Below are 144,179 nucleotides of genomic sequence, written 5' to 3'. Positions count from 1 at the left end.
GAGGCTTTTCTGCTGAGATTGTGCACCCTCCATTTTGTACTACTTAATGGTTCTATCTTCTGTTGGGGTGTGACCATTTAGGAGGCTGGCCTGGCTTATAGTGGGTACCTGATGGTACTTACACCTTGTGCCAGGTCCAATTATCCCTTATTAGTAGATTAGTAGTGTTCCAGCAGCTTAGGCTGATCGAGGTAGCTATAGCAGAGCAGCTTAGGCTGAACTAGGAGACATGCAAAGCTCCTACCGTAGCACTTATATCATATATCACTATATCATGAGAATCACAATACTCAGAGTTATTAAAAAACAAAGGTACTTTATTTTAGTGACAATGTGTCAGAAATATCTCAGAGGATATACTCCCTTAGGAGGTAAGTAAGATACACAAAATATACACACAAACCAAAATCAGGTAAGTAAACAGTTAGAAAAGTAGTGCAAACACTGTAGAATATAATAGGATGCAATAGGCGTAGGGGCAACACAAACCATATACTAAGGAAGTGGAATGCGAACCACTTAGGGGCCCTAGGCCTAGTGTAGTGTGTAGCGGGTCACTGGGAGTGTAAGAAAACACTAAGGGTGTCCAAGATACCCCACCCCAAGACCCTGAAAAGTAGGAGTAAAGTTACCCTACTTCCCCAGAAACACACTAAAGTCGTGTTAGGAGATTCTGCAAAGACCACATCAGACTGCAAAGCACTGAAGACGGATTCCTGGACCTGAGGATCTGTAAAGGAAGGGGACCAAGTCCAAGAGTCACAAAAGTGTCCAGGGGGGGCAGGAGCCCACTAAACCCCAGAGGAAGGTGCCTCCGGGTGGAAGAAGCTGAAGATTCTGCAACAACAGAAGATGCCAGGAACCTTCTCCTTTGGACAGAAGATGTACCACGGTGAGCTGGAGGAGGCACAGTTGTTTCCACACAGAAAGACCACAAACAAGCCTTGCTAGCTGCAAAAGTTGTGGTTGAAGAAAATGGGTGCTGTCTGGGCCCAGGAAGGACCAGGAGGTAGCCCCTTGAAGGTGGAGACAGAGGGTGCATTTCAGCAATAAAGAGAGCCCACACAGAAGCAGGCAGCATCTGCAGAAGTACTTGAACACAGGTTCAAGAAAACTGAGCATGGCGGTCATCTCAACACTACAAAGGAGGGTCCCACGAAGCCGGTGGTCAACTCAGCGAGTTGAGTAATGCAGGACGGAGTGCTGGGGACCTGGGCTGTGCTGTGCATGAAGGATTCCTTGCAAAAGTGCACAGAAGCCCTAGCAGCTGCAGTTCACGCAATACACAGGATTACCGTCTGGCATGGGGAGGCAAGGACTTACCTCCACCAAATTTGGACAGATGAACCACTGGACTGTCGGGGTCACTTGGATCCAGCTCCTGTGTTCCAGGGACCACGCTCGTCACGATGAGAGGGGACCCGGAGGACCGGTGAAGCAGAAGTTTGGTGCCTGCGTTAGCAGGGGGAAGATTCCGTCAACCCACTGGAGATTTCTTCTTGGCTTCCAGTGCAGGGTGAAGGCAGACAGCCGCCAGAGCATGCACCACCAGGAAACAGTTGAGAAAGCCAGCAGGATTAGGCGCTACAATGTCGCTGGTAGTCTTCTTGCTACTTTGTTGCAGTTTTGCAGGCGTCCTGGAGCAGTCAGTGGTCGTTCCTTGGCAGAAGTCGAAGAGGGAGATGCAGAGGAACTCTGGTGAGCTCTTGCATTCGTTATCTGAAGAGAAGCCCACAGGAGAGACCCGAAATAGCCCTCAGAGGAGGATTGGCCTCATAGTCATGTAAGCACATATCAGGAGGGGGTCTCTGATGTCACCTGCTGGCACTGGCCACTCAGAGGCCTCCATTGTGCCCTCACACCTCTGCATTCAATATGGCAGAGGTCCTTCCCCTTTCCTTTGCCCAGTTTCACACCAGAGCAGGGGCTGGGGGATCCCTGAACCGGTGTATACTGGCTTATGCGAGGAGGACACCATCTGTGCCCTTCAAAGCATTGTCCAGAGGCTGGGGGAGGCTACTACTCCCCAGCCCTTAACACGTATTTCCAAAGGGAGAGGGTGTAACACCCTCTCTCAGAGGAAATTCTTTGTTCTGCCTTCCTGGGACTGGGCTGCCCAGACCCCAGGAGGGTAGAAGCCTGTCTGTGGGTTGGCAGCAGCGGTGGCTGCAGTGAAAACCCCAGAGAGCTGGTTTGGCAGTACCTGTGGTCCATGCTGGAGCCCTGTGGATGCATGGTATTGGCACCCCAATACCAGATTTGGCATGGGGGACAATTCCATGATCTTAGACATGTTACATGGCCATATTCGGAGTTACCATTGTGAAGCTACACATAGGTATTGACCTATATGTAGTGCACGTGTGTAATGGTGTCCCCGCCCTCACAAAGTCCGGGGAAATTATCCTGAACTATGTGGGGGCACATTGGCTAGTGCCAGGGTGCCCTCTCACGTAGTAACTTTGCACCTAACCTTCACTAAGTGAGGATTAGACATATAGGTGACTTATAAATTACTTAAGTGCAGTGTAAAATTGCTGTGAAATAACGTGGACGTTATTTCACTCAGGCTGCAGTGGCAGTCCTGTGTAAGAATTGTTTGAGCTCCCTATGTGTGGCAAAAGAAATGCTGCAGCCCATAGGGATCTCCTCGAAACCCAATACCCTGGGTACTTAGGTACCATATACTAGGGAATTATAAGGGTGTTCCAGTGTGCCAATAAGAATTGGTAAAAATGGTCACTAGCCTGCAGTGACAATTTTAAAGGCAGAGAGAGCATAAACACTGAGGTTCAGATTAGCAGAGCCTCAGTGACACAGTTAGGCACCACACAGGGAACACATTGAGGCCACAACTATGAGCACTGGGGTCCTGGCTAGCAGGATCCCAGTGAGACAGGCAAAAGCAAACTGACACACAAGTAAAAATGGGGGTAACATGCCAGACAAGATGGTACTTTCCTACAGACCACAACTGCGCTATGAACAGTGAGCATAGTACAAGGCCCTGACTGTTGACGTAGCTGCAAAGAGTATGACGCGGAGTGTAATCTGGAACTGTGTCCACTGACTGCTTGTGGGTATTACAGGCATCTCAAAAGCTATTTCCTGTTTGCCCATTGAAAATCTATACTGTCACGTGGTTGTTGTGCTTAAGTACTTTTTAGTACCCAGATTTCAACATTTGCAAAATTGCCTAAGTGCCAGGACTTTCTGTCTTATCTTGAGTAACGCACTGACTATGCGCAATATCCCATTATTGCTCCCTCGATTTCTAATCTTGCTTTGTTATTCATGTGCATAGTCATGGACGTCAACTAGGGGTCGCCAGGGGTCGGACCTCGAGCTTGCCTCTTCCGACCCCTATCACTGGCTTTGCGACCCCTAGTCCTTGAAGTGACAGGAGCAGTGGGAAACAGTACTTGGGGCAGTTCGCGTGTGCTGCCGGCTACACCGGCTGCAGAGCAGAGACACACACTTGCATACATTCGCACATTGTGCAAGTGGAGAGGTGTTGGTGGTGCCATTGAGTTTTAATAGGGAAAGTGGTCTCTCAACCAACTTGCTTTTAAAGTCTGCTTGACCATGGTCGAGGTTTCTGACATCCCCAAACGCGGCCTTGCAGTCTCCTTGCCAGGCACTGTCTAAAGGGTAGGAGAGAACTGGGAGATGGCATGCTGCAGACATTGTACAGACAAGCCGCCTGGGCCGCAATCTGGAGGGCATTCTGGAGTTAGTAAGCCGTATCCCCACCTTGGCACATTATACTCAATTATATTTCACACTGTTAGGCTCTGTTCTTGTGCAGTCTAGAAAGAGCTATGTCAGCTCCTTGAAACTAATATCGAACTCAGACTGGATAAACGGTATATTTTAAAGTTTTTTCCCCTACCTTTATTGTTATCATTTCAGTATTTGTATAGTGTCACAGGCTCAAGGCATTAGGACACTCGGAAATTATTCTCTTCCGAATTTCTGCATTGCCGTGATACCTTTTGGGTTTGGGGCTATTCAAACATTGGACATGATTATATGATATGATGCAGAGGGAGGGGCAGGATGAAAATGGGCCCCCACTTCAGTCTGAGTCCGATGACAGTCTCATTTCTTTCTAGACCGCACAAGAACAGAGTGAATGAAGGGCAGTTTTGGCTAACATTTCTCATTAAAGCATCATCAAGATACATATGTACCTTCTCCACATCCCAGTTTAGCTCACTTTCTGAGGCTGTCTGGGTTTTTCTGCAGCAGTACCTTGAGCAGAAATAAAGAGAAAGGCCAAGAGGTAGAATCTATGGGACTCATCAACAAAGTAATGACGCAGTGTGGCCCTGCAAGCCAGCTTGACGCACTGCGCTGCATCATTTTGAAAGTGCAGAGATCCGTTGTATTTACCGAAATACGACGCATCCCTGTACTTTCCTCTGCACTGGCACACAAATTGCTGCCTAGCGCCAACGCAGGCAACCTTGCGCTGTGGTGCACGGGAGTCTGCGTTGCAGGAATGATTATTTATGTGCAGGAAGGGACAGCTTCCTGCACATAAACAGTCATTCATGGCATTTTCCTCCATCTGTGTGTGCTGCAGGATGCAGCACACATAGAAAGTGGAAAGGAAAAACGTCACTTCACTTTCAACCCTAAGGTGGTGTAGGAATCTGATGCATTCCCAGCCTTGTAGTTCTGGGAATGCATCACATTCCATGGGTGTTGCTTGAAAGGGAGCCATTTTTACAAGGCCATGAAAAGCCACATAAGGTGGCTTTGTGTGGCCTTGTAAATATGGGCCGGCACACTCAGCCATTGGAGCACCAAAGAAAATTACACTCTGCTAGGGCAGTGTGCCACTAGGGGCTTGTAAATGAGGCCCTACATATCTTAAAAGAAGGTAAAACTGCAAAAGAACAGGCTTAATGTATGCAGGAACTGTTTGAAATATTTGTAGGCAGACAAAAAAGCAGTGGATTAACAAAAGCTAAATTGTAGATAAGAACAGAATTGGCAGACAGGAATAATTTGGAAGGAGGACAAGTGGTAGATAAATAGGGCAGTGCATAGTCGTGTGCATGAGCCAGCAGGAATATGGGGAAACAGATAGATGAAAAAGAGCACAACTACACTCTTAACTCCTCATTGTACACTGAACATTACTCTTTAGGCATGTCATTGCTCTGTACACACTGCTCATCACTGCTGAACGACCATCATCCACTACTCACTTTATTACACTTTGCCTAGTGCTTATTGCATACTGCAAGTTACTCAGTGTGCACTAGTCACTGCTCAATGTATTCTGCACACTTTCCACTGATCAGTGTTCAACGTGCAAGATTCACTGTTTATATACTCACTACTTATTGAGTGCTATATATGGCTCAGTGAGTGCTATGTATGGCTCACTGCCCAGTACACACCGCTTACTAGATATTGTGTACCTGCTTGACTCTTGCATCATGCACTACTTATTGTTCAGTGCATACTTTTCTACGCACAACAATACATAAGGAGTACATCAAGCACAAAATATTGTTCATATTGAATGTTCCACATGTATTAATACCAATGAACCTGACCACTATTGTTTTATAAATGTGTTTTTTGTGAATTTCCCTGTGAGTTTTCAATACATTTTCTCTTTGAGTTAAACACTAGGCTTCAATGACCTTATTGCAATGTCTGCAGAACCAAGATCATGCGACATCACTTCCTGGAATTCAGAGGCAATGGTCATACTATGTCACTTCCTGTGACATCTTTAGGTCAAAAGTGTGTGATGTCACTTTTGCTACCCCTGACATTTTGGTGAATCGACACCCATGGACATAATGGGAAGAACTAATCAATATCACACAGAACTCTCTGACCGGAGGAGTTCCACTGGAAAAATTGACACCTTGCATGGATCGGATGTTCGAATGACTCAACAAGCAGGCTCCAAGAATATATTTTGCTGAACATAGGGTATCTGATATTGAAGATGACATGACTGGGTATAATAAAAAATGCCTTCAGATGTTCTAGAAGTTGTTGAAGTCAGAAACAGGGCTCTTGAGGCACATTCCAGATCAACAACAACTGGATCACTGATATGTCGGAATCTGCCAGCTCTGGAAAATTGTAGTCCTTTGTGGAGGCTCTCCGCTCTGATGTGCTTGGTAGAGACACTGCTTCATCTGTCTTCATTATCAAGCATGCAATAGATCTATAGTGCCAAAGACAATTCTAGAGATTCTGCCACAGCTCATAATTGCCTGCCTTTTGAACTACAGGTACCATTTTACAGCTTAAAAGAAGCTTGAGAAGAACATGATATTAACTATCAAGGACACCTATCTCTTTGTTACCAGACTTTACAATTACTGTACATTAAGCTCAGAGATCATTTACAATATCAATAAGAAATTACAATATTTTATCTAGCTCATGGGTACTCACAAACATGTTGCCAGGTGCCAAAAATGTTGGTCTTTGATGTGACCGAGGGCCACGTTAATGCAAGCAGTCAGGGGCTTTGGGCCGCATTGGGGGGGTGGTGAGGTGGGTTGTCAGTAAGGTGACTGAAGAGTAAGCAAAGCATACAAATTTAGGTGCTGATTATGAGTTTGGCAGTCCATGGACCGCCATGGAGATGGCGGCCGTCCGACTGCCATTGAGTTGGCGGTCAGACCACCGTATTTACATGCATGCAGTTCCATTGAGAAAATACTGCTGCAGTCCCGCTGGCACTGTCAGGCAGAGAAGACCACTGCAGTGGCAAGATAAGTCAATGAGGTCTTTGGAGCCAATGTTTCTGCCAGAGAGATTATGATGTGCACTTCCACCAACATGACCATGGCAGTCCAACCACCACATCTCAGCTGGCAGAAACGGAGGCATATAAGGCTATAATTCACCTGCGGGCAGCGTCACATGCCCTGTGCTACCATGGATCTGATCATGCACGTCTTGCCACTGCTGATGTTGATTGAAGGAGCCCAAAATTCACACCGCTGTGGACGCAACCAACGGTAAGACAAAACACCTACCCACGTTCTGAGACTTAACAACATCTCAAGGTGCCGCCATTCACCTGATATATGAATTATGCTCTGGGGACCAAGTACACATTTTTGTGTTCCGGGTCAGAGTCGTTCACAGCTATTGACTCATACACATCCACATTATGCTGCCTTTGGGCAGGTCACTAACACTACACCAACATACTCCACAAAACCACACATCTGCTCATCCCAGTTTCAGGGGCAGTGAAGTGTACAGAACATCGTGTCACACAACAGCAACACTACATCAACATCACACATAATTAAACGGACATCCTCACATTGCTCACATGTCATGGACTGTCGTGATATTGAACATACATATGTCATTTAACCCAAACACCCCTTCCATGCAACAACCCTGTGATGGACCCACACATATTACCCACATTGCTACTCAATGGAAGGTCAATGGGATGCACAATATTTTGTGAGACAAATATCCAAAGCTCACAATGTAAACAATACCTTCACAATAGGGATGGGGGCATCAGGGGCACTCCAGGAAGGATACTGGCCTGGGACACCTTTCACTGCATGCCCCCTAAACAGCATTTTCACAGGAACTGGCCCTTTATGTAGCTCATGGAGCTCAATAGAAGAGCCAAGTGTCATGCCAATCTGCTAAATGTGTAAGTGGAAGTCAAGAAAGCAAATACAACAGCAACATCATGGGTCACACATTTAGATTAAGTAGCTGTAAGGTACAGACATCAAGATGGACACATGGTCAGTCAAATGTATAGAAAGGCAGCACAATTGAACACCCTCCATGTATGGAGAAAACGAAACACTAGCTTGCATACATGAGACGAATGTCTAATCAACATCAGGGGGACAAATTCCAACACAATACATGCTGACATTGGCCAACCCAAGATGAAATATTTACCATATCAAACAAAACAGAATGCAAAAACACCCAACTTGGATTAGGACCCACTTATCCATACAGAGAACATTTACCCTTGTCCTGGATGACATCAGCACTGCCCACAAAGTCAGATTTTGTCAAACACAGCAAATGGATCAGCAATCAGGGTGAAACACACACAAATGTACGCATACAACACAAATTACCCACCAACAACAAAATATTTAGACAAGTAATGGCAGGACAAATGTGTACCAAAATAAAAACAACTTGGGTTTATTGTATAAAACATATGAAGATCAACAGCCATTGGCCAGTCTATATGGCAGTCCTTGCACAGTATTGTGATCCAGCTTGGTTCCAATCAGTCCTAGAAAACCTCCACAGGAAGGAGCATCAAGTGGGCCTGCAGGCACCTCAGGGATAATTATTGGGTGGGGTGATTTGGGATGGGTGGGTTTGGGAGGGGTGGCTTTTTCTTATAAGGGATAGGCTTCTCCTTAGGACAAGTGGTCTTCTTCTTTGAGATGGTAGGGGTATAGGAGCACATGTGACAGAGGAGGACTTGCATGTGGAAGGAATGCATTGGGATGTGTGTGGGGTCCTCTCAGGTTTGAGAGGGGGTGGAGGTCACAGGTGAAAGGGCAAAGTTAAAAAAAGAAACTTCCCTTTGGAAAACGGGTAGGGTCTTCAGAAAGGATTGGGGTTTGGGAGGTTGAGGGAGTGGTTGTTTTGCCTGTGGGTGTTGATACTGCTGGTGGGTGCATGTCTGAGGTACACTTGGGTTTGGGTGGTGTCTGTTGCATACGTGAGTGTGGACATTTGTGTTTATTGGGAGGCAATGATGTGGGTGTGCAGGGTGATGTGGGGGTGGTGGCTACGTGTGTTGGTGTCGGTGTGGTGTCTTGGGGTATGATGGAAAGGTGTCTGTGTATGTGGGTGTTGGGTTGGTGTCTTGGAGTATGGTGGATATTGTGTTTGCGGGTGTTGGGGTGGTGTCTGGGGGTATGGTGGCAATGGTGTCTGTGGGTGTTGGGGTGGTGTCTGAGGGTATAGTGTCCGGGGTGTGTGGGTCGGTGGGGGTGGTGTCTGTGGGTATGGTGGTTGCGGTGGTCTGTGTGAGTGACTGTTGAGTGCTTGTGTGCCAGTGTGTCTTGTAGCACTTGTGTTTATGTGTGCTTCTTGTGTGTGTTGAAGTAGGTGCATGCAGTTGTGTCTGTGTGCTTGGGACAGGTAGAGGAATAGGGAAGTTGGATTGGGAAGCGGTAGGTTGTGGGGGACCCTGGGTGGGTGGATGGATGGCTGCCATTAGTGAGGAGGCCAGAGCGTGAAAATATCTGTGTAGGCCAGACATTGCACTATGAATGCTTTCTACGTATGCAACCATCTGCTAGAGCTGTCTGCCCTGCGCCAGGTTGGCATTAAGAACGGCACTATCACCCACAGAGATACTCCTCAGGAGGAAAATACCCTCCTCACTCAGGGCAACAAGGGTAACGGGGTCAGGGGCTGAGATGCCTGGAACAAAGGAGGCACCCACCATCTTGGGTGAGTAGGCACCACCAACTGGGTGGGGAGTGACAAGGAGGATGGAGAAGGAACTGGGGGGTAGTGGACAAGGATGGAATAGGACCAGGTCCTGATGGGTCGGCCACCACTAAGGAGTGGCCACTGGAGGAAGAATCAGAAGATAATTAGGTCAATCATGTGTCCTCTGTGGCACTCCCCTCACCCTCCGGGCCACTGGGTCCCTCTGTGTCTGTCGGAAAATGACTGGAGATACTATGGCCAGCTGCTCTCCTACTTGATTCAGCCCTGTCTGCTCTGCTTGCCTGGGATGATGTTGAAATTACAAAGACAAATAGGGTCACTACATGTGCCTGGTCACAATAGACCAACAGCTATGATTAGCAAACATTACTATGATGTACAGTAGCCCCCAGCCACAAGCTCCAGCAAAGTGGCTCCAACTTTTGCCACACCATATGCATGCATGCTACTTAAACTGTCAACAGTTGCCCACAGGATATTCTGAGTCACGGATAACTCCAATTGCATGGCTTAAGATGTGGTATCACAGTACCCATTGAACAAGTAGGAGACCTTATCACCTTCAATGGCTTGCCTCATGTAACATTCCTCATTTACCTGTAGTCGTACAATAATAGGGCAATGCCAAGTTTGTTTACACAGATCTCACACAAGGTGGTGCATCCAGCTAATCTACATATACCCAATGCCACATCATGAAGAAATCCAGCCATGTTGCTGACAGAAGTACAGTAACCTGAAAAAGTTGTCATGGAAACATCCTTATCACATTGGAAACAAATCATCAATGGTCAGTTCACTGTGTACAATGTCAAAATGGACTAATGGAGGTTGTACCAATGTTGTGCAGATAGATAACACATCCTGCATGAAAATGTACACAAGAGACGTGTTGAACAAAATGTCAAGGAGAAATGTCTACAAAATCCACACCACAATGAATCAGTTAGCCCCAGAGATAACACCTCTCCTGATTGGTACTCCGAACAATACCATACTCTGCTTGCATCAGTAGAAGCCAATAGTCCTTTGAATGTTGCAAATTGCCAGGGATTTTCAAGTTCTTTTCGTAGGCACTTGGCATATTGCCCAATGGGAAGCCATGTTACTGTCTCTTTTTGCCATGCAAACAAAGATTCACTTGGATGAATGGTTGTACCCAACCACATATGATTCCCACATAACTGCAAGTCAGTCCATGATGCATGTCAACACTTAGGAAACAAACTTTCCCCATTTCACATGTGCAAAGCATTTTTCCTCATGATTCTACATCAATGGCATCAAAATGCACAGTGTGGGTAAAAACAGGAGTCCTACCTGTCATGTCCTTCATCGCTACTGCTGTTATACCTGCCAACATACCTGCAACTATGAGTGAGGGTATGTGTGAGCCGCCAATCAATCGTGGCACTCCCTGTCTATGGCACCACATGATCTGTAGCCCCACGACATATGTCCAATTCAAAACAATGTTGGCATGCACAGATATGTGAGGGAATTCAGACATCATCCCATGAAGACAGGTAAACCATGCATGAAACAGCAGTGAAGATGGCTTTGCTAAAGTGAAAGGTAGATATGCTAACATGTAGCCACAAGGAATGATGGCAACAGTGATGTTACTAAAAATCATGTCAATGGACATTCACCACTTACCATGTGAAAATATTGCTCTGTGACTGCACCCAAAGAGCAATGTATGCTCTGTCAAATGTATGATGGCCACCTTCACATTACAGACAGTAGTGAGGCACTAGCACCCCTGACACACTGAAGACAAGTGGCCTGTGGCGGACAGATGCCAATATATCCTCACATGAGCGGACACATGGCTCAGGAAGTGATCTATTATTTCATCTTGTTTGGGCTGTCACACTGAAGAGTAGAGGATTGTTGATTACAAATTACACCCACAACAACAAACACCGTGACCTAATTGATCACTGTTCTGGTGAATAAATTGGTTGTGGACTGTACACTGATGTGTCCTAGGTCACTGGGGTAATAGGCAAGGCACTTCATCATGCACCAACTTCCATACCTTCACAATTAGTCATCTTGTGTGTCGCACATGGCCCAGCCCCAATTTTCAAGGGGAGATGGCAGAACCTAAAACATCAACTTGGCAATGTTACAGGCAGGAATATGCCCTTGGTCACCCACTTGTAGCTTCTGTGATTCCCTCAAACACCCATCAAGCTCTTGGTAGGTCACTGCCATAGGCGGGCCATTAGCGGGATGAGGCTCCAAAGTAGCCCCCCCACATTGGAAGGACAGACTACCCAGCTGGACCTCAGTGATCTTCCAGGTGTCTCAGGTCATCACACCTCTTCTAACAGTGGGCGCTCCGTCGGCTATGGACCCCTGCGGTCCACACCTTCCAGGCAATGGCTCTCCAAGTTTACAAACACAAGTTTTTACCAAAATGGTTGATTCACACACATCAGAAATACCAAGCATAACATTCTTAACTAGTCAACACCCCACAATTGTAAAGCAAACATGCTAATAAGTACAGGAATACAACTACACACTTTGGGGTTCATCTGCAGACTAACCCACTACCCTGCTCATGGCCCACAGTGACTAAGCAAGCATACTGACATCAGGTAGCCCAGCCTCAAGCAACTTGCACTATGATGTGAGCCATAATAAAACACAACACACCACTGTGGACTTCTGAAGGGTAAACTCCTTGGGCCTGACTGAACAGACACATTTACACTCTGCAACATCGACTCACTGCATACAGTTCCTACAGGCAACTACCATAGAACAGACTTCAATCTAAGACTTGAGTGACAATGAAAGGCCTGCCATGGTGGGCACCGAAAATCCCTTCCTTGTGCATGTGTGGACATGTGACCTACCCAAAGTAGACTCATGCCACCTCAGGGTGGGTTTGTCTGACATCTACTTGTACCACAGAACGTACTTTGACCATATGTGGCAAACCTACAGAGAGAGCATCCAACATACAAAGGTATGTTTGGTCTAATTTTTAGCATGTAACCGAGCTGCTGAGTACATTGTCATGGCCTCCCTGTAATCTAAAAACGATATGCACTGTGGGTTTGTCACTTGTGCAATTCGCCTGTACTGGACAAATTTAACTTACGTAAAGGAGACAACAGAGCTGTGGGAGTAAGGGCCCTATCATAAGTCAATGACACACATTGACAATGATGCAAAATGCACATATGTACTAGTTCATGGATGTACCTCAGTATCCATTCATAATCTAGTAAATGGACAAAGGCATTCAGTCTTGCCTTGAGAGACTCATGTTGTCGACATGCCTGGGTCTGCAGCTTTACAGGGAGTGAGAACAGTGCCACAGTTGCATAGCCACAATAACTCTACACCAGCCTGGACTATGTCCTATACTGAGAGATACATTTGACAGGACCTGGTCTCCGCAGGCTGAGCATACAAAACCTACATGACACTCACATTCCCATCACTTCCATGCATGACAGTGCATCATGTGGCCATTATCAATGTGGCTTGTGGCTTCGGTGGCACTCTGAAGGGCATAGTGTGTCATTATATGCCTCTCATACAACTGTTTGGCAAGCCCAGATGTGGGCTGAATGATCTGTGTCACTATGCACATTGCTTACAAGATCCTCAAATGAATCAAACTGTATGCATTTGCAGCTCATGCCATCATTCACATAAATGTTGTTTTACATTTAAAACCATGATATCCATTGATGTGTCATTGTTTGGCTGTACAGTCTCCTTGCCTAGATATATGAATGTAACACAAGGAAGATCTAAGCCTCAAACACATCACACAACACAATGTAAATGTAAAATACATAGAGTACTTTTCTCCAATACCTGCTCCATGTATATCCCTTTTATGACACACAAAATGTGACTATAGGCAAACAAGAAGTCTACCTGGCACACAGGGGCACAGTAGCCTGTGAGGAGGGAAAGGATGGGGTTCAACAGAGTCAAATGTGCCCATGAGGCTGTGCCCATCTGGTGAGCCACAGAGCTGACAATATAGGGGAAGGAGCTCGTCCACGAGTTTCTCCAACTCCTTGGTGGAGAAGGCAGGGGCCCTTTCACCTGCTGGCTGTGGTATGATTGCTCTCAGAGGCGGCACACAGCAGCTGAAGTGGTGGAGGTGCTGATGGCAGCAGTGTCAGGAGTCAAGTGTGTGAATTTGTAAAACGTTGCATACACGTACAACACATACGCGGTCATCACCACCAATGGGCACAGCCATTGGGTTGTGACCATCACAGGCAACAAGGTTAGCAATGGATGTGTCCCCTGTGGTTGAAATCGCTTCCCATGTGGACGACTTCCACCAGCGGCCATCGGCGTTTTCTAATGACCAGTGAAGTAGGTCAGGCTTTCGCCATTTTGGCATCTAGATATACGGTATTGGGTCCTGTTAAATAAGTCACAACACAAATATGTGTCAGGTCATCACAAACATTCTAAAGTAATCAATTTTGTGTAGGTTTTACTACATAGTCATCAGTGTAGTGTGTTGCTGGGCACAGATGGCATATGATGGAGGTGCACTGTCCATCACCGTGATGGTATTTATGGCAGTCTGGACAGACTGTTTAATTTTGAGGAGCAATTGAGGAGAAGATAGTTGGGTGTGGCCCAAATCCATGTTATGGACACATGTGTTGATAACCATGGGGGTCACATTTGACCCTTGTGTAGTTGATAGTTTTGATGTGTACTAAGTGTAATGTATTTCTAGTCAGGAATGTTTTTTCACCTGATTTTGGTGCTCTACATCATCTATTTTGTTATGGATATAGTGACGAACGCTCCAACTCATGTATTTTTACACATAGGTACCCTGGGAGAGGGGGGAGGTTTTCCTCCAGTGTACTGTCCATTGCCAGACCTTCAAATCATGAACGAATGTCACATCATACAACAGTACAGTCTGAATAGGGAAACATTAGTGGATTTATGCCGTCAGTTGGAGCCAGATCTGATGCCTGAAAACAGTAATACAACCTGCATACGACCCATTGTTCCACTCATGGCAGTATTGCACTTCCTGGCCACAGGGTCCTTCCAATATACAGTGGCCATACCTGGTGGTATGTCCCAACCTATGTTCAGTCTTGTGTTGAGATGTCCTATCAGCAATGATAAAACACATTGACAACTATATCAGGTGATGGATGTACGGATTTAGCCTATGTGAAGGCTGACTTCAATGGTTTTGCTTGCCTCCCACATGGGGTGGAAGCCATTGATGGGCCACATGTTGCCTTAGTGCCACCGCAGGCAACTGAACAAATCTATCGCAACAGGAAAAACCTCCATCCTATCAACTTGCAAGTTGTCTGTGGGATCTCTACATGTCCAAACATCTCTGCCTGGGTCCCTGGTTCAGCCCATGGTTCCTTTGTAATGCAGTACAGCATCATAGCTCAGCTGATGTCACACCTTCAACCAGAGAGGGCCTGGCTGGTTTGTAAGTCACATCTGTCCTGATTTTGTGTGAGCAATGTCAGGTGCTACAATCATGAAGTGAGTGACTCATTGTTGTACTCATGTCTCATTTCTAAACAGGAGCCTCACTTATCCAAACCGTCCTTGGTTATTGATGCTGCTAAGGAATCCAACTATATCAGGGGAGATCTGCTTCATTGAGACCCATGGAAGAACACAGCATTCAGTGGAGTGGACTTTTGGGCTCCTGAACTCCGGATTTCACTGTCTGGACAGGACTGGTGGAGCCCTCCTCTACTCACCCAGGAAAGTGTGTCAGATCACTGTGGCATGCTGCATGCTCCATAACATCGCCCTGCGGAGGAATATCACTTACATCCCAGAGGAGGGGGAGCCTACAGTGCCACTGGGTGACAATCTTGAAATGCCTAATGAAGATGATATTGGTGAAGAAGCTGAATTGCGACAAGATCTCATCAACAGCTTCGTATCATGAGTGTAAGTATGTCATGTGATGTCATGACTTGGAATGTGCAATGAACTGCAATTTTGATGATGTGGGTAGTAAATCCTTGGAAATAGTTTGGAAGCTGCTGCTCAGGCAAAATCGGCCAAAGGCTGTTTGATGAGATAGCTTTTGACACATCCACATCTTGATTATGTTGCTTTGTTTGTGTTAGATTTATTGTGATGTACTTTGTTTTCCAAATGCTTGCTATGTGACTTGTGTCATATGTGTGGCCTCATACCTATACTTCATGTTTTGTTCTTTGTTCAGGTACCTACACCATGACATCTTCATGTGGGAATTTCAGAGTTGTGACATTGGCAGATATGTGATGCTGTTCTGACAAACAAAATAGACATGGATTGGTCCAGGGATTGTAGGTCACAGACTTTGGGTACAGGAGACCTGTGCCAAGACAGCTTTCACAGTGATAGGATAGATGTCTAGAAAACTCCATTTGACTTGTCCCTTGACATGTGGTGGCCTTTATGCATCATGTGTGTCATCATGTGGTCCGAAAATATGTAGTTGTAAGTCAAAATCAAGTTAGTTTCCATTCGCATTGGCTAAACACTCTTTTTGTATGAAATATATGTAGCTGTTAATGTGTTTCATCATTGTACGCTAAACCGCTTGTGCCACATCACTGACATTTGTTTGTGTCATACCCCAGATGCTGAAGCACTGGACTGTAATGTCCCTGTGATCAGAAACTGTTGTACTGCCAACTGTCTGAGTCTTGCATGATGTGATGTTGGATTTTGTTTGTGTGATAGGTGATATGGCTCCAGTTGGTGACATCAATCAATTTAATGTTTGCCTATTCTACAGGACAACGTCTGATTTATCTGTTCCGTTTATAGTCTGGAGGCCTGTCCCTGAACATGTGATCATTTATCCAGTATGATTCACGTAGGTATGTTTTGCTATGTTTCAGACATATTGACAGCCTATGCAGCTGAAAATGTAGTAAACTCTTCTTTGACAAGACACTTGTATGCATGTGTTTGTGTGTAATGGTTGTAATCCTGAGCGGGACACTGTGTACATGCAACATATCTCTGCTTGCACAAGTACAGTGGATTATCATTGTATGGTTCACATGGTCTGACATATCTACATGGCTAAATGTGAACTGAAAGACAGAAGACAATGAGTTTGTGGCAGGGGAATTTAGTGAAATGCTACTACTAATAGAAAATATTTAACAGAAATGAAAAAATGTGAAGTGAAGGGACCAATCATGGTGAATTAAATCATTTGAGTAGATGCCACACCATTGTAAGTCCAAAGTCCAGATTACTCCTCCCACTATAAATGGAATGTACTTCAGGATCAGTCCACAAAGTGTATGTGTGACACACAAATGGGAACATTATGGAAGAGGTTTATTGCTGGCTGTGGTGGGTGCCTTGCCACCTGCACCTCCTGTATGCTTGCATGTATGTCCCCGCTTGTGGGGGGGGGGGGATCAGCTACTGCAGAGGCAGGGGTGTCTGAGGATGGTTGTGCCTCTGGCAGAGTCTCCATTCCTGTGGCTGCCTCAGATGTAGTTGCACCTGATGAACTTGCCCCACAGCAAGGGGGAGATTGTGAGGGAAGAGCCCTGTTCAAGGTTATATGGATGTCCCTCAGCACCCATGTTAGAGAGGCCATGTTGGCATTGTGGGCCTCCAGCTGTACATTCATGTCCCTATGCATGTCCCTGTGCAGCTACTTCATTTCCCGGAGTTCAGTTAAATCCTGGCCCATCACGCCTTGGGACTCCAGATAGACCCCCCAACACATGGCAGATTCTGTCCTGGCTGACAGCGGCCCCAGTGGCCTCACTCCGCTGGCTAACAGCATCCATCCCACACACCCTACCCCCACAAGGCTAGGCCCTTGGTACAGGCTGCCCTCTCCAAATGGGCCCTGAACCCTCAGTGTCAGGCGTGTTTAATTGCACCTCAGGATCTAGGACTGGAGAGCATGAGATCTTGGAAACTGTGCTAGATGTACAGGTTTTGGGCGCATTATTGCCTGGAAGGTTGATGCAACATGGCTGGGAGGTGTTATTGTGGGAACAGTGAGACTTACTGTTGCTGTCTGTGCAGGTCAGGTCCAGGACCGCCCCCCAAGTACACAAGTCCAGGTGTGTCGCCATCACTGATGGCTTTATCCAGTGGGTAGTGGTTGTCTGTTCTGTGTCCATGGTGTTTCCAGTGGCATCTCGACCTGTTGCTGAAGGAATGAAATTGTTACTGGTTGAAGTGTGACAACTACCTCCAAAGGTTTGGTGTTACAGTAAGCAGAGACATTGGATATTCTTAAGTTGTAGATTAGCCTATTGTGACATGTTACCATGTTAATGAAGTATTTGACATAACATGTGTGAAGCTTGCCTAAATTATGTGTCTCTAGCAGCTGATGAGAAGTGCAAAGCGGTTGCATTTTGGATGATGGAATGTAAATGACATCTTACCAGCATTGAAACCAACACAGTTGAGAAGCAACATATGCCTTTGACCATTTGGAGGTCTAGTTGAGGGAGATATAGGCATACAAAAATAATTGCTGTATGTGTAACTGCAGTCATCATGTGTACAGTGCTGTCAATGTGTTTGTTGCAGACACCAATCTGGTGTTGCAGCTTGAGGCCTTAGGAATAACTGGTGTACTAACTTTGAAAGGTGTCATTCCTGTCCTCAATAGTTTAAGTGTGGGATAGCAGTTCAAGATGGAGCTAGGTGGACAAACACATCTCTGAGTTGAGTATGATCTGTGTATTGCTCACTCACAGGTGATTAAACTTCAATTGAAAGTTCACAAACAGGTTTATTTGGGCAAGTGACGATTGGGCTGGTGTTTGTAATACAGACACAGTGCCTATTGGGCTTTGCAGTTAGGTCACTCCCTCTATGTTCCAACAGTAGACAAATTATATACTCCCAGGTAAGTGAAGAGCATTTGAGGGATTACAAACAGGTGTATGTGGGCAAGTGGCCACTGTGCTGGTGGTTGGAATTAGAGACACAGGGCCTCCTGGGAGCTGCAGTCAGGTCACTCCCTCTACTTCCCAAAACTAGACAAATGATATACTCCCAGGTGAGTGTAGAGCATTTGAGGGATTACAAATAGGTGTTTTGGGGCAAGTAACCACTGGGCTGGTGGCAGGGATTACAGACATAGGGCCTCCTGGGAGTTGCAGTAAGGTTACTCCCTCTACTTCACACACTAGACAAATGGTATCCTCCCAGGTCAGTACACTTCATTTGACAGGTAAAGATGGGCAGGTGACCACTGGGCTGAGGGTTTGAATTACAGACACAGGGCCTCCTGGGAGATGCAGTCAGGTTACTCCGTCTACTTCACACACTATACTAATGGTATCCTCCCAGGTGAGTACATTTCATTTGAGAATTAATTCACAGGTCTACATAAGCAGGTGACCAATGGTCTGGTTGTTGGAAAACAGACACAGGGCCCCCTAGGAGTTGCAGTCAGGTCACCCTCTCTACTTCCCAACACTAGACAAATAGTATACTCCCAGGGGAGTGAAGAACCTTTGAAGGATTAAAAAACTGTGTATTTGGGCAAGTGACCACTGGTCTGGTGGTTGGAATTACAGACACAGGGCCTCCTGAGAGTTGAAGTCAGGTCATTCCCTGTACTTCACACACTATACAGATGTTGAGTATTACATATACTTAGGCAGACTGCATTTAGGTTTTAGCATGCATTTACATCTTGAGACATACCATGATTGCTGGCCTGAATTTTTGATATAGGAAGATTTACAGGTACCATTTTGACTTATGTGAGGGGCCTTGGGTCCTGTGATGTTGGGTCCACCAGTAAACATTGGCAGTGTTACTTCTCAGAAACTCCGGGTATTTAATGTTAGTGAAGTACATAAACAACACAGTGGCAAAAGCTGAGTTGTGTGCATGCAGGACATTGCATTTTTGCTAAGGTTTTTGTGAGGTAACTTATCAGACTCCACTCCACCAGGTATTTCTGTCAAGCTCTCTGTATGCAGGATGTCCAAGACCTCCTCCTCCCAGGGAAAGAGTCTTAATGGGGCACTGGGAGGGTCACCACCAGTCTTGTTGACCTCCGTTTGCTGCCTGGAGGCCAGGGAATGCACCTTGCCCCTCAGGTCATTCCACCGCTACCTAATATCCTCTTTTGTGTGCAGGGTGCATCCTACAGCATTCACTCTTTCGACAATCCTTTGCCACATTTTCCTTTTCATACTAAGAAGAGTATTCTGGACTTGTGCTCCAAACAATTGTGGCTTTTATCTTATGATTTCATCCACCATGAGTCTGAACTCTTCTTCAGAGAAACAGGCATTTTGTAGATGTGACATAGTGGACAACTAAAGTGGGTAACAGGGACTTACTTGACAGGGGACATGCAATAGGGAGTGAATGAACAAAGTGTGTGAAAGGTGTTATATTGGATGATGAACAAAGGGGGTGCCTTATCTATCAGTATGAACAAAACAATGGTCTCCGGTGTCTTTCTTGCAGGGGAGATGCACAGGATTGTGGTCTGTGAAAGGGTGTGTTTTATAGTGCGATTTGTTGGTGTGTCCACTGAACCAGTGTAGGTTAGCTGGGGTGTTGTAGAATTCATCCAATGTGCACTTGTCTGTTGCTTTGCTGAAGGCGGACCGTGGCAGTTGACCGCCATTGGCTGACCGCTGCTAGGGAACTGCCATGGTGACTGTGTGTTTGTAATAGGCTCGGTGGTTGGCCACGGGCCAGACGGTGGTGGAGATAGAACCGTCTAGATAACAGACTGCTGCGCCACTGCCTTTTTACTTGGTGGGTGGTGGTCTGCCTGTTTCCATTGTAATACGGTGGGCTAGGGACTGCCGGCCCGGCACTTGTTTTGGGGCAACATGGCAGCATCGCTGTTCGACTGACAAACTCGTAATCAGGCTCTTAGTGGCTGAACGGCACAATGTGAAACCAGAAAAACTAGGATTAATCCCAGCTTCTCCACTTAATCAAATTTGTGTGATTCTACTCAGTTGTTTTATTTCTAATTCCCTCCTTTTTTCATTATCACATATAAGAGAGTCTTAAAATACACAACTTCAGGATGTGCGCTATACAAATCCTTGTCCTTTGTTTGGTTCAATATCTATAATGGTGTTCATGTATAATAGGAACCCAGACAACCCAAAGAGAGCACATAACAACTGACTTTCGTCTTAGTTCACTAGTCACATTTTTAGGGGAAGGGGAGTAGGGGGTGAATGCTCCTATATTCCTTTTTAAACTATCACTTTATATTAAATAATTCTCAATGAACATATATAATCTGATGTACTAAGGTGAAAAGGTTCTGCTCGGTAATAAAAGAAACTTTGTGAATTTTGAAGTGACTTTTGCTGCAAGATGTCTTAAAAAAAATGAAGGTGTTCCTTTCTTTAACTTCATTAACATTTAAATAAATGATTGCCTGTTTATTTAACATCTTTTTTATGCCAGTACTGAGTTGAGTAAATAAGAGCCTATTGCTGCTATTGAACAGGGGACAGAGTGTAAAGGTCAGGAGGGGTCACATGCGCCCAATGGGCCATACTTTGAGTATCACTGATCTATCTCGACTTACATTGACCACTGATGACCTGTCACTCATACTTACGGATCCTTAGTCGGTCAATTTATTTCTCCAGAAACATGCTGAATGCAAGCCACAGTTGCCCTCTCATACAGCTACACGTGAAATGGGTTTGGACAGGAATAACTACGGCTATTGCTATTTAATTGTTATTGTGGTTGTTACACTGACCTGTACTGTTGTATTGTTTGCTTGTTGTGCTTCCTGCTCTCCCATTTGCTTCAACTTGGTGATGTGGAGTGCCCCTACTTTGAGTCAAAAGTTCATTTGTTTTGCTGCTGCTTCTGTGAGCTCCCAGGCACTGGACCCCTCGTATACATTTTTGGCAGTGAGTATGGTGTAGTCATATAGTAGTATGATCTTCAATTGGGAGGTTTTATTTATGTTGGCCTTACTATGTGTACAATGAGTGGACCCCACTGCTTATTATTGCTGGATGCTGAGTTTAGTGCTCTCTTCTTCTCCCTTTTCTGTTCTGCCTTTATTACTTTTTATGGTTGAATCTATGTGCTATTACAACAACAACCACAACAACAAGCTTTATTCGGTCCATTGACCATCAAAGCAGCAGAGTATAATAAATAATCACAATTAAATACAATCATTAGTAATCTAATATAAAACGTTAATACATATGAATAAAATTAAATTACACATAAAAGTTTCATCTGGATCAACTTCGTAAGTCCTTGTTTTTTAAAAGACAGAGACGTATGTGCCACTGTGGCACTAAAAACTTGCTGACTGCAAGAATAAGGTCATTTGAACTGTGACTTTTTAGGATTCTTAGTGCAGAAGTACAATTATTTAATCCCATATCTTGTCAAATTTTACGGATCCATTTTGACCGTGGGGTAAAATAGGCAGGACAAAAAAACATTAAATGTTCAACAGTTTCTGAGGTGCCTCCACAGACAGGACATATATCAGAAGAAGTGGACGGCCCCCAACTGCTACTTAAGGACAACAATGACAAGGTTTCAAACCGAAATCTTGCATACAAGCCCTTACCCTGCAAATCGGGTATGATATCTAAATAAGGCTCATATTACGGAAGCCATTTAAAATCAATATAGAGATTCGTCAAGCGGCCATGTGATTTGCAGATTATATAATTGTCCCTTACATAGGACCAGTAAACTGATTTTAAAACATTTTTATGGCATCTCTCTAGATTGTGAGGGTTTTCCCAATAATCGCCCAGTCCCAACAAACGGAAACAATGGACACATGTCTAATCCATGGAATTGTAGCAACATTTTGGCTTTTTAGTAGATCCAGTAATGAAACCTTATTTATGTCCAATTCGGGAGTAGTCCATATCATTATCCAATATAAAAGAGGTCTTAAGACAACTAGGTCAGCTACTCGATTTAACCCCAAGTCGAAAAAAAGGGGGATCAAAGGTGTACTGTGGGGGCATGCAATTAGAGCCCTCGAAAAATTATTTTCGCCCACGGATATCTTACTGCAGTTGCAAAATCCCTATACTTCCGCCCGTACAGGGCTGCACCCTGTGCTTTAGCTATATACATTTTAATCGCAGGAGATACTGCCTTTGTTGTAGAACTTTGATAAAAACGCAAAATGGACGCAGCTCTATGTTGTAGCAACCCCGCACTCTTCAAAATTTGATTTTCCCAGGAGAGTTTACTGGTTAGCTTCACACCCAAATAATCTATAGAGCTAACCTTATTCAAAGGGAGTCCATCAATGTTGATAGTACATCTTTTACTGGGACCAGTGCAGAGTACCATCAATTTGGTTTTGCTGATGTTTACATCCAATCCGTGTTCTCTACAAAATGAATTAAATCTATCAACAAGAGCTTGCAACCCCCTTGGTGTCTTTGAAATGAGAAGTGAGTTGTCTGCAAAAAGGAGAATGGGGATTTTTTTGTGCATTCAAAGAAGGGTCATCAATCTGGCATGTAATTAAATCCTTCACCACCTCAATAATGAAGAGGGTAAATAATAGAGGGGCCAACACGCAATCTTGGTGAACTCCCGTTTTAACGGGGATTTTTTCGGTCAACTCGCCTTGCTTGCCCCATCTCACTTGTGCGTAAGTGTTTTCATGGAGTCACTTTAGCAAAAGTAGTATGTCGGCTGGAACCCTTAGTCTACCTAACACTTCCCACAGTTTAGCTCTAGGGACCAGGTCAAAGGCAGATCCTAAGTCTATGAATGCCACATATAAGGGCTGTTTAAAAAGAGCAACATGTTTCCAATACAAAACAGCCAGCCTAAAGACCTGATCCACTGTGCTTGTTTTCAGACGAAAACCAGCCTGGAGTGGGGAAAGAATCTGGTGATCTTCAACCCAGCTAGTTAGCCTCTGTAGGAGTTGTTTAGCAAAAATCTTTTGTAAATTGTCGATGAGGCTAATCGGTCTATCGTTGGTGGGAAGATTTGCATTGTTTTTTTTGTAAATTGGTATAATTTCCGCCCCCTTCCATGTGTCAGGAATTTGTCCTCCTGCAGCTATGCTATTTGAGATTGCATTTATATACTAGGACCATATATTTGGTTCTGATTTTGAAAGATCTCCTGGGAGCTTAACCCCAGGTGCTTTGCCAGGTTTTAAGGAATTAATAGCGTCAAGAGTTTCTTCGATGGAGAAGAAAATGCAATCATCAGCGGCGTAGGCACCTCCCCCAGATAGAGGCAGACTAGAACGTAAATATGGCCTTGCTGTTTGGGAATAATCTTCATCATGTGCCATCAGATCTGCTGGCAGAGCATAGAGACTGGAAAAATGCTCCATCCAGCTTTCCGGTTGTATATAGTTATCTGGAGAGTTCCTGCCACCATTTTGTCTTTTGGTCAAAAGTTCCCAAAAGTACTTATTATTATTTGATCTTGAGGCAAATAATAATTCCTGCCACAAATGGTCCTCCCACAGCCTCTTTGCTTGTGTTATGGTGTCTTTGTATATACGTCTAGCTTGTTGAACCTCCCCCTGAGGGCCTGAGATAACCGCCGCTTTTAGCCCGGACTTTGCCCTTGAGCCGCTCTCATCGAACCATCCCTTACGGACGACTTTCCTTCCACTAGACCTAAGCCCACCCTTTTTGCAGAGAAAAAAACTCTGCAATTGTTTGGCCAGACTATCATGTATGTTGAGAATTGGAATGTTATCAACAGCCTGATCCTCATACGCCGCCAAGTTATCTAAAAAGACTTGATAGATCCCTTTTAGCAAATGGGGGTTTGACATCACTTTAGGGCAGGCAACCTTTGTAGAATTGTTATTCCAGCATGGTAATGGAACCACTGTATGTAGATTATTTAGTGTCTTCCTAAACATCTCCCCGAACAAAGTGAGAAGCAATGGAAAGTGATCACTCTCGGATCTCACTTCCACTCTCATGTCCCTCAAATGAGGCCACAACCTAACATCCACAAGGAAATAATCAATGGCACTTGTAGACATACCCCGTTGAAAGGTCAATGCGGTATTTAAATCAGAAGATGTTCTGCCATTACAAGCCCTAAGTCCATGTTTTAAACATAATGTGGCCAGTTGTGTAGCCACTCGGGAATGTGTGGAGAACCCAGTGCTGGTTAACTGTGGTATCCCCCATAGCTCATCATCTTTGTCAGTTAAACCACTAAGCAAGGAGGAGGGTTCAAAGGTGCAGTTCATATCGCCAGCGATAATTAAAAGAGTGGAAGGTTGGAGACTATCCAAAAAGTCGGACAATAAAACCAGTGTCTGGGGCTCAGAGCCTCGTGAGACAGATCGAATATACACATTAACAATAACAATTGTAAAATCCTGTTTCAACTTAATTTGTTCACCCATTAGATCAGTGTCCAATAACAAAAAGTCACATTGCAATTTCACAGTTAAAAGTAACAACAACCCGCCTTTGGCACCACCCCGTCCCTTCTCTGGAGGTAGGACAGGAACACAAAATGAAATGAATCCATCTATATGATTGGCACTCTCTGCCCAAGTTTCCTGGAACAGGCAGATGTCCGTGTGTTTAATATGAGCAACCCATTCTGGATCGCCAATTTCTTATCAAGACTGGCTATATTCCATGACAATAAGGACAATGTACTTTTAACTGAATCATTTTCAAGAATCGAACTGCCTAAATCCCTCATGTCCATATCATTGCCACAAGTGCCCAACAACGACACCCTACCACTCTCCTTAATATGTAGGTCCTCAGGGCTAGACTCCATACAAACTGCCAGATTGGTGGCCAGTCACACAGTATCAGGCAGCAGACAAGAATTAATAGTTACCTTAGATGTAGCATCTCCCCGGGGCCAATTTGAACCACCAAGGCCTATATCTTGACAGGGGCCAAATGGGTTCAATGTAAACCTTATCCCCCCTGCTCGATACTTTGTTCGAACAGGTACGGATATCAAAATCCATAAATTGGGTCACCAGGCTCTTGTCTACAAGATGAATAGAAATTGTGTTAAAATTAGTATCTGGAATGCCGCTTCTAGCTACTGCTAATATGTCTGAGTGATTGACAGAAAGACAATGCCGTCGGGAGCGTAACCAGTGTATTACCTTATTGGTTAAGGAATCATGACTCTCGAATAATCCTGGTGGCAGTTTTGGAACATCAGCCAGGTAGATTATATTATCTCCACCTCCCATGCCCAGGTCCTGCACCTTGTTAGCTATACCACCAATATCATTACAAAAGGGGGTTTTACTTTTAGGGGGAGGTTCGGATGTCCTGATTAACAGTGGTGAAAGTCTGCCCTCCTGGCCAGCTATTTTCGGGGGATTATCTCCCCTGGCCCTTTTGCTATCAGCATCAGGGTGGACAGAATTACTTGTCCTAATCCCTTGATGATCTCTGCCTCTGAATGTTCTATCGGGCTATTGTTTTGTACGGAGGGGGTGGCGTCTATTCAGTGCTAGTTGATAGAAGTAGTGCGGATGGAGATTTATTTGGAATGTATGCATGGGAAGCGTGTTCTGGTTTAGCAACTGTCATCAACACATCTGAGACTTAGCATTGATGCAAACTCATCCACCAGTATTACTGTACCAAAGGTAAAATGCCCTGGTCCTCGAGAGAGATTCATTTTTTGATTGTTAACAATGAATGTGTAGGAGTTAATGATGCATGGGAAAACAGAAGGATTTCAGACTATTTAAATATACATTCTATTGATCTTGTTCTTATTCCACAGTATGTTCGATTCCTTTGTTATTCATGCTTACTACTTCATTTTGTGCACAAAAATGAATTTCCCTTGCCACCTGCTCAGGATAACGAGAGATCCTGGAAGAAGGTACTTAATTGTTAAAGGTACTCTTCAAAGCTTGACGTTTTGATTGCCAACGTTTGTTTCAGAATTGCCGACATTATACAAAATTCTCTATCCTTGGATTGTCTTCTGGGCAGAGAATTTAATATTTTCCTTCACAATGACTTAAATAGCTCTAATGTGGCATCCAGAGTGCCCAATTCTAGGAATTTGAATCACACAACTAAGAATGACAATCTAATATCAGGAAATTTGGGTCCCCCATGACGCAGGAAATCCAATGAATTTCTCAATTCATAGTATGTATTCCCACATTGTTTCTAGGCTTGTTGCACAGGATGTCTGTCCTTGGGTATGTTAATGTTCTTTGTTGTCGCTCCTGCTCTCAGCTCATACTCAGTAATTTTTAAATTAGAGCTCCAACTGCGCACTCAGCATGTCCTCAGTTGGTATTTTCCCTTGGAAGCATTGCTGGGTCCCATTTTTAAACCAGGGGTTTGTTATACTAAAGCAAACTATTTCCATATTAATTGGGTTCAGCCTCTTGTGTTTTATGAAATGTACTTAAGGCATATATTCATGAGATCAACGTTGCCAAACTGTTGATTGTCCTCAAATCAATTTGTGGTATTCTTAATTTTAAAATTACTGAGATTTGGGGGTCTGTGTTATTCAGTGTCTCAATTGGTGATGTTCCAGTTTTTTGTAAAATTCACTCTAAATTGAAGGAATTCAATGAAATTGCTGATCATGAGGTTGAGTTCTCAGAGTGAAAAATCTCCAAACGCTATCTTCACTGTAAAGAGGTTGGCTGCTCCACAGAAAAACACTGGGTTAAATCATTGCATTTAATAATGCTAATTTATGTAAAGAAACAAACATAAAACAATGAAACAACTATTTTTTAATAGTTCTTAAAACTCCAAATCAATGGTTGTCAGATTTTTTTAAATAAATATTAAGAAAATTATACTCTTAGGAGTTTACCTTTTCCTTGCCTAATGCCTCTAGAAGCCCGCACTTCTACCAGTCAGTAATTAACATTTAAATACGTGTGATTGGGGGTGAAATGCCTCCCAGGATCAAACAATTTGCTGGCGGGAATGGGCAGAGATGACCCATCAGAACCTGGTGGGGCATGAGCATCTACTTTGATATTACAATGTCAAAACCTGCTTGCATGTCAAATGCTTCTTGACAGGTCTGCTGGGTTTTACATATCATACGTGGGCCACAATAAAGGAAAGAAAGCACAATGCCAAACCAATTATTGTATATCCACCGTCTGGACGCTGGGAACCACTGCTTTGTTCTATCAGACTTCTGGCTCTAGGTTTTTTGGGGTACAGAGACTGTCCCAAGATGTAGGAGGACATTAGGATTACCATAGTACTCTCCCCAGGCACACACAGCTCTCAGTTCAAATTTAATGCCCAAATTGTGTATGGTTGGTTCTGGAAATCTTTACCCCATTGATTAGGGCATGAATGGGAGTCATTCCCACCCACATGCCAGACATAAATGTGACATCTCAGGCACCTACTTCAGAACACTCCTGGTACTGAGGAAAATCAGAAGAGGGTGGAACCTGCTGTATACAACCTAAAAGGGCTGGATGTGATCTCTCTTAGACCCAAGACAAAGACGTTGACTCCAAGGGATCATGAACCTGTCCTCCTAGTATAGCTACAGGGAAATTGCAAGCTACAAGGGGACTTTGCCTCCAACTTCTCAGCTGACCAGAAACAACTGGATCTGGACAGGGCCCTGCTAGTTGGCCTCTGGCCAATGAGGCCTCCAAGTGCCTCCCCAGAGGTACGGGGGGCTTTAGAAGTCTATTAATGTGGTGGATTAGGACTTAAAGGAATAAAGTCAGAAAGTAAACCTCTGACCAGGATGAACCTGGTTAGTGTATCCATTGCCATCAGCAACATATTGCACCTAGCTGCTGGTCTAAAGTGACCATTGACTGTCAATGACACTTTATGGTTCTAGGCGCTAATCCTACTGAAAACATTATAAATTCACATCTAAGTTTCCCCCATTGGACTTTTTCTCATTTCAGTGTCATTTTGTTTAATAAGTATTACTCGGTTGTTCTAATCCACTTTGAGACTTTACTTATTTTGCATTTGACTCTGATAAGTTTTTAGTACTGCAAAAATACTTTACACATTGCCCTTAGTTAAGCCTATCTGCTCTATCCTAGCTAGCAGGTGGTTGAGCTCAGATTAATTTAGTGTCTGCAATTATTCCATGAGATGTGTAGTCACCCACCCAAAATTAATAATCTAATTTCTTACAGCACTGAAAATGTGTTGTAACGTGGACTTTGGTTACTCACCTCATCAAAATCCTCATATCCGCATATTTTCCAGACCTTTCAAACGTATGAAATTCGGTTAGGTTTTACCTTCTGACATGTAGCTGGGATGTAAATTTTAATGCACAAGATAATTGGTGAGTGCAATAAACATTGCCCCATTTATGATAGGAATCCTTGAGCAAACAGATTTGCAAGCAGGTGTGCAACTGATAGTTGTGCAGGGCTTGTAATTTACTGGGCAACTCATAATTATGCCCTGAGTGGCGTTTGTGTAAGAAGAAGCTACCAAAGGTGAAATCTTTCCATTGTTTCACAGTGAGGGCCAGATTTACAAGGTCCTTGCACCTCCTTATACCACATTAGTGTCATTTTTTCTGATGCTAATGTGACGTTAAGGAGTCCATTCTCATTCACCATATTTACAAAGCGGCTCAATGCGTGCATTGCACCACTTTGTGACTACTTTCGCCACATTATGCCTGCGATAGGCATAATGTATGCAAGGTGGCCGTTCAGGCACTTGGAGGCTGAAAAAATGGAACACTGATATCTACAAGATTTCCCTACATCATTTTTCCATCATTTTTAATACCTGCACAGAGTTGGTGTTAAAGTGACAGGCCCATAATAACCAATAACCATATTGTATGGTGCTTATCCAGCAAAGAATCACAATATCACCATAAATTATGATGCTATTGTGAAAACAAGCGACATGGTGTGCCATATTGTAAATACAGCACTACCATGGTGTTGTTACGTGGCTATAGAGGGAGTGCAAGAAGAGTCGTGCATCGGGACCGATGTGCCACTTTCTTGTAGATCTGACCCTTAACATTTTAATGAATTAAATGGGGGTGGGTGGAGTTGGCGAAAAATCATTCTGTGAAATTCCATAGAATTTCATTAAAATTCTGCTGAATTCTACAAAGTGGCAGAATAGGTACCACAATGAGCAGTACATACCCCTCAGTGCCCTTCATAAGTACATAAGGGCTCCAAGGGATATCCACCTCAGTGCATATCCCTCTGTGTCCTTACATAGTTATGTGAAGACACTGAGGAGTATGCACGGCACTGAATTGCAGTGTATACCCCTTGGTGCCCTTTCATAAGTATGTAAGGGCACCGAAGGGTACGCACTGCACTCCATTGCAGTGCATGCCCCTCAGAGCCCTTACATACATATAAAATGGCACTGAGGGGTATGCTCTGCATTGAGGTGCAGTGCATACCCCTCGGTGCCCTTACACAAGTATTCAAGGGTATCGAGGGGTATGCACTGAAGTGGATATCCCTTTGTACCCTTACATACTTAAGTGAGGGCACCAAGGGGAATGTACTCCAGTGTAGTGCATCTCCCTCATTGCCCTTACATACTACCATAGGGGCAATGAGGGTGAATCCTTGCACTGCAGTGCAGTGCATACCCCTAGGTGCCCTTACATAAGTATGCAAGGACACCAAGGGGTATCCACTCCAATGCATACACCTGGGTGCCCTTACATACTTGTGTACGGGCACCGAGGGGTATGCACTGCGCTGCATTGGTTTTAAACAGGGCTAGAGGAGGAAGCAGTTCCTTTATGCTTGAATCACTGCTGATTAAACTTTACTCTGCAGTGGATTTAAACCTAGAGGTCTGCTCCCTCATCCAGTCCTGTTTAAAAACATTATAGTGCTGATTTTGGCCCTCATTAGGATTTTGGTGGTATGTACCGCCTACAACGTGGTGACGGCTGCCAAAAGACCGTCGCCGTGGCTAGCAGCCGTCCGCTGTATCATGACCTCAGCTGGATTTCTGCCAGAAGCCATGCCAGTGGATGGCAGTAAGGTGGTGCTGCTGCCAGCAGCAGCACCATGCCAGTAGACCGCCGCTGGCCATATTATGAGAATAATACGGCCTGGAGGTGTTCTGCTGGCGGGCGCTGCTGCTAGCAGCAGCGCCTCGTCCCGTCTCCTGCTGGAGGACCCACTTGATCCAGGTAAGTGGGTGCTCTGACAGGGGAGGGGGGTGTTGTGTCTGTGTGGGGTGTGTGTGTATGTCTGTGCGTGCCTAAATGGGGGGGGGGGGTGTTGCGTGTTCTATGTGTGTGCATGTTTGGGGGTATGCGTGCGTGTATGTTGAGTTGTGTGAGTGCGTGTCTGCATGTATGTATGTAAGTGTGTGGATGTGTGTGAATGGATGTATGCATGTGTGGATGAATGCTGGAATGGTGTGTGTATGCATGTCTGCGTGTGTGAAGGGAGGGGCGTGTATGAAGGGTTTCTAGAGAGGAAGTGGGGGGATACCTGGGGACGGGGAACTGGGCAGACAAGACCCCTATTAGTAACAGGGAAAGGATTCCCTGTCACTGATAGTGCCTACCGCCATGGTTTTCGTGGCGGTAAGGATTCCACAAAAACCATGGCGGTAGGCTGGGTCATAATCCTGCAGGCAGTCATTACCGCTGTGGCGGTCGCTGTGGTACATTGGCGGTTTAGGTTCAGCCAAACCGCCAATGTCATAATATGGAGGAAAGTACCGCCAGCCTGTTGGCAGTACTTTCCTCCATATTAACGCCGACCATCTGGGTCATAATGACCCCCTTAATGTTGCTAACAAACAAAATTGAAGGACAGAATGCAGAACCAATAAAACATTCACCCCCAGTTACAGATCTGGGTTTAATCCTTCCACTCTTTTGCTCACCACACCACCCCCGTTTGGACCCAGCCATGTGAGAATCAGTCTTGACCCTTTTCCCCATAGGAACAGTCCAGGCTGAACTGCCAGGCCAGGTCGTCCCTGGACCAGAAACAAGTATCCTTGGACTGGTTACAAGGTATCACCCTTCATCAGCCAGGCTAACTTGAATCCAGTGGCATAGTAAGCCCGGGAGCCACATCTGAGCATACCCGATGCACTGAAGGCGACAAAAGCAAACAACACAAATGATGGATGGAATGCAGAATCAATCAAAGATTCACCCCCAGTCACAGATCTGGGTTTAATCCAGCAATTCTTTTGCTCACCACACCACCCCAGTTTGGACCCAGCCAAAGGCAAAGCAGTCTTGACCCCATTCCCCATGGGAACAGTCCAGCCCACACTGCCAGGCCAGGTCTTCCCTGGACCGGAAACATGCATCCTGGGACCAGTTTCAGGGTATCACCCTTCATTAGCCAGGCTAGCTTGCAACCAGTGGCATAGTAAGCCCAGGACCCACATCTGGGCATACCTAGAGCTCTTAGGGCAATAAAAGCAAACAAACACAAATGACGGATAGAATGCAGAATCAATCAAACATTCACCCCCAGTCACAGATTTGTGTTTAATCCATCAATTCTTTTGCTCACCACACCACCCCAGTTGGGACCCACCTACATGCAAATCAGTCTTGATCCTGCTTCCCATGGGGACAGTCCAGCCTGACCTGCCAGGCCAGGTCCTCCTTGGTCCAGAAACAAGCATCCTGGGACCAGTTTCAGGCTATCTCCCTTCATCAGCCAGGCTTGCTTTAATCCAGTGGCATAGTAAGTCCGGGACCCACATCTGGGTATAGCTGGTGCAGTTAGGACCACAAAAGCAAACAAACACAAATGACAGATGGAATGTATATCCAATCAAACATCCACCTCAAGTCACAGATCTAGGTTTAATCCATCCATTCTTTTGCTCACCTCGCCACCCCTGTTTGGAATCAGCCATATGCAAGTCAGTCTTGACCCTGTTTCCCATGGGAACAGTCCAGCCCAAACTCCCATGCCAGGTCCTCCCTGGACCAAAAACAAGCATCCTGGAACCGGTTTCAGGGTATCACCCTTCATCAACCAGACTAGCTTGAATCCAGTGGCATAGTGAGCCTGGGTCCCTTGTCTGGGCATACCCAGTGCACTTAGGGCCATAAAAGCAAACAAACACAAATGATGCACAAAATTCAGAACCAATCAATCATTCTCCCTCAGTCACAGATCTGGGTTTAATCCATCAATTATTTTGCTCACCATGCCACCCCAGTTTGGACCCAGCCATATGCAAATCAGTCTTGACCCTGTTCCCCATCGGAACAGTCCAGCCCAAATTGTCAGGCCAGGTCCTCCCTCGACCGGAAACTGGCATCTTGGGACCGGTTTCAGGATATTACCTTTCATCAGCCAGGCTAGCTTGAATCCAGTGGGATAGTGAGCCCGGGACCCATGTCTGGGCATAACCGTTGAACTCAGAGCCACAACAGCAAACAATCACAAACAACTGACAGAAAGCGGAACTAATCAAAAATTCAACAACAGTCACAGATCTGGGTTTAATCCATCAATTATTCTGCTCACCACCCCACCCCAGTTTGGACCCAGCCATGTGCAAATCAGACTCGACCCTGTAACCCATGGGAGCAGTCTGGCACAAACTGCAAGGCCAGGTTCTCCTTGGATTGGAAACAAGCATCTGGGGACCATTTTCAGAGTATCACCTTTCAGCAGCCAGGCTAGTTTGAATCCAGTAGCATACTGAGCCCGAGACCCAAGTCTGGTCAGACCTGGTGCACTTAAGGCAACAAAAGCAAACAAACATAAATGATGGACGGAATGCAGAACCAATAAAACATTCACCCCTAATCACAGACCTGGGTTTAGCCCATCCATTCTTTTGCTCACCGCACCACCCCTGTTAGACCCAGCCAGAAGCAAATCAGTCTTGACCCAGCTCCCATGGAAACAGTCCAGCCCGAACTGCCAGGCCAGGTTCTCCCTGGGCTGGAACAAGCATCCTGGGACCAGTTTCAGGGCTTCTTCCTTCATCAGCCAGGCTAGCTTGAATACATTGGCATAGTGAGCCTGGAACCACATCTGGGCATACCGGCACACTTAGGGTGACAAAAGCAAAGAAACACAAATGATAGACGGAATGTGCAACCAACCAAACATTCACTCTCAGTCACAGATCTGGGTTTAATCCATCAATTATTTTGCTTACCACGCCAGTTTGTCCTCAGCCATATGCAAATCATTCTTGACCCAGTTCCCCATCAGAACAGTCTGGCCCGTACTGCCAGGCAAGGTCCTCCCTGTACTGGAAATCAAGCATCCTGAGACTAGCTTCAGAGTATCATCCTTCATCAGCCAGGCTAGCTTGCATCCAGCGGCTTAGTGAGCCAGGGGCCCACGTCTGGGAATATCTGGTGCACTTAGTGCCACAAAAGCAAACAAACACAAATGATGGACAGACTGCAGAGCCAATCAAACATTCACCCCAGTCTCAGATCTGGGTTTAACCTATCAATTCTTTTGCTCACCACGCCTCCCCAGTTTGGACCAAGCCAAATGCAAACCATTCTTGACCCTGTTTCCCATGGAAAAAGCCAATCCGGAACTGCCAGGCTAGGTTCTCCCTGGGCTGGAACAAGCATCCTGAGACCAGTTTCAGGTTACCACCCTACATCAGCCAGGCTAGCTTTAATCCAGTGGCATGGCGAGTCCGCACCCATGTCTGGGCATACCCGGCGCACCTGGACGACACAAGCAAAAAAACACAAATGATGGACGGAGTGTGCAACCAATTAAACATTCACCCTTAGTCACAGATCTGGGTTTAACCCATCAATTATTTTGCTCACCACGCCACACCAGTTTGGACCCAGCCATGTGCAAATAAGTCTTTCCCCTGTCCCCCATGGGAACAGTCCAGCTCGAACTGCCAGGCCAGGTCCTCCCTGGACCGAAGACAAGCATCATGGGAATGATTTCAGGGCATCACCCTCCATCAGCCAGGCTAGCTTGAATCCAGTGGCACAATGAGCCTGGGACCCACGTCTGAATATTGATTGATTCTGCATTCCGTCCATCATCTGTGTTTGTTTGCTATAATTTCACTGGAATATCGGCGGAATTAATCTGTAATTGCATGTTACATGAGTAACACCAAATTAACTTCCCTGCTAAGGAACAACTAACATTTTGAGCAGTGCATTTTGTAGTCAATGTTGTGACAGTTGGCTTTGCCGTATTTTGCCCTTGACCTTCTTTTCTGTAAACACCCACACACATACACACACACACACAGAGCAAAACTTACTCAGCCTAACATTAAAACTTCCTTTTTTATTGATTGATTACTTTTGGGTGGAAACAATAGTTTATTTTTTGGAATTACATAGCTAAAGCGCGATGTCATTATGTTAACTTTAAGTCACTTCATTGTGGCAAAATGAATTGATGTGCATTTTAGGACGAGGGAGATTGAGTTGATACTTGGGCCCTGATTTATACTTTTTGATGCAAACCTGTGTTAGAGCAGGTTTGCGTCAAAAGGTTTACTGCCGGCTAGCGGCATTCCTGGACGGCTGCCAGGGGTCATATTTAAGGAATGACGCTAGCCGGCGGTAAGGCACAGTTAGCGTCAAAATTATTGACGCTAACCGGGTGGGGGAGTCGTAGATGAAACAGGAGGTTGTGCGTCAAACAATGGCGCTAGTCAGGTTAGAGTCAGAAAAATGACTCTAACCTGACTAGCGTAATTTATTTATGCTAACCCCCCCATGGACATGACTCCTGACTTAGTAAAGACAGGAGTCATGCCCCCCAGCCCACTTGCCATGGGGCACAGTACCATGTAAGGGGGGGGCAATAGAGGTCCCCTTATGGCACTTTAGAAAAAAAAAACTTACCTGGACTTAGCTGGGGTAGGTCCTCCAGCTGTGGGTGGGGGTGGGTGAGAGTGTCCCAGGGTGCAGGGAAGGGCACCTGTGGGCCGTCTCCATGGTCTCTGGCCATGGTAAATGGCCGACAGGTCCCCTAACGCCTTCCCTGACCCAGGAGTTAAGCAATGGCGCTAAGCAGTCTTGGCGCCATTATTTAAGGCCCTCCTCCTCCCGTGCGTGATTTTCGCATGGAAGGATAAAAAAGGCGCAAAGGCCTTAGAGTCATTTTTTGCCCGGGAATGCCTACCATGATTCTCAGTGACACAAGGTAGTTTTCCGCAAGCAAAAAATTTACTCAACTCTAATATTTTGACGCTAGGCGGGTCTAGCGTCAAAATATAAATATGAAGTTAAGTCTGTGCTGGATTTGCATTAAAAAAAGATGCAAATCCGGCGCAAACAGAGGATAAATATGCCTCTTGGTTTCTCAACCCGAGAGCTGATGAGGCGTGATTACTAAGAAGCACTTCAGCACAGTCCCCGGTAAATTATCAGATAACTTCCAGAGCATTGTAGCTCATTTCTGAGAGTTTTAAGCCAGACATTGCAAAGTTCCTGTTTTTACCCCTCCCTCACTTTGATCGGATGACACTAGGCAAAAACTATCAGACTCATATATGACTGGTTTACTGGACACATTCTACACAGAATTTCCAAAAACGTGTGTCTCGACCCACTGATTGGTCACCAGCAGACTTTTGGTGGATCAGGCAAGTCAGAGAAATAAATATAGATGCCGTTAAATTCTGTGTTTACCTTTTCACATTTGCCACTCCTCAAAGACAGAAGTCACTGGACAGGCATGGTGATTGCTGTTTACTTTTCTTTTTAAAGTGAATTATGTACCACTCTTCCTGGAGTACAAGGAATGTGAAGTAAAGGCTGAAGGATGTTGGGTGTTTGCAACACACAACGAATTTTAAAAACATATAAATAAAAAACATGCATTCATCAGTAAGGAACGCAAAATAAAACATATTTTTTGTAATGTTGAAGTGTGCTGCAGATTGTAGTAGGATCAAAATGATCAAGACACATTTCTTGGTCATGCACAAACGAGAACCATTCACAGAAACCCTATTTCCACACATTACTATTTGCCTACTGTAAAGTCTTATCCGTAAAACTGTTTGTGAGTGCAAATTTAGTGGACATTTTAATAGAAATATTCTGTTTATAAATTACAATGTGCTACCACATGATGCTTTAGGTACATTAAAAATCGTTCTAAAAGTGGGTCGTGGTTCCAAAAATGTTTTGGAATCCCTGGCCTTCTACACCCTGAGCTGTGCATTCAATTAGATGTAAAAAACAATGTGTCCGGCTTATTTCTAGCCACCAGGAAGAATTTCTAAACAAAGTGGAATCTAAAACAGCAAGTTGCAGTATTTCATTGATAGTTTTATACATAAGTAATAACCTAGCTTTAAAAATAAATCTAAAACGCTCTGTATTGAAGGCTATCGTGCTGGAGGTATTATGTTATACATTCATTGAGTTCCACATAAATTCTACCACCCTCTAACGAAGTACTCCTGCCATCAGAGATTGTATAAACCACTGGCCTTGTCCTTAGAGGTATGCAGGTGGCTTTATAAAAAGGGAAAACAAGCCAGTTCATTCACCAACATCCAAAACATTCCACTGCATTGGAATGATGATCCGTACCCCTACCACAAACAAAGTCTTGCTACGAGCCAAGGTCTGAGTTCACTGCACAAAAAGAGTATCGAATATTTTCTGATACCTTTTTGTGTAACTTGATTTCCCAGTTTTGTTACCTGTGAAATATGGTAAACAACGTACAGGCTGCCATCTTGTTTAGATAATGATTTTTAGAAGAATAATTAGCACACCCTGTCTCTGGGTGAGTCACGGTAAAGACATGCTAATTTTATTCCTTCATATTTTATTGTAACAAATACTTGCAAGGTAGGCTAATCGTACTCTGGAAGCGCCTTTCGAAACAACATGATTTAATTTGCTTTCAATAAAAACGTGGTGTTGTGAAATTCTCATTTTTAAAAAACCGCTCGATTTACATCTGACATATGAATATTTTCTTCAAATAGTGTCATCATCTTTTCATTTGAAAGGGAAGAGACGTCCCCAGGGCAGCTTCCATTTATCTTAATCAAGCTACCGGTGAGTCAGGACAGACACCTCCCAGTTATAAAAGGGAATATGCAATTACCTTCTTGTCTCTCAAAGTCTTTCATTTAAGCAATTAAATTAACAATGACTTACTAACCGAGTTTTAAAAGTCAGGCCAAATGAAGAGTCTCGGGTGCGCCTATTTATTAAGTCAGAGGCTTAAACGTGATCAGGAGCAGCTTTCCATTCCACAACTTTAGTGGCACAAAAACAAAAATACAACTTAGCTTAGGACTCTGCAAAAATAAAAACAATAAAAAAAACATCTGACAATACATTGCAATTAGCAATCAGCAGCATTGCCTCACACTGGGCACCGAGTCCTGGCAGAGGTAATGCCAGTGAAATGGGTCTCTCGACAGTTTTGATGGCGATCGCTTTTCAGTCAGTTCTGAGGACATAGAGGTTTACACATATTTAGCAATCACCATCCTCAATTGAAGCTTGCAAACTGGATAACTATCCTAAAATCGCAAAAGAATGCTTTCACTTCTAATCATTTCGGTGGTTGGAATTCATTGCTATAAAGGGTGAAAAACAATTGAGTAGAACATCCCGGGCAAATGTTCTTTTGCTATTGACTCTTTTTTTTATTTTTATTTTATATATACTATTTTGAGTGTTTTTCAAATTATATTTACCTGTAGTCATTTAATTTGACCCCTCTTGCTGAATTGCGCAGGTTGTCGGAACCATTAGAAAGAGAGACCATTAGAATGAGAGGGAAAGACACAAAGGGAGAGAGTGGAGGAAAGCAAATACAGGAAAAAAGTGACAGTGAGAAAGCAAAGATGAATAAGAACGAACCCCCAAGAGTGTGAAAGGCAGGAGATGGCTTCCTGACAAGTTAGCCTGGACATTCCACAATCGCGGCACTCAGCTGCACCGGAATCATGTTTATATACATATGTATGTTGTGGTACTTCAATTGCAAAAAATTACGTGGTATAAACTCATATTTCACATGGAACTGTGAAATATGATAAATATTTCACAGTTGTCTGCTAAATACAGATTTAATGTGCATGATGACAGCCACAAACCGCTCTGTCAGAGTTATTAGGATTTTATGGCATGGAGGACCAAAATATATGGAAATGTTATTTATATTATGTGGCAAAACATGAAAATTCTGCTGCAAACTCTCTGTGAGTGTTTATTTTCCATTTGAGATAAAAACAACATTTTGGGGAAGTCTGTAAATGTTGCAACAATGGGGGAAATTGTGTGGCAAATGCATCAAATCTATAACTATGTAGTAAATGCTGCAGCCACAAGATCACCTAAATCCACTGACCCTCATCATTGCCCAATGTTTTAATCACAATTTGTTCATGAAAGATAAACAAGTCAGTAGCATTCTAATTACAATCAGTGTTCATTGTTAGCTCCATTTGAAGAAAACATCTTTTGCAATCTAACTAAACCAATACAAACGTAATATAACAATATACAGTATGTTATAGCCTTATGTTGTATGATATTGGCCTATATCAGGGTTCTGGTGACATTTACAAACAATTCAGACTTCAGCCTCATGGTGAGAACCCCTCACTGGCAATACTGGACAATATTACACAGTTTTCCCTTATGTATTCTCTCTCTATCTCTACACATATATGTATACACATTGTCACTAAAAAACAAAGGTTAAAGTAGTGTTATAGTTAGGTGAATTTCTCAATGGCAATGTTAACGTTTGAACTAAAAAGCACAGAAATGCAGCAGTCATAGTTGTTAGCAGCGCTAACTACAACTTGAGCCCCCGCCATGCACTGCCTTTGACCTCACGTATGACATCACGTATGACATCACTCATGCCATGTTTTATCACTGATGACTGAAAACAAAAAAAGGGGTTCGCCACCAACAGTCTGAAATTAGAGCGGGACAAGAAAAACACAATAAAACAATCACAGAACCACCTGCCACCAAATGGGCGCTCTTCTAGGTAGAGCTTTGAGAAACAGTTATCAGCAGCCAAATGAATTACAACGATGCAGTACACTTAGAATACTTTTGTTTATTTAATGTTTATTTTTACATTTTCATAAATTAAAGAAAAAACAAATCGTAAGTACCCAACCTGCTCAACAAATTAAAAAAAAACACTCACAACCTCAATTTGTACCATTCACACCCAACATATCATTCTACACATGAACCCATAATAACAGAGATAAGGTCAGTCTTCTACAGTACCTACTATGTAATTAAATCTTATCTTGTTTTTTAACTCCCCATTCCATCTATCTGCCCAGCGGTTGGCTTGGAACTGTTTAAAACAGTATGGAAAGTCACTCAAAAAAAGACAACATTTTCCCATTTAGTTTTCCATTTTTAAAAATAAATACAGACAGGAAAGACTGTTTTCTGTCTGTATCTATCTGTAAAGATCAGTAAAAATGGAAAACAGGGAGCCTTATTTATAATACATGTTATGTTCAGACAATATTTTGTCAAAATAATGTTCTTATTGACACGTAACAGGATATGGTTCACAGTTGTGCAAAATCTTTCTAAAATGTGTGTGAGAATTAAGCAGGTGAATATTCAACATTTCAATAGATATTGTTTATTTGCTCAGTCATTGTAATTCTGATATCGAAACATGTCACCAGCAATCTTTATTGAGGTGTCATTGCTCTTGCAAGAGCCTCACAAGATGCTTGCGATACACTTGCGAGATTGTAAAGTTCTAAATTTCATTTTCACCTATAGTATATGGTTCTTTATAATGTTTCCAGTATTATTTGACATTATTATACTATAGAGAAGTGTGTAAAAAACGTCAGGATACTTTTTTTTTTTTTTAATGTGATGGCTCTAACGAGACATTTGCAGGAGTCAGATGCACAATGCCCTGCGTGGAATCTGAGGGGGTTGTACTTCTTGTTAGGCTCTTGCAAACCATTCACAAGATAGTACATTTAGAATTAAGTTAATTATAGTGTTTTACAGTAATTCTGAACAAAATAGAACATTAGACATGTTGATTAAGTAGAAAAATGAAGTATGTATTGTTCTTTCTCTTAGATGATGGTTGTGAGTAGTAGGGTGTGGGAAGGGCGTGCATCTCTTTTCAGAACTCTCTCTCAGATGACGGGTGCATGGTAGGGTGTGTGGAGGGAGACTGGCCTCTCTGCTGAGACCTCTCTCTCAAATGATGGGTGTGCCTAGTAGTTTGTGTGTAGTGACAAGACTCTCCTTTCAGACATCTCTCTTAGTGACATGTGTGCTTAGTACAGTGTGGGGATGGATTGGCCTTTCCTTTGAGGTCTCTCTCTAAGATGGTGGGTGTGTGCAGTAGTTCGTATGCAGTGACAGGCCTCTCCTTTCAGACTTTTCTCTCGGATGATGGGTGTTCATGGTAGGGTGTGTGGAGAGAGAGACAGACCTCTCCGCTGAAGTCTCTCCCTCAGATGACAGGTGTGCGTAGTAGGGTGTGGGGATAAACTAGCCTTTCCTTTCAGACTTCTGTCTCAAGTTACAGGTGTGTGTAGTAGTGTGTGGAGAATGACAGGACTATCCGTTCAGTCCTTTCTCTCAGATGGCGAGTGCATAGTAGGGTGTGTTGATAGAGCATGGCCATTCTGCTGACAACTCTCTCTCAGATGAGGAGTAATTGTAGTGGTGAGTGGAGAGGGACTGTCCTCCCCATTAAAACCACTCTCGCAGATAATGGGTGTGCATAGTAGGGTGTGGGAAGAGACTGTGCTCTACTCACATCTGTTATGAAGCCAATGGGCATAAATATAGACTCTAATAAACACCATCTCCAGTAAAAGTCCTTCCTACAATAGCACATGTGCATACTACAGTGTATTCAAAGATCACTGACTCTTTTCTACTTTTCACTATTATGTGAGAGTCTTGGGGGATCGTAACATTTTTTTAAATAAAAATGAACCATCTACGCATCACAGTACATATCTCCTATGCACCTCCTCTATAATACAAGGACCACCATTTGTATTCCTACTAATAGAGTGTATTGAGAACTCATCTACTACTTATTACTATTCACAATCCCGTAATATACCTTTTTTTACTTCATTTCTACAACGCCTCCAGTTGTTCACAGTAAACAGTATTGGCTGCCATTTCATTTCTTACATCCAAACAGCCAGCCAATCAAAGCACTCGCTTTTGCGAGAGCCTCTCACTCCCACTAGAGCCTGAAGGCTCACAGGTAAAATCAGCCTCTTGACCAGTTACTGGGCACCATTTTTAGGTTGAGCATAGCAGCGCGCAAGTACTGCTTTTCTGACGTGTTGGTATGTTTCTGGGCTTTTAACCACGCCCAGGACAAGCTCATCATGATCACTCGTTCATTGGCTTGCCTTTCAAAAATCCTCTGTTTTCATTGGTAACTGCTTTACATTTGTCGCTCCTTAGGGCGTTTTTCTTACCGCCTTGGCCATCGACACTGTTACATGGATAATTGCACTTTTGCTGACAACTCTGACTGCGAGCGATCGTCTTTTTCCTTTTGTCTCTCTCTTCGCGCTCACGGCAGCACTTTGAATCAGCTTGCTTATGCCAACTGTTTTACATTTCATTTTGTGTGGCAAGAAAGTTCCATTTAGAAATTTACAACGCTAGTAGTGCTAACTCGAGCAAACGCAAGACCCATTGCATTGCAAATGCTTGTTAATTTTGAGAGAATCACAGGACTCTTGTGAGCCCAACTGCCAAAATATTGAATTATTTTTTTATCTTAATTTGTCAAAAGCTACTGAATGAATATACACCAAATCATAAAAGGACTAGTCTGCAAACCAAAATCTAGCCCCCTGCCACATTCGGTGTTGTTCCATTCAACAGTTTTTGCTGTAGCCCAGCCTAAAAAAAGTCTATGTATAATGCATGGGGATTTTATCTTTGGACCCATTTTTTCTGAGCCCCGGTTTGAGAGATCACCTCAAAAGATTCCAAGAAGGAGCTGAAGTTCATGCGTACTTTTGGCAAAAACTTCATGAAGATTCGTCAAACGGGGCGAACGTTATTAGCAAACCCAAAAATGCCATGCACAGTTTTCTCATTACTAATTTTACTGCATGTGTTACAGTGATATTATCAATGATGTCATACAAGATGTCATGAGTGATGTAATATCTGGAGTAATAAGTAGTGCATGATGAGGGCCCTAGTTATAGTTACCTTAGGGCACAAGTAATAGTTACTTGAAATAACTCTAACTATAACAGCTGAATTTTTATGGTTTTGTGCGTGTAAAATCTGAACCTAACTATAACGTCCCTGAAAATGTTGGCTTTTTAGTGATTTTCTAAGATTTTTTTATTCTATTACCTTACTATAACATCTCTGTAACCTTTGTTTTTTAAGTGAATTTCTAGGGTTTTATTAAGGTTAAATAAAATGCCCATAACAATGCATGTTGGGGAGGGGTTGGATGCAGGACCTGGCCTGGCATTGTGCTGTCCTACCCAAGCTTGCTGCTCCTACCCCCCCTCCTCCTTATCATCTGTTGTCCAAATCCAAGCCCCTGCTCCCTCATTATAGCACTGTGTGGCTGTTGTTCTGTCGCTGCCCTTTCTGCCTGAACAGTTAGCTTGCTGCCCCATCCACGTCCTCCCTACCCTCTGTTGTCTAAGTCCATGTACCAGCCGACTCCCTCCTGCACTGCATAGTTCAATGTGCTGCCACTGCTCTCCATTTAGTCTGATGTCCCTGCCCACTCCTCTTGCTCCCCGTTGCCCAATTCTATGCCCCAATGATTGCCCTCCTGCTTAGCCTTTGTGCTTAGCTTGCCGGCCCTACCCTAGTTCCCCCTGCCCAATGATGTCTGTGTCCATGCCCCTGCTCACTCCTTTTTGCCCACCATGTTCCCTGGACTTGCCACTGCCCCTCCTATCCACTCTGAGTGTTCTATTGAGCTGCCACTGTCCCTCCCACCTTTCTAGTGTGGTCAGATGGCTGCTGCTTTTCCCTGCCACCTTCATCCTGCCTGTCCAACTTCTATGCCCCTATCCCCTCCATCCTGTCCTCCATGGTCTATTTCACAGCCACTCCCTTCTGTCTCCCATGGTGTGCAGTAATGCAACTGCTCCTCCTACCTGCCCGCATGGTCTGTTGTCAAACCCCTTCCTTTGCCCTCTCTTGTCTGTGTCCAGCCACTACCCCTCCCTCTTGTCCTCCATGGTCCTTTGTGCATGCCCCTGCCCTCTTACCCACCATGGCCATTCTGCTGCCACTAACCCCCTGCTTGCCAAGCATGGTCTTCTATGCTGCCACAGCCCTCTGACCTACCTGCCCTATGTGGTCAGCTTGCTGCCCCTGTCCCCCCCACCTTCCCTCCATTGTCTGTGTGTATGGCATTATATTCTCACTGTTGCCCGTCATGTTGGGCTGCCTGTGCCCATCCTGCCTACCCCCATGGTCAGCTTGCTGCTCCTGCCCTGTCCCCTTGCCCTCCATTTTCCATGTGCAGGCCTTTATTCCCCCAACTGCCTTTCCTGGTCCGTTGTCGTGCCCCTGCCAGCTCACTTCCTTCATGGTCTGTTATGCTGCAAATTTCGCTCCTACCTGTCCTGTATGGTCAGCTTGCTGCCTATGCCTCTGGCCCCTCTGCTTTTTATTGTCCATGTGCATGTCCCTACCTGCTTCCTATTGCTTTTCATGGTCTGTTGTGCTGCACCACCATCCCGCTTGCTCTGTGTGGTGTAGTGTGCAGGTGCAACCCCTGATGCCTGCCTTGTAAGGTCAGTTTGGTGCCCTCCCTCCTGTCCTGTGTTATCCAAGTCCATGTCCCTTCCCTAATCCTCTTGCCCTCCGTGATCCAATGTACCATACTTGCCAATATTTTGAACTTAGTAAGAGGGACATTTTAAAAGACAACCTGGGGAATACATTTTTGCCATTGACTTACAATGAAAAAGAGGATATTTTAGGCAGGAGACAGCTAAAACAAAGCCCTTTTGGGCTTAAAAACATCAGGTGTCTCCTGTCTAAATTGGGTCGGTTGGCAAATATGGTTGTAATGCCACTGCCTGCTTTTTCCTTCTCCCCTCAATGGTCAATCAATCAATCAATCAATCAGAAATTTGTAACGTGCACAACTCACCCGCGAGGGTATCAAGGCGCTGAAGAGAGGGGGGGAGGTGCTGCTACTGCTTGAACAGCAATGTCTTGTGAAGTTTCCTGAAGGTAAGGAGGTCTTTGGTCTGGCGCAGGTGGATGGGAAGAGTGTTCCACATTTTGGTGACGAGGTGCGAGAATGATCTACTGCTGGTTGTAGTTCTGCAGACATGTGGGACGGTTGCGAGTGCGAGGTCGTCGGAGCCGAGATGTCGGGTCGGGGTGTAGAAGGAGAGCCGTCTGTTGAGGTATTCTGGTCCGGTGTTGTGTCAGAGACGGCTCCTGCTATGTGCCATGGTGCCCACCGCCAGGACATAGCTGTTTGCTCTGACTCTGAGAAAGCTTTCACAACTTCTGTCAAGTCAGAGGAAACACTCCTCTGACCCGCCAGAAGTGGAGGTTTCATCTCTGTCCCTGCCTGCAGACAGGCAGGCAGAGAAAGAGCTGAAACTATTGGTCTTACATAAAGGGAGCTGTATGTTTAGCAGCTTCCTGTGTGCACTAGCAATGCTGGGTCCTGCATAAGGTGGGGATCTGGCTGGGACCATGGGGCCCTTGAGGCAGAAGGAGGAAGAATAAAGATCAACAACAAGCAGAAAGAAGCATGATAAAGGTGAGAAATTAGCAGAAAGAGGCAAAATAATGGTCCGCAATGAGCAGAAAGAGGCATAATAAAGGTCAGAAAGAAGCAGAAAGGCAGAATAAAGGTCAGAAACAAGCAGAAAGAGGCAGAAGAACTGTGGGAAGTAAGCAGAAAAAGGCAAAATATAAGTGAGAAACGAGCTGAAGGAGGCATAATAGAGAATAAAGGTTGAAATGAATGGAAAGAGGCAAGATAACAGGAAGAGTGAGCAGATAGAGGCAAAATAAAGGTGAGACATGAGCAGAAAGAGGCAGAATAAAGGTCAGAAAGAAGCAGAAAGAGACAGAATAAAGGTCACAAATGAGCAATATAAAGGTCTGGAGGTCAGCAAGAGGCAAAATAAAGGTCAGAAATTAGCAGAAAGAGGCAGAAAAAAGATCAAAAATTAGCATAAGGAGGCAAAATAAAGGTGAAAACGTAGCAGAAAGAGACAGAATAAAGATCAGGAGTGAGCAGAAAAGGCAAAATAACAGGCAGAACAAGCAGAAAGAGGCTACAAAGAGGCAGGAGCGAGCAGAGAAGAGGGAAAATATTGAGCAGAAAATGAGCATAGGAGGCACAAAACAGAAGGTAGCAGAGGGTAGGGGACTGCAGGCAAACTGGACAGGAGGACCGTCACAGGGGGAGCTGGCCTGAAAACCTGCTCCCATGTGCCCCCTACTTTTTTTTACCATGCACCCACTGACAGCCCCATTCATACATTTGTGCACCGACTCACAGACCCAATCACACACTAATGCTCCACTCACAGACCCATTCAGACACTCTTGCACCCACTGGCAGACACTCTCTGACGCTCATGCATCCACTCACAGATCCATTCAACCACTCATTCACCCACTCACAGACCCATTGAGAGACTCACAGACACACTCATAAACCCACTGAGGGACACCAGCACCCACTCACAGACCCACTAAGACACTCACATACCCACTTACGGACCTACTCAGAGACTCACACACCCACACATAAATTCACTCAAACATTCACGCTCCTACTCACAGACACATTCAGAGACTCTTGCATGCTCTCACAGATCCACTCCAACACTCATGCATCCACTAACACTCACTCAGACACTCATGCACCCACTCAGAGATTTATGCAAGCTGGGTTGGGTGGTTATAGGGGGTCAGTTGCAGGCCCTGTGGCTAACCCCCACAACGCATGGGTGGAGGCCATCAATGGTGCAGGTATGGGGTTGGGTGGTCAATGGGGGTCGGCCCTTTGGCCTACCCCCACCTCACACATCCAAAGGCCGTATGTGGCATGGGTTGGGTAGTTATAGTAGGTTGGCCGTGACTAGACTCTGCGGCCAACCCCTGCTGCTCCCACTCTGTGAGACCAATTGTTTCCTCTGTTTCCCTGAGAGCTCTTGTTTGCTGGAACCACAGTGTTTGGTGTGACTTGTGCAAGCTGTCAAAGTTCCTGCCAGGTCCCAGCAAACAGCTATTTCCGAGGGGTGGGCACCCTGGGACATAGCAGCAGGAGCCAGCCCTGGAGGGTGCCGGTCCGCAGGGCCAATAATGCCTCCATGGCGTGGCCGTGTGGCCCCCTCAAATGGTTGATTTAGCCCCTAGTTAGTGGTGGTCCCAGGGCTGCGGGGGCACATTTGGGCCCCCAGCATTAATTCATTGTTAGCCTCAAGGAGGTGGGGGTCTCTGGGGCGGCAGGAGGGGCACGTGGCCCCCCTTCATTGTGTTAAATTGCCCCGGGGAAGTGGCAGTCACCAGGGATGCAAAATAGTTGTGTGGGCCCCCCGTATTAATTAATTGCTAGCCCCGGGGAGGTGGCGGTCTCCGGGCCTTTGCGGGAGGCCATATGGGCCTCCTCCATTTTAAATAAACACTTTGCCCCGTTGAGGTGATGGTCCCTGGGGTGCAAGGTGGCAAACGAGCCCCTCACAATTTATTCATCTTTGGCCCTGGGGAGGTACACAATCCCCAGGCCTTTGGGGGAGGCCATTTGGCCCTCCCCACATTAGATAAGCACTTTGCCCCGGGGAGGTGGTGGATGCCGGGACACGTGGAGCTGCGCAGACCCTCCCAAACATTACTAAATTATAGCCATGGGGAGGTGGTGGTCCCCAGTGCTAATGTAAGCCTTAGGAGGGGACCCCGTGTACCTCCCTCCTTTTTTAATGTCCCCAGGACCTGGCCCACCTGGGGGCTGTTTACAGAACAAGGTCAGGAGTAGTGTTTTTTTTTTTTTTTTTTAATTTCGCCGGGTTCGCAGATCCACCATAACTCACTGCAAACATTAAAAAAATATTTTTTTGCTCTGCCCCTTTTCTAATTTTTACCTTTGTTCTGGGACTTGTGTGAAGCCATGTCCCAAGATGCCTGCTAACACTTCCTTGTTGAAGTGTTGGCAGCCAATCAGATCTCAGCATGAGTCTTCATGTCTCTATATATGCAAATTTGTTTTTTCCAATAATTTCTCAAAAACTACTGAACAGATCTAAACCAAATACCAAAAGGGCGCTTTCTGGACCACAAGCTACCTTTCTGCCACATTAGGTGTAAATCCATCTAGTGATTGGGACACTATTCCTGTTCAAAATCCCCATCGAAAATACATGTGGAAAAAGCATTTTGGGACCCCCTTTTTTCTTGGTCCCCACTTGACAGATCTCCCCGAAGCTTTCCAGATAGCAGCTGAAGTGAGCATCACATTTCTTGGGAAATTTTGTGAAGATTTATCAAATGGAGCCAAAGTTATTAGCAAAACCAAAAACGTTTTTCAATAGAAACTAGGTCCTAGCTATAACTCCCTAGTGGCGACAAAACGCTTTTAAAATAGGAAAGATATACCCATGATACTTTAAAAATAATTTAACTGCCACTTTTGAAATCATTGCTCACAGTGTCATATGTAACTTATTTAGGGGGAACTATCATTGGTTAATTGGGAAACAATCAGTGACCTGCCTCAGGTGGGAGGAGCTACAGTAAAGTTCACATGCACAGGCTGCCGTGGATGCGCAGCGGAAACCCATGAGACACTGCTGGCTAGCGTGTACTGCTAAATATTGAGGCCCGTATTTATACTTTTTTTGCGCCGCATTTGCGTCGTTTTTTGACGCAAAAACGGCGCAAACTTGCAAAATGCCATTGTATTTTGTAGGTTTGCGCCGTTTTGCGTCAAAAAGCGGCGCAAATGCGGCGCTAAAAAAAGTATAAATACGGGCCTGAATTGCTTCTGTTTAACTGCAAAACGATGTTAAAATAGGAATGATGTACCTCTGATACTTAATAAGAATCTGTAACCTGCATGTTTGAAATCATTGTTCACCACACCCTATGCAACTTGTTTAGGGGGTAACATTGGTTAGTTGGGAACCAGTCAGCAACCTGCCTCAAAGTAGTGGGAGGAGCTACAGTAAAGTTCAACTGCACACTCTGCCGCAGACGTGCAGTGGTTGCATTTCCAGCGTGCCAAAGACAAGCCCATCCCTTCCCATCCGCGCCCAGCTGGGACCAAGGCCCAGGCATTATGTCCAAATTCACAATTATTCTTCAGCAGATATTGAAAACCTGAATTAGTATGACTACGAATTGGATCCTAGGGTTTTAAAAAAATTACTTAAACTTGGCATTTGCAACCTATCTCCCTCTATGCAATTGGTAGAAGGTATTGCAGAATCTCCTTTTATTAAGTCCCCTGGAGTCGCGCATAATGTCAAGAACACTTATGATTGTATAAGAATCTATTACTTGAACTCCTGTTCAATTGTGAAATACAACCACCTTCTTGAGTCAGATTCACCAGACATTTTGTTATTAACAAAAACATGGCTTCCCGAGGAGTCTTCACCACACACCCTTGGAGCATTACAAGACAATTTTTACATCCTTCACATTAATCGTCCCCACAAGGAAAGCTGGGGATGGCGATGCTGCAAAAATCAAGAAACATCTAATATTCTTAAAAATTGCTTCTTTCACTATTTCATGGTGGTAACTAAATTGGAATCTTCTCTGACCTCTCCTATTTGTTTTCTCACTTATCGGACCCCTACCACTGGACTATGTGCAGCATTTCCCTCATTCGTTTTTTCAACTCGTCTCCCCTTCCTTTTAGATCATGCCAAAATTCTACTCATAGGTGATTAAAATTGTTTGCCAAGCAGCGAACAGGAAGATCAGTTATAGGCCTACTTCTCTGATAATCTTCGGTACTTAAACTTTGAGCAAAACAAATGCACCCCTACACACATTAAAGGTCATACTTTAGACCAAGTCTGGTCCATGTATCTCTAGCTACCAGTCAGTGATCCCTTGTGCTTGGTCTGAGTATTGTCTATTTAAATTTTCTCTGGCCGGTCTTTTCCATCAAAGACTCCCTCCGCTGCCTAGTCGTTTCTCCAGAAGCTGGTCATGTATAAACTTAAATTCTTTCTGTCAGTCTCTGGACTCTATTTCTTCTGTTCAAGCCACTGACACCAACAGTCATAAAAAAGGCGGTATCTGATTGGCTTACAAATACCAGTGCCATTTTTGCATCTCAATCCAGAATAAAACAATCTAGATTCCATGAATCCTCTAAGTGGTTAACCAATGATTTGAAACAAGCTAAACTAGAGTTGAGGTGCCAGGAACACAAATGGTGAAAGAACTATGCTCCAGAGGCTGTCATGCTATTATACCATCTTAAAAAATACAAATTAGATATCCAAAGAGCTAAATCCATCTATTTTAGAGATGGAATTATCTCATCTACTAACAAATTGAAAGAGATCTTTGGAACAATATCTGAACTTTCCAACCCAGACTGAGTGACATTACCTATCACTCCTTCTCAAACGCTCTGTGATTTGTTGATAAACTCAAAACCATCAAAGCCAATATTCCCTTTAATCTCTCCCCTACTCAGAGGAATGTGGATGATATGAATCCCAACACCTTATCTTCATTTCTAGAAATTAGTAAAAATGTCCTCTTCAGCTTATTGACAAAAGTAAAATTTGGTTTCCCAAATGACCCTTTTTCTCATACAATTCTGGAAAGAGATTTCTCTGCAATTCCAGACCCGGTGCTGTCACTCTTCAATCAATCCATAATCCTAGCGAGAGTACCTAGCTCATTTAAAACAGCAATAGTTATACCACTCCAGAAACAACAAGGCAAAGACCCCCTTAACTTAAGAAACTATTGCCCTATCTCTCTCCTGCCCTACTTAGCTAAAATACTTCAAATGTCTGTGGCACACAACCTCTGCTTCATTTTAGAGGAAACCCACTTTCTAGACTCTTGTTAGGCTGGCTTTAAAGCTCATTCGGCCGAGGCAGTCATGCTCTCAGTACTAAATGATGTGTGAGGAGAAATCGACCATGGCAACGCTCATGCCCTGGTGCTACCAATCAGCGGCCTTTGACATGGTGGACCACAGCCTTTTGGTGGACCGTGTCAGGGTCCCTCAATTAAGGGGCCTAGGCAATCGAACCCAGGAAGTTCATTTAATCACATTCATGTCTTCCCAGGTTCAACTAGACTCTGGAGCAACACAGGGATCTAATTTATCCCCCCATTTTTTAACAGCTGAAATTTAATTTGGACAAAACTGAGATAATTATAAATAATAGGCTGGAATACTGGACAAATCAATCTGACCTACCCCGCTAGGAGATTCCCCTTCTCCAAACAAAACAGTAAAAAGTATTGGGATCCCCCTTGATTCAGACCTGTCTCTGAAACCTCAAATTGGATCAGTCACATCCTCTTCCTTTTTAATGCTCTGGAAAATGAAGAAAATTACCAAGTTTCTCACCTTTGAGACCTTTGTTAAGGCTGCCATCGCCCTAGTGTTGTCAAGGTTGGACTATGCCAACTCCTGATATGCTGTCTTCCCAAAAGGCCTCATTAAACAACTACAAATAGTTCAGAATCAGGCTGCTTGTCTGATCAAGAAACAACCTAAATATTGTCATATTACCCCTTTGATGAAGAGTTTTCATTTTATACCCATAAAACAAAGAATAACCTTTTAGGTCGGCTGCACTATTTTTAAATCTCTTCACTGCAATGGTCCTTCTTTATTTGCTCCCAAATTCAGAAGTGCATCCTGCATTGTTCTCCATGCTCTGCCCTACTGAGCTTTCTGTCAGTCCCCAACTTCAAGCAAAAATGTCTGAGTGGGGTCAGATTCTCAGTAGTTGCTCCCAAACTATGGAACGCTTTACTTTATGAGATCAGATCTACCAATAGTTACCTATCTTTTAAAAAAGCACTGAAAACCTGGCTTTTCAGGCAAGGTTATATTGATTAATTCTTGCCTACTCTGTGTCTCCTTTCTAGCTTCCCCTCAGCGCCATGAAATCGTTTGGTGTAGTGCTATACAAAATGTAATTAAGATAAATTAACATAACAGAACCCTTTCCATAGGTAGTTTTTTTGTTGCGCTAAGAACTGTGGTCTTCACAAAACTTTTTTTTTAAAGTTCATCCACCACAAAGCCTTCCTGGAAAATTTAGGGTTGATTGATCCTTCAAGCAGGGTTACAATAAAAGAAGGGGGGGGCAGTCCTGTGGGGGGGGAGGGTCCCAAAACAGGTTTTCCCTATGCAATTTCCTGTAGGAATTTTAAACAGCATATTTTAGAAGAAAAAAACACAACAGAATTACACCAAATTTGGCAGAAAGCTCGATATTTACTTGGAAATCGTCCTTTTTTGTAATTTGGGACAAGTCAGTTCAGACATTTTTCAGAATTTAAGGTTTAAAAGTGAGTGACATTTGGATGGTTGGTCTCGGAGAAGTAATGAGTTACTCAAGCAATATCAGTAATTAAAAAAATAAAACATTCTGATTGTCTGGGAGGGCTGTTATCTACTTGGCCATCACAGTTCTGCAGGAACACACTCCATAGTGTGGGAATGAGCAATCTGATTGGCTGGCCTAAGCACAAACAGAGATGCTGCACACTCCATTACAGGGCATGAGGACTCGGTCCCTGTATCCTGAAGGTAAAAAAACAAGGATTTTAGGGGACAGGGTAGGGGAACCCTGACCCTCTTACAGTCATGATGGTGACCTAGAGTCATCCCCCACTGTTTAAAAAAAGCAGTTCAGCACAGAGGTCCTTTAGCACTCCAGCGAAAGTGAGAGCAGACCCCACAAGTCATCCCGTAGAAATTCTGTGGGAGCACATGGGGTATGCGCTGGGTCCCATGGGATTACCACATGACCGTCAAAGATAAGTAAAAAAGAACCTCCTGTTAGCATAAGTGATGGAGCCTCACTCCCTCCAGACACTCAAGCCCTTACTATGCACAGTGTTCGCTTTGTACCAGACCCTTTGCAGATATGCAACATTTTGTACGCCATAAATGAGACACAGGTGGTCAAGCCCCTACAAATCACAGCCTGAGTTTTGTACACAAGTCTTCATGGACAGTCCAATCCCTTCGGACTCTGAAGCCTCTTTAGGTGGTCTAACGCTTACTACACACAGCAGTCATCCCGTACTGGACTCTTTGCAGTTAGGTGAGATCTTCAATGCAAGCAATACAATGCGGAAGGCCAAGCACTTACAGGACACTGCTTTCACTTTAGATGACAAGCTAATACTATGTACAAATCTTCAGACTGTGAACAGCTCTTCACTAAGAAACCAATTCTTTCAAGCACTCAAACCCCATTATGTGACCAAGCCCCTACTACTCACAGCCTTCTCCCTGTGTACAACTCTTTACTGGGAGATCACTTCCTCAAGAATTTCATGCCTCACGAGACGGTTAAGGCCATCCTACTCACAGTCTATGCTCTGTGCACAACTGTTCATGGATAGCACACTCCCTTCACACACCCAAGACCCATAAGGGGCCAAGCCCCTATAATGCACAGCCTTCACCTTATGCACGGATCTTCACAGAGAGCCCACTTCCTGCACACACATAAGCCTCATTACATGGCCAAGCCTCTTCAACACACAACCTTCACCTAGAGCACAGCTCTTTATGTAGAACTCACTTCCTCAACACACCCAAACTCTGTTCGGTAGCCAAGCCCCTACTATGAACAGCCTCTGCCTTGTCCACAGCTCTTCACAGAGAGCTCACTCATTTCACACATCCAAGCTCCATTAGGTGGCCAAGCCCCTCCTAAACACTGCCTTCGCTTTGTGTACATATCTTCACTGATAGTTCACACCTTCCACACAACCAAGCCACATTAGGTGACCATACCCCTTCTAAACACAGCCTTTGTCTCTTGCATAACTGTTCAGAGTGGGGTTACTTCCTACAAATACTCAAGTCCCATTAGGTGGCCAAAGCTTACTTCCACCAGCAACTCAAGCATTCTTGATGCAAAGTAATCCAAGGCAGCACACTGCAGTATGTTGAATTCCTTTTGGTTAGAAACCAACACAAACAGTGATTTCTGTTGGATTATAAACACCAACCTGAATGTTGTGTTTGGCCATTTTAAATGTAGCACAAATCCTGAAGTAAAATATTTGTAAATCTAAGAGAAATCTATTGTTATAAGTGTTTTGGTCTTAATTACACTTGTAACAATAGACTTACCTATTATTATTATATTGGTTCCTGCATGGCCCCTCACCTCTTATGCTAAGTGCTAGGAAACCCTCTCAGGTATCTGTGTGCTCTATAAAGCCAAATAATAATAATAATAACAATAATAATAATAATAATAATAATAATAATAATAATAATAATAATAATAATAATAATAATAATAATAAAAATGTTATTATTATTAATAATACTAATACTAATAATAATAATAATATTATCAACAACGAGAACAACAACAACAATAATAATAATAATAATAATAATAGTAGTAGTAGTAATAGGGATAATAAGGACAATGATAATAATAATAATAATATGTATAGGCTGCTACTGCACACTATTATGGTACACTAACCTAAAGAAACATACACGGCCAACAACATTACATTTTTCCTTCTATTTAAATCAGAAAGTGGTCCTAAAAATAACTATTTTCTAGATTTTGAATTGTTTTTGCATTTTTAAATGTTTTGTGGGGTTCAACTTGAAAAATAAAAGCAAGACATTTGAACTTGGAGAGAGAACAAAATGGTAAAAGATACTTGTTGTCTTCTACTCTGTCTTTCAGCTTAACCTACTTTGCTGCACCTCCTGCAATACAAATCATCTCCTGGTAATTAGACGTTTGGTCAGACTGCCCTGAAACACCTCAGAGGGCATTGTATCCGCTGTCTAATGAAAGGTCCTGATGTTGAAGAGAATGCTGTCTATGTTATTGCTGCTCAGCTGTGGCAAGCCCTGTAGGATATACTATGTGCATGTCCTTCCACATGCTGTAGTACAATGTGAATATTTTTTAGCAGTAACCCTTAAAAGCATCCTTCTGCAGATGCTACAGATGCTACAGATTACATATCTTAAGGAGACTTTCTCTCATGGAAAAAATGCCATACAGGGATTCTTGATGTTTTTTTAAACATCTGACTCCTGCCTCTGCTTCTCAGTTTCTTCCTCTCTCTTATCACCAGAATCCATCCAGAGCCCAGCACAGATATAAGTACTCAACAGTACTATTCCCAAATGAGGTTGACAGAGTGAGAATTTCCTGTAAATGGAGCAAGAGTGGCTTCAACCAGTCAGATGTCTTTTAAGTGTGTATCATACATCTGCAGTACTCTAGAGGGACAGAAAACCCCCAAAATGAGACAATTTCACAGATCAATAATTGACCCAATTAGAAAAGCTATAGTGCCAAAGATGAATGAAAATCACTCTTTCATACTCAATACAACTTTTTTATTTTTGCAGGTCACTCTGTACTCCTGCGGCACCAGGAATAGGAAGGAAAACCCACACGGAATTGCTGTGGGGTCCCTTCATTGGTTGAAAGCATCCTACATGATTACTACAGGAGCATGGAAAGTTTTAAAAAATACAATTCACAGCACACATTGTTCTATACCATTAAAGAATCCCGGTCACTTCAAAACCTGAAGGCAATATTAACTTATTGTGAACTTTGAAAATTAGATTTTACTGTACATTACAAAAACCTATAAATTCACTGAGAAAACAAAGGTTAAAGTGAGGTTATAGTAGTGAATGAATTATTAGCTGCCAATGTCAGTCATTATGAAATGTTTTAAACTGGAAAAGAGAATTTGGGGAGGCCCACGGTACAAAACAATATCCCCCTGGGGGAGTCAGGGCCAGGAGGGTGGTGCTATTGAATATTTATAGAAGGTGGTTATGTGTCACCTCTTCCCAAGCATGAAACAGTGCCAGAGGTGTCAGGAATAATGATGACAGAACATTTGCCATAGTTTGCTGAGTTCATGTACATATCATCATTTTCAATGACAGTGTAATATTTAAGTTCAGAGAGCATTGAAACAACCATATTTACAGCCCTGTCATTAGACACAAAACCAGATGCAATGATATCACTAATAGAAATTTTGAAAGCATACAGAATTTGAATAGTTTCAGTAGGACAAAATATATAATTTAGAACTTTATCCTAAACAATCCCATCAGAAACTGGTACAGCAGAAATATTCACTAGGGCCAAGTCTCTTCGTTCTCTGTGGGAAGGCATGAGAGGCATCAATAAGTCATCTACGAGCTCAACGGCAGAGCGTTTAGGAAGATAATGCCCATTTATAAGCAGAAAGAAGAAAATCACAAATCCAATCCACAGGAAGAAGGCGAGCAATGCTAATGTAATCGACAGGTAGGAACATAAACGGATCAGATAGGAGTGTTTAAACCAGTTAAAGGGCTTACATATACCATAAAGAGAAGTTGTAGTTGAATCAAAAGAGATTTTGTCAATGTGGACGAAGTATCCGGAAACATTCTCTGTGAAGACAGGAGCCACTGCAGGTGAAAAAGAAATGGCAGATACCTCTAATGTTGGTTCATCATAAACAATTAGGTTGCTTTGTAATATAGTAGAGGGCTGTAGATTTACATCAGGTACATTTCTGTTTTATGTTGCAGTAATTGTAATCAATAACAGTTAATTTCTCACCCTCCCCAAACTTGGGGAAACAATTTCAGTGTTGTTTAATGCTTGAAGAGGTATCTCCTGTATGGCAGTGAGAGGGGATAGGAATCCTCTTGGTCTACTGGGCAGGATCGGCCACATGATGCAATCAGACTTATTCAATGAGGACAAAGCGTTTGTCTTTACAACCATCAAGCAGTGGAAGAATCACAATTTTGGTACCTTGTAACCTGAGTATTGGCACTGCTGTTCGTATGAGGGCCCAACTCCTATTTCACTCAAATCTTTTCTCAAACTAGATCGCCAATTTATGGGATTAAGCCTGTAGATGTTGATGAATCCCTCATTCCCAAAGTGGTAGTATGCGTAGTAGAACATTCATTTCAGAAATGTTGTGATTCCTGCAAGACACTGAGATGTTCATTTATGTCAAAAAGAGTTTCTGCTACCAGTACCCCAGAACCACAAAGATCTAGGACAAACAGTGGAATGTAGAAAACAGCTTTGTATGGGGTACAGCCACCCGAAGATCTCCTAGACAGATTATTTAATGCTCTTTGGACCCCATATAGGTGATGGATTCAACTACGACCTGAACCTAATACTCTAGCAGTTAAAGATTGCTTTAAGTCTTGGTTTTCCCTTTCCACTATTACATTTCTCTTGAGATGATGGGGGGAAGAATAACGCACTGCTATACCCAATGATCTTACCCTATCTCTGTTAGCCTTTAGGCAAAAACAGGGCCCTGGCCCGAGTGGAAAACAGCAACTGCAAATGTCCCAATAAAGACTTTTAAATCTTTAGTAACATTGCGAGCATCAGCCGATTCTTATGGCCAATCCCAAAGGAATCTGGAGAAAGAGTCTACTTCAACTAGAATGTATTTGTATGCACCATCAGAATTTAAAGGACCACAATGGACCTGTTTTAGGTCTAGAGCTCGCCCCCCACGTCCGCAGCACCAAACTGCTGTCTCCAGCCTCTGACCCCCGCCCACGCTGCTGCCAGCGTGTTCGAGACCCTCCTCCACCCGCAGGCATCCTCCTGCGCCTCATCCCTGGTGTCTAGTGGGCTCTAGTAAGCTTCACTTGACCCGTGTGCCGCTTTCCGCCGTCATGTAAATGTTTTTCTCATTTTTCAGCGCCTTGCCTCCTTGCGCTTCTGCCCCCGTCGTGCCCCTTCTGTTTGTGCCACTTTTCGCCGTCCTGTAAGTGCGTTTTTACTGTTTTCAAGCACCTCGCCTCCTGCGCATCTGCCCCCGTTGTGCCCCTCTGATTGCTGTTTCCCCGATTGTATACTGTGCCATTAGTGTATTTCTGTGTCTTTTTTCAAATTGTGACTGTTTTTAAAATTGTGCCCGACTTTTTTTGCCTTGTTTTTCGTGTTTTCGCCCCTTGTGCGCCCCCCCTTGCTCTCCGCTCCCTGCCGCTGCCTCCCTGCGGCCCCACCCCCCTCGTGCCCCCATTCGCCGCTCCCTCCTGCCTCCCGCCTCCCAGCTGCTCCTCCCTCCCCCCTCCCTTCTTAATGGCTGGCGCTGCGCGTCGCGAGTGAGCGACCTCTGACCTGTTTTAGGTCTAGAGCTCGCCCCCCACGTCCGCAGCACCAACCTGCTGTCTCCTGCCTCTGACCCCCGCCCACGCTGCTGCTAGCGTGTTCGAGACCCTCCTCCACCCGCAGGCATCCTCCTGCGCCTCATCCCTGGTGTCTAGTGGGCTCTAGTAAGCTTCACGTGACTCGTGTGCTGCTTTCCGCCGTCCTGTAAGTGTTTTTCTCATTTTTCAGCGCCTTGCCTCCTTGTGCTTCTGCCCCCGTCGTGCCCCTTCTGTTTGTGCCACTTTTCGCCGTCCTGTAAGTGCGTTTTTACTGTTTTCAAGCGCCTCGCCTCCTGCGCATCTGCCCCCGTTGTGCCCCTCTGATTGCTGTTTCCCCGATTGTATACTGTGCCATTAGTGTATTTCTGTGTCTGTTTTCAAATTGTGACTGTTTTTAAAATTGTGCCCGACTTTTTTTGCCTTGTTTTTCGTGTTTTCGCCCCTTGTGCGCTCCCCCTTGCTCTCCGCTCCCTGCCGCTGCCTCCCTGCGGCCCCGCCCCCCTCGCGCCCCCATTCGCCGCTCCCTCCCGCCTCCCGCCTCCCAGCTGCTCCTCCCTCCCCCCTCCCTTCTTAATGGCTGGCGCTGCGCGTCGCGAGTGAGCGACCTCTGACCTGTTTTAGGTCTAGAGCTCGCCCCCCACGTCCGCAGCACCAACCTGCTATCTCCTGCCTCTGACCCCGGCCACACTGCTGCTAGCGTGTTCGAGACCCTCCTCCACCCGCAGGCATCCTCCTGCGCCTCATCCCTGGTGTCTAGTGGGCTCTAGTAAGCTTCACTTGACCCGTGTGCTGCTTTCCGCCGTCCTGTAAGTGTTTTTCTCATTTTTCAGCGCCTTGCCTCCTTGCGCTTCTTCCCCCGTCGTGCCCCTTCTGTTTGTGCCACTTTTCGCCGTCCTGTAAGTGCGTTTTTACTGTTTTCAAGCACCTCACCTCCTGCGCATCTGCCCCCGTTGTGCCCCTCTGATTGCTGTTTCCCCGATTGTATACTGTGCCATTAGTGTATTTCTGTGTCTGTTTTCAAATTGTGACTGTTTTTAAAATTGTACCCGACTTTTTTTGCCTTGTTTTTCGTGTTTTCACCCCTTGTGCGCTCCCCCTTGCTCTCCGCTCCCTGACGCTGCCTCCCTGCGGCCCCGCCCCCCTCGCGCCCCCATTCGCCGCTCCCTCCCGCCTCCCGCCTCCCAGCTGCTCCTCCCTCCCCCCTCCCTTCTTAATGGCTGGCGCTGCGCGTCGCGAGTGAGCGACCTCTGACCTGTTTTAGGTCTAGAGCTCGCCCCCCACGTCCGCAGCACCAACCTGCTGTCTCCTGCCTCTGACCCCCGCCCACGCTGCTGCTAGCGTGTTCGAGACCCTCCTCCACCCGCAGGCATCCTCCTGCGCCTCATCCCTGGTGTCTAGGGGGCTCTAGTAAGCTTCACTTGACCCGTGTGCCGCTTTCCGCCGTCCTGTAAGTGTATTTCTCATTTTTCAGCACCTTGCCTCCTTGCGCTTCTGCCCCCGTCGTGCCCCTTCTGTTTGTGCCACTTTTCGCCGTCCTGTTAGTGCGTTTTTACTGTTTTCAAGCGCCTCGCCTCCTGCGCATCTGCCCCCGTTGTGCCCCTCTGATTGCTGTTTCCCCGATTGTATACTGTGCCATTAGTGTATTTCTGTGTCTGTTTTCAAATTGTGACTGTTTTTAAAATTGTGCCCGATTTTTTTTGCCTTGTTTTTAGTGTTTTCGCCCCTTGTGCGCTCCCCCTTGCTCTCCGCTCCCTGCCGCTGCCTCCCTGCGGCCGCGCCCCCATTCGCCGCTCCCTCCCGCCTCCCAGCTGCTCCTCCCTCCCCCCCCCTTCTTAATGGCTGGCGCTGCGAGTCCGCGCCGCTGGCGCGCCAGAGTCAAGCCCGTCTGCGCCCGTCCGTGCCTGGACCGCGCCCAGCGCCACCCTCCCTGGTCCTCACGCCCCCCGCACCTCCTGCTTCCGATACTCGGCCCGCGAACTCCTCGCCCTCATCCCTGGCCCCTCCACAGAGTGCTTCCTGGCCACCCCGAAGCACACCAAAGGACCTTTTTCCTGCCGCACCTGCAACTTCTCCTGCAACAGAACAACGAAGCCAGCAACAACCAACACAAACCACCTGCACTGCATCCTCCTCAACACACGCTCCGCACGAAAACACGCCATCGAGCTCTGGGACTTGCTCGACACCACCGCCCCAGACGTGGCCTTCCTGACCGAAACCTGGTGGAACGACTCTTCGGCCCCTGACATCGCCATCGCCATACCTGACGGATACAAGATCACCAGAAGAGATCGCACCAACGGAATCGGCAGAGGGATAGCCATCGCCCACAAATCTACCCTCAAGATCCACACCCACACGGACGACACCCTCAAGACAGCCAAACACCTCCACTTCCAGATTCACACGGACCCCAACACTACCCTCAGAGGAACCCTCATATACCGCCCTCCAGGACCAAGAGCCCCCTTCAGCGACACCGTCTCCGACCTCGCAAGCACCCACGCCCTCGCCTCTCCAGACTACATCCTCCTGGGAGATCTAAACTTCCACCTGGAAAACAACAACGACGCCAACACCGCATCACTGACCACCAACCTCCTCAACCTCGGACTCCGTCAACTGGTCAACACTCCCACCCACATCGCCGGACACACGCTTGACCCACTCTTCACCTCAAGCAACCACATCTCTTTCAGCCACACCTCCGAACTCCACTGGACCGACCATCACTGCGTCCACTTCACCTTCAAGAAAAACACCGAACACCACCGCATCCCTCTACCGCCTCACCGCCGTTGAAAAGTCACCGAAGACCAACTAACCAGCACACTCGCCAAATACCCACCACCCGAACCCACCGACCCGAGCACCGCCGCCATCAACCTCCATCAATGGATCCTCAACTGCGCCAACACCTTAGCCCCACTCAAGAAACCCACCACCAACCAAGAAAAGAAAAAAACAGCCTGGTTCACAGACGAACTGACCACCTCCAAACGCACCTGCCAGAAACTCAAGAAGAAATGGATCCTCGAGCGCACACCCGACAACCTTGCTACCCTCAAGAACCCAACCGTGAACACCACCAACGGATTCGACTCGCCAAGCATGCCCACTTCACAGAACGCCTCAACAACAACGCCCACGACTGCAAAGAACTCTTCTGCATCGTGAAGGAACTCTCCAACCCTAACGCCAACGTCAACGACGTCCCTCCCTCCCAGAAACTCTGCGACGATCTCTCCACCTTCTTCCACCAGAAAATCGCAGCCATTCACGACAGCTTCAAGACCGCACCTCCGCCAGACCCCACCCCCGACGACTCCTCCCACGCCTGCCGCCTCACCACCTGGACCCAAGTAGACGACGCCGAAACCCTAACAACCATGAATTCCATCCACTCAGGCTCTCCCACGGACCCGTGCCCACATCACGTATTCAACAAAGCTGACGCCACCATCGCCCCCAAACTCCGCAAGATCATCAACCTCTCCTTCAACTCCGCCACCTTCCCGGACAGCTGGAAGCACGCAGAAATCCAACCCCTCCTCAAGAAACCCAAGGCTGACCCCAACGATCTCAAAAACTTCCGACCGATCTCTCTCCTCCCTTTTCCAGCGAAAGTCATCGAGAAGATCGTCAACGCACAGCTCGCCCACTTCCTAGAAGACAACTCCATCCTAGACCCCTCACAATCTGGATTCAGACGAAACCACAGCACTGAGACCGCACTCCTCACCGCCACAGATGACATCAGACAACAAATGGACAACGGCGAAACCTCAGCCCTCATCCTCCTCGACCTATCAGCCGCTTTCGACACAGTCTGCCACCGCACCCTGCTAACCCGTCTCCACGAAGCCGGCATCCAAGACAAAGCCCTCAACTGGATCTCATCCTTCCTCTCCGACAGAACCCAGAGAGTCCGACTCTCACCCTTCCGCTCCAAAGCCACCAACCTCATCTGCGGCGTCCCCCAAAGCTCCCCCTTAGCCCAACGTTGTTCAACGTCTACATGGCCCCCCTCGCACAACTGGCCCGTCAACACAACCTTAGCATCATCTCCTACGCCGACGACACCCAGCTCGTCCTCTCCCTGACCAAAGATCCGCTCACCGCCAAAACCAACCTCCACGAGGGACTAAAATCCATCGCCGAGTGGATGAGCAACAGCCGCCTGAAGCTCAACTCCGACAAGACGGAAGTCCTCATCCTCGGACGCACCCCCTCGGCCTGGAACAACTCCTGGTGGCCCACCGCCCTCGGACCCCCACCCACCCCAGCCAGCCACGCAGGAAACCTCGGCTTCGTCCTCGACTCTGCTCTCACCATGTCCAAACAGATCAACGCCGTCTCCTCTTCTTGTTTCAACACCCTCTGCATGCTCCGCAGGATCTTCAAGTGGATTCCAACAGGAACCAGGAAGACGGTGACTCAAGCCCTCGTCAGTAGCAGACTTGACTACGGCAACGCACTCTACAGAGGCATCCCAACGAAAGACATGAAACGACTCCAACGCATCCAGAACGCATCCGCCCGCCTGATCCTCGACATACCCCGCCGATGTCACATCTCCCCCCACCTGAAGGACCTCCACTGGCTCCCTGTGGAAAAAAGGATCACCTTCAAACTCCTCACCCACGCACACAATGCACTACACAACACCGGACCCACCTATCTGAACACCAGACTCAACTTCTACGTCCCCACACGTCAACTCCGCTCTGCCAACCTCGCCCTCGCCATCGTCCCCCGAATCCAGCGCAAGACCTCTGGCGGCAGATCCTTCTCCTTCCTCGCCGCCAAGACCTGGAACTCTCTCCCCACCTCACCTTCAGGAGACTCCTCAAGACATGGCTCTTCGAACGCTAGCAGCACCCCCCCCCTCTCCAGCGCCTCGAAACCCTGTCGGGTACATAGCGCGCTTTATAAATTCACTGATTGATTGATTGATTGATTGAGGTACATACACTGCATAGGCATAGGCTTAATGGACACTAAGAAAGAATGTCTGCAGTGGGCACTTGATGGTGGAACCTTTGATTTGTTGGAAAATGTCACAACTAAGGAAATGCTGCTTTGTCTGTTTGTACAGACCATGCCACCAGCAGTGTTTTTATAACAGTGCAATAGTACCTGCCACACCAGTATGGGCAGAAGCAACAACCTCATGTGCTGCTTTAATTAATTCTGGCCTATGGTCTTGATTGGTGATAACACAATCACCAACCACTGGAATTGTTACTTAAGCAGTATTTTGGGCACTTACATGGTAGAAATATTTTGCTGGGTATACTTTCCATAAGGGGATGTTGTGAGCCATAGCATCCCCGGCAGCCAATATTTCTTCATCCACTCTCATTTGAGAATGAGTAATCAATGCTACAGTTGCAGTAATGACAGATTTGGTTGCTTCATCAGCCAGTGAATTCCCTCCAATGTGTATTCCAACATGTTGATGGCCCAATGTATTCAATGAGCCCATGGCAGTCTATCTTTGAGCTCTGCCACGTTCCCCCAGAGCATTTTATGCTTGATGGTGTTTCCTTTGGAGTCTCTGATTCCAGTAAGGTGCCAGTAATGCAGATTTTCATTGAACAACTGGGCCTATAGTAAGAATCTCACACAATAAGTGTCAGGAATTCAGGATTTGTATGTTTCAGTGCTAGAATCAATGCTTTTACTTCAGCCAGCTGTGCAAACCCCAAGGGACTGTGTAAAGGGACTGTGTAAAGGACCATCCCTCATAACTCCATAAACAGCTGCACAAGCCGTGCATTATTGATGTTTGGTACCAACAGCAGGTTGTGCTGAACCATCAGTGTAAATAATATATGTGTACTGATCTAGAGGTAGGATGTTAGTGGGTGTGTGGTGCTCAAGATCATATTGGGGAAATTCTTGAGTTTGTAACTTTGGGTCAAAAACGTAATCTACATAGGTGGCTGGCAAGGACGTGGCCCATTGTATCCATAATGAATGCAGGGTTTTTGTGTCTGGAGCGCTAGCCTTTGTAACTGCCTCTAAGGCAGGTACCGGTTTTACAGCAATGATGTGTTGTCGCTGAGCCAGTGGTATTTCCTTAGTAACAGCCATCTTAACTACAGTCAGTATTGTTTCAGTGGATGAATATGAAAATGTCAGCACTGGAATATAAATGGGATTTATATGCAATTAGCAATGTGTCACATTATTAAATGTGACATAAGTAAAGCCAATGGTACCCGTAATTATCCCAATGACCATGTTTGTTTTGTTTCGAAGTGTGTATAAGTGTTTTGCTTCAAGCATGTCAGTCTGTAGTGATCTAAGTATTTGTATGTGTTCAGTAGCACAGTGTTTACTGGACAAATCTTGGCATAAGAAATCATAAAGTAGTTTTATGCATTGCGCACAATCAGGTATGTATGTTCTGCCAAAATTAAAGAATCCAAACAAGGACTACAGTGTTTTGATAGTATTTAGTGGTTGTAGTTGTTCACACTTCTCAAGGAAGTGTGGTGTCAGACTCTTTCCCTCATTTGAAAACTCATCTCAAAAATAGAACACTGAGAAAAGTAATTTTTGTTTTCTTAAAGTTGAATTTGTAGCCATGTTCAATAAATTCCAATACACTGCGATACACCCTGGCCAAATGTGTGTTTATGTCATTGTCTGTCAGATATATGTCAGATACATAAGAAAATGCTTCAGATCAATATCATGCAATATTGATGACACACTGAAAGCCCTGAACTGTTTTTATACCCTTGGCAAAGTTGACAAAACTAGCCCTGTGAGGCGAACATGGAAAAAATGATAAGTTACCTGCTTTCAAGCACTAGGTTTTGGCAGGAGAACCCATTGGAAATATCCAAGGTTGTTTTGTATTTTTTACAAACAATGCTGCTGATTAGTGCTGTGCTGTGTGAATTCTATATTGCAAATGTGCATGCATGACTGTTTAAATGTCTGTGTTCTATGACTATCCTATGGGAACGATCCAGTTTAGCTACTGAAACAAAGGGTTGATCATTGGAGATTCACAGGTTCAGTTGCTCCCTGGCACTCGTGCTGTGAGAGATTCTCCCTCGCAGAAGCTTTTGCTTCATGTTTTCTATAGCAGTGTGGTTGTACTTGCAGGCTGGACCTTATGGGTATTACAGGATAAGGAGAATCCCTATCCCATCCCTCATTATTGCAGTACAGAGCTGGGGCTTGTGCAAGTGCCCAACCTGCAGAGGAGGCTTGTTTGACTGGCTCTGGAATAAAGACTGAGAAAGAAAGCAAAATCACATCTACCTCTTGTGGGAGTGTTGTAACACACTCTGGACTTCCAATCTTTTTCTGTCAAGAGAACCTCATAGCTAAGTGTGAATCTTTCACAGAAAATTATTTTAATTGTGAGTATTATGTCCACCTTCATTTGTATGTTTAGTTTATAAACGTCATCTGGAGGGGCGACCTGTCTCTCTGGGGTTTCAACTTATATGTAGTCGTTAGTTGCTCTCACATCCAGAAACTCCTGAATATTTTGGCAAACTATAGTGACCTCTGCTGTGCTGGCTAGCAAAGTCACTGTCCACGTTCTGTTACTCAGTAACGTTCTTTATATATGTGGCATATTTGGCTGAAATTCCTGCAACCTTCATTTTGAATTGGGGTTTTTGTTGAGGAAGTTTTTCTTTCTTCTTACCATGGTTACATAGGTTGTAACGTTTTTTAGAGCTCTCCGAATGTGGAGATTCTCCCTGTGATTTAACTTTTTCTTTGTTTGATTTTTGTTTGCCCCAGCATTTTTTAGAAGACTCCTGTACTTGCTTGTTATTATGCTTTTCAAGATTACCTTTAAGTTTTGGCTTATTTGGCCTGGCCCCCAAATTATTGCGACCTAAACACGTATTAGTCACGACAATCATTTTTGATTGCTCACACCCCTGGTCTATTAGCGAAACCTGCATGAGATGTTGGCACACTGTCAGTGCTGCTGCTTCCCCTTTTATGTTTCCTAATATTATTGAGGATACCATAACGAATTTGCCAATTAATTACATCCCCGAGACAATGGCAGGAGCAGCCCCATATTCATTTTGAATTTAACACTTCCAGTAAGACCTCAAGTGATGGAGTACCAGGTGTTATGGTACAAATTGCAGCAAAAACTGTGCCCCAAGTGGCACAGTCATCCATTGAGAGTGCTATGCCGAGAGGCAAGCACATTGTGAGAATTCTGTGTTTATTTAGGGGACCTCTATGGGGAAACACTGCTTCCAGCTGGTTTGTTTTTTGAGCAATCCAAAATTGAATCTCTTACAATTTGGTGGAAAATTACTCATAATAGCATTAATAGTCACTGGATTAATCCCCTTTGTAGCCAATTGTTGTTGGACAGCTGGAGGAGCCCTTACTGGGGCAGTATTTAATGTTCACATTATGAACTGTGTTAAGCATCTATGTAGGATTACTAAATTATTATTTAGTGTGCACAGATATGCTGCCTGGAAATTTTGTGTATATGGAAATGGTGTGTGGGCAGCTAAAACTGGCCATGAGCTCCCTTCATTGCTAAGGGGACCTAATCTAACATGTGCATTTACCTGTGGGAGGGAGTCTAGAAACCAATTTGGATGTTCTTGGTTTGATAATGATATTTCTAAATAGTTGTATGCTCTGTATTGTTAGGATAGATTGGCCACTGTGTATGTGTGAAATGTATTTGAATTGACATTGACTGCAGAACAATTGACCCATGAATAAAATGTTTTAGTTTTGTAAGCATTGTGTGCCTCAACCACAAATGTAACGTCTCCACCGCAATTAGGTAGCCCATTTAAAAGTCAATGTTGTGTGACTGCATGGCTACAATTTACTGGAACACAGAATTTAGAGTTTGAAACACCAAGTGGGGTATCCTTTTAAATTCCCAAGTGAGAACACCATACTGACAAATAAAAGTGCAACCTATACCATTGAAGAGGTTATTTCCCTAACACCATGGATACCTCTGTATAAAGGTGAATAGGGTTCCTTTGGAACTCAAGAGAAAACTACTCAGGAGATCCATTAAATATGTACTTGACCTTGATATGTTGGTGGAACCCTCTGCCTGACCCGATCTAAGGGATTAGCCCCTGCCTCATGCCTACATAAAGTATCAGGAAGGGCATGTCATGTAGATGGCAATCCTTTCAGGGAGCTGGAAGTTCACACCAGACAAACTGCATGTCATGCAGTATGCATCCCAGGATGGTTATGGCCGGAATGCCCATACTACATTGGGACTACAGTTCTGATGTAATTCTCTGTGTTGATGATAGAAGCTGTTTTCTTACAGACAACGCAAGCTAGCATATCTCCTACCATGATCCGTGGCCTTGGGCAGAAAGTACAGATTATATCTGGTGGAAAGGCTGATTAAATGATCAGCGTGTTCCTTGCTTTCCTAGAATAAAGCAAACAAATAAAATGTGTAAAAGCCTTTTAGAAAAGCAGTCTTGCTAGCACAAATAAAATGTGTATAAAATGTGAATATAATATAAGCTGTAAAACTCAGCTATAACAAGGCTGAGCAATCCGGGTCCTGAAAGGGTCATGACAGTACCACGCCACCACAAAAAACATCTTTTTAATTTGAAACCTCACAAGGGCCACAAGGGACACAATCTCTATATTTTGTATCTTCGTTAGTTTTCTATGATACAAGGACCGTGTCTCTTAGTCAAAAAATGGTGGTTACAACATTCTCTTCATGTTGTGGCCAGCAAACTAGATCCTGAGTTTTGAACTGGCAGTACTGTAATACTATGAGGTAGTTCTGCAGTGGTACCATGTTGGAATATATACATAAGTTTTACACTTTTAGTTTTCAAAAACTACTCAACGGAATAACACCAAATCACAAAAAGCACATTTTCTGAATAAAGATCTAGCTTTCTGCCAAATTTGTTGTAAATGCCATAAAGCCGTTTTGGCTCTTCAGCTCTTCAATTTTTCTATTGCAAATTGCATGAGGAAAACGCATTTTGAGGCCTAACTTTTTTTCGTACCTCAGTTTACAGACCACCACAAAAACCTTCATGAAGGAGCTGAGATGGCTTAATCTTTCTTAAGGAAAGATTTAGGAAGTTTCGTCAAATGGTATGAAAGTTATTAGCAACCCAAAAAATCAACTTCCTGTGGAAACCCTGTCATAACTATAACTACACTGTGGTGTATTTCAAAGAGTACTTATATATATATATATATATATAAATATATATATATATATATATATATATCAAATCATCATTTATAACAACACTAAGCATGGTAGAGTGCCGAGTTGTGGCTAGCGAGTACACAACACTGTCTACGGAGATGCGCGAGTAGTAGGACGTTTCCGACAGGGCACAAGTTATAACTGTAACCACAGCTTTACAATTTCTATGATTTGCGTAGTTTAAAATGGTTTTGTATAGAAGATGGGGAGATTTGCATAGTTTAAATTGGTTTTGTATAGAATGAATAAATAACATTTTCCTATCTATAAATAAGCTTTAACCTCTGCTTATTTCATTGTATATATATATATATATATATATATATATATATATATATATATGTATATATCCTACTGGTGGTCAACAGTAGCTAGTTATAGTTAGGACCATGTCTCCATAGAAAAAGTGTTTTTTGACTTGCCTATATCTTTTGCACCATTTGACGAACCTTCACAAACTTTTCCAAAAAATAAGTGGCCTGGTGATTCTTGGTGTGCATGGAAAGTTTCGGGGTGATTCGTCAAGTGGGGACTGAGAAAAAGGGGGCTCAAAAAATGTTGTGTTTCTCATTTTAATTCCCATAGGATCTGTCAACATCTCTGAATTGGAATTACACCACATTTGACAGAAAGCTAGCTGTCTGTACCAGATTGTGCTTTTTGTTAACTGGTGTATATCTGTTCAGTAGTTTAGGAGATATTTAAGGGCAAATAATGTATATATCTCTGGCCGTCTATAATTTGCTAAATTCGCACATTTTCACAAATACGCATGCGAAAAGAAGTGTTGCACTAGCTGATTGCAACTTGACTAGAAAGTTGTAACCACCATTTTATTTGATGGGACATGGTCCCCAAATGTGAAAATTCAAATGGAAAGTGGCATAAGGCATCAGGGTGAAGGTACCCGACACCAGGGGTGTGATGTAGGTGTGTTTATTATAATTTTGCATCACAACATGTGATATTCTAAAAAATTCATGAAAATGTATGAATTTTTGTGAATTTCCACAAAATATTTGTGATTATTGAAAATTTTTAAAGAAAAACCACAGACTCATTCATACACTAATTAATTCACTCATACATGCACTCAGAGGCTCAGAGGCCCACACACACACACTCAGACACTCTTGCACCCGCTCATAGCCACTCATAGATTCACACATCGACTTTCCGACCCACTAAGATACTCACGCACCCACTTACACATCCACTGACAGAGACAAGCCCTGTGGCCAACCTGTGCTGTACACAGCCAAAGGCCATGCGTGGCGCTGGGCTGGGCTTGGTGGTTATAGGGCTTAGCTGCAAGGCCTGGCTGCAAGGCCAGGCCTTGCAACCAACCCCCACCGCGCACGGCCCATGGCTGTGCGCGGCGAGGGATGGACTAATGTATAGTAATTTCAATTACTTTACATTAAAAAAACATAGAAATTCCAGAAAAAACAAAGGTTACGAAAACGTTATAGTTAGGTTCTGAATTTACTTGTACAAAACCACTGAAATGTAGCAGTTATAGAGTTCTTTCAAGTAACTTTAATTTGCGCCTTAAGGGCGCTCCTTCGCCATGCACAGCTAATTAGTCCACATATTGTGTCATTGATGAGATTCTGTATGGCATCTTTGATATCACTGCAACGTTTGCAATAACATTATTGTCAAGGAACCTGTGCATGTCAAGGGTGCGAGTTATAGTTACCTTACGGTACGAGTTATAGTCTAAGTCCAATAGAAAAGTACTTGAAGAAAAATGTTGCACTGTGAAGACAATGTTGTGCAATCACATTGTTTCGGTTCTAAGATTTCAGGCAGTCAAATGCCAGTTTTACGAAAGCAGAGGCATATCGTTCGTGGTTGGTGACTTGCAAACAAAAACGTATGTTTATCTGGAGAAGTTCGCAATCCCATGGGTCCGGGTAAAATAAGGTGGATCGGGTAGGCAGAGGGCTAAGTTAAAGTAGTTTGATGAGGTTTGATTATAGAGTCATGAACAGTGACCGCTGCAGATAGAATAGGGAGTTTTTCTGATCAAAATATCTAGGCCAGACATGCACTGCCCAAATACAAGTACAATACTGTCAAATACGAATAAGACAGGATCACTATCAACAGGGAACAGGCCATAATATTAATGCCCCCTGCATTCAATTAGCTAAATCTGCAGCTTTCAGACTATTTTCCTCACGGGAAAGGGAAGAGGCTCCCCATAATGGCTGGGCCTCTTTGCACTAAAAGGGAAGAAATGCCCTGACCCTGCTATTGGTCATGAACGGCTCAATAATGCTGCAAATGAAGGAAGTGGGGTCACAACACCCTTTAACTTGAGTTAAAAAGGAGACTGGTGGCACGTCAGTCAAAGGTTTGAGAAACTGCATACAGACACCTAATACTGTTTTACCTAAGCATCTAATGCCACTGTCACCCACTCCCCCCAAAATGTTTAATTGCATCATAAAATCCTGTGTTTTTTCTTGTTTCGTTTGTTTTCTATTGTTTCCTCTTCCTAGAGGGCAACTTATTTTGTCGCTGTTTCTTTCTACATGGAGAAAGGAAATACAACTCTCGAAATATCTTTTTGTAGTGTGGGTGCTCATTTATCTGAGTGTATTCTGAAAAAATACTCACAGTTGGCTGGGGCATAATTTATATATATATATATATTAAGGGCCATATTTAGAAGAGCCTTGCGCCGCCAGTGCATCACTTTTTTTGACACACCGATGGCGCAGGCTGCAGGTCCGTATCTACAATGCTACGCAAACTCTTGCTGCATGGCGTGTCGTGGCCTTATACATATGGAGTAAGGCAAAACAGTGCAAGTCACTGCGTTACCTTACTCTGTATCGAACAGGCGTTCCATTGGTGTTGCGGTGAGTGTTCCCATGCAACACCTATGGATTTTGACGCATTCCCAAATTTAAAAGGATTTGTAAACCTGCAAATGCATCAAAAGCCTACGCCTCTCGAGGGCAGGCGTAAGGGAGGCGCAACAAGGAGTAATACATTACTTGTATTCTACAGCACACATAGAAAGAGGAAAACGCCTCTTGTGATTGTTTTTGTGCAGGAAGGTGTTCCTTCATGCACAAAAACAATCATCCCCGCAATGCAGTTACCCTAGGGCATGCTGTAAGGGAGAGAAAAAACACACACAAAGGAGGTGAAGTCTTTACATTCTGACCAAAGAGAAGCAAGGAAATGAGAGTGACAAAGAAGTGAACCAATGGTATACAGTGGGCAGGCTCTATTGTAAGCTGGGTGCTTGAGTTGGTGCACATTCTTGCCCTTTTCTTTTGACGCAGGGTAGTGTTGCAAGAAGGCTTGTGACACTACCCTGTGTCAAAGGATTGTATATATGCCCCTAAGTTTCAACTGTTCTTCACATAGTCTAACTTGGCTAATGATAAAAAAAATCTGCAATTTTAGTGTGTGTGGAAAAAATATTTTCCACATTCATAGCGTTAGAGCACTATAACTATCAAATTGTGCCTTAGGGCCAGATGTAGGAACCAGTTTGCGACTCGCAAACGGCAAAAATTGCCATTTGCGAGTCGCAAACCGGAGTTTCCTATGCAGAAATGCATTTTGCGAGTCGGGACCGACTTGCAAAATGCATTTCCGACTCGCAAATAGGAAGGGGTGTTCCCTTCCTATTTGCGACTCGCAGTGGTATGCAATTCCATTTGCGACCGCATATGCGGTCGCAAATGGAGTCGCAGTTACCATCCACTTGAAGTGGATGGTAACCCACTCGCAAATTGGAAGGGGTCCCCATGGGACCCCTTCCCCTTTGTGAATGGAACCCAAAATATTTTTTCAGGGCAGGTAGTGGTCCAAGGGACCACTACCTGCCCTGAAAAAATACCGAAACAAAAGGTTTCGGATTTTTTTTTTAAGTGCATCTCGTTTTCCTTTAAGGAAAACGGGCTACACTTGAAAAAAATAAAACTGCTTTATTAACAAGCAGTCACGGACATGGAGGTCTGCTGACTACAGCAGGCCTCCATGTCAGTGAGTGCCCATAGTCGCTATGGTGCCGCAATTTGCGACCCACCTCATTAATATTAATGAGGTGGATCTTTGCGACCCCATAGCGACTCGCAGAAGGTGTCTGAGACACCTTTCTGCATGAGGTTTTGCGACTCGGAAATTGCGAGTCGCTCGGAGTCGCAATTTCCGAGTCGCAAATCCTATTGTTGCTACGTCTGGCCCCTAATGTGGTACTAATTTGTCAATCCATAAACCTTTACTCGCTCCTGGCACATCTCTGGACTACAGCCAGTGTTGCCTTAAGGATTTTAAGGGTCCCCAAGCAGAACATATTTTGGGGACCCTCGTTTGGAACAACTTTGAATTTTGTTACCGATTTTCTGCTAATTCACGCACCATTGTGGCAAACAAAATTGAGTCATATGTTAAAGGTTGAGATAGATAAATAGATAAAAGATAATAAAAAAAAGTTCACTTTCCCAGGAGCCCCGTGTAAGGTGGAGGCCCTGGACAATTGCATAGTTTACCTATGCCTTAAAATGTCTCTCAATGTTGCAGAAGCGACACACACCTTGGCCAGAGCCATTGCAAATAGTGCATTTGCAACATGTCACTGCATTCTGTATTACTGTCTCTGTTTTTTCAAACACCACTATATTCACAAGCATACCTGTCCCCCATTTGTGCTTTCGTCCCATTTTAGACAAACATATTGTCACATGCCCTTGCCAGTAACATCTATATTATACAAGGATGAAATTTCCCCTACGCCAGCATGATCTTGCATAATTTCGATATTTGCATATTGCTTGTTACAAAATTTTCGCAAAATGACCTAATTATAGCAATTGGTGAAATTATACACAATTCACAGCAAATGTTTTGCACAAGAGCACAGAAACAATGCAAATGACCTGAATGTGAGCGGCTCTTGTTTATGGTACATATGTTTTTTACACTATTTGTTAGTGCAAAGTGCACCCTCCCCAAATGGGCGCAAGATGGTATTTCACACTAAAATATAGCACCAAATGTTAGTGTTGCATTTTGTGTATTTACACATAATTTCCCTCATTTTTCTGAAATGTCACATAAGTATGCAAAAGCAAATCAATTAAATTTAACATACTGCTGGTAGATACTGTTTGACCTTCCAGTTAACATAGCTTCATTGACTGCGACTTTTGACAGCAGTAATTTACTTAATATTCTGAGAATGGCCTTAAAATTGAAGAATGACCAGCAATAACATTGTTACAGTTGGCCAATACTCACTCTGCCAGCCTTTTTCTGACCCGACATGTTGGAAAGTCCCCAGAGCAATGAGCCAGATCAATTAGTTAATGTGGTCCTAATGAAAAACATCTTGCTGACCTGGAAGTTTACTTAGAAACCTTACTCCACGATCACCTGGTAACGTTGGTAATGAGCTTGGCTGTATAGCGGTCAGGTACAATCTCACCTTTTTTAATCTACCTGTTTTTTTTGTTTGTATGCATTAAACCGTCAAGAACATATTAATTTCCCCTTTTGAGTTACTATCTCCAAGTGGTGTAGATCTTAGGATACGTGTGATTATATCAAACGGGAATGGCTGTTGACAGAAACTAATTTTGAATTCATGTACTTTACAGTCATCACATCCCTTTATTTGATTCCTTGTATAGTCCCTTTTTAGTTTTTAAAAATATGGCAGCTGCGCCTTGCATAGTGAACCTACTGTGCTCTATATTTACTTAAAGGGGCCTTGGGTCAGCCTCTTCTTTTGCTCTGGAGCCATCGGCCAAAGACACTGTCGATCACATCTTGGGCCAGCTCTCAGGATTATTTTAGTGTCACTGCGTTTCTACTGGCTGTTTGGAAGTGTCCATCTGCATTCAGTGGAATGCTTGGAGAGCTAATTTATGTTTGAAAACAGTTGATCGGCGGCCCTGAAGCACTATGGAGCGTGCGTTGACAAAAGCGCCTAAAAAATGTTATGCTACAGAAAAGAAACATTTTGTCTGTAGCATGCATTTTTCACATGCTTTTGTCTGCACTTTAACACAATAGTGTTTGATGTTTGTATAGCGCGGCTCGCCGGATTCGTATGCAATATAAACGATAAACCTGTTGACTTAATAGAAACTTGTTTCTTTTCGGATGTGCCTTTTAAAATTGAATTTTCTCCCCGCGGTGTGACCGAATTAACATACTAAGTGCAGTTTGCATGTTTACAAAAGCATTTGTAGATAAATGTGCTTGTTTACAGCATCTCCTAGTTCAAGTTAGGAGAATGCTATCTAATGGGGGAACGTTTTATTCTTAATTGAACTTTTCCTTTGAAGAACCGTAAGTAGAAAATTGCTATCAAGATGACCTATTATATTCTTTCCGTTTACTAGTGTCCGTTCAAAGGAAGTGATTAATTCTCCAAGGGTTGTTTCTGGGCGTTTTCCTGTTACAGGCCCGATTTACGTCGACGATTGACAGTCAGTTTGTAATTACTCGCTATTCCTATCTTCAGTTTCTGAAAGGGAATGGGGACAGTGGGTTTCCGGTTTATGGCCCCCGGTTACCAATAAATGGCTGCGTTTACCTTTTTTTCTGCTCTTGTTAATAGCCAAGCTTTACCCTAATGTGCTCCTTGCTGGTTTATTTATTCCTTGCAGTTAGCAGGAGGTGGAGGGGCTGGGGGAAGGTTCGGGGGATATTAAATACGCCATATTAGTTTTCTAAAAAAAAAAATCAGTGAGATCAATCTGAACATTTTCTAAAGCAGTCATGAGGAAGAATGACATGATAGATAAGGGTAGGTTTTTATTAAACAGAAATTAAAGCAAACATGCTTAAATTGCTCAGAGTTGTAGCGCATTGCTGGTGTGACCAGGTCTTGGGAAAACCTGCTGTGGTATGGATGGGAAAACTGGACCTTAAATTGTTTGATGATGTGTTTTATTCTTATTTTTGTGGTTTTATATAGCACAAGCATGGCCGAAGGGCATTAGAGACTTTTGATTGAGCACCACATTACAGTACACAAGGTCAGATTTTTAGGTCTCGCCTGAGAAAGCACATGTGCTGTTGTTTGCAAGGCATTTTGTTAGCTTACAATAGAGCCTGCCCAATGCATACCATTGGTTCACTTCTTTGTCACTATCATTTCCTTGCTTCTCTTTGGTCAGAATGTAAAGACTTCACTTCCTCTGTGTGTGTTTTTTCTCTCCCCTACAGCGTGGCCTAATTTTGTGCTTTGGAGCCACTTTTTTCTTTCAGTTGAAGCACTCCATAAAAGTGCATGTGTTTTCAGGCACTCTCCCCTTCTGTTACATGTCCCTCCCACCTTCCGGTCCCACTCTGTGTTGTTGCTTGCCCTCTCATCCTTCTCTATGCTGTTGCTTACCCCTCCTGTACCTTTGCATGAAATCACTTTCAAACACACTCCATGTTGTTGTTCTCCTCCTCCCACCCTCCTGTATTTTTGCTTCCCCCCAAAACACTCTAACCCATGACTTGCCCCTGCCAGTCTCGCTCTTCCCCACTACTTGCCCCTTCCCTTTGCATCCTGTGTTGCTGCTTGCACCCTTTCTCTGATCCTGTGTTGTTGCTTTCCCCCTTCAGTTCCATCTGGCATTGTTGCTTGCCCCCTCATGCCTCATCCTGCATTGTTGCTTCCAGCTCCCACCCTCTCATCAGAAAAAATAAATTGGCAAAGCCAATAGGTCTTACATACCCAACCCACTGGCATGCTCAATCTTTTTAGCCATATTGCACTGCAGCACAGCGACAGTGCAGCACTGTTGAAAGTTTTAAAAAAGTGGTATGGTGTGTGCCATCAAAGCACATTTGTGTTGCTGGTGGAAGTGTGAGGAGGTAAGCATCTATGTCTTCTGTGTTGCAAACCCTCCCTCTGAGATGACTCCTGTCACACCTCCCCACGCGCAAGAAAAAAAAAGCTATGGTGCGACCTGTGCTGACTACATCATAGCCCCTTTTAAAAAACTTTCAGCCACACTGCACAACAGTCACACAGGTGAAGAACTTGGCTAAAACATTGACAAAGTCAGTAGTTCACATAGGCAGAACCTTTTGGCTTTGCAAATGCTTGTTTTTCCTTTGAGACAATGGGAGAGTAAATGCCTTTCACAGAACCAGAGGATGTTGAACCAATAACTGGATTTGAACCTCGTTCTGCAGCTTCACAGTCCGTAGCTCTGGTCATAAGACTACAGCTCCTCCTCATCTCATGTATTTGAGAACTAGAACCGTACTACAATAGAGAGATTGTGAACAGGAGGCAGCATGGGTGAGTATGACTGAGTGGAAGTACACGTAGTTGGAGAAGAAGGAAGGGGAGAAAATTACAGAAAAAGAGAGAAAGGACAATACAAAGAGAAATAGGCAGAGGGAGAAACAAAGACAGAGAAAAACAGAAACAGGTATAAATGAGGGGAGTGTCAAATACAGGAAATCTGCATTTGCGTAATTATGCAAAATGTTAACAAAATTATACGTTATTACATAAAATACAAATCCATCGTGTCATGCTTAAAAGTGCAAAAACAAAAGCTCAATGAATACTGCCACTCGTGTTCTGTTGTTCGTATGCGTTTGCGATACATTTTTATCAGCAATTACGCAGTTGTCGTAAAGTTTTACAGCGAATGGCGTTTAATACGCAAACTGGCATAATGACATAATTTCAAGAATTTGACCTAACCAGCATAGTGAGAAATTCATGAAATTACACATATTACAACGGCATGATTTAAATTTCACACAGACCTATAGTATATAAGACGTAAGCTAGACTGAGATGCGAACATAGAAATGAAAAATAGATACCTAATAGATTCTGAATGGCAGGTAGAGAGATTTTTAAATTTAGTGGTGAAGGATTACTCAAAATACATTTTAGCTGAGTAACATGAGGATTCATCACTACAGACAGGCATGGGACAACGACCCATTTAAGATATAGCATCATTTTGCCAGTCACCTCTTAAGTAATGTAGTTAACACATTTGAAAGTACATCTTCAAAACGCCATAGCAGTGGAGTAACGTACATGAACAGATTTACTAACAATTTGTACCAGGTTTGCATCACAAAAGTAATGTAAAGTGGTGCAAAGTGCTGTTTTATTTTTTACTTTGCAGGGCAAAATAGCCCCAAGGTAATGCATCATGGGGATATGCCATGGTTGGTACATAGATGTTCCCATGAAACCACACATGTTTTTGGATGCAAATCCGTACCTACTAAAATAGGTAGACAAGATTTTACCTGAAAAAATGTATTTCTTGAGGCAGTCATAATGTATGACAAAATCTTTATTTTCTCAAATCTTCTCCAAGTGTGCGTGCCTGCTGTAATGTACATAGCAAATACAAAGTTAGGAACATTATCGTATTTTGTACTGGCAGGGTCCTTTCCAGTTCAAAACCTATGCTAGAGATCACCCACACATCCTGCACTGTGGTTTCGTGGTGTGTGCATGGTGCAAAGAAGCCAAAAGTACTCCATACAAAGGAGGGAAGTGAAACAGTGGTATATTTTAGTAGATCTGACGCTATTCTTCTCTCTCCCTGTAATGTAAAGTAGTTCAGCATTGCTCACATATTAGTAAATCTGGCCCACCGTGCCGCATTACTGTTGTGTAGATTCAGGAGGGAGTTGTGCCTCCCTATTTAGGTCCATATTTATACTTTTTTAGAGCTGCATTTGCGTCATTTTTTTATGCAAAAGCGGCGCAAACTTGCAAAGTACAATTGTATTATGTAAGTTTGCGCTGTTTTAGCGTACAAAAACCGCGCAAATGCGGTGAAAAAAAAGGTATAACTATGGGCCTTACATGCTAGGGTTTTTCACACATTATTTAACACATTCCGGTCTCTGTGTTATAAGTATTTGTTGAGCTATTTACTGATATTTCTCTTTTTTCTTTTTTTTTCGCTCATCGCAAGAGCATACCTGCCCTTTGTTTTAGAGTCGGTCAGAACATGCTGCTTACCATTCCAACTGTTTTTTTGACCTTCAAAAGCGTGGTGCGGAAGGCACTAGATTTTGAAAGACCATCAGTGATATAGATAGAGGGCAGTTCTGTCAGCAAGCTCACTTGCAGGAGCCTCTCACATAAATTAACACCATTTGAAAACGCGTTAACCCATTGTATTCTGCATACCTAAGTCCTGCTTTCCACAATACTTTTCAGGCATTAGTTTGTGTGCTATCTGTTGTTAGTGTCGTGTCAATGATTTTACTGTCCTCAGAGAAGTTTACCTGAAAACCCTGGAGTGGTTGGGTGGATCCCCATATCCTGGTTTTCATTCCAGCAGCAAATTACTTCAGAAACATGATGCACAAAGGGCTCAATCAGGATTGCATGCTAAACCCCATCTTCTTCAATTTATTCATTTCACGTTGTGAAAAACACAAACGTATGCCCCCTTAAACTAGGGTGACTAGGCATCTCGGATTTGCCAGGGCAGTCCTGCTTTTTCACCAGATGTCCGGGCAGATTTAGACAAATTTAGCTCTGTCGGTTTTCAGAGAATTTGTACTGAAAACAGTGGAAGGTAGGTTTTTATGTGCTCAATGGCAAGACGAGTTGGCTCTTATCAGAACACAATTCAACATACACGAGGTTGAGTTTAAAAGTAGCTTTTAATTCATCTCGTTTTCTGTGTTTCTTTGTTGATGTTCACTGTCATTCGAGTCATTTTGTGATCCTTAGCAGATGGAAAAATTTAGTCCTTCTTCTTTGTTTGCTAGATGTTCCGGTTTTAGGTTTTCAAAATCTGGTCACCCTATCATAAACTCAACTGTCAACCCTTCACATCATTCAGTATGCCGAGGGCACTTTTCGACACTTGGCCCCCAACTCTCACTTAACAACTTGGCCTCTTAGTGTAATACCAAATGTCTATAAATATATATATTTTTTAAACTAAATTGTCACTTTCACGCAAACTGGTAAGTGGCACTCCTCGAAATGGAAACTAGGGAAACACTCCATCCACAGGGTCAATTCATGTAAATAACTTGACATTGAATTCCAGGCTTCAGGCACACCAAACCTTCACATGAAAGCTCTGCAGAAAAAAAGGCTTCATGGATTGCAGCCGCTCTGTATAAAGTAGCAAACACCCTCACAGGCCCTTCACACTTACCGCACTTACAGGTAACAATCGATGAGTTTCTGCTTTCACTAGTCTATGGCCTTGAAGCATTCCCAGACAAATTTGGGGTTGGCTGAATTTAAAGCAGTTAAAGCTATTTCAACAAACCCTTACACTCCCAAACTCTACCAAGGAAGCCCAGATCCATCTGGAAGTCAGTCTTATAGAACAAAAATTGGCACAGAGGGCTACCATTCTGAAATTATAGGTCAAATTAATAAAGGAAGGAATGGGAAGGTTCACATTTCATCTTGGTCATTCTTAACTAATCGCTCTTCGTCAATTTAGCAAGCCACCCTGCATGCGACCCTGGTAGATCTTCAAATGGCCCAACTATGAACCCTGAATATTTCATATTGCTCCTTCAAATTCCATTTGAGAAAGACCGTGAAGACCCTGTCAACAAAAAAATTGTCTTTTTATGTTACTAGCAGAGTTACAAACCAATTTGCAGAACCAACTAATGTTGATCTAAAGCCTCAACCCTATCTGCCATTCCTGTCAAGATCATAAAAACTAAAATGTTTAAGATTATGGATGGGCCTATTTGATATAGGAGAATGGTCTTCAAGGTGGAAACAGACATATGTAGATACCTGCTGTGCTTTTGCCCTATCTGAAGGAGGATTGTGCCCATGTGTTATGCACTTGCCCCAGTTTTGTGTTGGGGTAAGACTTCTGTTAAAGAAATTATTTAGAGTACAGAGCATTTGTTTAAGCCAAGAGGCAATCGATCATGGGTAAGGAATGGAGGCTCATTGTGAGATTTTTTTACGTTTATGGACACAGTTGCCTCGAAAATTGCCCAACAGTTAAGTCCTGTAAGAATTCTAAGTGAAGTGTAACCATTAAGCTTTGAACCATGCACCCAGTATTTTTTCATTGCCCCCAATGGCAATAGGACCTCTCTACCTAGATTTCATTCATTTATAAGTAACTTGATTTAATAGCATGCTGCGATTAACATAGGAAATCCTTTTAATATTATTCTAGTTTAAAAAAAACATTTTTATTTTTAATTATATTCTTCTTTGTCGAACATGAGATGAATGTGTTTTAACAACATTTGAAGGGTTTTAATTACCGATCAAATAAAGAATTTGCATAAACCGTGGTGCACAATCCACTAGATCGGCAATACCAAGAGTCCTTTATTATGGCTATAGTCCACAATCTGCCATTAAGATGGCATCACAGCCTGTACTGGCCACCATCCGCCGCATTCTTCTTATGTTACCCTTGGAGCGCTCCCCCAAATCTATAATTGTGACTCAGATTCGAGAAAGGGTGGGAGGGGTGTGTGCATAAACATGGATTTGCATTAAATACTCTCCTCTGTGTTCCATAGCTTCCATTGGAGAGCTCTCTTGAATGCCTGGTGATAGCCCTGAATGCCTCCAGACATTCAAATTGACTCTAAGGTCGACCACCAAGACTCAATTTAAATGTCCTTGATGTCATCTCTTGACATCAGGTGATCAGGACTTAGCTTCTGCTGCAATCAAATTACTTACCTCTGGCCATTGACTTCTTCTGTCTCCCCTCAACAGTTGGCAAGTGAACCAGAGAACTGCTCTTACAAAAAGGATTTATCATGGAACTCAGAAGATACAGTAATAATATACTCAGTGATGCCGCCTATGCTGACAGCCCCACTCCTCTACAAACTTGTGAGGTGCCTAACAACATGACCTCATCTTAAGGTCTCCTGAAACCACTCTATAACAACGAAACCTGTTTTTAGCCTTCAGAATGTGACTGTCTTTACTTGTTTCTAAGTCTCCTAAGGCAAGTGGTCCCTGGATTTCTATGCTGTCACTACAGAAAGCGGCAGAGGACCTTAGTTCTTTGAGTAAAAAGCTTTGGGTAGCACAGACAGCGCTCCCTCATTCAGCGGTTTCTCACCTTACCTAACCTGTTACCCTGTGCTTCTTGCTGAGTTGCTCCAGAGTGAGCTATACATATTCTGATGGACTTGTGCTTTGGTGCATTCTCCTTCAGTCAATTTTGTATCTCTTTATGTTTCACTAAGTGTGGCAGTTCCTTTTTGTGATCCATGCTGTCCTTTGTGTGCCTCCTTCCCATTCTTTTCAAATGATGGCAGGTTTCACTGGCGACCCCTCAGTGAAGTGAAGTGAAGTCTGGTTCTTCCAGTCTGGATTAATCTGTTGAGTACTGCCGACCAGGGTGGAACACAACATGTGGCACAGGAACACAATCACCCACCAACTTCAACATTTTTATTTCAACTGTCGCTTTCACTGGTGCAACTCTCTACATATAAACCAGCAGCCCTTGTCTCATCCCAGGCAGCAGATATTGTGGATTCCCCAGAGGATCATCACTCAGCAACTAGAGGATCAACCCTGTTCAACGCTCCTGATAGCAGATATCTTAGATTCATCATTGGATAATTGCATCAGATTTCATTATTGTGCACATCCAGATTGGTCTCAAAAGATGGCAGCTCTGATTTTGTAAACCCTCAGTGAAGTGGACTCTGGTTCTTCCAGTCTGGATTAATGCACTGCCTGCTGCTGGCTGGGGTAAAGTTCAACACACATGGCCCTGGCCATACAAGCACCACCAACCTAAAATGTTCCTTTCTTCTAATGCCATCACAGGTGCAACCATCCATGTCAAACTGTCAAACCTCAGACTCATTTTAGACACCAGACATCTTAAATTCTTCAGAGAATCGTTGTTCATCAACTAGTCTGTAAACGTAATTCCACACTTACGACAACAAACCTCTTGGACTCCTCATCAGAATGATTTTTAGGAATGTGACCCGCAATCCCATGCCTTCAAGACATCAGGATTCCTCAGAGAATTGACACATTCCTATTTGTTAATTATGTCATTTAGACATCTCCTTCCCACACCCCAGATCTCATCTCTCCCTTTATGGTAGATTCTGCATTAGTCACAGCCTTCTCACGTGAACCATTTTCCCCTACTCAGGTCCTCTCTCTTTTGAAGAATATCTCAACATTGGACTCCACCTTCTTTCAGTAACCAGTGTAACCCACCAGCTAACAAACTAAGCTGATCAAATCTGTGGCACTAGTGCAGCCTAGATTCCCCCATCTTGATAACTACAGACTGACCAATTCAGGTTCTTCAATCCTTGGGTGCTCACTATAATCATTAATCCCTGATGAACACCTATGGCCCTATTAGGGAATATGGCAGTCCGAGGAACACCAAACCCATGGTGTCGGTCGGACTGCTGCAGTCCTGGCAGTGCGCCCGCAAGATTACAACCCTGGTGTTCGGACCACGACCTCCATGATCATGGATCCCATCGGGGTGGCGGTGGTTGGGTTTGTAGTCAGCCATGGTGGCGCTGAACTCAGCGTCAGCTGGCTGATTACAAAACCACTTTCCGCCAGGCTTTTCTTGGCACGGACCCTGCCATGAAAATGCTGGTGGAAAGCCACTACTGGGGTTCACCCCTGCCCAGCACTTTTGGAATGTGCACTGTATGGTTTCCTAGGGTGCTGGACACCTCCACGCATGATGTCATTGGACTTGGCTCCATGTGGAGATGAGTCCAATGCCACCACACAGTTTCCACTGAGCTGACAGGCAGAAACCTTGGTTTCCGCTGGTCAGCCCAGTGGAAAACTTATAATGGGTCTGGTGGGGAGACCACCAGCTCCGCGGCGATCTCCTCACTGCAAGTCTGGCAGTTGGATTCCCATCATACAGACTTGTGATCAGGTCCTTAGTCTGTTGTGACATCAAGGCGTCTATTCCCTTCCAGATTCTCCTTCCATTCTTTGATATCTGGCCAACTTCTTCTCAGGCCCCATCCTTTTCTAGGCTTCACAAACTGCCTCACTTAGAGGAACTTACCTTTGTAGCTCTTGACTTTCTCTTGCTTGAAGGATGCCTCTACCTCCAAGTTCGCACATCAGCTTCTCAGAGTACCCTGCCTGCACACTTTGGCCAGCTTCTATGAGTCCTCCTCCCCTGCCCCTTACTGGTTGGCATCAAGAGTGTCTCTTCCTTTCTTGCCCCCTCACCTGGATATTACCTGTTGGCATCAAGGGTGCCTCTTCCTTTGCAGCCCCCCGCAACCTTACCAGTTGGCATCAAGGGTGGCTCTACCTTTTCAGCTCCCGCCGTCTCCTGCACCCATAGGGTAGCATCATGGATGTCTCTTCCTTTCCAGTCTCCCCTTTCCTGAACCTTACTGGTTGGCATCAAGGGTGCCTTTCTAGTCCTCATCGCCATTGCGGGTTGATAGCTAGCTTCTCTAAGTTACCCAGGTCCACTCTTCCACTTCAGGGTTTCATGCAGCACTGGTCTAGTTACCTGGATACCCTAAACAACCTGATGATGCTTCTCCACTCTCCCATTGTGCTCTCATATATCCTTTTCTTGGCACGGTGTCAGACTTCCCTTGCTTTTTTTCTTCAACTTGCATTCCAGCCCACGGTAATGCACCATTCAGGTCTTACGGCACCTCCCTCACCCAAGCGACATTCTATCCCTAACCTTATTCATATCTGGCATCACCATGTCTCTCTTTTCTATCATACCCTTTCACTTCAACCTAACTTGCATGCTTCACAGTCCCATGTCGTGGGTCAAATCACCTCTTTTGTCTTCAACATACTATGCGTCGCTGAGTCCTGGCCGAATGAATGCTCCAGTTCCATTCCTGACTCCCAAAAGTGTGCAATGATTCTCCAATATAGGCAATCCAAACTTGGAGATGGCCCCACAGTCATCTATAAGGCATCCTCAATTTGCTTTCAAGTCCCAATTTTATCCTTCTCAAAATCTGAGTGCCTCCAAGTCGCTATTCAAATCTCATCTTCCCAGACACACTGCTTTCAATTCATGTGCCAACCCCTGGTGTAAAACGGAGTAAGACTATCAAATATGCTAATAAATTGCCTCTGCAAAATTATTTTAATTATTTTTCACAGAACAATGTATATTTTAGTGAATTTGGTAGTGACTGGGGCAATGAAAATGTAAAATCTGTAAATCCTTAAACTACTTCATTAATCTCAATAATTTGCACCAACATCCCACTATCCTGATGAGTACATTTTGCATCCTTGACCTCATCATTGCCAACCCCTATATGATTCTCTGCACTCCCCAGTCAAGGTTGACTGGTCCGATCACTTTGCATTACCATTTCTGCTTATTCTCCCTCATCTGACATCCCCTGGCTACAACCTACCACGCAAAGTCTGGAGCGCATATTCATAAGCCTCTCAGCAAAGAATGCATTCTCTCACACAAAACGGCAATGTAAGTACCATGATTAGCACTTACAACCAAATCATTACCCAAGCTAAAAAATATTAATTGCACCCCTCCAACTAAAATTACAACGTTGAAGAAGAGCCTCACCGCTTTGGTTTTCCCATGACCTTAACGCGAAAAGGCATGCAATCCACAACAATGAAAATGAGTGGAGGCCCTCTAAATATCCCATCCTGCTCACTTAACTCGCTGAGGAAAGATAAAGCAAAGCATTGCCCTACTAAAATCCAGTTATCTTCACTTCCAGCTTCAGCAGTCATCAAACCAAGCGTCACTATTGCAATAAATGTATGCTAACAACACTCAATACGTCCAAACCTCGCTACAAAGAAGAATGATATTTATCTACATCACTTACTTCAATAAAAAATACCCTCCAACTGTGATTCTGCTTTGTCCAACAGAGCTCTGGCTTCATTAGTACCAAAGTCAGCATCCATAAGGAATCATGTCAAGCTGGTCCACCTGGAAGATTTCTCTAGAGTCATCAAAAATCTGAAACCCATCTGCTAATATAATGATCATCTACTGGCTTGCTTCATCAAGAACAACTTCTCCTTTTTTGCTCTTGCAAATCATCAATTCTTCCCTAAGTCTGAGAATCTTCCAAGACTATCTAGAGCAGGTCCAAACAAACCATCTGCTAAATATTCCAACTGTGTTCCTGAACTCACATCGAACTATTGTGGTATCTCAAACCTTCCATTGTTAGGCAAGACTCAGGTTAAATGTGCCTTGCTGCAGTCACCAACTACAGCAATGCGGGTAGCCTATTTATTGTTCATCTGGGTTTTAAGATAGGTCATTGCATGGACTGCACCACTAAAAGTTCTCAATTATATCTCTTGTATATTATATGGAGGTCACAAATGCTTTCTAGTCTAGCTTGACCTCAGGGCAGCCTTCAATAATATTGATCACAAACAAACGATCCCTCTCATTGATCAACATTTCAGAATTAAGGCATCTGTACAAAAGTAGTTTGAATCTCTTCTCACTTAACTACTCACAAGTTGTAAAGATCGAAGGCAACATCTCCAAACCTGCTTCCTTTTCCTGTAGTGCCCCGCAATGCTTCATATTTGCCCCACAACGTTTAACATTTGCATCTAGCCCCTTCTCTGAAATCAGTAAGAGGACAACATCCAAACAATCTTAAAACTTCTTCTATTCTTGATATCCCTACTCTCCATTCTGAGCATCCAAACATTCAACACTGGATGTCCTAGAAATTCCTTTCCCTCAACCCCTGAAAAAGAACGAATTCATTCCTTTCCTTTGCAAGCAAAAAAACATATTTTATCCCAAAGCTATTGAACAATTGGAAAAATCCTGGCTTCTCTTTGACGCTCCCATCCCCTAGTTGCTTCATTTAGGATCACATAACACTCATTACCCATGATCCTTCATATAAACAAACTCTCCAAAGCAAACAAACTCTATGGATCTCTTCCCCTGCAGAATTGAGAAACAAACCCACACTGCTGTCCTTTCACAAGCACCTAAAAGCACATTTGTTTGAACTGCACCTAACTCTCTAAGCGTAATGTGATCAATTCATATGTTGTCTGTTTTTCACTTCATTTTGGACTTCCCCTCTTCTTCCACCGAACTCCTCTCTTTCTCCCCAAACACCATCCATTCTATCTACCAATCCTTTTCCTCTATGACCCCCTTCTCTCTCTTCTCCTTACTCCATCCTTTCTCTTCCCCCCTTGACTTCTCTTCCCCCATTCTCTCCTCTTCTTCCAGTTCCTTTCCCACAGCTACATGCACTTCCCCTCCTCCCTTCCACTTACTGTGAGTCATCTTCCCATCCCCTCTATGCCTCTTCCCTCTTCCTGCTCTTGCCCTGGGTGCTGCTTCTCACGCTCTCTACCTTTCCCTTTTCCATCCTCTCACCTTCCCATTCCATCCTCCTGTTTCAACCTGTTCTACCTTTTTCTTACTCTCCCTCATCCATCTCCCTTCCAACCTACCCCAGCTCACGGTCAGTCCCTCTATCCTTCCACGACCCTCTCATTTTTCCTCCCACTCCCCCATCTTATCAACTTCACTCCCCATTCTGGCCCCTTCTCTAACTCTCCTTCCTCCCTGCAGGTGTCCCCTTATACATCTGCACCATACTCTCACCAAATGCTGACTCCCCTTAAATTCTGCTCGTTTACCCACTTCAACCTTCTCCTTTCCCTCCATTTACGGACAGTCATGACACAAGAATATGCTTGTTCTTGGTGTCTATGGTCTGGAGTTTGTGGATAGAGTGAACAGAATCAGGTTATGGAGGAAGAGGTGGGTACCACTGACCATCTGGTTCGGGCATTGAGTTCCATCTTTGTGTGGGAAGAGACACTTGAGTTACTGGCTTTGGGATTCTGTAAGATGGCTCCTCTTAGAATGGGTGATGGGCTAACATTGGTTCTGTCTGTGTTTTGTTTCACGGTGAGAAGCTGCAATTCGAATTTGAGGAAGCCCTTGATCACCTTCCAATTAGGTCATATAGTTTTGCAGGGCTTGACGTCTTAAAAAATAAAAGAGACACATTCAATCAATAATTAGTCCTCCGGTTCAAGATTGTTGTTGTTGTTGTTAATAATGTCTTTAACAAGACATTGTTAACAATAGTGAATTGGAGGACTTTTTTTTTTATTTAAAGTGTCGATCACTTGCTAAGTTGTTACTGAAGTACGGGTCTTTTTGACGGTTGATCCATGAAGGTGGACACTTCCAGTGGATATATATTTTGGTACGGCTATCTATCTGATGCAGCACAATTTTCTACAACTGACTTTTGTAAATTAGGGAGTACTAAATATTGAACGTGTTTGTTGTACGTGTAGAAAGAAGCTCCGGTCTCTTCACAGTGACTTTTTTTAACAAACCTTCAATAAGTAGGGTAGGTTATTTTTTGTGCAATTGATTGTGCTTCTTCATTCAATAACAGCAGCTTGTTTATTAACTATAACCTCAAAACAGCAGCAGGGCATGGTTTAATTTCTAGTCAGTGATTTCACATTAACCCCGACAACTACAACAGCGAAAATATCATATCCTGCCATGAGGAATGAATAGTGGATTCATTTCAGTATGCTGAATGGAAGACATATTATGATACTCGGTTTGAGGGTGTTTTCCGCGCATTTTTGAGTTGAACATTGTTTTCAAATGACTGTGGTAGGGTCAAGTCCCTGTGATGTTGTGTCATCCCTGCCATTTTCCCTTTGACCCTGCAGCCTCTGCAGCCCCCTTTCCGCTCTGTTTGTAACACTGTGAAGGGCCCAGAATCCTGAGGGACCCCTCAAACTATTTTGGTTAGACCCTGAAAAAAGGCCCTTATTTGTTCTCTCCATCGTGTTAGCCGAATGGGATATCACCTTCAGCACCCTCTCTTCAAGCTCTAGCTGGTTGCAGCCGATTATAGCTTGTGGGATGCCTGGAAGCACCCTGCAGAGTGGTCTAATTGTTTCACTTTGTCAACTGAAGTCCAAGAATTTGAGACAGGTAAGGTCCCCCAGTGTTCTTACCGAACACCACAAGCTGCCTGCTTACAAAAGATATATTGTAGGCCTACCAAGAATGTACAGGGACTCTCTTGCAGTCTGCCCATTGCTTGCTATTGATTGGCTTTACTGTCACTCAGCCTATCCCTGTGTTTGTCACTCCCATGGAGCATAGTCGTGTTACCACCTCTTTTCTACCCTGTCCATGCTGCTTTCTGTCTCCCCGATGTGATTCTCTCCCCTCACTGCTTTCTCTCGCCCATGGGCTTCACATAGATCTCTTTCATCTGTGTTATCGCCCTAATGTTGCTTCTCCTTGTACCCTACCTCCCTAAATCTTCACATGCCGCGCTCATCCATATTGTGCGTTCACACCACTTTTTTTATTTACCAATCCACTTTGAATCAGTAAATAATAAAAAATAAAAAGAATGTAATTTGTAGGCACAGGTATGTGTGCTACACACTAGAGCTGCACACTGAATATCTCTGTACCTTAAACATTTATGAACCAGCTGCAGCCAAAATATCCAGAGTGTGGAGCTCTATGCAGCATATACAACGTCAAAGCTAATACTAAGCTAGAAGGCATTTCTAAAGTTCTTCTTCTCTGTCTTGCTTGGTCTCTGCTTTGTCATGAATGGAAGTCCCATCCTTTCCAAGTAGACCATAGGACCAACCCAGCATCTTGAAGCCCAGTTTACCCAGCACAACAATACTGAAAATGCCCTGGTGAAGAATTGACATTGTTCATGGATGTCTACTGAGAAGCCTCAAATATTTCATCAGAGATGAGGGCAGAAGGCCTGACAAATCACCTGCTGAGAATGCATATGAGATGGGTGATGACAGCCTTCGGAGTGCACCACGGCTTCACCTCTAGGTCATTTACTAATTTCACAGCTCCCTTGACTTTGCTGGGGTGGGTGGCCTAGCATGTGACAAGCTAGCCATTCCACCAGATCCATGTACCCTTTGTAGTCTGGTGTAAGCCCTGTGCACTCACAGGATTAGTGTGTGTTCATCCCTCATGTTTATCTCAGCACTCAGAGGTTGGTGCACATCGTAAACCCACAAATTGCAGTCCTAGATACTGTTGCTTTCTTTTACAGGGACCATTAACACTCTTGTTACTATTGTTACTTCTTTGTGTTGTGCTGCGTAGATGTTGCCAACTTTAATATTGCAATGATATAACATATCACAATTTGTCAGGAAGATGTCTATCTTCCATTTAGATACAGTGCAGCGTAAAGCCTTTGCTACCATCAGCTGTTTGTGAACCTTGTGTTTCCATATCCGAGCTGCATTGAACTGGTCTGCCTCATTGCATTCCAGGCATGTCCAAGCTCCAGGACCATTGGAACTTCCGGGACATTCGCGCTTTAGAGTCGCTAAAGAGAAAGTTTAGCCTGGGGCCGAATTTAATTGCTGTTATGGTCCTCGTCATATATGGCCAATTGAGATCCTTTACCTGTAATAACTTTTTATCATACATATAGAACTATAAGCTTTGAGACTAACACTGCACCCGTGTAGTTTTTCATAGGTAAGCTTTATCAGGTCAAAACAGCCAAAATGTACCCGGGTAAAAAAGTACCAAAGTCCACATGATACTCTTGAAAAACTTCTGACAGGAGCTATTTGTCACACCACACAAATTCCAACCACCAAGTTGGATATTATGTGGTGTGATAAATATCGCACCGGCCACTAGGCCCATCATAAGTCATAATGTATTAACAACTGCCTTAACTGTTTTATTGTTTCTAGATGAGATTAACTGTTCTCCTTGTTAGACTACTAGTTCTTTGCTTCAATACACTTGTCCAATTTGTTTATGCACTTTCTATTTTCTGGTTACTGTAAATACATATACCAGTTATGACATATTATTGAAATCACTTTTCTGAAATTACAACTTTGGCTGGACATAGGGCCCAGAGTACTCGTCCTGACAACTGTATAATGATTTAGCAAATTATAAAAAAATAAATGAGATTCGCTTTGCAGAAGATCCAGGAAGGATCCCCCTGGATTTGGGAGGGGGGGAGGTGTTGGCAAATAACCACTCGACTCAACATTGAGGCACATAGACAAGATTTTAATTTAATTACAAACAACAGAGATATACGAAATAATAACTCTTCCATAAAATATATAACATTGTACAAGATGCCCCTTTCAAAGGGACTGTAAAATAAAGGGGGTAATGGACGTGGTAGGCTTTCATAAATTGGTCCACCCTGATAATAGTTCTTGCATTTATCATTTTTTTGCACCATGATGCAACAAATTCAAGACTAAGTTCTCCAACAATAGGGGGAAAAAAATCTAGATTATTATTTCTTTGAAACATTTCCTTTGACGAAACAGTGAGAGACACCGGGCTATTTTGGCACTCTTGGTAACAAGTTACTCATACACGACCATAGAATATTTTCGCTCGTGTGGCACAGATTGATCTACAAAATTAATATTTCTTGGACCTTTCTCCCTCTTTTTTTCTACCTCCTTTTCCTTACTTTATTTTCTTCTGTTTTTATTGTGACTTTTTTCATCTTCCTTTCATCCCTGCCTTTTCATCAGTTGGCCCATCTCTTCAAATTTGCATCTCTTTCGAATCTCTCTTTTTTCCAAAGATAAACACCTCGGTGGCATTCACTTTTCATTTCCTCCATCCTTACACTCACACTAAATTAATCATCCTTCTCGCTTCTATTAAAACACATGCATTATTCCACACGCTTTGTTCTGTCTACAGCTTGTATTCTTGCTCTCACACATGGACAGCCTCTCTGCCTTATTCCACTAGATAGTTCAAAATGACAAGCTTCTTTGGTGTACAAATGATATAACTATTAAGCATCTAAATCATTATATCTGGAAAACAATATTATTATTTTTTTTCTTACAAGTACTGTTTTCCCACTTCCTTGTCGCATATTTGTAAAAAAACGGGATTTCAATGCATGAAAAAAATGTGTAGATCCTAACAGTGGATAGAAATTCAAGTTATTTATATTCGTTTTAAATAGAGCACATACCTTATTACTTTGAAATGTTATGTTGCAATAGCTAATCCCATATCTTATGAACTTGACCTTTCAACCTTTATGTATCAAACAGGGTCGCCCACTAAATCTTTGTGATTAGTAGCATTTATTTAAATAATTTTATTTTATGATTAGAGTGACAGGCAGAATTCCTCTGAAAGTATAACATGGCAGACTGTGTACAGCCATATAGGTGCTTCAATAGGGGTGAAAATGTTACATCCGAAAAAAGACGGGACTCGTCCCTACATAAGCGCAAAAGGGTTTCAACCAGTGTTCCTCTTTCCACCACGCATTTCGAACACCTCTGGTTGTTAGTCCTCCATTTTGCGTAGTGTTGTCAATAGCCCTTGTTGCAGTAGCCCCTGTCTCTAATAAAGTAATGGTTCTCAAGTTTTGGGGCTTTGCATGAAAGAACAAAACAGAGGAGCATCTTCCCACCACAAATGCAGAAATGTCTTGCCTGTCATTTCCTTCTTTGTGTAATTTTTCCGTTCCTTCTTGAGATCGGCACTATTTTTTAAGACTTGGAAGCAATTGAGAGGGTTAGCTTTGACATTCATAGTTTTGATTTTATTCCCTGATGCTGTTTCTTGTACTGCTTGTTGTGTGCCCCCACACTGTCCAAGGAGACCATCTACACAGTGACTGGGGCCAATCCTTTAGGTCTTGCCCCTACTTTTCGAGAACCATGAAGGCAATGTGACATTCTACCCCAGGCCACAGACGCCCATTTTCTTGAAACATGCCTGAAAAATGGCCAATATTTGTTGGCTGCACTTTGAGACAAAGACAATCTATTTGCCAAGAAGTTCGCAGCTGTTTGTCTTTTTTTTTGCTCTTATCATTCTTCCTATGATAAGTGGTACATGCTGTACCCTACAGGTGTGGCGTAGAGTCCGACAGGTGAAATGGGGAGCATTGGTCTGTGGAAGGGGTAGGAGGAGCCGTACAAGGATGCATGTAGAGGAGAATTAATGGGGAAAGGCAAACTGAAGCCAGGAGGCAGGATGGGTTTGGCGGCCATTTTGAGCTTCTCCAGTTCTGCTTCCTGAAGTCTCTTGGCTTTTGCGCGGCGATTTTGGAACCAGATCTTCACCTGGGTCTCCGTGAGGGCCAATGAGCTGGAGAACTCAGCTCGCTCAGCAATGGACAGGTACTGTTTCTGTCGGAACTTACGCTCCAGTGCCAGCAGCTGGGAGGTGGTGAAAGGGGTCCGTGGTTTCCTATTGGTTTTGTGCTTCCTCAGGGCGCAGGTGGAAGGGCTCAGGTGTCCTGCAAAGTAATTTAAAAAGACAGTGAGAGGGTGAACAATGTGGCAGTATAAACCTGCATGACACTTGACAATGTGTTTACAACCATCAACATTTGCTAAAACACCTCTGCCAATTTAATTCACCATTCTTATCTAATTCGTCTATTCCTTTTCAGACTACTCTCTTGCATTCACTGGGTTTTTAGAAGAAGGCGGCATTGCACACAAAATGTATTGATTGATTTATGAACCCTTAATCAAACTTCTTTCTAGTGCTCAAACACATAATTTTATAAATAGTTATTCAATGTCAAGAACATAAATATGAATTCACCTAGAATCAGAGAACTAAGAACAACACATATCATCATGGACTTCAATATAATTTATAATAATAATATTTATTAAGGTAAGTATGTCTCTAGGCCTTCTTGATTGCTCCCCCTGCCAATCCCCATTCCAGACTCAAATCACACCACATACTGCCCACATAGCTCTTGGTTTAAATAAGGATCTATAAGCACAACTTTCCCACCTCTTATAACACTGCTGTCAAGCCGCTATCTCATCACGCCATAGTCTTTACGCCATCACAAGAATTCCAATGGCCTTATGTATCTGGAGAGCAGCAATGAACAAACAGGTACAAATGTTCGTCCCTCTAAGACGAGGCTTTGTGAACCCCAATGTTAAACAGGTGTATAGTTTTTTCTCTAGCTGTAGATCACATAGAAGTTCTACTTCTAAACTGAAGTGATTCTAAATTGAATTATGTGAGTTTCCCTTGCACATTGCCCAGACAGGATTATCATGTGTAAAAATGGCAAAATAATACAATACGGTCACAAAATGTGCCAAATAATTTGCCTTTTGTTGGTACATAATTCAGTCAAATCTGCCGCATAATTAAAATGTGGTCGTTTCCTGCCGCACAATTCCAGTTGCCCTGGGCTTAGATGAGTTGCGTAAGTCTGAGTTGGAGTATTGGAAGGAACTGCATTGGATGAGGCAAAGACAAGCAGGAGGTTCGGCTTGGGGGGAGGTGGCGTGGAGAGAGAAAGTCGTAGCACAAAGACAGCTCTGTTTCAGGCAGAAGCTATTACAAGAAGGTATACGGAAGACCTGGGGGCAGGGAGGAAGGAGTAGCGGCTATGGCAGAGCCGGACTGAGGGGGTATGCTGAAAATGATTTGCCTGGATGGGGTAGGAATGAACTTAAGTGTTAGTATAATTCAGTGGGCATGGGAAAACAAGACACGGAAGGGTATCAGGTGTGGGACGTGAATGACGAGGAGTCCACAGGAGGAGACCATCGCAAACCGGCAGAAACAGGGAGAAGGCAAGGGGCCGCGCGTGAGGAGGGGTGTTCCCTCGTCTGCCGGTTGCAAATTTACCATCAGTGTGTTAAGTGCGTTGTCACAGCCACAAAGTGCTGCCGTCTTTTTCCACACTCAGTTCAACTGTATAAACCAGCATTGGGCTAACTAGTTTTACCCTGTCTGTAATTGATGCAAAACAAGTCATTGCCTCAGTCCTGTTTCCGCCAGTGTCGGCGATATTACAATCTATCACATGGAGGAGGGGGTCCTAATCTGACACACTAACACGAGAAGAACGATGAAACCACCTCCCATCCTAAAACGAGATGCAACTAATGGGGCGGAGCACGGAAGAAACAAGAGGCTTTGTCAGAAGCACCCGTTCAGTTTGGGGCAAAAACTTTCCTGGGACCGCTGTGGTTTGTAATTCTTATAGGACAAAAAGTCTGGCGGGAGAGGAAAACACAATACTGGCAACGAACAGGTCAGGCCGATTTTAAATATTTTTAATACATCCCATTACTGGAATATGGGGCTCCAAAAGGTGCAGGCTGATGGCAAAAGCCCCATAGCTACCCCCTTTGTGGGGGGTCCAGAGTGGCAAGATGGTACCGGCTATAATAATGAGGCCAGGAGATGGGAATCTTACCATGCCACAAAGTGCAGGCCAGGCACCCCCAGCCAGACTGGTTCACACGGGGACACCCCAACCAGTCAACCCACTGACAACCAGACGTAAACCAGGGAAAATGGGGAAAAGGGAAACCAGGGCCTCTGATTACCAGCCCGGAGAGCAGGCTACCACATCAGCAGTGAAGGTCTCCAAGCCAACAGGTCAGTTCCATTCCTATTGTCTAAGAAGAGTTATTCCACCTCAAAGTAGCTGCTTCAGGAACTGAATGACATGTCGAGGAAACCACTGACAAAAATGTGAACACCGGCTTCACTCAAATATATTGAGGTCAAAACGTGAAAAGAGAGACAAACTCTTGACTGTAATAAAAGTGAATGAAACTACTCAGTTGCAGAATGATAGCGCAATCCAGAGTTTCTGCATCGTGGGCTATTTCACATATCCCACATTAAGCACAAATCTACTTGGAACTATGAAGAGCTATTTCCTTTGTAATTGTGGCTATTCTGCCAGGATGTACAGCAGAATTATGGATGTAAGTATGTATGTGGTATTTCTATAGCCTGAACCTAGCCGAATGGCATCAGAGGGCTGTACTAGGTCAAAGGCAATAATCATTTCTAAGTGTCAATCGAGGTGTAGCTGGCTTCTTACCACAAAGTGGACTTGTGCCACACTGTGACCTAGCGTTCTTTAGAAAGGAGTGTCCTCAGCTCTTTCCTAAATTGGAGCAGGGTCGGGACAATCTTGGTGGATACAGGGTGTCATTCCAGAATATACAGCACACAGCTCTGAGTTAGGACATGCTTTTAATATTTTTAGCTCAAACAAGTTGAGATGTGCACCATGAACTTCAGAAATAAGAGAACATTTCTGTGATTAGGCTAATGTTTTAGTAAAACCACAGGCACCGAAGGCTGGCAGAAAATCTTTGTTGTCTGACAAACTTGTATAATGCTGCAACTGACAATAACAATTTAAAGTGGCTTTTCACTCCCAGGAGTGACATTTGACAGCAACTAATGGCAAAAACATTAATTTAATATGATGCCATTGTTAACATTGGTGTTTTTTTTTAATCTCAGTTGCAAAACTGTTTTAATGTTTCAACGATTTACTACACTCCGAAGAGGTGGAAAGGGAATCAGCAGCAATGACCCAGCATCAATATAAGCAACAAGATATTTTGCAATAGATACTTCGGTATTAGTTTGTTCTTCCTTTCTCTACTCGTGCATTAGGAAAGACCACAGGGAATCAACGAAACAACAGAATGCGAACTATGTTGTTTCGAATAAACACTGCAAAGTTTCCTAAATTATTGCAGATTGGGTTTTGCAAAAATAAAAAAATGCATTAGTTTTGCTTTTTGGTAAAGTAAACTCATCCCACCGCTATAGTAGGGCTCCTATCGTACAACCCATTTTCTCTGTTCAACGCAAGGATGCTGAACCATGGGGCCAGTTGTTAGCCTCTGAGCTGGATGATTTCACAATTTAGCTGCTCCTGCTGATACCAATGAGTATTATCAATAGGTCAAATGTAGGGCTATTGGAACGACTTGATTCTGCGGACTCTTCTTTTTCCACCTGCAATTAAAATGCCTCACAGCTTTCAGATTTTACCCTCTAAAATGTTTTCTGGCTGCACAAGACACTCTGAAAAACTTAACTTGTCCCCTTTAGCTGCTGTTTGTTGTAGTGAGGAGTCTAGTTTGATATTATTTTTCCTTCATAGTGTATCTTTTATAGAATCAGAATCCATTTTAAATCAGTGTACGTTGAAATGAGGAGGTAGCTGGTAAAAAGTATGGAATGTGCTGTAAATTCTGCCTATAGTCTCATATTATGCTGTAATATTCGACTTCCTTGGCTACATTATCTGCGTTCCCTTGACGCATTTCAGACTTGCTACATAAATAATATGGTCAGCTAAAGCAGCATAATTCGAGTGGTCTTGTTCACAGGACGTTTCCTCTAACATATACCTTTATTCCTTACCCTTAAGAATCCCTGGACATCGTTATGGTGTTCTCAAGGGAACCCCAATTGTCTGAAACTCCTATAGTTTCTTGAAACTCCTAGACTCGTTAGTGTTTTTAATTCTCACATCCTTGCGTATAATTCCCCTGTTCCTGGTGCAATAATCAAAAACATAAAATCTGATAATGGTATGTATATGATTTAAGTATTTCAAACTGAAACAATGTTGGCAGTGAAATTCAAGACTTACAGTAAATGGTTCTAAAGATCTTCAGAGAAGGTGGATGGTGCTGAGTGAGACCTTACAGAGACAGATTACTGCATCTATTTCAGATATTGCATTGACAGCCTTATGCTTTTGGTTGAGATCTGGAATATGTGGTGAACGGAGAGGGTGAGAGTGCCATGCTGGTGTAAATCTTCAGCACCACAGCATTTAGACTGGAAAGTTTGTGGAGATTCCAAAGTTTAATTTAACATAACTTGAATTGCCAGATTTTCTTTCTGCACAAACCCAAATTTGTGAGAAAGTGTTCACACAATAACATTTTCTTATAAGAATCCCCCTGAAATAAGGCTTTCCCCTTTCAAAACTACATTTAGCAGACATATTATGCCTCCTTTTTGAGTATCACTTAAACACAGGTTTAGCTATATGTTGCTGAAAGACTTATTGTGTACAAAAGTATACTTAAGAGTGGGTTATGGATCAATCCATTGCTTATCATTGGTTAGTTTTCTTGTTAATCTCATTGGCTTGCTTCTTATTTAATGGCTTTCCTTCCTCTGCTTCTGTATGTCAGTTCCTTGGAGCATGGTTTCTTCGCCATTCTTGTGAATGGATGATTTTGTATCCTTCCATGGCTAATATCGAATAACTAATTTTTTTCAGCACCTCATGGGAATCACTTCTACCTGTGGTGCTTCCCCCTCTCACAACTTATCCCTGCGCTTTCCACATTGCTATGCTTGTCCATTGCTTCTCCTGCGCTTCTCTGTCCTGCTGGGCATTTTTTCTGCTTTTTTGCTGATGCTGTTCAGATCTATGATAAGCATCAGTAAAGACAAAGTTCAGCTAAAGACTTTCAAAAACAACCTTTTGGATTTGTCAATGCTTGTTTTATTAACTTGTAAAGCTCAGAACTCTCACAGAGATCACAAAAAAAGTTTACAGAGCTGCTGAAGAAGTCTTTTTACACATCCCTTTTACATTTTTATATATCATACCCAACATATTCCTACTAAGTTTAAACACGTTGACTGTCCAAAGCTAGCTGATGTTTTATAAACAGTGACAGCATGGGGTGCATTTATAGTTGGGGCCACTGGAATTATGCAATTGTGCAGCGGTAGCTTTTTTGCATAATTGTACATTTGCCAAATAATCTATTATCTGCTGCATAATCAACAGATTTTAACAAAAAAATTGTTTCGAGCTCAAACAGTTCTAAAGTTACTAAAAACACAGCAGCGTATTGCTGCACAGTGGAAGTCACGTTGCAAAGGTTGACTTGTCAAATTACTGTTGCTTATTTCTTCACTAGGTGTTAAACTGGTACTAATGAGGTGCAACCAATGCCCAAACAGTGTCAATAAGTGTAAAAATGAGACAATAATGAAGTAATTTGTATTTTCTTGCTGCATAATTTACTCAACCTTGATGCATAATTTGGCCCTCTCATTCCCCATACTTCCAGTGGCCCTGTTTATAGTGAACAGTGAGCACTGTGCTGTGTGAATGGCACTTTGGGGGTTCGTTACAGTCCTCCTCAGATTTTAACCTGAGGCCCAGCAGGAAGTGCTACTGACTTTCTGCTGAGGTAGGCTTCCAAACTGTATTCGGCAGGGTGATTGTGCAAGGAAAGGCTAATCAAACAAACTAAATAACTAGCCTCTTTCGTCACCACTAGGGGTGGGGGACACTGGCGTAGCAAGAATGAATGATGGAACAACAAATGCTGAAACCACGCATGCCTAAACAACGTGTTTGGAACAACGACCGCGTTGTTATGACAAATGCCTTTACCATGCATGCCTTTACAATGATTATTCATTCTAAAAGCATGCCTAGTCAAGGCATGTGTGGGAACGGTATGCCTGGTTCTACCATGCCACCCCCCACCTGCCCTAAGGCCCAGACGTACCCCACCCCTAATACTAAAACTACCCTGACACCCACCAACCCTAAAACAAAACTACCCCGGATACCTCCCTTCTATCCTGAGCCCTAAACCCTTCCCCGACCTCCCCACCCGCCCTAAAAACAACCTACCCACCACCATGCCCCTACCTCGATCCCCCACCCCCACAAACCAAACTACCCCGATGCCCCCACCCCAAAAACAAAACTACCCCGATCACCAACCCCGACCCCCAAAAACAAAACTACCCCGCCCCACCACAAAAACAAAAATACCACCACCCCCCACCAAAAATAGAACTACCCCGATCCCCCCGCCACTGCACCTAGAAAACCAAACTACCCTGACCTTCCACCCCAAGCCCTTAATCCACCCTCCCACTCCTACAAACTAACCTTCAACCCTGACCCAAACCCACTTATCTGACCGCATCCTCTCCCGATCCACTCTGCCTTTTTCTCTGCCTTAACCATGCATATATATTATTCACAACAAGCATTGTTAAGGCAGAGAAAAAAGCAGTTGTTGTTCCAGCAAGCAGGGTTACCCTTGCGTTGCTCGGATAATCGTTGTTCCAGAGTCATTGTAATGGATGTTTCCAGAATAGCAAAGGCCCCCTAGGCCCCGCAGCGGGATGAGTGAGGGCCTAGCTTTAGAGGGCCTCCTCGGCACAGTACTCGGGCCTGAGAGCTCATAACTAAGTCGGCCCCATCATATACTTTGCAGGGGAGCTCCCACAAGTTTCAAGTTTTGTTTCACTGCTGGTAGGGGAAGTTGCAAAGTTTAGTTTTCTTGCTTAGTATGTGTGATTCCCACAAGAATAAAAGGCTTTCTGAATAATATACAAGGGTGGGTGCCAAGGTGAATATCAAGGCTTTCCTGTTAATCACAAAAAGACCTATTCTCACCATCTGATTGTGATTATAAAGGATCTTGCATACTTTCCCATCCAAAATCCACTGTCGAGTTTTTAAAAGTCATGCATTGAACATTGTTAGTAGACTGCACTTGAAATACACATATCCCCTCAAGACATTTCTTAGACTTGGATTCTTGCCTCCTCTATCCCTACTTCATCCTATTCAATCAAACTAACAGTGTAACATGTCTACCCCTCAGATTAATAATTTATATTTCCCTATACTAATCCACCACTAATCCTTTGGGTTCCAGAATTGCATGCTTCTCGACAAAAAGCACTTTGACACCTTGTCTGGGGTACTAGGCTCTATGAAGAAACAATTATAATTTCTGCTTGAACCAGCTCTGTCTTCCTCTGGCATGGTTGTTTGGGGAAACAGCTATTATGCTGGCCCACGCTCCCTCTGTCTTGAAGGGGAAGGGGAGTTCGGCTTGTAGGGGACGATTTATGGAGGGACTAGTGGGGTTTTGTCCTGGGTCCAAGTCACTTGAATCTGTTGATGCCACAAGGGCCTGAGAGGTAGTCAACCATAACTCATCTGCTATGAAATTTAATGTATTAGCTATGGAGTATTTGTTAGGCAATGTAATGTATTAGTTATGCCCATGTGACAATCACTATGATGTACTGTACATATTTTAACATTATATGAAAACTAAACATTTGTCGTGTTTATGAGCTGTAATAAATACGGCCAGAGAATGGTATATTCTCTAACACAAGAATTTTGGCTTGCATCGGGTCCTTTACATAATCAGCCAGATGTGGCATGAGTAAATGTCTGTCTGGTTTGATATGTGACCAGTCTTGCTGCAGTTCCCCACCCGTTGCTTTTAGACTGCACATGAAATACACAAATCCCATTAAGACATTTCTTGGACTTGGATTCTTGCCTCCTCTCTCCTTACTTTATCCTATTCAATCAAACTAACAGTCTGACATGTCCACCCCTCCGTTTAACCTATATTTATCTATACTAATCCACCACTAAACCTTTGGATTCTGGAGTAGCATGTTTCTCAATGAATAGTGCTTCAACGCCTCGTCTGGGTAAGAAGGCACTATATAGATACAATAACTTTTTCTGCTTGAACTAGCTCTGCTCTGGAAGACGGGCAGTTGACGCAAGGACAGTAGAAAATTAAGCAAACTGGGGTAGGCTAGAAATTGGGATCTACTCATGATTAGGATTGTGCAATACAAATCGCACATAGCTCTATTGGCCACATGTCAGTGTTTTCAATTACTCTCACTGTACTTGCTCACAGACGGACACGTTGGAGGAACTTTTGTCCTTATATGTTAACAACTGACAGGCCTCCTAGGCACTGTGATATTCCAATATTGGAAGCACTAGGAACTTTTCAGGACTTTAATATTTGCTTCACTTCCGCTGAAAGTTATATTTGTGTAAAGATTTTTGTCACCAACGAAGTTTTGTTTATATATTTTAAAACGCTGCTGATTTCCCTTTGCCTTAGCCTCTGCGTAGATTTGCTGTGCATTGCAAGGTCATTTGCACTCATATCGAACCAAGTCACAATTAAAAATTCAGGTATTTTTTCTCTGCAAGAAACTTTTTACAGAATTTTTCTAAGCACACTGGCAAAAGTACACTGTAGTAGGTATACAGTTTGCGAAATACATTGCCACAAAAACTCAGAAGTTTCGGCTAATGTGGGAAAGCATAAGACTTAGTAACCTTTCGGAAGCTTTGAACAGGACTGTGCAAAGGTTGCAAATCACCCATTAAAGTAAGTATTGGGCAAATGCACGACCTAGAATTTAATGTGATGGCATAAAAAGGAAAATATTCTGTAAAATGTCAAATAAGGCAGAGACTCTTTTAAAACACATCTGCAGAAAAATCCTCAAAATGAGGTTCTTATTTTAGACTGTGGCTTAGCCTTTAGGTGACTTGGAAATGTATGTGATTAAAACAGAGCAACTGGAATTTACGTGTTAAGCATCGTATTCTTGTGGACAGGACAGTAATTGTACTGCAGGAAGCGAACATAAAACCGAGAAAGTATTTATATCCAAAATATTTCACAAAATAAGTTGAAACACTTGGACGAGATTGTGGTCAGTTTGTTATCAGTTGACCTACATAGCTTTGGAGCAAAATCATGTTTTCAAGGTGCAGAAAGTGTTGTCCAGTTGTTTGTGGTATGCTGTTCAGACCCAATCAACGATACTTATTTTATCGGCTCTAGAGGTTAAACAACACCACTGACATTACAACGGATCACAACAACAGGCATCAGCCCAGCTATTCTGTGAAATCAATCTTGCACCGCAGGGATGCGTCATTCTCCACGTCACGCACGCATGCCCCTGGAGCCCAGAATCGATAATGATATCGGTGCTCTCTTAGCAATCCTTGTGATTTGTGTTCACTTCACTGTGTTTCCGGATTATTTCTTACGTTTTGTAATATTAGAAAAATATATAGGCCGAAGGGCAGATGTTCTTTAGACAATGCTGGCACAGACTGCTTTCTGTCTGGTCCACCGACGTATTAGACGTTAGAGTCAGTCCAACAGACAAAGTGGCCTCCCCTGTCTAACAGTGAGCGTTTGGGGAGCTCACGACATCTCCCTGTGAAAGAAAATGCGTCTTGTGTGTAACAAGGCAAAATAACGAAACAATAGAGACGAGCGGAGGCGTCTGTGGAACGTAATGGGGAACGTGGAGATGACAACACACCCACCCAACTTAACGCAGCTCCCACCAACAGCAGTTAAGGTTTTTGAGACTCTTTCAAGCGCACCCCGCAAAAGAAAGGCTTTATGACAAGTTCGCAACCCTACCAAGCGCATAACTTCGGCAGAAGCGCTAGATTAAAGTTCTAATTGATAGTATTGAAAGTACAATCGCAAACATTAAATGGAACAGTATCGCGATACTTGAATAACGGAAGGCGTCTCATTATTAGTTCCACTGCTGGTACTTTATCGATCATGTAATTGTTTGTCCAGCTTAACTGTGATGCCTTACTGACTTCCTCTGTTCCTCTACTTCTACCATCTCTCATGTTTGGTTCTTTTCTTTTCTGTTTGTTTTCATGTCGCCAATTACACCAGTGCCTTCTGACCTCTGTTTTCTCGGGGTTCAGGCAAAAGGTGCCTATTGTAGGTCCGGCTGACCTTATGCTGTACTCCTTTCACTCGGTGTGGGCTCCTGCCTGTCTCCGGCTCTCTCAGGGTTTGCATATAAGGGGTTTGGGACACTGGGGGATGTAGTGCTTTGTCCAGGATCACACACTTTGGACAAGTGCCAACGTTTGAATTAGAACCCGTTATAAGATGGGCGGCTTAAGCATCTGCTCCAGAACTGTGGTGAGCCGAGCTCCTCCGGGTCTGGTGTGTGTGGTTTGAACAGCGAGTGTCATCTGTTTACCCGCGCGCACATACATTTTTAATGCCTCTTCAAATACGTCAACTTAACACGTGTCGTGGTTAACCAACTGCTTCAGCCTCTAATCCCTGGCAGAAGCCTAGTTGAAGTAATTTTAACAGAGATGCTTCGCTTTCTGTTTCGGAAAAAAGAGATACAGCATCTTCAGCATCTCAAAGTGCTTAGAGGCCAGAGAAATAAGCACTTTCGGGTTTGTGCAAACTGCAATTGTCCACAACAGTTTTTCAGGAGGGCACTGTTTGAAGAGGAGCTGAATGTGTGGTCCGATTTTAACCCAGCATACCACTTAGGCCTCTCTGCATTTGCACTGCTAGCTTTTGGCGCTATATACTTTTGGCGCTATATACATACGCACAAACGCGCCCAATTAGGTACAAAATCGGAAGGAGGCATTTCACTCAGTCCTGCTATCTTTCTTGCATTCTGAAGGCTGCATTTTTTCATTATTAGTGCAGGGAAAGAGTGCCCGGAAGGGAAGGGAAGGGACTTGCAGCACTGGGTGAGCTCTGCACATTTACAGGGGACAGGAAACTCGATAACTCTGCAGAGGAAACAATAACCCCCCCCCCCTTTCTCTCCTCCCTTGTCCGGAGGTACAATCCACGGAACATCCTGCTGGCGTCTCCTTAATTTAATAAAAAATAATATAATGATTTAAGAAGCTGGAGGGATGCTTCGTTTCACACTCCCTAAACTTTGTATAGAAATATGAACATATACTCAATGTATGTGCGCAGGTTTGAGTTTAAAATGTAAACAAAAGATCTGTTGGGGAGATGTGAGAAAGTTAATTGGGCACACTTTTGGAATTCATAATCCAGGTCGCAACTTTGGCGTGTTAATATTGCCTTGAGTGAAGCTTACTTTTTCCATGTTTGGCGATACCCATTTTGCTTACAAACAAAGGGAAAGCTAACAGTTGTATAAAATTAACTTTATTTAATTACAAAAAAAAAGTAAAACTGTGAAACAAATATTCTGGTCTAATCGCATACACGGGTGGGTCTAGTGATGTTAGCGCATCACTCCTCTGAGTATTACAGCACCATGTGACCGTTCATTAGCCAGGATGCTACTTTTAAGAAGTCCGGTACTGGACTAAAGAGACCCGTGGTGAGTTCAAGACTACACGGCTTTGGCATTTAGTTCACCGATTTTTAGCAGTCGGAGAGAAGCTTTGAGCACCGGCACTCATTCTTGGATAAATGAGTAACTGTGTTCGGGTAATATCACATGTATATCACGCCGGAGTCTCTTCCACGGATGTCAGTTGTGCGGCGTTCTAGCCAGTGGGCGTGGGTTCCACCCTGCATTACCGCGCCTGCACGGCTTGTGTCGATTCATCTCGCAATGACGTAAAACTGTAGTTTAACAATTTATCACACTCGACCCTCTTACTCGGTGACCCTGATTTTTGTTATCATTATGGAACCCGAACGCGTGCTACATTTTATGCGTTATCCTAGAGTTAAAAAGCAGGTACCTTATTCATTGTGTTCAGCGCCAAACATATTCGATTGAGGCATCAGGGCGCTTCTTGACATATAGAGTGACTGGGGAAGGCTGAGGGCACGTCCTGCGACCCGAACGGGTTAAGCGGGAACGGAGTGCGTAGCAGAGAAAGGCACTCTTTCGATGACAGGTTCTGTCTGAGCTCCCGCCTCTGAGAGCGGAGTGTAAGTCCCCGCAACCCGAGCAGCGCTTAGAAGCCTCCCCTCAGAGAGCTGGCTTCTGCTTTCTCCAGTCAGCAGGCCCGGAGCAATGGGGGAGGTCACAGAGGGTGCCCCCACCACACACAGCCTTCACACTCTCCATGCAAGGGCTGGTGGACTGGCACCCCGAACATGGTGCATGTAAAATTATAATACAAACAATTCATTTGCAAAAGCAGGCAAAGTCCTTGGATTTTCCCAATGAAAATGTCTCCATTTCTAAATATACATTTTTTTTTTTGCAATGTGTGCAGTTTTTATATTTTGTTGTGCAGTTCTACAGCTGAACATATGTGCGTTCTGGTCCAGGAAGGGCAGGGGGTCCACGGTCATTTACCAGAGTGCAGAAGGTGCAGGGTCTCTGTTCCCGAGGTAGCTCTGTGCAGGGCAAGGAGATGGATGGAGATAGACAAGATAAGACGGACAGATAGACAAGCAGACGGATACCTTGTGTTGAGCTTTTCGTCCCCTCTGGCACCAAAACCTGCCTCTACCATTGGAACCAAGGCAAATACAGGGGGTCCCATATACCATCTGTTTAACTACTATTCATTAGAAAAGTCATTTTGCACCACCTGCAAAAGGATGATATATGATCAGGAAATTGGAATTATGTGGCAAGGGAGTGCCACAAAATGCGTCAAGGTTATGGCAAATTATGCAGCACATTTTGTGATAGTATTACATCATTATTTTGTATTTCTAAAACTTGTTCATACTGGCTGGGCACAAATTGCATCTCATTAATACCAGTTTAACACCTAAAAATAGCAATAAGCTACAGAAAGGTGACCTGTCAACCTTTGTAACCGGTCTTCCACTGGGCAACACCATATGTCGCTACAATTTTAGTAACTTTTGAACCATTTGAGCTATGAACACATTTTTTTTTTTGTTAAACTCTGCAGATTATGCAACAGAGGATGAATTACGTGACAAATGTGGTAAATCTACAACTATGCAAAAATTGCCACGGCCGCACAACTGCATAATTCCAGTGGCCCTGTGTATGATGCAACCTCTTGCTACACAGGTTGCATGACAAACTGCAGTGAGTTGGGTTGCACATTTCACACAAAGGTGGGTGAACCAAAGAGAGCTCCAACCAGGCTTGAGACAGATGCCTGGGTCTGACTCGGATCAAGTGACTCTTGGAAACTTGACCCACAAATGAGCCAATCTTCAACATAGATGTTGTCTGGTAGCTACAACTGCCAGTCATGTAACATGGGGAACCAGTTCCGAATCCTGGCATCAGCGCAGCATTTTGTGAATCCTGGTACAGCTCCTTGTGCTGAAAAAAAAGCAACATAATCGTTGCCTGTTCAGGAATGCTCTTATGTCCTTGAGCAAGGTTGGCACTATGTAAAACTGTCAAAACAATGTGGATTCAGCCTGTCACCCAGCTCGAATTAAATACTCACAGAATTAAGGACACAGCGTTAACCTTTAATGTCAGAAAGAAATCCCATTTAGGGACTGTTTTGAATGAGCATGAATCTGGAAAATCAGGAATCAGTTCTGGCTTGGATTGACCACATTGTGTGATTCTAGGAAAATGCTTTATTTCAGTATCTTTTTTGTTCATTATGGTGTATCAGATCATCTTAAAATAAAGGAGCTCGGGAAGAGCATTATACAAAAACTTGGTTTAATAGCCTTAATGCTGCCTCATCTGAAATAAGAATCCAGGCTACATATAGAATACACATGACAAACGAGTTGCCTCTTAGTTCAGCAATAACATTGTTATCAGGCCAGGAGAAGGGGGATGGGAGGGGGTGCACAGGAAAGATTCTTGCCTCAAAATGCTTAATTATAATAGAATACTTGAAGGTAGTGATACAATCTGATGTACTATGGAGAGACCTGTTTGCACCTTAGGCACACTTTTTTGAATTTTGAAAATACCACATCATATTTGAATGTGCATGTTTGTTGCATGATTTACTTGACAGTTATTTTCAAGACTCAGATCCAGATCAGGCTTTTAGATTTGACCCTTAGCTCGCTCTGGCTTGGCTGTCCCTCTTAATTTGTTGTCTAAACAAAATATGCTTCTCTTCAAAACATATTATTTTGACTTAGTAGGGTTTGGTGTTTATTTTGTTTTAAGAGCAGACGTATTTTTAGAACTTTCCTCTGTTAAGAAGTCCACCAAGCATAGGAGGACTAGAGTTAAAAGAGGGTATTAAATCAATTCTACAACATGTGCCAAATGACTCAGTTTTCTATTTGTGTACTGCCCTTAGTTCTCGGAAGCTGCAGACATTACGTATGGGTACAAAATGCTTGTGAGTTACCTAAGTAGTCTAAGGAGTGAGAAAAAGATGTGGCACACACCCACGTCATAATAATTCAAAGACATGTTTTTTTTGCTCCATAACAAATTGGATGAGGAAAAAATAGACAATTAGTATAAACGTAATGTAAAATGGTAAACCAAATGTACTGGTTGCTATTAAGCGGTAAAAATGTTTGCTAAGCTATATTTTTGAGCCAACATTCTTGTAGTTTTTGTGCTTTTCGATCTAGGTTTTCTCCGGGAGCTCAGTTCATATTGTGAAAATTAGCAATATCATGAGTGCCAGCTTCTCCTACAATGGTTGACGAGAGCAGTTGTGGAATCTGGGATGAGAAGCAGTGAAAATACATATGTTTGAGAAATGTGCTTTTTTATTCTGCACGATGTGATGAGAAAGCGCCACTTCCCACAGGTACGGCAATAGTTATTTTATTTTAAAGGTGATTAACATTTAATGCAAATCCACAGCTGCGTACCTGCTGACTTTGGATGAATATCTACGGTGACTGAGCCAGGAGGCTGAGGGTGTGGCAGGAGCCCATGTATGGGCCGAGGACTGTAACTGGACATGCAGTCCCCACAGCCCTCAAGACCGCCCCAACACTGCTCCGATTTAGGAAAGAATTGAAGACTCACAAAGACCTTGAACAAATCAGAATGCAGCAATCGCCCATCACCAGCTTATTTTCTTATTAATCGTTAAGCTGGTTTTCATTTATACAGTACTCCCATGCCTTTTGGTCAGGTTTGTGCTTTACAAATACCATATACATACACAGAAGAATTGACTCGTGCTTTAATCACACTGAGGTAGATAAAAGGCGCTCCATTAAGCTGGGAAATAATAACGTCTGTCGTCTAAGGTCCATGCCATCAGCTGGTTCCAGGCTATGTTGGTGATATAAAGCCAGTCCTGGTTTTCCTGCCCCATCACAAAGACAGTTAGTGGCAGTTACTTTTTTAAGTGTCATTTAAACTAATGTTTGATGCTCAGCGGCGGTTATTTCATAACATTTTAAGCCATGGTTGTATATAATTGTTAGCTAGACCCCAGTGGGTCACAGTTCAGCAGCTTTGCCAATGAAAGTGGTTTAATTTCTGTAAAGGAGAGTTTCAGTTTGAGGGGCTCCCCCGCATCCTCTGACGCTAGCTCAGCCTCTGCCCAGTGTTTCCAGCCTCTCTCTAACCATGGTTGTCATATTTTATTTGTAATATTAATCAATTGCAGACTGTGCCCTTCACCTCCTTTCCAGTCTGGCACAGAGCGCCTTGCCTGGTGGCGTCAGTAGAGAACGTTTCCCAAACCAACATGGCCGACTTGAGTAGTAGCTTCTTCTCTTCCTGATGCGACTGCTCTCCTGTTCTCTCACGGGTGCTCTCCCATCTCCTTTCCTTCTCTGTATGTCACTCTTGCCCCTGCTGTGCTGTTGTTGTCATTGTGATCACATCTTCATTTCCACTAAATCTGCTTTGACTGTACAATAAAACCTCTATATAAATGAATGTGTTATAAAATTAAACCTGCACTGCCACAGGCTCCCAAGCACCTCACCCATTCCCCTCTCTCTCTCTCATTGGTTGACTCTTACTAAAGCACAAACGGCAGCAGGCTGGAACCGTAATTTGTGGGACTGACCTCTTATCTCTGGAATAAGGACTTCAACCAATGAGAAGCCTAGGAAGGACTTTCTTTTTCTGGCTGTTTTCTCATCAGCCAATTGGTGTCTATGAATTATGATGCCTTTGGACAACCATAGCATCATCTTATTTCATTTTGTTCAATCAACATTCTCGTGTGTAAACAAAACCCCAACACTTTATGCAATTAGTCGCCAATTGTTAGATGGACAAAGCACTGACGTTAAACAGCAAAAACCTTCTTATTAAAAACCAAGTAACTAACAAAACATGAAAATATCAGCCTACCTGCTGCAAACAAATAGCAAGGCACAATATTCAACTGAATTACGTCAATTGCCACGTTCTTTTGAAAAATAATATGCAAAGTGCAATCTGCTACATTTTACCTTTCTTCACTGTGCCATGACTCATGAGAGGCGAGGGTGGAATGGGTCACATCATCCCTTCCCACAGCAATGGTAATACATGGCTTGTTACACTGTGTATCTGCATATATTGTTTATGCCGCAGCATTTTATCATGAACATTTGTGTATTTAAAAAACTGTAAAACACTTTCCCACATTTATTGCTTGGGTTCAAAGTCGAATTCTTGTTGCTAGTGCGGTATATTGAACCTTGCATGACTGCACCTACCAATAACTTCACACAATTTACCAGCTCAGCTACCAGGAGTCCTCTTCAATGTGATCTTAATTCACTGAAGGACTCTACCCCTTTCACCAAGCTGGATTTCAATATTTAAAAAAATGTTTATGAAAACCGTCATGTGTTGAAAAACATATGCACAGAGTGTAATATGCTATTTATTACCATTGTTGAGAGGGGGGGGGTTCATCATAATTCTGTCCAGGGCTCATTGCTTTTGAGCCAGGTCCTCCCCTCACACACTCCACGTCTGCTTATGCCTTATGGACCTCACACTAAAGTAAACATCACTATTGTAAAACTATTGTAAAAGTAGGAAGGTTTACAAGATGTCCGGCGTCTGCTTAGGCCTCAAGGACCTCATACTAAAAGTAAACTTCACTATTGCAAAAGTAGGAAGGTTTACAAGATGTCCGGCGTCTGCTTAGGCCTCAAGGACCTCATACTAAAAGTAAACTTCACTATTGCAAAAGTAGGAAGGTTTACAAGATGTCCAGCGTCTGCTTATGCCACATGGACCTTATACTAAAGTAAACTACAGTAGTGTAAAAGTAGGAAGGTTTACAAGATGTCCACTTCTGCTTATGCAGCATGGACCTCATAGTAAACTACACTATTGTAAAAGTAGGAAGGTTTAGAAGATGTCCAGTGTTTGCTGATGCCACATGGACCTTATACTAAAGTAAACTACAGTAGTGTAAAAGTAGGAAGGTTTACAAGATGTCCGGCATCTGCTTATGCAGCATGGACCTCATAGTAAACTACACTATTGTAAAAGTAGGAAGGTTTAGAAGATGTCCAGTGTTTGCTTATGCCACAAGGACCTTATACTAAAGTAAACTACACTAGTGTAAAAGTAGGAAGGTTTAGAAGATGTCCAGTGTTTGCTTATGCCACATGGACCTTATACTAAAGTAAACTACACTAGTGTAAAAGTAGGAAGGTTTACAAGATGTCCAGTGTCTGCTTAGGCCGCATGGACTTCATGCTAAAGTAAGCCACACCAGCGGCCTAACAAAAAAAGTACCTGTAGGGAGCCCCCTTCCCCCTGGTCTCAGGGGCCTGTCGCCCGTGGATTCCCTGGATCTCGCGCCCCTATCTCCGCGGGGCCTTTGTTACGCCCCTGAACCACACTCTCACAAAAGTAGTGAGATGGACAACATGTAGGGTGCCAGGGTGTGATGGATGCGCACAGATCGCTGCAGCAGATGCACAAACCTACCCAGCAGTTCACTTATGATAACATGAATCCTTTTTACTGCCGTTTCGCCCTGTCAGGGGCCCATTGTTGTAGACTTTAAGTGGTGCAATTACTTCTGAATGAAAAGGAGCCGCTTTGTCCAGAGAATGCGTTCTTTTAGGAGACTCTGGGAGGTGAATGGGAGTTTCGCAATCACTACAGCAAAAGCCAGCACACACAAAACGGGCAGTGCATTTAGAAAATGCAGCTTGGGTTGAAGACGTGTTCTAAGACGTGTTCAAGGGCTGGTTATAAATCAGATTGGCGTCAGAGCAACGCTCGGGTTGTGGGTTAAATTATATCAGGGTGAGGGGAGGGCGGGGCTGCGGGCTAGCAGGGAAGGCAATTATTGTTTTTCCCTTTACCATAAAGAATTACGAATCCCCTTAAAATGGATGACTTCGCGTTGACAAATTTCGGGCAGGATGTGGTTCCTGTCTGCACTTTAAATCACTCCCAGAAGCGCTCTCCGCCTCGGCTTTTATTACCTCGGACGGTGCCAGCCCAGTTACAATCTGCTCTAATTGAAGAAAAACAGAGAGCTGGGAGCGCCAGGGGCGGGGCAGGGAATGCGCACTTTGCACCATCCGAAAATGGAAATCACCTAAATTCCCACCAAATTGAACAAGGAGGTCGAATTTGTCGCCAGCGTCTGTGTATTCGTGAAATTTTCAACGAGTGCCGACTGTGTGCCACTCTGAGCCTCTATAAGTTTATCAGAAGAAATATCTGTTGACCTTTGAAGGTTGAGGGCATGCGCAAAGGGTCCCAGGAATTCTGGAGACACAGGGGCTTATACACAAGCCCCTTGCACTGCCGAAGCTTCACTTTTTAGGCTGGCTGCATTGTGCCAGTTTTACAAACTGGCACAATGGGACCACCGCGCCAGTTTGTAAAGTCCTGCGCCACATTATACCTGCATCAGATATAATGCATGCAGTGTGGGCGTTCCCACGTTAGAAGCCATGCAGAACTGGTGCAGTGAAATTTCCTACATTTCACCTAGGTCGTTCGGTGACTTCACTGCGCCAAAAAAGTAACGCCTGCTCAGAGCAGGGGTTAAACTGACGCAGGCTTTCTTAAAATTGGAGCCTTCCATGCCTTGCTTGAGTAGCATCATTTTTTTTATGCTAGTCCAGCAATGTGTCAGTTTAGTGCCACAGATGCGTCAGAATTTCTGATGCATCTGTGGAACATGCACCACGGAGCGGTATATCATAAATACAGTGCTACCCTGGTGTCGTTAGGGACCCAGGGCTGGCGCAAGAAAACTAGTGCATTGTTTCCGATGCGCCAGTTTCTTGTGCATGAGGTCCTCAGTGTATGGTGGCCACAGGGGACCATCTGCGGGAGCATTATTCGCCACTAAAGGCAGAAGTCTTTGGAAAAGGATAGTCAAAGCCCCTGCCAGCAGTGATGTAGCAAGGATACCATGCATCATGATCCAAGCATGGGAACTGGTCCCCCAGCATTGTAGTCCTGAAATGCTCTGCATCCCTCAACCTTCCAGGGCCCCAGTGTCATTGCACCTGCTGCACCACTGGTAGCTACGCCCCTAGTGCTGAACAGCGGATGTGCGAGACTTTGGTACAAGCAGACTAGAATCTTTAATGAGACTTATGTAATACTTTTCAGCATGTGGCTCAGATTTTCGAACAGAATGGCCGCCTGTTGTCATTTCCACATAAACTCCCACCCATACAGGCTGTGAGAGGGTGTGTGCCCGGGGTCGAGGACTGTGGGCGGGAGCGAGACCCGCTGCCTGGGAGGTTGTGGGACATCTACATAATAAATCCACACCGGATTCGGAGCAGAAACATCCCACGGAGTCCCACGGTACGGCGAGTCATGCAATCAACTGTGCTGCGAAGACATAAACACGCACACTCACACAGCCGCTGTGATGTAAAGCGCCCTGAAGCTGGAGGAATACCCGAAGGCGCCGTTTGACACCTTGAGGAAACCAACACCACAAAAATAAATGCATGACGAGATGAAATAGTTTATGCAGTTAAAAGGGTAATATCTGCACAAGGAGTACATTTAATTCCGAAAGTGGCGGGGATAGTTGCGCTTTGCCAACAAAAAACGCGCTGAGATTGGAATTGCCTGAATTATATGTCCATTTGTTGCTGTGACTCCCTGGTGTTTGTCCCGGTTATGACATGGGTCGTGTGGCTAATGGCTTTCTTTTTGTCCACCCTGTAGACACTTGTGTACTATATAAGGATTATAGGAATATGTGAATGTGTTACAAGAAGGTGTATATTGGACAGGTTAGAGAGATCCTTGTGTTTTCATCCGTGGGAGAAGTTGTGGCCGAGCCCCCCAAATGTCACCAGTGGAGGCAGGCGACCGGCATCCTAATCACAGCTGCTCCCTTCCTCTCCGCGTTGTGTGATCCTGTGCAAACCAGTGCTCTCTCCTCCTCGATTCATTCGCCCACCAAGATCTGAAACCATGGGAAACGCTTCACCCCCAGCCCTGGGGGTGTTTCTAGGCACGGACAAAAGTATAAATCGCGCTGGAGAGGGCGAAATGCAGCGCAGGTCACTCGTCCTGTCCTTTGCCCAATGTTTGGGGGTTCCCGAACCCGAGTCCAGACACTGAACACACATTTAAGCTCCGTCTAACAGGCGCTGCTGTTGAGGCGAGGGTTGCTGCCTTGAACAGAAAGCCACACTAACAGCAGCAACTTAATAACAGCGCCCTTGTCACTTTTAAGCGCTGTACTTAACTGTTGTTACTATTAATCAATCAGGGATTTGTGAAGCGCGGCTACTCACCCGTGAGGGTCTCAATGCAGAGATAATTTCACAATCTCAGAAGGATGGTCTGCCCATCACATCCAATGTCTGCAGCAAGTGTTCAACTCACTAAGCCACCTCGCACTGTTCTTGTGTTTAGGAATTAGCGCCGCAGTTCTGAGTGCATTCAATTACTAAGTAGCTAAAATCCCAGTGCTTCTTGTAAACCCGGAGTTAAATTCACATAGTACAGATATTTTCGCACTTACTGACATGGATATGAAGGGAACGGAGCACATGATGCTCTGTGATGGACAACTGATGTTTACACAAATGTAGGTTTTGCAATAAGAAAAAATCTGCCTCTATTTAGTCTTGTGAAATTGCTTTCATTTATTGACGCTATTAAAAAATTGAGTAGACGACGTGCACATATCCGCAGCTAAACCAACGATTGCAATATTAACATTCCTTGCTTTATATATTAAAAAAAAAAAAAAAAAAAAAAAAAAAAAAACAGAAGTGGGCAGTGACGGGCGGGTTAATTCCCCCTAAGAGGATTTCTCCTAAAATTTAAGCCATTTTCTTTATTGCCCTGTAATGCAGACTTTATTAATGGGATTAGTGTATCCGCTCACAAGCTGCCCATTGTGCCTGCCTTAATTACACGTGTGTGGTTTGACAACAGTGCTTCGGGGTCACTAAAGTCTGAGGCGGTGCAGTGAGAGGGACGCCGCTTAGAGCAAAGGTTTCGAGGAAGACTGCAGATGGGGCCATATTGTTAGCTTATCAATAGCTTGCATAGGACACCGATGTGGCCATGGTCCGGCTACTGTCAGACATACCGGACACTACGCTATTCTTCGTTCGTCGGTTATGAGGCTCATAGGACACCGTGATACTATCTAATTATTACACACTCAACGTGGCCTGCGATATCCTTAACATTGGGAGGTATCACTAAAAGCTTCCAAAGTGCTGCACTAGTGTTCGCTATATTTATGCATTACATGTAAACATTGTTCGTTTATCAAACCTACATGTGGGATTACACGTGGGAATTTAGGAAACACTGCCTCGTTATTATAAACACGCACAACACTGCAATAGTGTATATTTGCGTTCGTTACACATATATTTGTGATCTATATACCGTTATATTTTTTCTTAGTCAACCAAACACACGAACACACACGCACACTTGTCTCTAAACTACACATGCAAACACACACAGCAATATTAGAAATGCATTGCAAACACACTCACGACCCCCGAGCATTTCTCATTTGAGTTCATTTGTTACACACACACAAACGCACACATAGATAAACACACAAGAGTAATTTAGCAGTGTTCATGTATGTCCACTTATTGCACACGCAGACACAAACACAAGCACGCAGGCGCGGAGCGCACACACAAAGTCAAGATCCTGGAATAACGCTCATTTATATTCATCTATTACCCCCACACAGGACGCTGTAACCCTGTTTGTTTATTACAGACACGCGCACGCACCAGCAATCACCGCTGTTCATGTTACACACGCAGGATCCTACACCAGCGTCCATTTCTCACACATCACTGGGACCCCAGGTACACGGACTTGTTACACACCATTGGGGTGCCACAATACACTCACTTCTTACACACCAATGACACCACACGGTGCACGCACTTTTACACACTACTGGGACTCCATGGTACACGCACTTCTTACACACCACTGAGACTCCATGGTGCACACACTTCTTACACACTACTGGGACCCGAGGTACACGGACTTGTTACACACCATTGGGGTTCCACAATGCACTCACTTCTTACACACCAATGACACCCCACGGTGCACGCACTTCTGACACACTACTGGGACTCCATTGTACACGTACTTCTTACACACCACTGGGACTCCATGGTGCACGCACTTCTTACACACTACTGGGACTCCATTGTACACGCACTTCTTACACACCACTGGGACTCCATGGTGCACGCACTTCTTACACACTACTGGGACTCCATTGTACACGCACTTCTTACACATCACTGGGACTCCATGGTGCACGCACTTCTTACACACTACTGGGACTCCATTGTACACGCACTTCTTACACACCACTGGGACTCCATGGTGCACGCACTTCTTACCCACTATTGGGACTCCATGGTGCACGCACTTCTTACACACTACTGGGACTCCATGGTACACGCACTTCTTACACACTACTGGGACCCCAGGTACACGGACTTCTTACACACCACTCGGACTCCACCGTGCATGCACTTCATGCACACCATGGGGCTCCATGGTGCACACAGCTCATACACACCACGGTGTACAGGGCAGATGTAGCGGCCGGCACGAATCTTATTACTATCAAGGGAGCCGGGTGCGGCAGGACGAGGTGGTCCTCTGTTGCACACAGATGTGCAAAGCCACAGCCAGTTGTGCTGCTGTTTCTGCAGATGCGATGGGCAGTGCTCACTCGACCCGGCTCGCGTCAGTGCGCACATACTGAATGAATACTCGGACCTGCTCACACCAAGTAAAGCTACTGTGGGTGCTCTGTGTGTTCGGCAGTGTGCAAGCGAAGCATTCAATAGGTGCAGTGAGATGGGAGCTGTCCTGGCGGTGTTAGGCCTGGTAAGGCATGCACTGCTAGAAAGTCTATAGTGTCAGCGTGTTCACAAGTGCGGGTGTGAGCTTTGCAGCAAACGCTGACAAATAAATGAGATGCAGAGGCGCCCTCTTCAAGCGCAGCACTCCTATAACTGCAGCATGTCAAATCACGCGCTACGAGAGTGCCACGAAGCCTCTCAACCACTTTGTAAATGTTTTGTTGTGGTTTTGGACGTTTGTGTTTTTAAAGATGTCGCTGACGGGAAATGTTTTCGCTAGTTCAATTGCTAGTTAGGGTAAGTACGAATTGTAAAGGATTTTTTTAACCAAGCGATATTTTAATTTGAAACAATTTAAACTCCAGTCATTGGCTGAAGTTATATTCAATATGAAGCATTTTTTAAAATGGAAATGTCAAGTTTGCTTTCAGGTCACTGTAATAAAATATTAAATATTTGTTTGCTCCTCTGCCTGGGTCAGTAAAAACGACTTTTAAAACAATAAATTATGTTCTACTAAGCGTAGCATTCCAAATGTTGGTGTGAGAATATTCCCATTAAACGTGATGGAAACGATGCGAAGGTGTTATCAAATAGTATGTTTATAGCAAGTTCAAATGCCTATTTAAACCAAAAAAATGATAAGGGTATGTCGCCGCCAATAACAGGCCATCTGTAACAGATCACTCTACGGTGCAAAAATCGGGGCGCCTTTGCGTGTTTGTTTGTTTGTTTTTAACAGGGGCTGTGCTGTATGTTTTTTACCCGACTCGGATAGCCTTTTATTATGACACACAAAACGGGTACTTGTGTGTGCGTGAGGAGGTTTCAGCACGTGTGCGGTTGTATGTACTCACCAGTGCATGCTGAGGTCGCTACTCTTTTTTTCGTGGTTAACTGAAAATGTAAATATCTTGGAAATTAAAAGTGCTTTCAGACGTATTGTTTCAACCACAAAGAAACAGTAACATGTATAAGTGCAACACTGCGACGACATTGTATCAACAGATCCATGCTGTGCTTGACAGCCTAAAGGCCGGGCTTCGAAGCGCTTAGAAAATTCTCAGAATGCGAGGGAAGCAGCCTGTTCATATACCACGAGACGCTCTGTACACACTTGATGTGCTTAGCTGCATATTGCACAATAGCAAGGAGATGTTTTTTTGTTTTCCTGCGATTGCCAAGGCCTCAGGCAGCGCTTAATAAATGTCAGTGTTGTGTTTTCGTTAAGTACTTCCGTGGTCCAACCTAAAACAGTATAGTTCACTTCAAAAATATATCGCCTCCTTATAATGACCCAACAGTTGTATTTATGTACGCAGGTGTTCCTTAATTGTAAAATCCACTTTCAGGGAGGGCACTGGCCACTGGCCGCAGTGTCATAAGAACTGACGTGATCTCGGCTGCACAAGCCACCATTGTGTGTCCTTTGGCAGTTACTAACGACGCGCACGTCCATGCGCGTCCCGGGTGGGGCTGTCTGCGTCCCGCGGGGAAGAGGGGGTTCACTCGAAGCTCTTCTATAAGATATGGACTTTGGGGAGAAGGAGTGGGGGTATGGTAGCCACTGGTGCCACAGCCAAAGAATTAAAGAAGAAGTTCTAACGCCTCGTCAGGGGCAGCAGGCGCTATATAAATCAAAATACACGATAGCACCCCCTTGAACTTCGTTTGGACTTCAACTTCCCCCACCCCTCCCCCAGGAAGATGCCAGCAGAACAAACCGGGGCCTGCAGACAAATGTATGGCTCTACCTTTCCTCGTCGCCATAAAAACAGCACTGTTTTAATTTTCGATTAAATGCATATTACTTTATATCATGACATTAGTCCGTTCCATGTAGTGCAATGTGCCTATTGCTTAGTATATGGAAATAAGGTTTGAAAAATTCAAGAAAATAATGCCCCAAAGATTAATTCCCAAACTTTTTTTTCCCCAAACCATTGTCTGTCTAAGCTCATGGAAAATAGCATTATTTTACTTCTAAAGTAATTGTTGGTGTTAATGACATTTAATTTAGGCGCCTAGGTAAGAAAAACCCTCCTCACCTAGGAGTACTATGGCCAGAATTAGCGGCCCGTCTTGTTTCTCTGTATCTTAGGACCATTTGTTTGGCGCCTTCTACCACTAGTAAGACATTGAGGGCCAGATGTAGCAAACGGTTTTCCCATTCTGTGTCAATGGGAAAATGTGTTCGTACATATGGCCCCAAATCTTCTTTTTTTTTTTAAGGCGGGCGCTTATGCCCTGTGGTTTTGGGAGGTCCAGCGATCATGTTGGAATAATACACATCGCTGGATTAGATAAAAGTACTGTAGTAGTGTTCTCCGCCAGACTCCCCTATTCCGCCTTTTTTGTCAGCCCCCATTCGGCTCGGACTTCCCAACCGTGTCTCTACCTTCAGCCTCAACCCTGCACGGGAGGGGGGCTGGGGTGAGCGGGCAGCCAAGCTTCAGCCCCACTGTTTACTTAGTGCGCGGCCTGCTTGGACTATGACGTCACTAGACGGATATGTTGTGTGCTTATAGTCATTACGCACAGGAGACGCCTCTGCTCTCTTGTGATTTTACACATTGTTTCTGTCGGGAGGTAAGTAAGGCCCGCCTCACCAGAGCAATTAATATGTGACTGTGTGGTGTCAGGAGGTAAGTATAGGACATTTGAATGGCGCCCACCTGACCGTGTGGGGTCAGGAGGTAAGTATAGGATATTTGAATGGCGCCCACCTAGCCAAAGGCAGTGGAGAGCTGTACAGTGTCACAGGCAAAGTCATCCCGTAACTGGGCTCGTAGGTGGGTTCTGGGAACAGAAATGGGCTCTGCTTGAAGGATGCGACTCTTCATCCTATTCCTAAATTGGAGCAGTGTTGGGGCAGTCATGATGGGTAGAGGGGGCCGTTCCAGATCATGGATGCATGGATCTGCGCCTTTGCCTTGCTTCATCTTTGTTGCTCTTCCTCCTCTGAAGTCTGAGAGCCACCTACTGTGGTGAGCCTCTCAACCAGACATGTGAGGTGACGTCCACGGTTCATCTTCTCAGTGCAGCAAGGATGTGTGACGGTGTGGTGTGAGGTGCATCCTGTAAGTGCACTTAAAAAAGTCCTCAGTGAAAGTGTCCAGCCCTTCCACAATGCAGGCAGGGCACCTGCTTGACAACACATTGTACACACCGTGTCAACCCCGAGCTTGCAGTGCACATACAGTTTCTCAATTTAATATATTTTGAACAGCAATCACCCACTTGACTGGGCGTCTTGGCACTCAGAAGGCACGGACATGTTCAGACCACCACCCTGTGCAATGCAGCCTTTGCACAAGAGCTGAAAAACAGCCACATTTGATGGTTCCTAAAAGTCAGCAACTCGGCGATCCCACAGATCTAATAGGGAGGGTCACATCAGGGGGCTAGAGCAAAGGCTGAGAATGTTCAACCACCTAGCCTTTGCCCCCTAAAGCGACCAACCACAGGTGAGCCTCAGTTAGTGGAAAAAATGTCCCAGCTCAGTGCATGAAGTAACTTCCAGAAATGGTGGCACCCTCTCCTAGGCAGTTTGATGGATCACAGAAAGGGCTGCCCCTCCCAGGGGGGTGAGAATGTCTGATTGTGTGAGGTTACAATTCACCTAAGGCATGCCACACTCCTTCCCCATGAATGTGAAAGGTACATTACTAGCGTCCTTATGCACATGAAGGGTAGAATGTTTGTCATTGAGATTACATTTATATTGCAGTTACTTTTGAACAAAGCTTTATATCCACTAGGATACCAGAAAGTGATGGATGAAATGCTTGAATTGATCTCAGCCGCCACATCCCAGCCAGTCATTATTTTGCTCACTGTGCCTTTAAAATTTGGACCCCACCATATGCAAATCAGAATTGACCCTGGCACAATGAGGCAACAGTCCAGCCCATACTGCCAGACCAGGACCAAAGCACTTTAGTGCAAAGGTCCCATGCTAGGCAGTGAGAGGTGCTTGGGTGGAATCGTGGGAGGGCAGTATGGGCAAGTAGGAAGTATTTTAGTGGTGTCTGTGAGTGAACAGAGTGATGCTGTTATCCTGTCTTATGATGCAGCCCCTAATGGAATCGTAACATGAAGACAAAAGGCAAATATAGCACACAAACCTATAAATTAATCCATTGCTCCCACGTACTCTGCAGGTTACTATAAAATAATCTCAGATGACAGCTAATCAGTCTCAGGATGGTCCTGGATACCTCCATCAAGTCTAGATCACCTAGCCTCCTCATGCTCCTCCCCTGGGCAGTTCAAATGTTGACCCGTGTGGCTTCATATTGCAAGTGATGCTGCTGTTGGACTGGCAGCCGGTCCTGACGGAGGGCCTGATTTAAAGTGTGGAGGAAGGGCTACTCTGTCACAAACATTTACATCCTGTTACAGTGCCATCGAATCTAATGCATTTCTAATAAGGTGAATGGGACACATCACCTACTGAATATGAAGGCACTTGTAATAAGGCGGACGGGATCTCTGTCATGTTCGTGGTGGAGTATCCCTTCTACAAAGCTCCAAATCAGGTCATTAAAGGCAAAACTATTATTAGTGCAGCAGGTGTAAGGACGTTGAGGCCCAGGTGAGGGACTGGCTCACTGCACCCGAATCATGGGTGTCTTTTGCTACCCAAACCAACAATGTGTGAGGTGGGACATTTTTTATTGTTGTAGTACGACTGATGACCTGACTTGTGAAAGCATTGCCTCCATTGGCCAGTACAAAGAAATTTACCCCGAGCTGCCTCATGAGTGCTGCACGCACAGTTCAAGGCCTCCAAGTACAATTGTGAAGTAGCAAGACCAAGTGATTCGTTTTAAGTATCTCACTACATTTTCGAGGAAAAACTCCATAATTTCATGTTGTGTCATCCAAGACAACTAAGAAATAAAAATGTTATTGCTAATTATGCTTCTATTGTTCACAACCTGCAATTAGTATGGCATTGTAGTGCCTTTCGGCCTCCAGTCAATGGAATATAAAGAGGGCATAGTGTCTAAAGTCCTGAGCAAGATGTTTTCTGCCAATGCCCAGCTGCATGGACTCATGACCCAGATGAAGAAGTGAGGAGCTGCTAGGATGTTAGGTAGAACAGGGCATAATTTGTAAAATAATGAGTGCCAATGCCCAAACAACCACTCAGAAGGCCGGCCAGCACTATTAAATGCCAGTGCGCCAAATGCCAAGGCTCTGTAGCCCTAAATCCACCTCAAGTCTCTTCAATGCACTCCCAGCACCTGCCTGAACCTTTCTCTCACTCTTGCAGATTCATAAGTTCTCCCTTTACAACATTCTTTCTGTCTTTCACCTCCTCTTGCCCCTTTGTCTTTGAGTTTTCCTCTCTCTCTCTCTCTCTCGGGGAAATGTCTGTTTAACAAAACAAGCGCCGGTCCCCAAAATGAGTATAGGAAGCAACCACTGGCAACCACCGGCTCAAATTAAGCACTGAATATAGTATGCCCGGAGCAGGTGGCACTGCTCATCCATCAAGGTCACTTTCTTGCTAGACATATTGCTGGCGAGGACACTTTCATCCTCAGTGGAACGATGAGGGCGAGGGTAGCGGGGCTTTTCGAAAGGAGACCCTTCCCAGTTGCCCTGCAGGAGTCACAGAGACCACACAACCCCCCAGAAGAATCAGGGGAGATCTATTCTCGAACGACGTGACTTCCGGAGTACGCAAGGCCACGATCCTCTCAGACCTCACCGAGTGATACTCACTTTCCCTTTCTCCGGTCACATATGTGACAGGGAGGGCTTCACATCGCGAGCTGTGTAATCCTGCGCTGCTGAGGTGCAGGGCTGCCGTACACAGAAAGTTTCTCGCTTGATTTGATTGGAATGGGGAAGTGATCACCGGCCTCGTGGCGCTGTTCTCTCTGACCCTCTGCATGGACCGCTAGCCGCCTGCAGCCGGGCTGGGCCCAGACATCGCGCAACTCTTCGGCCCACCTTGCTTGTTTCTGCGCTGCCGGTTCAGCGCGTTAACTTCCAGGTCGGAGGGGTCGCGGGGCAGTGGGGGAACACAAAATGACGGAGACCCCTGCACCATGCGAAGGGGGCTCCCGTGGGTCTCCAATATCTCACAGATTGTAGTGACCTAGGGCTGGGTGGGCCCCCATTGAAGGTTGGGGGGGGGGGGGGGGTGTTGGCCCCCCCTGCACCGCAGTGGCCACAGCACACGTCTCCGTCGTGGGGTTCACTGAATAGACACAGGAGTCTGAAAAGCCCCAGTGCACTTGCCTATGAATAACTTACATCTTTATTTTCTCAGTGCAGAAAAGGTGGATTTCCTCATAACGATGTATACGCCACTGAGAGCGGTACTTTAGCTTGTGGGGAGGATCCAGGGGGTTGCCGAGCTTCCCACAGTTTTATGGTTTCTTCCAAATTCACTAGATATATTTACTGCAGAGCGCAACGCTACAGTCACGATGAATGCCCCATCCCTCCCATGGAGATGGGACCTAGAAACCTTTCGTCTAACCGGACATGAAACAAGCCTGACAGGGGATAAATCAATCTTGTGTTTTTATGTCCCTGGCGCCTGGGAGGGGCCCCCACCCACCGCCCCGGCTGTCCGTGACGCCTCTCGGAGAGGGGTGATCGGTCCTCCCCGGTCTAAGTGGTTCTTTTCTGCTACGTGACTTTCTCTCGTCTGCTCTGGGTAGTTAAAATATGCAGTATTGTTTTACTGACTGGAACTGAGCCGTAATCCTGTTGACATTAATACGTGTCATCGGGTCTGTCCCGTGTGCATAATCTGATTTTAATGCATCGCCGGCACGCGACATTTGGCCTGCCGGACTGAGAAGATTTAAAGCGGGGTTCAACGCATGCATTCTGGTACAGGGGTCGTGCCTGACAGCATGGGAGCTCTTTAATAAAAGACATTTTATAGCATTTTACAAGAATTTGGACACGCGTCTAGTTTCTAACAAAACAAACGACCGTAATGTGTAACGGCATTATTCTGATTTTTTTTTTTTCATTCGCGTCCACATATTCATACAAAGTCTTGAATGGGCCCTTCAGCACTAAGTGATATGGTCACCTTTTTTGTCCTTCGAGGAAGAATAGAAAACTGAGCAGGTGCGGAATATATTGGTTCCCGTGTCAGAAGCTTTCACACCAGCATAACATTGCGGTACCCTGAAAGGGAGGCCAAGGAGCCGCAAGAGAGAAGAACCGATCGGGTTTGGGGTTATGTGCTGCAGCACTACTCTACCACCAAAGTGCCTAGACGTTCTTTATTCTGATTTCGGGGCTAAGATGCTCTTTTACCGTTTATCGCTCTTAATAACAGGAAGGGAAATTACATTAAATGCAAACACACACTCTACCCCAAAACGCCCATAGCAACTTAGGGCGGCCTGTAATTGGCATAAAGAGATACAAATTACATAGAGAGACTTCCACTAAGTTATCGGTGGCTTTATTCCGACATGTGTTGCATGGCTGGCAATTCAGCGCAAGGGCTACGCTAACGCCTTGAAAGCACAATACATTATCCATAAATGACATGTGTTTGTGTGAGGACATGTAGCACTATAATAAAAAAATAAAAACATATGCAAGACTTTGCTTTGGGAAATTCCTCCTGCTTTAAAGCGAGAAGGCAAACCGTGATGCGAAGTTCAGAGGTTTGCGATGAGAAGCTGCAATTGACTTTGTTGCACGAATGTTTTCGAGTAAAATAGAGATCGGTTTCTTTAATACTGTAAACGAAACTTTCTGGTGTTTTATCATATAAAACGCGCCTGGACGCAGGAAGCAGCGACGCCAACTACAACGCCATAAAAACACCGCGTGCCCCGACCAGATAACTGGCCAAGGTAAAGACACTGCACTTAATTCGGGCATCGCTACAAAGTAAAGGGGCGGCAGCCAGGAGACCCCTCCATGGGGTCAATGTTGGTAATCCGCAAAATATCAGGATGCCTTTGACTGTGCTTTTTAAAGCAACAGCTGCCGATACGTGAAATACAACGGCTTATGGGTGAAATACACGTAAAATGCAGAAAGATAGAGGAATCGAAATGAATTTGACCGTATAACCCACCTCGCGGTAGGAAAACAGACCGATTTATCCTTGCAAGAAGGTCGATATAGGAGGTCCAGGGAGTCGTTCTATATACACAAAACCAAAGATAGAACAGACAGCTCATTGAGCTGAACACTCGGCATTAAAATGTACAGCGATCTGGAATGCAACAGGCTAGGCCGACACAGACGCACATCCTTCGGAAGTGGGTGCACCGAGTACAAGAAATCGAGTAATAGTAAAACCTTCTACTTGCCGCACCTCGAAACTGCAGACGTGCGGTGTAAAGCGCTATTTTATAATAGAGTATTTCTTTATGTAGCACCGAACCAGGGCGGTTTATCTGTGCAACCTCCTCCAATATTGGAGGGAGATTGGGACGTTAATGAACAAACAGGGTGCCAGAGGCGATTTGTGAGAAGCGCTTATACATTCGGCGAGAACCAGGTGAAATACGCAACTTTATTAGGACGACAATATCGTAAGTGAGACAGATCAGTTCATTCATCCGGCAGATTCATGAGATAATACAGTTTGAACTCGTAGAGCAGTTTATCCAGAGTCCTAAGGATAAACTGACCTTCTCCTCCTTGAAATTGTTATTTTGGAAAGATTGGGGCGCCAGGAGCCTTCAATGAGAGTAAATAACTTTAAACTCAGGGGCAGATGGAGCGGTTTTTCATCTGGTGGCGCCCCTCGCATTCTGGAAAGTCCCGGCATGTATGTGTGTGTGTGTGTGTGTGTGTGTATATACATATATAAATATTATTTAACTATATGTTAGTGAGATGAACTTGTTTGAGGTTTCACGGAGACTTAGACAACATTAAATATAAATAACTTTAACGTCTGGAACAGAGAGAGCGGTTTATGAACTGCTAGAGTCACTCTCACTCGGTCCATCGGTATATACAGTGACAAGAGTAGGTTTACGGTGTCACTGGAACTGAACCAACATAAACTCTAAACTCGGGATCAGATAGTACGGTTTATACACTGACGACGCCCCTGTCATTTTGGAGCGCCCCTGCAATATAAACAGTGAGATGACCGGTTTTGAGGTGCTATGGGACCAGTATGGCGCGAGCTGTGGTGACAGCACAGCAGAGTGATGCACAGGAACAGTCTCAATACAGGAGGGGGCAGTGAACTCCCCCCCACCCCCCTCCCCCGCCACGCCTGGCACCGATAAACGGAAGCTTGTGGGTTGAGGATACCAAGAACATAGGGGCTGATGGGACCCTCCAGTGAATACACACATACCGGAAGTGAAGTGGACCTGTTTATAAATACATCGACCCTCGCTTTATAAAGTATGGTACGGGGACAGTACAATTCCTACGTACAGAGCAAGCCGGTAATTCGGCAGTTGATAAACAGACCCTTACCACCTACCCGTAACACGAACTGTAGCTGAATTATACGAGGCGCTTGTCTGTTATAGGAATGTGCAGTTTATGTGGTGTATGTTATGTAAGCCCCAGATTAAAGTACACGGCTGTGTTTAAAAGTTTGAAGAAAGCAAACTCTTTTTTTTGCGATTTATAAACGTAAAAATTAGGCGTTGAAGTTACCGAGGCGAAGGATAATGTATTGGGGGACCTCGGAAAGATGAACGGCTAAATTCGGCCTGTCGGGCTCTATTTCTTGAGTTACAAGTGACTCTAGCCTCAGTTTCCAGCGAATCTTTCGCTATCCACGACGTTTGTAGGTGTCCTATGCGCAATACACAGCAAAGGCTGCGGCCTGCAGACGCGCCCGAGAGCGACGATAAAGACAATTCTGTTTAATTGAGCGACCCCGGTACACGGCTTTAGTGATGGAAGCATTACTCATTATATCAAATTTTTCTAGTTTCACTGGGGTTTGGTTAGGACGTTATGCAGTAAAAGAAATATAGAAAAAAGCACTCCCAAACTCAGAAAGTGAAAGCGGCCACATTTACAGGGTCATTCAGACACGCCACTATAGTACATGTTGTGGGTCTTATAGTGCTACCTTCTGCCCTACGATGAACAAGCGCTACAGCTGTCTTACATTGGAGGGGGTGGACTGACTTCGTAAAAGATGAGAAACTTTAATAGCATATTGTTCTGGGACTAATCGTTGTAACGTACAGAGGCCGCTATGTAGAGACCGCTTCCGACCGAGGGGGCTCCCTTGGAGTACAACACATCACCCTAGTACCACAGGCAACGATCCCATCTATTACCCACAGTGCACTGAAAAACGGTGGTATCAATGCTATGCGGCAATGCAGCATAACTGGCAACCATGATACCCAATCCAGTGCATAATTTGTGCCGGAGCTTGTAGCTGGTGGACCCCGGCTCTCATGCTTAGAGACCGCGCATTACTTTTCTTCATCAGTATCTGAGAGAGATGTAGAAAGGGGAGACAGCAGGAGATACAGGTTGGAAATAAACGAAGACAAAGGGAGAACGCAGAGTGAAAAAGCCCCGCAAGAGTGAGAAAGGGAGTACGGAAGAGTCTGGAGGTGCAACAAAGAGGCATGAAGTGAAATCAAGACCACAGAGGCTGGTATTCAGCAACCGTGGCATTCAGTGGAGCTGGCAGCGGGATCCAAAGAAAATCTGGAGACCGTTTTACATTAACCTATGTCAAGCTCCCAGTAACCAGGAGAGACAGTGTCGCCTTTTAATATACTTTTCGTGCAGCAGGGGGTGATAGTATGTAATCCTCCTCTTGGCGCTCCCCGGCGCAGACAGTGACAAGGGCTTGTACACAGACGACTGCTGCCTCGGTGGAGGTAATACAGGGCACGCGCCAGTGCACAGCTTCAATATACAACGTTTTACCCGTGCAATAATGTTAGGTTATAGCGCAGCTCGTGTGCCAACAAATTTAGATACCTTTAGCACGCTCCCTTTACTGCAACGCATAAAACCGATCCCCCGCCATGTACTCTGCAGAGGGGGGAGACCTATCACCTATATTTTTCATTACAGTCCCTTGTGCATGGAGCATAACAGATATTAAACATATTGCATGAAAAAGACATCTCTAACGCCATCTAGGCTTGTGGGAGCAGCCTTTTCCCCCCACCTGTACTCCCGCACCCCATCAGCCAGGCGCCCCCAGTACTCACTTGGTGGAGGAGAATATCTGCCCCCTTCCTTGGCCCAGGCCCCCCCGTCCTCGGAGTTTTCCGACTTGACCGAGGCGGTGTCCATGGAGGCAGAGCCACCAAGAGGGCTGGGGCTGTCCCGTGCCCCTCTGAATGTGGGGTGCGGCGGCGGGGGCACGCTTGGCACCCCCCGCGGGGAACACCTCTTGTCCGCCATCAGCGCCTCCACAGAGAAGGGCAAGCTGGAGACTCGCACCTTGGAGTCCGCGCTGGGAGTCGCCGGGACCGCGCTGCCTTCCTCGTCCGAAGACAAGTCCTCCTTCCCCATTGAAGACCGCGCCATCATCATCCTCACAGCTGCTAGAGAGAGGGCAAAAGTCCTAAAATCCTTCCAGGACTCTCCCAAAAAATGCTGTCCGTCACCGCAATAACGAGAAAACACAGCCCCAAACTGCAGCGCTCAGCTCTGTCACCTCCGGCTCCTCCAACAAAACTCCCTCAAACTTTCTTCCTCTCATTTGTTTTGTTTTTTATTTTTTTTACTCTGTCGCTGAAGGCCCAGCCAATCCAGTCCGCTGACGAAACGCCAGGGATCACGCGATTGGCTAAGAGCTTCTTGCCCATTTTCCCTTCAAGGATCTGTAAAAAAAATCAATTAGGGGTTAATTACATAGACTGCAGAACGCTGCACCGTGTCATTAGCCGGACCCTGAAGGGCTCCGATCACAGGCGAATTGAAAAGCCACTCGAGCAATTACGACTGATTATACGAAGAGGAAGCTCAAATAACCTTGGCTCTCTTTCTTCTCTCTCGCTGCTTCCACCCCGGGCCCTCCTCCCTGCTGCGCCGTCTCTCCGCCTGTCTACATGTAAACAGTTAACAGATCACCTGAGCTTTCATCTGAGACACTTACACAGGAAAACAATTGTTCGGGGCTTTTGAAGTCTGCGATCGCTTGGATACAAGCTCGTTTCAAGCACTGGAGGGGGCGGTGGTGGTGGGAGGAGGTGTTTATAGTGAGACTTCGGCTTCTGTATTCCCCACTTCCCTGGGGGGTATGAAGTCTCGGTTTAATTTGACGAATGCCGCAGAGCACGGGCGAGAGTCGCGTCACTAGTGCGATGGAATCCGAGAAAAGTAAAAAAAAAAAAGAAGCCTTGCACTCGCCGAACGTGTATTCGGATATATTTATATCACGTTAGCTTTTCGGGGTTAGTTGAGTAGCAGCAATGGAGCAGGAATATTTAGCCGCCGATAAGGCCTTCACATGTGTATGATGCGTCATGCTCTCGACTTGGCATTTTTCATCCACTTCCTCCAAGTGGATTTCTGGGGGTGGCAAGCGGCTTAGACTTCACACTCCTTCAAGGGACACCAAGTGAACTTTTGCTTCTGGTAGCCTGTACCTTAGTGGTTACAATCTTGGAGAAACGTATCTTTCCCTCGTCTTATGTATTCAGGAAAGCTGGGTGTCTGTCCTTTGCCTGTCGTCGTGCCTCAATCAGTGAGGTTTGCAGGGAATTCTGGGTAATAAGTCTTATAGGGCTCCTTGCAAGTCACATCACCCTCAACTGAACATTTGATTTTGTAACTTTCAGAAATTGCTGGGTCTAATAGATGCCCAGCGGGGTAACAAAGAGGCTGAAATGGCGGGACTGGTTTTGTAGCTGCCCAGCAGTTTTAAAAGCACTGCAGTGTTCCTTGTATGTCCCACAGTTTTTAGACAAAAATAAACGTGCCAAGATAAGTCTGGTGATTAACGTACCTGCTGGAAAGATCAGAGTTTTGTCTAGTGGCAGTATGGACTCATGTATGGTAGCTCAGAGTGTTAGTATGCCTGCTGCAAAGAAGGTGTGCTATGCAGATCACAGAACAGTATTATGTCCATAGCTGAGTGGGATACTGCTTTTCTTTTTGCTACTGTACAGTTCTTAAGTCACAATCATTCATAATCTAACACAGTGTGATAACTGCCATCAAAGAGCTGCATGCAAACTGCATGGCATAGGTTATGAACTTACGTTTTTACTCAGCCTTTGATTATCCTCATTTTGCTAAAAAGGTTTTTTTGTAGAAATCAATTATTACAAAAATCAAATCTAACCACTGTGTTACTTTCCCAAATCCTGAGTTTATGTTTCCCCAGACCAAGCACTCTCATAAAATGCCTACCAGTATGGGTGACATGTGAATCCTACACCTTGAAGTACATTTTGTATTAAATAAAAATATACACTGACTAACAAACGTATAATTCATTGTCTCTGCACGTGTGTGTGATGTAAGGTACTCCAACACCCTATGCTATTAAATAAGTGCTATAACACAAATGAAATACATGAAAGAGAGGGGCTATGGGGAAATGAGAAGCACTGTTAGAGTGATGACAAGGGACTCATCGAAGAGCCCCATTAAAGAGTGCCATATCCTGGTGCTCTGTAAGGTCATGATTTACAAACTAATACAATGGAATAGTTAATGAAAAATGTGCTGTAGAATGCACAGTTTTTGCCATTTTTTCTACTTTTTCTTAGGGACGGGGAGACCCCCCAACCCCCAAACCCTATTGTGTGGTCAGGCTCACTTGCTATGAACCCTATGGGGGCAGCTCTGACAAACTTTGCCAGAGCTGCTTTGGGTTCCCAGTTCAGCCCTGTACCATATAGGATCATCATCTTGACTGCAGAAGGTTTCCAATACTCCTTAAATTAGGGTGGTTAAAACCAACAATTAGGTTTCAGGTAAGACATTCTTGCCTTCTGGCACATTTTTCTATTCCAACTCGCTGCCTCTCCCACACATGGGTTCCATGGTTGTTGCTTTGGTTGTTCCCACACAACACCCATGGAACCCAGTGGAATCTGACGCATTCCCAGATATACAAGTCTGGGAATGTGTCGGATTCCTACACCACCTCATGGGTGGCGTAAGAGTGACACAACGGGTATAAATATCTTTATTTCTCCTAATTTTTTCCTATTCTATGAGTGCTGCAGAATGCAGCACACATAGAAAGAGGAGAACACCTCTTGTGATTGTTTTTGTACAGGAAGGTGCCCCTTCCTGCACAAAAACAATAATCCCCACCATGGTGCAAGGGTGCCTGCATTGATGCTAGGCAGCAAATTGTGCACCAGTGCAGGGGGAGAGGACAGAAATGTGTTGCATCTTGTAGATATGGTGCATTTTTGCCCTTTCCCAGTGGCCCACTGTTTTTACTCATGTGGCAGGGAGATATCAGTAAAGTAGCTGTGTTATTATTCATCCCTCATTCATTTTAATTTATTAGGCTACAAGCAGCTCAGGAGAGACATCTCCTCAAACGAGAACCGGGGAAAGTTCACTGTGCCTACCTCTGGGAACCATGATGAAGTTGGGCTGATGATGAAGCATGCCACTTTGGTGATGAGTTCCTTTTAGGGAACATCTCAACTAGAATTTAACTATTCCCTGGGCACCTTTATTCAGTGTTAGTGGGGGCCCATACCTTCTCTGCATTAATGTCCTGGTACTTTGTGTTAAAATACATTCAGTAAAAGCCATTTCTGTGGTTAGAAGTTCTCTTTCAAGAGCAAATCATGAAACAAATTATAGATAGGACATTCTTGTCCATCATCTTCATTTTGTAGCAGCACTCTTCCAGAGGTGTATGTTTCCCCAATAAATTTCTTTGAAGAATCAGGATAACATAAAGTTAGTGTTTGAGAAAACATTATTTTCAGTGCATTAAACACACTTTATGCTCGATTACCACAGTAAAAATTTATTTTCATATTTCCCTTCTTAAGAACATTAGTGATGTCACTGATTATGTCAGAAAAGTTCTTAGAAATCAGTGATACAAATGAGCAAAATCAAGCTTTGAGGACCCATACATTAGATAGAGAAGGCAATTTCAAAATAATCATTTTTTTTGGATCCATTGAAACGAACAGAAGCATACAGCCTAAATCCAGGATATTCATGTTTCAATTGCAAATTAACACTAAAGACAACTGCTGTCCCTTGACACCGTGCTCACATATTCTCGATGTTGCTTATGGGCCTTAGAATACACCAAAAAATCCAGGTAGAAAAATACAAAGTGATTAAAAACATCAGAAAATGTTGAATCCATTCATTACATGATTTTTAAAATGTCCTTTTTGTATGCAGCAGATGATAAGCAACTTGCAAATCAAGTTTTCTAAAGATTTGTGTTTGTTACACTGACTCTAGAATGTCAATTATGAAAGGTAAACTATAATGACTCTTGTGTGCAATTTGAATTAACCCTTTGTAATCTATACATAGTTGGAGATCTTGACCTTTCTTTGATACAAATAACAAAGGGGCCCAGAAGAACATCATACAATTAGCCCATTGGGCAGATTTTCCTGTAAGTGAACCTTCAGCATCTCCTTAACTGTCTCTGATAAGGAATAAAGGAGGCCAAAAGAGCATTAGAACCAGGGTCAGTTTGTATGGCATAATCATAATCCCTACGAAAAGGAAGCCAACTGATTTTGGGCATGGGAAAAACTAACATCAATGCATGCGCCGAAGTGGCATTGAAGAAAGATTAGCTATAACTAAATTTGAGGTGAAATCCTTTTTCTCCTCACTTTGGGACCAATAATTACCTGAAGCATAACAATGGTCACACCAAAACGGTCTAAACAAAGATATTATTCCAATAAATTAATTGACAAAGAGATTATGTCAAGGTATTCCAAATATTACAACACAATCAGTGAAGGCAATAATGTCAAAAGAGCATCCTTCAGTAGTATTTGTAAAGGAGAAACTGCAACAGCAAAGATGCCTTTCAAACCACTTTGAATCAATTCAAAGTATTTTTAAGTCTCTAAGAACCATTATTCCTAGGGGCCCAGTCTCAATCAATGAATATTTCATAGGCACCAATATAAGATAATGCAGATGCATTAACACATTTGCATTCGTTTTGTTCTCAATGTGATTGGTAAAAGTAACAAATGATTGTTAACATTACTCAATGAAGGAAGCCAATGCAGTCCTGAATTCATCTCTTTCCCATGGCATGATTGGGTTCTTCCTCCATTTTCTAAGTCCATTTGGAGAAAATCTGAATCCTTGGTCCAGGTTAACCGTAATAAAGACATAAGTCTGCCTCACAATGGAGAACCTTTTTCTTTCTCTATCCTCTGCTCCTCACGACCTCAAGTTCTTCCTGAAGCACCAAGTCCACTGGAACATCTGGTTAATTTAAAGGAGAGACTCTAATGGCATTAGATTCCTTTCTTAGGACTTTCTTCTTTCTTTTTGTGTTGCCTGCAGTCAATATTCTAGTAAAAGCACTAAATCAATGAGTTGAGAAAATGAAATAGGACATTGAAGTTTACAAACTCATCCTTAAGCTCTTCTTTCAAGCCTTTTTGTAAAAGAGTTATTTGAGTTCAAGTAGTTTCAGCTGCTAATTGACAAAATTGAGTCATGTAGCTCAAAACATCTACTGTGCTGAATATCACACATTGCTGCCTCAGTGGAATGCTACAAATCGTGACATTCAAACAGCTTATTAAAGGCAACTAAGAAGGTATCAAAAATACCCAAACAGGATTTTGAGGATCCAGTAAGGCAACCAATCAAGTATTCCCTATGTACCCATTCTAGACTGAACTATGCAGGGCAGAAAGCAAAATGTACCATTACAAAATCCAAACATTCTATTATTTTTTTACAAGTTACTAGAACATAAATGTCTGATGTACATTGACATTTTAAGGCATGGTTGTTGCAACTCATGCTGTGTTCTGAGAGGAAGCCATAGCATAAGCAAACCCACAGGTATTGCAATCTTTCAAAGACAGGACATTTTGAAGATCTGTCAACTGTCCTCCTTGATGCCCAAATTAAGGGTGACTCCTCCCATTGGCCTGATGCCACCTGCCCTTAATAATACACATCAAGTGTCTCTTTAAGAGGGTCCTAGCTGGGAGGATAAAGATGTAAGAGCAAAAATTCTCCCTGGCAGTCTTGTAACTCTTGACCCAAGGTGAAGATTAATGCAGGTGTAGATAAGCAAGACAGACATCCTTCCATTGAATATAATGAAGACATTGGATTAAATTAAACCACACCAGGAAATAATAGTAAATTAAATTACATTTTTAGACCATTCAAAAATATTAATAATTTTAATTTAACGTTACAAATTGTCTAACAGTAAGACATAGCTATTATTTTAATTAAATATTTTTTAATGTCCTCTTTGAGTTTAAAGTTAATGTACCATTATTGTCATTACAATATAATTACATTTGTTTTCATGCTTCCATACATCACTTTAATACTTAGTAATACACAATGAACATATTTATTTTTACTTTAGTTGGTATTTTTAAAATTTTAAATGTACAAAAGTTTAATTTAATACATTATAAGTATTTAAATATTAATTAAAAACGAATTTGTTTTTGCTTTATCATTTTTATATTTGTTATATATTTAAAATAAATGTAAAAAATGAATTTACATCAATATTTAATATGAAAATATCTTCTACTATTTTTTCAAGGTTAACAAACTTTCTTCCTTTTGCCTTTACTATGCTTCTGGGAGAACTCAACCCTGGCGAACCTCTCACTGTGGTAAAGTATAATGAATGTATATAAAATTTATCAAACTATAAAATATTGGTAAAATCTGTTTATGTTAAATATTAATGCAAATTATATTGAAATATGTATTTTAAAATGATACCAAAATAAAAGAATGTACAGTATTAACAATTTAATTTTAAATAAATGTTTAAGCAATTTAAATATATGAAAATAAAAAAATAAAGATTTACTTCAAAAAAATCCCACCTGAATAAAATGTTTCTATTAAAATCACAAAAACCTATGTATAGAATTTTTGGAAACAGACTACAGGGAGTGCAGAATTATTAGGCAAATGAGTATTTTGACCAGATCATCCTCTTTATGCATGTTGTCTTACTCCAAGCTGTATAGGCTCGAAAGACTACTACCAATTAAGCATATTAGGTGATGTGCATCTCTGTAATGAGAAGGGGTGTGGTCTAATGACATCAACACCCTATATCAGGTGTGCATAATTATTAGGCAACTTCCTTTCCTTTGGCAAAATGGGTCAAAAGAAGGACTTGACAGGCTCAGAAAAGTCAAAAATAGTGAGATATCTTGCAGAGGGATGCAGCACTCTTAAAATTGCAAAGCTTCTGAAGCGTGATCATCGAAGAATCAAGCGTTTCATTCAGAATAGTCAACAGGGTCGCAAGAAGCGTGTGGAAAAACCAAGGCGCAAATTAACTGCCCATGAACTGAGAAAAGTCAAGCGTGCAGCTGCCACGATGCCACTTGCCACCAGTTTGGCCATATTTCAGAGCTGCAACATCACTGGAGTGCCCAAAAGCACAAGGTGTGCAATACTCAGAGACATGGCCAAGGTAAGAAAGGCTGAAAGACGACCACCACTGAACAAGACACACAAGCTGAAACGTCAAGACTGGGCCAAGAAATATCTCAAGACTGATTTTCCTAAGGTTTTATGGACTGATGAAATGAGAGTGAGTCTTGATGGGCCAGATGGATGGGCCCGTGGCTGGATTGGTAAAGGGCAGAGAGCTCCAGTCCGACTCAGACGCCAGCAAGGTGGAGGTGGAGTACTGGTTTGGGCTGGTATCATCAAAGATGAGCTTGTGGGGCCTTTTCGGGTTGAGGATGGAGTCAAGCTCAACTCCCAGTCCTACTGCCAGTTCCTGTAAGACACCTTCTTCAAGCAGTGGTACAGGTAGAAGTCTGCATCCTTCAATAAAAACATGATTTTCATGCAGGACAATGCTCCATCACACGCGTCCAAGTACTCCACAGCGTGGCTGGCAAGAAAGGGTATAAAAGAAGGAAATCTAATGACATGGCCTCCTTGTTCACCTGATCTGAACCCCATTGAGAACCTGTGGTCCATCATCAAATGTGAGATTTACAAGGAGGGAAAACAGTACACCTCTCTGAACAGTGTCTGGGAGGCTGTGGTTTCTGCTGCACGCAATGTTGATGGTGAACAGATCAAAACACTGACAGAATCCATGGATGGCAGGCTTTTGAGTGTCCTTGCAAAGAAAGGTGGCTATATTGGTCACAGATTTGTTTTTGTTTTGTTTTTGAATGTCAGAAATGTATATTTGTGAATGTTGAGATGTTATATTGGTTTCACTGGTAATAATAAATAATTGAAATGGGTATATATTTTTTTGGGTTAAGTTGCCTAATAATTATGCACAGTAATAGTCACCTGCACACACAGATATCCCCCTAACATAGCTAAAACTAAAAACAAACTAAAAACTACTTCCAAAAATTTCAGCTTTGATATTAATGAGTTTTTTGGGTTCATTGAGAACATGGTTGTTGTTCAATAATAAAATTAATCCTCAAAAATACAACTTGCCTAATAATTCTGCACTCCCTGTATATGGTTTTAAAGTAAAGTTACATTTCTTTTTAAAAGAAAAAAAAACATATTTTAGTATCAAATAATATTTATTTTTAGATTGTATAGTTTTTTTAATGTTCACTTTGTACATATTTTTATAAATTTGAAATAAATTATTTTATTTTAACATTATTTGCTATAGGGTTTTCTTTAACTGTTTGCCTACACTGTTTACTATTTTCTGCACACTATCATTGATTGGCCATGTGTGGTGTTGGATTTACTGCTGCTCCTCTTAATCTGTAGTGACATAGCCTGGTAACATTAGCCCATATCCATGTTTCAGGGAGTGGAAACATGTAAGTGTACACTTTTGAGTAACTGTGCACTTGTAAATGATGATTAGTCAAAAGTAGTAAAGTTACTCCAACAGCAAAATTAAACCTACATTTGTCAATTTCTCTTAGATATAAGTTGCTTTTGAGGATAACTTCCATGGTATTGACAAGGTGTACAAAAATATCAAATTTGATATACGTTTTGCAATCTTGAACCCAACTGTCCCACTGCTGCCTCCTCTCCTTGAAAGTCATGGAGCACCCCTTTTGGTGACTGTGACAACAGAAATGCTGGTGAATTGTAAACTGAAAGGACATTCAGAGGTGCTGAGTGAGGTGTCCTACAGTGAATTGTCTTGCCGCCTGATAAGTACAGCTTGTTCTCATGCGCGCTCCCCTCCTCTGGAAAACCCCCGGCATGGACGTCTCTGGGATCATATGACTCTAAAATAATGCAGCATGTTTACCTTAAGTAGCTCATGTAGTGGTATTACATTTATAAAACAAGGTTTGACAAAGACAATAGATATGGCTTTGGCAAGATTGTGTATTGATACATTAAATTTTTTTTTATTGCAAATATACTACATAAATAATAAGAAAGAAATGCCGCCTTCTAAATGTGGCATCCGTATACTTGAGATAAACATATTAGATTTAGAAGTCATTCCGCCTGTTTTAGTTGTGATGTTTTTTTAAATACCATTCCTTCCAGCAGCTTCATGCATGTTTTAGTATTAATGTTTGTGAGAGAGATAAGAATACATCATAACCTAACTAAGAACTAAAATCCCATTTACAATGTCACAAACACTTAGGGGCAAATTTACTAGCCCCTAGCATCACCGGAACGTCACTTTTTGTGACACTCCGGTGGTGCAGTGCACTACTTCATATTTGCAAGGCAGCGTTAAGCCGCTTTTTGTGGGCTAACGGCACCTTGTAAATATGGCCCTTAATATGCAATGATTTGCATGAAAGTTTAGTGCAATGGGTGTTTCTGGGGACTTTTCACAGTAACACCCATTGCATTTTGACACTACCCTAGACTTACAAGAAATTGTAAATCTGTGGCAGTGCCAAAATCTAACTCCATCCCCGAGGTGACGTTAGCATGCACAACGGGGAGAAATGCTTTCATTTCCCCTTATTTTTTGCTCTTTCTATGTGTGATGCATTCTGCAGCACACATAAGAAGAGCAATTGAAGATTGTTTTTGTGCAGAAATATGTCCCTTCCTGGACAAAAGCAATCTTCGCCACAAAGCAGCAATCCTTCACCGAGGCTCAAGGGTGGCTGCATTGATGCTAGGCAACTAATTTAGCACTGCACAGGGAAAACACAGGGATGCACTGTATTTTTATAAATATGGAGCATCCGTGCATTTCAGAACTAATGCAGGGCTGCGCTGACCCAGTTCTTTGTAAATATGTCCCTTAGGGTCTCATGACGAGATTGGTGTTCAGACGAGCCGACCACCAAACTTGCGCAGATGAGCCCACCGTCAGCCAGGCGGCCGCAACGCCAATTGTATTACTGAGTTCTCACCGGCCTGACCGTCTGGAACATCATATTATGACACCCCTACTGGTCAGCTCAGCAGCAACAGTGTTATGGTATTGGTCTCTGCTTCCTTAGGGGAGCCAAGGCCAACACTGTAGCACAAGAACACCCTCAAAATGTGTACCTTCTGCAAAGCAGACTGTGCGCATTTTGAAAGTGCTGTGCAGGGGGGGGGCCCTGCACTACTTTCTGGCAGCCTTCTCATGGCAGTTAAACTGTCATGAAAAAGCTAGCGGAAAGGGGACTCATGATTAGCACCACCGTGGCTAAACACGAGTCTGACCGCTGACAGACCATCAAGAACCATGTTCGTGGTGGAGACAGCAGTCCCCTGTCAGTCCAACCGCCAGGGTTGTAATGTGATGGTCGCACCGCCTGGAGTGCTGTGGTCTGTCCAACACTACGAGACTGGCAGTCTCAGGACCGTCAGCCTCATAATGAGGCCCTTAAACTCTTAAACACTTAGCAGCAAGCTAAAAAGCGGATGGAAAATAAATCCCCATCTAACTGGGTAGACAAAGTGCAGGCAAATTAAATGAGCAACATTTAATGTTAAAATAAAAAATAAACAAGCACACTTTGAACTAGCCTTTTGACTGAAGAGAAATAACTAATTTGAGGTGGATGTAGCAATATTATGCACAGGCTGTGTGCAGTCACACAAGTTAAGGGAGCTAGTGGGTAAAGTAGGCTGCTAGTTTACAGATGCTATATTCTGTGGTGGAGGAAGCAAAATGTGAATGACAGTTTAACTGAGCAATGCCTGAAGCCAGCTGGCAAAAAGCCGCTCTTTGTTTGTACATTATGTATTTTTTGGGGGGAAGGGGGGAAATAATATGTTAGTGAGAAAGCTAAAGTTCTCTTAAGGCAAGATTTAAAAAAGAACATACTTTCATCAATCATGTCAAAAACATGCCACAGTCAATGACCAGTGTGGCCAGATTCAGATTTTAGGTCACCACATCAAAAGAAACACCTCTAATATAAAAAGAAAGACATTTGCTTGTGCATATTTTTCTACATAACAAAGTTCCCGCTTGAAAGTCTAGGGTTTTATCATGAGTGCCCTGGTAATATTTCGGTGATCCCCTTCGGAGTTACTGTTAATAAGTACCAGCAATCACCATCTGGTTAGAAGTGGGACCCTTAGGGTTCCCTGACAAATCAGGAATGACCAGGGGACTCGGTAATTTCAGTCCAGATTCATGTGGTTAGTCCTTCTTTTTGTCCATTATTTGTCCTTGGTAAAGTGGAGTCGCTGCCTGAAAGACTTGACGTTTGTGGAGTTATAACGGATAGTATAATTCCAGTGGAACTGTGATCTTCTGTTATTAGTTATATTGGAATTAAAGAGCCACACTAGAAGGAGCACCTAAGAAGAAATGGCATGGCGAGTTTTCATTTTCCCACATAAATAATATTGAATGCCCTACTTATTCAACCATTGGGACGTTGCTTTTGACATCTCAAGCACATGTCAAAAGATATAGTTCGTGGTATCATAGATGACGTCATATGCTGTCTTACATGTCATCATTTGCAATTTTACATGAGTCATACATAAACAACAGTGTGTGGACCATCACAGATTGCACAGTTTCATGGTACTGCGGTTTTACTTAATTATGTGTACAAAATGCGATTGTACAGATGAAGTGCACTCACGTGATCACTTATTTACAAACTATGATACAATTACTGCTAAAACACACATTCTGCCACTAAGATGGCCTCGAAGCACTAGCACTGGTAAATAAAAGCAAACTTACTAAAGTGAGGTCACTTGTGCGTATTGCAAAGTGCAGTTCACAACCACTGTACATGTATAAGAAAGACTGTAAAAGGCATACAACGCTGAAAGTTTTGAAATTATTTTGTACCCTCTTTCAATTAGTCTCTTTAACAGCTCCTATTGATGAAGTGACATCACTTGTTGCATCGTCGATTTATATTGCATGGTGCATTTAAGAGCAGTGAAACCTCTGTTTATGTAAAAAAAAAAAAAAAAAAGAAGAGTGCAAAGGGCCTATCACACTGAAAGTTTTTATTTTTTTCTTTGTTTTCATTTAGGGTGTAAAGGTTATAGCCTTTTTCCTTGCATTGAGAATAGAGAAATCAGCAGAATTTCTCAGTCTTTCATGCTCAGGTAGCATGAACTGGCCTAGGTTCAGATGATTTACATGAGAGTGGATAAAAGCGGTTTCCCAGAGGCCAAAAGCGTGGCCCCTGCGCCCCAGCTTCTTCTAAAAAGCTTGTAGATAGATTTTGGAATTCAAGACTTTTGTCTCTTCAAGTTGTAATGTAACTTTGGCATAAATTACATGTCCAGATAAATGCAGGTTTTTTTGTTTAAACATTTATTTATATATAAAATGATCTAAAATGATGCAGCAGACATATTGTGTTCAATGCCTCTTTAATTCAATCATACCCAAAATTATATTGTCTGAGAAAAATTCGGTTTGAAACTTTTTTTAAATGTTAGTACGATTGGATATTGGAGGTATTAAACATATTTTGTGTGAAAATTGGGGATATGAGGATTCAAACAGACATGATGTTACATGAGTTAAAAAGTTTCCATCAGCTTTTTGCTAATTTATTTTTATTCAGAACCATTCAGTATATGCTGTAGCCTTAAGAGTAGGACTCGGCGAAATATAAATTATAGAAGTATAATTCACCTAATTACAGGAATTTCATGTTACACTTGTTACACGAAATTCCCAAATTATGTCATAATCACAGGCAGTGCTTGAAATGGAAAAACAGGAGTGCAGATACTCTGTGCCAGACTAGCAGCTTGTTTCTGAGAAGTGCCGGTACTCTCCGATTGAAAGTATTACATCTTTCTTGAGAGGTGCAGGTACTCTCTCTACAAATAAAAAAGTGCTGGTTCTCCGCACTGGACAGTACCGGCCCATTTAAAGCAATGATCACAGGTCACGTAACTATGCCACCATTTGCGGCAAAATTACTGCCTGAACAAGCAAAACACACTTGGCTGCTTTTCATGACAAATGCATTGTTGGTGCTACCTTTATTGCACACGATTTGTCTCTGCATAAATAATGGATGTGAGGATTCTTTTGGTGCAAAAATGTAACTCTAAATACTGAATTTGGATTTCACTTAAACTTGTGTGATTTTTTAAATAATTTTCCCCACATTGAGCGTAATCCAGCGAAAACAAATGTAGCACATTTTGCACACCCCTACTGAGAACTATATTGATATTAAACTTTACATTACACCGCATCTTGATTGTTCTGGCAAAACGTGCGAAGAGGCCAAGTGAACAGCGAACGAAATTAAAACTTTTTTTGTCGGACAGCAAATCCTGCAATGATCACCCAGGTCTCCTGCTTCTCTGTGGAGGGTCCTTCTTGCATGGCCTCATTCCTGATCAAACCATATGTTTATTTTATATTGGTTGTAAGAGGAGTAATATTTTGAGATTGTTGATAAGATCATTTCAATTTGATTTTCAGAAACCTTATTGGTGTGTGCCTTTTCAATAGTTTTATAAGTTTGAATCTTAGTAACATCAGCTCTACAGAATGCTCCTTCATCTCCCACACATAGTTTCCTTAATTTATAATCCGTTAATTAATGTTGTGGAACATGTCCAATCTAACCTTGCTATGCTCCTCGTTTTAACCGGTCTTGTGATCGGTGCTCAACCAAAGAATTCCAATAAACTTGACTCACAGTCTAAAGGCCAAAAAATCAATATTTGGGTGATCAACCTGGGCCTCTCTCTTACCCTTACTACCTTTGCCCCCCTGACCAACAACAATCAAACGTGAGGAAGTGGCCTTCACTGTACTTCCTATAGCATACACAGTTTGCTGCAGATTGGTTAAAATGACTAAAAGTTAAAGGAGGGTTCTCCCTGTTCCAACCTTTGAAACATCTATTGGAGACTCGCACGACTTGAAGGAATGTATGCTAAGTTTTCAATTGTGCTTGGCTTCATACATTCAGTGGCCTATTTTCTGGCTGGCGACTTTTTACTAGGGCATTTTCAAGTTTTTAAACAAAAAGCCAAGTGCCCATTGTATATAAGACAGTGTCACATTTAGTTTCCTTTTTGTTTACTGATCTGAGTTAGATTGGGAAATAAAAAGACAAAAATGTGCAGAAGCAATACAGTGGGCCAAGGGACAAGTAGCAATACAGTGGCAGGGGTGGGGGAAGCAATATGGGAATGTGGATGAGTGGAAACAACACAGAGGGTAGGGATGGGGAAAGCAGCGCAACGGCGTGGTTAGAGGGGGAGAAAAACAATGAGACAGAGAGAGAGAGAGAGAGAAAGAGAGTGTGGACCTCCGAGCAATAGGACTCGGAAGCCGCCTGTGCGCCCTTACCCCCAACACCGGTCATACACCAACCAACAAGACAGTTTAGTTTGATTGGAAGAAATATTTATTTTGATATATACTTTCAATAAAATTCATAGAAACAATTTATGCAAGTGAACATATGCACATTACTCAAATAAAACATTTCACTGCAAACTTAATATATGTACTGTTATAGACGATACTTTCTCATTAGTAACCATAAATTATTTTGACAGGATCCCTTCCTGTCCTGAACCTCCATTGGACCACACAGGGACTGGTCGTCACCTGTATCCTTAGGGGGGCGGTACCCCTGCTTCCTCTGTTCCTTGCCCCCATGCTCAGGGTTCCGCCCCCTCTCCAAACACCAATCAACCAAGTGGTGTACCGGAGCAGCCCAGGGCATGAGCCCCGTGACCACCCCAGTGATCTGGGCTCCCTACCCCCAAACAGGTGTGTCCATCCGCAGGTTGGTCCAGGACTTCAGGATCCTATCTCTGTTGTTATACCAGGGCCCCACCCTTGGGGTCCCCTCTGTTGCTTCCGTTTACTTTATTCTCTCTTCCTACAAGCCTAATACTAAGGAGAGGGTAGGTGGGAATCGATAACAGGCCCGTCCGCTCGGGCCACCGCGCAATAAAGAAGAAGGCTGAGCCTTCGGGGGGGGGGCTCTTTTATGCCCCGCCACTGGTGCGCGGCGGCCCAAACCGGTCCGGCACTGCCGCCGACCCCGACGTTCCCAAAACGTCGTACTTCCGCTTGCGCGTCTCGCGAGGCGCGCGAGCGGAAGCCCGTAGGCCAGCCCGCCCACAACTAGTGCGAGGGCTGGGCCCCGGCATCCCCGACCCCTAAGGGGCCGCGCTCCCCCCATGTTGGGGGGGTGCCTTTCCATAGGACTCGGAAGCCGCCAGTGGGCCCTTACCCCCAACACCGGTCAGACACCTACCGACCAGACAGTTTAGTTTGATTGGAAGAAGTATTTATTTTGATATATACTTTCAATAAAATTCATAGAAACAATTTATGCAAGTCAACATATGCACATTACTCAAATAAAACATTTCACTGCAAACTTAATATATGTACTGTTATAGACGATACTTTTTCATTAGTAACCATAAATTATTTCGACAGGATCCCTTCCTGTCCTGAACCTCCATTGGACCACACAGGGACTGGTCGTCACCTGTATCCTTAGGGGGGGGCGGTACCCCTGCTTCCTCTGTTCCTTACCCCCATGCTCAGGGTTCCGCCCCCTCTCCAAACACCAATCAACCAAGGGGTGTACCGGGGCGGCCCAGGGCATGAGCCCTGTGACCACCCCAGTGATCTGGGCTCCCTACCCCCAAACAGGTGTGTCCATCCGCAGGTTGGTCCAGGACTTCAGGATCCTATCTCTGTTGTTATAACGGGGTCTCACCTTTGGGGTCCCCTCTGTTGCTTCCGGTTACTTTATTCTCTCTTCCTCCAAGCCTAATACTAAGGAGAGGGTAGGTGGGAATCGATAACAGGCCCGTCCGCTCGGGCCACCGCGCAAGGAAGAAGAAGGCTGAGTCTTCTGGGGGGGGCGCTTTTATGCCCCCCCACTGGTGCGCGGCGGCCCAAACCGGTCCGGCACTGCCGCCGACCCCGACGTTCCCAAAATGTCGTACTTCCGCTTGCGCGTCTCGCGAGGCGCGCGAGCGGAAGACCGTAGGCCAGCCTGCGCACAACTAGTGCGAGGGCCGGGCCCCGGCGTCCCCGACCCCTAAGGGGCCGCGCTCCCCCCATGTTGGGGGGGCGCCTTTCCATAGGACTCGGAAGCCGCCAGTGGGCCCTTACCCCCAACACCGGTCATACACCTACCGACCAGACAGTTTAGTTTGATTGGAAGAAGTATTTATTTTGATATATACTTTCAATAAAATTCATAGAAACAATTTATGCAAGTCAACATATGCACATTACTCAAATAAAACATTTCACTGCAAACTTAATATATGTACTGTTATAGACAATACTTTTTCATTAGTAACCATAAATTATTTTGACAGGATCCCTTCCTGTCCTGAACCTCCATTGGACCACACAGGGACTGGTCGTCACCTGTATCCTTAGGGGGGGCGGTACCCCTGCTTCCTCTGTTCCTTTCCCCCATGCTCAGGGTTCCGCCCCCTCTCCAAACACCAATCAACCAAGGGGTGTACCGGGGCGGCCCAGGGCATGAGCCCCGTGACCACCCCAGTGATATGGGCTCCCTACCCCCATACAGGTGTGTCCATCCGCAGGTTGGTCCAGGACTTCAGGATCCTATCTCTGTTGTTATACCGGGGCCCCACCCTTGGGGTCCCGTCTGTTGCTTCTGGTTACTTTATTCTCTCTTTCTCTGCCACGAGGGCGACCAGGGCCCCAGGGTCCTTCGCCCTCCCCACCAGAAAACAAACACTTAGCAAAGAACCACATGTCTGCCATGAATTGATCAGTACCTGCATCGGATAAATGAACCAAATCTCTATGAAACATTTCAGGACCTTTCAATTGTCTATGAGGGATGTTCCACAAACGGCCTGGACCAGGGCAAAGCTTTGAAATCTCCGCGTTAAGTCACCTAACTGACACATTGATTGTCCTCGGTTTTATTCCTGGGCCCCATTTTTTCCGCGGCACCATGTGAGACCAGGCGATGGCTGCATTAGGGAATTGCTTAGCAAGCTTCGTAATTTCTAAGAATATTGCCTCTCTGAGGGCTTTACGTCCTAAATGTTCCAGGTCGTTGCCC

General features: G+C 43.9%; 1 protein-coding gene across 1 annotated transcript; it reads right to left on the bottom strand.

The window, feature by feature from the left end:
• Positions 1-90,049: 90,049 nt before the first annotated feature.
• MSX2 (msh homeobox 2) lies at positions 90,050-127,280 on the bottom strand. Its single transcript, XM_069244662.1, has 2 exons — positions 126,777-127,280; positions 90,050-92,297 (listed from the first exon to the last, which is right to left on the bottom strand). Exons 1-2 carry the CDS (start codon positions 127,102-127,104, stop codon positions 91,876-91,878), a joined length of 750 nt encoding a protein of 249 aa, XP_069100763.1. The 5' UTR covers positions 127,105-127,280; the 3' UTR covers positions 90,050-91,875.
• Positions 127,281-144,179: the final 16,899 nt, after the last annotated feature.

The sequence above is a fragment of the Pleurodeles waltl genome, chromosome 7 (genome assembly GCF_031143425.1).
Source record: "Pleurodeles waltl isolate 20211129_DDA chromosome 7, aPleWal1.hap1.20221129, whole genome shotgun sequence".
NCBI classification, from domain to species: Eukaryota; Metazoa; Chordata; class Amphibia; order Caudata; family Salamandridae; genus Pleurodeles; species Pleurodeles waltl.
Note: the sequence above shows the minus strand (reverse complement) of the source record. Positions and strands in the feature narration are given on the sequence as shown.

Bases quoted from the DNA above. Each gene is read 5' to 3' on its own strand.
- MSX2 (XM_069244662.1), bottom strand. From the start codon at position 127,104: ATGATGATGGCGCGGTCTTCAATGGGGAAGGAGGACTTGTCTTCGGAC. The intron at 92,298-126,776 runs GTGAGTACTGGG...ATTACTTTGCAG, and splicing joins CAGATATTCTCCTCCACCAA to GACACCTGAGCCCTTCCACC.